This window comes from Denticeps clupeoides, chromosome 15, assembly GCF_900700375.1.
Source record: "Denticeps clupeoides chromosome 15, fDenClu1.1, whole genome shotgun sequence".
NCBI lineage: Eukaryota > Metazoa > Chordata > Actinopteri > Clupeiformes > Denticipitidae > Denticeps > Denticeps clupeoides.
In genome coordinates this window covers 16,273,638-16,414,520 of record NC_041721.1, presented here as the reverse complement: position 1 = coordinate 16,414,520, position 140,883 = coordinate 16,273,638, and the positions used below count along the sequence as shown (strand labels likewise).

The following is a 140,883-nucleotide window of genomic DNA, read 5'->3' as shown; positions in this document are numbered from 1 at the left end:
TCGGAGCAGTCGCGACGGCAGCCGACCTCACCGGCGCCATCTTGGATACAATAAGCACAGTGGCCCAAATCATCCATAAGTGGAAGAAGTTCAAAACCACCAGAACTCTACATAGAGCTGGCCTGCCACAGCAGGCTCCAGAGTGGACAGAGTAGAAACTTCTAGAAGGACAACCACGTCTGCAGAAAACCACCAATCAGGCCTGTATGGTAGAGTGGTCAGAATCATCATTACTCATTTTGAATTAGAGTGTATGCCTTTGCAGGGAGATTTCTGGGTTGCAGTGACACACAACTAAATTACTTTTGAAAAGGCAGAAGAGTCCTTGTTAACTGTTAACTCACAGATCATCAGCAGTCAATTCAGGGACTTTTATTCTGCACTATATTTTTCAGATAATCTACAATTTTACAATTGACAAAATGAAAAGTGCTTTAATATTGATACAGAATGAGAAAATTTCAATACAGTCAAGAAAAAATGCCTACCATAATTTATTTGGATCAAACAGATTTTTTTTAATCCTTAATTTTATTACGTTCTTATTAACTCGTGCAATGTAGGTCAGTAGTAGTAGTTTTATTAGGTTTTTCATTATCATTTTGATCATGTACATAGTGAACAAGAAACAACATTCCGCAGGGACCATGATGAAATGAAAGAGCAGAACTGTCAGGATTGACTCCACCTGGACACATCACCTGTGTCCAATCCGGACAGCGGTTAAAAGCGACTGAGCTGGGTCCTCCGGTAGCCGGTGAGGAGGGCGGTCCAGGCAGGGGCCTACGTCCACCTCCAGAGGCATGGAGCACCATAGAGCCCCCTGGATAGCATGAGGACCCAGCTGGGATAGGCAGGAAGAGGGCCTGCTTGTCCCAACAGACGCAGAAGGGGATAGCTGGATGGTCTGGCAAAGCCCCCACCTTGGCAACAGGGACGTGCAGCGAGAGGGGCTGCATGTGCTCAGAAGGCATTAGCCAGGGGTGCCTTGAACAGTCGCCGGAGGCTCTGGGACTGCCTCCCTGCGGTGCAGGGAGAGAAGCTGGCCGCTCTGCCAGCAGGGATGTGCAGCGAGAGGGGCTGCATGATCCCAGAAGGCACCTGACAGGGGTGCCGTATGTGGTTGCCGGAGGCTCCGGGACCATGTCTCGTGGGGGCGTGGGGCAGGGAACGACGCATGATGCGTCAAAGGGGACGTGCGGAGCCAGCCTGAGGGACCGGGGCTGCCATGCCGGACCACGTCGGGGAGCCAGCCCAAGGGGCCGGGTCCTCCAAGGGGAGGACACAGCAGGGCAGGAGCCCTGTGTTTGACGCCGTCCGCCCTGCCTCCTCCACTGATGGTACAGCTAGGGCTCCTATTGAGTTCTGGCAACCGCCACACGACTGCGGGCTAGTTTATGTTGATCCCCTTTACATCCCTTTTCGGCCAACACGCCTTGTTTTGTTTTTAGTTATTAATAAAGTCATTGTTTCAAAATGTCCTGACTCTGTGCTTCCTTCCCCCGTCAGCTCGCCGTCATGACAAGAACCGAACTTGTCTTTTTTTCAAGATTGTCAACATTCGTAGATGTTGCAGCTTCGTCTGAACTCACACTCACAGATTAAGTCTGTGGAAATTCACCTCCTTGCACCACACCGCAAATGGGTTATCGTTTCCACATACAGGTTCTCACTGTCCTGTCTCATTTCGTTTTCATGACAAAAGGAGTGAGCCAAACATTAACCCATCGGAGTTCGCGGCTTTGTGTGATCAGGTTTCAAGGCAGGCTACTATCATTGAGGGTTTGTCACAGGTGGTTGCAAAGGCTTCTGTGGTAGCGTTTGAATGAGGTGGCTGTCAGTTGCCAGGCACACAAAGCCACGGCTGTGGCACAAGGCCAACCTCTACCATCAGTGGCCCAATACAACCGGGACACGTGCAACCCAACTGATAGGTGTGGCGCGATCAGTTGGACCACACACCACACCCTCGAAGACCACTTTCTCCCGGCTCACGCTGTCCACCGTCCTGGAGTGGGATTCTCAAAGTGGGATCCAAGCCACCGCCTTTATCAACTCCAGGACGGCAAGGAATTTTACACCGTCATCCAACACAACATCTCCCTTGAACTGCTTCCTTCACTGGTCACCTTCGTGGACGTCCACTCGCCATGCGGGTTCATCTGGACGCACACCCTGAGACCAACACCTTCGTAGTCAGCATCATCACCTCACATTTCCTCCTGCGTTTTCCTGCCTGGCTGTCCACGAGCCCCATCTATCCTGGTCATCGGGCTTGGTGCTGGAATGGGGTGCCAATTCCACTATCATACCTGACCAACATCTTCAGTCTGTCCAAGGCTGCTCAACTATCACCTCACTGACCAGGTGAAATGGCCATTGATCTGCTTCCTGGAACAACACCACCCAGAGGACATCTATATTTTTTGTTCAAAGCAGAGCATGTGGCCATGGAGCAGTTAGTGGATGAGGCACTTCAAAATGGTACCATCCAGAGTTCTTCTTTGTGTCTCAGAAAGAATGGTTGATTAAGGCCCTGCATCGACTACCGTGGACTCAATAAAATCACAATCAAGAACTGGACACCTCTTCCCCTCACCAATACCACCCTCAATGCCCTCTCGGGTGCCACCTACTTCACCAAGCTGGATCTGCGCTCCACTTATAACTTGATTTGCATCCAAAAGGGAAATGAGTGGAACACACACCCACTGGTCACTATGAGAGCCATGTCATCCTCTCCCCAGAAGTTCATAAACAACACCCTACATGACATGCTGGGACAGTAGGTGTATCTGGATGACGTACTCATTTATTGACTGTCCCTTGATGCTCACGTCACCTCTTGCATGTGAGAGCAGTCCTGAAGAGATTGCTTGCCCACCGGCTGTACTGCAAGCTGGAAAAGTGCAATGATACAGAACTGACAAGACAAGGGAGCATCACCAGACAATGCCCCAACCCTATTTGGACGCAGGCGACGCCACCCCAATGACACCCAAAGAGCCGTGGTTCGTCGGGAGGACGCCTGCACCATAGTTCCACGTCTGCTGGTATTCCAAGGTTCCATGTATGAACGTCCCCCGATGCCGCCATCTTGTCCAGATTCCTCCGGTAATCGCCAGTTCCCGCCAAGATCCATGTCATGTTTTTTATCGATTCGATAACAGTTGGTGACGGTCGTAGAGTCCGTGAAGCAGGCCCTCCAAAGGCTGGACCAGTACCAGGCCACAGTCATGATGGCCGATCCACCCTGACCACCTATGGCAGAGACCTTCCAGCCCTCCATAGTCATAGAGCAGCCGATGAAGATCCACCCAAACATGGTTAACAGGAACCCCAAAATCTGTATTGCACAGATCTTCATCTTGATGTGGCAAATATTTAGTTTTTTGGATTCTCTGCAAGATTTCCCCCTACTCTGTTCCATGTCATCACATGTTTCTTGGTTTAAGAATGAGGATGTGTGCTGCTAAGATGCGGAAGGACCTAACCAACATTTCTTGCTCTCCAGCCTGTTTACCAAAGTGAATCGATATCAGTTGATTTTCCCACCCGCTGAGAAGGCTGATGGAAGAACTTACTTCAATGTTCAGATCGCATTTCCACGACACACAGCTCAACCTCTGTGTCAAGAACACAATGACCTTGGTTTCAGCAGGTGACCTTTAACCTACTTTCGGCTTTTTTGTGGTAATAGACGGATTTTCCAGGACTACAAAGAGAACCTCCTGTTCTCCTAACATCGCCCCAGGCTTTGGAAGCTTATTAATAATTTCACAAAGGAGAAGTGTATGTGTGTGTTTAGTTTCGCTTTAATATGGCCAGACATGTCTTTGTCATTAACTCCATGGATGTTCAGAGCCTTGCTGTTGAAAGAGTGTTCCTGCCCTTCTGGACCCTCTTGTTGGGTGTGTGGCAGAACTACAGAGGAAAGACGAGTCAGTCTGTGTAATGACTTTCATTAATTCAGTCAAGGGGGGTGGATGTAGGGTGGCTATAAGTAATGCTCGGCTATTTTTCAGCTAATAACATGGTGATGGAGGCAATCTTTCACGCACAACCAAGATATGAGGCTGAGCAGTAGTTTTTTACACTCATTACTTCCAGTTCATCTCTGAGAGAAATCAGAGATCTTTGTGTTACTGTTAAATAATCTAGAATGAGGTGTGAAGATTCATGGAGTGTCTCCGGATTCAACCGAGACCTTAAAACCAATGAAATCATTAGTGACCACACACATTCTTTAAAATGAGCATGAGCTGAAGAATCTATTTTTACAATAAGAGATTAATTTTGTTATAAAAGAGCACAATGGGGGGGACAGCAAAATGTTTAGTGCCAGGTTTTGTGTGATATTGTGATGTAAGATGTTGCTGTGAAAAAAGTGTGGCCATACAATTATGTACAATTATGATTGAGGACAGTAGTGTAGCTTATTAGTGCAATAAGCGGTAAGGAAGCAGACCCGTAATCTGAAGGTTGCCGTTTCGAATCCCAAGCCGGCAAGTTTCCACCGAGGCACCATTGAGACGTCCCCAAAACACTCTTCTCCATACGCCTTTCGTCGCTGCCCACTGGGCTGTTTTCACAATGACAATCACTTCACTTTCACTTTTCACTTTCACTAACTGTGTAAGGCAACAATATCTTGTGAAGTGCTTTATGTAATTTACTGTTGTAATGTAAGCAATGTTAATGGGATGCCTGTCCGTGGCAAATTAAAGGCTAACCCTGCCTAACCTTGTCTCCAGTTTCAACAGCAAGGAATTAGGAATGAATATCAGAACTTCTGAGATCTGAGAATTTACTGTATCAATAATGCCATCTAGTGGACAATTTCTGAGTGGCCAATGAAGTACGTGTTCACTGAAAGCCTTTATGTAAGCTTAGACAGTGTCCAGTTCTCCCAAACCATGTGACTGTTTATGGAAGTGATCTTTGCCCGCTGGTAAAAGGCTATCTAGCTCCACGTGAGGTTTAGGTTTCCAGTGATCATGAGGTGGAGATAGATGGCGGCTCTCAGTAACTTCCGACACGATTTCAGACCATGGCCACAGTGTGTGCCATGCCGAAATGTGGGGATGGGGTTTGGTGTTCTTAAGAGTCATTTTGCACATCTTTCATGAATAGCCATAATGGAGAACAAACACCTCCATGGATGCAAAACAATTTGTTGTCTGAGTGGAATGTTAATTTCAGTTCAGTGTATAGATATTGATCATTACGCCTCCTCATCTGTTGTGTCACAGAGAGGCCTGTGTTTACTTTCAAGGTGACCTGCAAGTAATATTTGTGGCTTTTGCTGCCAAGCTGCCCAGATTTTTTTAAAAAAGCTTTATTGGGTATCCTTCATATTTCTTTCAGTAGAATGGCTCAGTGTCACACACTCTATTTCAGAATAAGCAAGCAAGTCGGGATTCCATATGTACATGTAAGCAAATATGTTTCTGATCGATTACCATATCCTGGATCAGATTCACTGCTTACACCCAAACAATATAGCACACTTCCATTTAAAAGAATTGCTTCATGAACAGGGAGGATTTTTCAAATATCTTCTATCTTATCAAATATAAAATTGTAAATGGGAGATGGTTGGTTGCCATAGATTCAGTTTGTAGGTGTTTCAGAGACTGCAACATGTGTTTTTTCAGACATAAGCATTTTTCCCAAATTGCCTGGAGGAACCAGCCTGGTACAGAGGGCCATTGGAGGGCTTGCTGTGCTTCTGACGAGATGATATGAAGGAGGCAGCTCCATTGTAAGAGAACTCTGCTCGACTGGAAAATGGAAAGAACTTTGGTCAGTGCACCAGCAACTAAAGAACCACCAATGAAGAAGGTCAACCAGCGGTGTTCCTTCCTATATAAGGTTTAGGTTGTCCAAGATTTGCAGATTGACTCTGAAAGGTTCTGTTCTTGCTTAGTGCATTTTTCTAATTATGTCCAACATTTGAAATTAATTGTAATGTGGATTTAATTAAAAATGCTGTAAAATCCAGAAGTACCTCCCTATAATCAATACCTTAAAGAGAAGCCTCCTGTCAGCGAGAAGCAGAAAATGAAACCTCCTAAGATGCAGAGAGCTGAGCCTGCCCAGCCGATGAACAAGGCCGCTCCCAGCTCAAACCTATTACGGCAGGAAGAATCAGACAGAGAAAACCATGACCTCCCTGTGACACATTGTCCCTGTGGCTATAATTTTACAGTTAACTGATGTACCTAAATGAAGGACTGTCTCTTATTTTCAAAATCAGTGTGCAAAACTCCTTCCTTAGTGTGAAGAGGTCAATATAAATAATCAAGATGGTCATTTTCAAGTCATTGACATGAAAAACTTTGCGGGTTTGAGTTCCATTAGAATAAGAATAAGGAGGCATGAGGATTAGGGGTCATGCAAACTAAATAAATAAGAAACATACTAATAACATTATTTTATGAGCCGTGATGTGCCCATTTGGTAAAGTGGTTATGAGAGAGATCTAAACATTCCCTAGAAATGACGAAAAACTGACAGCATACTTCTGTAAGGCTGCTATAAACCCCAAACAAGAATTGGAACAGAAATAACAGAAACATCTGGGTTCCCAACCTGGTATTCTTGAACCCCTGACAATATTCTTCATGAACTCATTTTCTCAGTGTGGGACGCCATAAGCTTTTCAGCCCTCAAAATACGTGAAACTATAAAACAACCTTAAAGTAACAGGATTGGAAGTACTTACTTCTGTGCGACAAAGAGTGGGTCAAAAAACTCAGAGGTTATCCTGTGAGCATAGAGAGAGCAGGCCGTCAAACAGCAGATGCCTGCGTGGAGGAGAAAGAGAATTCAGACAAAACAACATTTTCAACAGCAACATCTTCACCTGACCCGCGCACCATAACAGTCCTTCAAAAAGTAAAAACAAACCAAAACGGGTCTTTGTGAATAAATATGTACCAAGGACATAGAGGAAAGAGTTGCAACCTTGAACAAACATTGTTTATGGCATTTTCATTGAAAGATTCTGCTGAAACAAGTACCATTCAGAATAAAGTGCAGTCCTGAAAGGCAGGTTATCCTGGCCTTAGTGGTCTCAGACCCACCGATCTTGGTGCATTTCATGCCCACCAGGGCCAAGACAGCCCCAAAGAATCCCAAACACACCGCAGATATCATCAGTCCCCTGCACACCTGAATGTAGCCTGCGAGATGAGACAGAGAGAGAAAGACAGCACATGGTTCAGATGAAGGTCATCCTCTAACCTCATCACAGACTAAACAGACCAGATACTTCTACTTAACCGCTGATGTCCTTCGTTCATAATATATATGCTCAGCTCGTAGCATGGTGGTGTTTAGATACAGTACTGCAGAAAAGGATTGTCCAATAGCAGATTATAAAAAAGACGTTTTTAAACATACAACACATAGTGGCACCTTGGCAGACCGGGATTCGAACCTGTAACCTTCTGATTACGGGGCCGTTCCTTAACCACTAGGCCACCACTGCCCCACTTCGCCAGTTTGGCTCCAAAATGTCTACACATCCATGCTTAGAAAGAAGCCAGAAATGCTTTGCATTGACCTGCCAGTCCAATATAGTTTTCCAGACTTGCAGACTTTTGCTCCTAGGATGTCATACATGCCCTGAAAAAAACACGGGTTCAACTTAACAAAATAACTGAAGCTATCTGTCACACCTAATATTTTTGCTTTGCCGTAACCCATAGACTAGTAGACAGGACTGCTATTTTGCCTGTCGCCTCATAATTATTACTAAAAAAAATGTTTTGCAATTACTTTAAAAAGTTTTACCAAGCCAGCATACTTATTGCACTTAAACAATGCTATAAAACCGCTTTGGACAGACACAGAGGACCTTTTTAATTAAAATAACAAGGTATGTAATGATGATAAGGTTCAAATGCAGGCGAACTGGAGGAATTTAGTGTCAGGAGAAGTCTAATGTAATACCACAAAACACGAAGGCAATGCACATTTGTCCTGACACGCTCTCACCCTCTCACGGCTGAAAGATAATTGGCAGTTCAACAGTTCACTGCTACCTTGTTAAGAGTGTCTTGGAAAATTGGGCCAGTTAGCAAATGCTTTACGCTGCATATGTTCACCTATGTGTGTCTGCTGCAGCGAAGGCTGCATGTTCTAGCGTGGGAGGGTTTTTTTGGCATTTTGCGCTCAGATGGAGCCGTGGTCTGTGGTGTGACAGCTGCTGTTATTCAGCCAGGGGAGCTTAGGGCTATACGGTTCCACACACTCTGTTCTCTTAATCCTATTAGCTTTTATAACAAGACAGGAGCCCAGAGGAAGACACCGGTAAAGTTTTGGAAAGTACCATTAACGCAGATGTTCTCAGGTAAACACGAACACATGATCACATGAAACATGTTACATGCACGTGTCAACATAATATAATAGCCAAACACTCATATATAGAACACACAAACTATTTCACACACACACACACATCCAGGTTGAACAGACCATCCAGGGCCAGCATAGAAGGGAAGTCCTTGCAGTTAGAGACACCGGTGGAGTCCGTCACACACGTCTTCCACAAGTTGGACCAGAAGGTTGCCGTGGTGATGACCGTCCCGTCCACAGAGGACACCTTCCAATAATCTGTAGGAAGTGTCGACGAAGTGAGGACCCATCCTGAAATGGTGAAGATAAAGGCAACTATCTCTGTAGCCATGTTCCCCATTTTTCAGTATAGCTCAATTGTAAACAAAGGGGGGATGATGTGACAAAGACATGGATGGGGGACAGTCTGCGGGCTGGAAATGCCGAGTGCCTGTTTGCGACCCCACCGGCTTGGTTTATATTCACCTGGGAGGAGGGCTCTGTCCCCAAAGCCTGCCCAATAGCCCTTTTGTGTCCACATTTTCCCGACGCTGAGACACACACACACATCACTCCACAGGAATCATTTGAACTGAATGGCTAGAGGGAAAAGGTCACTGAATTAGATCTGCAGGATGCTGACCTTATTGGAAGGATCTGACATGTATGAAAGAGGAGAGGAAATAAGCACAACTCTGCAAAGAACAGTCCGATGGGAAGCAGAAAGTTTCATGATCTGGGGAGTTAGGGGAGATGAAAGACCCCATAGAAACTCTTGTGAGGGGAACACACCATGCCACTGAAACGCTGCACTCCCTCTTGGCTGACGGCTGAGAAATATGTTAAATGGATTTATTTTTCAAGTAAACTTGAATGCTGAATACTGAATAAAACAGCAGATCAGTTTTATGACTCTGAATAAGTCCAACCTGTAAGGCAAACCAGCAGAAGCTGATTTGGTGAGGATTCTGCTGTGCTTCACTTTAGACACGTGAGGGCAGCAATAACAAAGTGCTGGAGACATGGTGAGGTCGGAGATGCGATCAGCAACACAGAAGCATAAACCACAAAACACTAGATTTGCGGAGGGATCGTGAACAGTGCTGTGGCACTCAGACCATGCTGAAGACGGGAAAAATCGATTTATGAAAGCCATCTGAGGACAATGTCTTCTTTTCATTCTCCCACAATTCAGAGTTGACTGTAATTGCATGGCTCATTTTATTCAGCGGTTTTAGGGAATATGCCTTTACAACGTCTTGTTAAACCTACCAGAGCATTTAATCACAATCTCATGTCCCCATGGCCACGTTTCCATAAAAATCTTCTGCTCATTTAATTATTCACAGCAACAGACATTTTAAGTAAGGGCGGCCAAACATTTGAATGCCATTATAGAGAGAAATTAGTACCAATAAGGTACTGTAAATATTAAGCACCCCATATATGCTTAGTTTTCAGGGGTCATGGTGAAAACCGCTGCCCTCACATTTTAACTTGCCAGCATGACTAATTCGTTAAATCTCAGAAGGGTCGCTGATGGCGTACACAAACCTGACCGCTTCCCCCAGCTTTCATAAACACACACAATCTCAAGTGTTTCAAAGTTATGTGAGTTGGCGAGGCGGAGGCGTAAGGGAGTGCTCCTAATAAATACTACTTCCGTGAATGAGGTCAACACGGGCGCCTGATTACAAATGGCGATTAGCACATAGCGTGCTGCAACCTGGAGCCAGAGGGAAACTGCAGCGCCGCTAATTGCTGCCCTGCAGGTGTAGCTGTTTTTTGGGTGAGGGTGGGGCTGTTGCCAAGCAGCGACAAGCTTTGATGATCCACATACATTGACTGCTGTCATGACGACACAGCATCCCTCTGGATGTTTTGTATGGGAGCCAAGCAGGACGGGAAAACATTTGGCTGTTCACTCAGCTTAAGCTTTAGGCCTTAATTTCCTTTAATTTACTTAAAAGGTTCTCTCCATTAAAAAGGTACATACAAGAAGCAAATTTAATGTTTGCTGGATCTGGGCTTTTATTATATTATATCAAATCTATTATTTACAAGATGGTAAATAGAAGTGAATATATATATATGTCTAAGTCGTAATGCAAAAATACATGGCTTCTTTTCAATTAAAACTTCAAAAATCACTGTGTATAACTTTTAGGCCATTTTGTTGTAATTAGATTAAATGTATTGTGTGTGTGAAATGAACTATGTGCTCTGTGTGTTGCTGTCCTGTCACATTTATCACTTTTTTCTTGATTATTTAGTGAGCTGGAACTGTACGGGCCCCAAATTAGCTATATATGCAATATATGAGTATATGTGTCAATGACTGACCTGAATCACACATGCAGTAAACTATAACATAGTCTTTGAAGAGAGATGTCACGTGGCGGGAAGCCTAATTTTACTTCACAGACCAAATAAGTTTCAGCTCACACAGAATAGACAGAACATAGGTTTATGTGTTCTTTTTATACTTTTGGGATATTTTGAATATCAAAGTCATCCAAGGTGGAACAGAAGAGTTCCACCTCGACAAGTGGAATCACTTCATTTGTGAGCAATTATTCACAAGAAAAGCATGCAGTGATACTAAATGTAACTCAGTAGCCCAGTTACGTCCAGCAACTATCACATATTAATCCTATTCTTCTACACAATCACCAGCATTTCAAATTCACTTTCTTCAGATAAAGGTTTAGGTCATTGTTTGTAACATGTTTACAACATGAAATAAATCATTCTGTCAGTTTTCACACATTCTTTAGCGTTTACTCTTTCTTGAGTGTTAAAATTCTGTCATAATTCTGTGGAACACATAACTCCTTCAGCTGAAGCATTAAACTAATCACAAGATTCAATTAGCTGAAGCAGGTCTGATTTTCCCATCTAGATGTTATAATCCCTGCCTGGCATTCCAGCCTCAGGTCCTGCAAGCTCTGTAATGAAGGGAGTTAACAGCACTGCACCTTTAACTATGACGCAGTAACCCGGCTTTTATTGGCCGTGCAATGTAATTATAAAAACAACACACAGGCGAAGGGCTGAGGAATGTGCATGTCTCTCTTCCTGGGGTTCGGAGGATGAGAGACCCCTCTGTACACCGCAGCCCTTCGTACAGCCTCAGAGTCGCGCCGTTCATCTGTCACCAAGACCTTTATCAGCGCCGAAGCCACCTGGACTTCCTCTCAATGCACACCTTTCATCTGTCTATTCTTTCACTGGCTTATCTGTTCTATTTTAGATACCAATCATTTTCATGGGCCACATTTTCAGGTTTGAAACTGTTTACTGTTTTTGGCATCAAGCAGACTGGTGTCAGATTATTGCTTCCAGGTCAGACGGCTCACTAGCAGGCCGACTGGGGTGAAAAAAATGAACCACAGATGGTCGCCATGGCGCTGCTGTTTATTATAGTCCTTAAAAGAGATCCAGATGACAACCCCAGGCTTAAGGGAACACATACTACTGTGCCAGATCAGATCACAAACACCGGATAACAAAGAGTTTGTTGAGACTGTGGGTCTAATACATATCACAGATTATTTACATACTGCATGCAGTGTACTGTCCTCAGATGACTCTCAGATGCACACAGATACACACATCATTTCTATTAAGATTGACAGATAGGTACAGGTACTTTATTAATCCCATGGGGAAACAAATACAAACATTGTACAGAGGACAATTGGACATGGACAACAGACACAGCAGTGTGGTGTCTAGATGTTCGTAGTATAACGCACAATATTGAAGGTACTGCGTAAATAAATGTAAATTCCATTATTTCATAAGAAAGATACCTTAAGCATTTTCAATTAATCCTGCCATCTTCAACCTGAAAGACAGAAGAATTTTTATAACCTTAGCTAACATAACGATCGCCTATTGTGGTGCGCAAAAGGTGTGAAACAGATAAGAGAATCAGAAATTAAATCGAAATTAAACTGGAACGAGTTGGTACCGCAGTCGCCTCTTTTCACTTCCCACTGTGCACTCGGTACGTTTGGTGATATGACTTCTCGTCAATTTCCTGCTTTTAAGAGCAGCGTGATCGGCCAATCGGCGTCAGCGGGGTCTCCCCTAGAGCCAATCACAGCCGAGGTGGGCGGATCCTTAACCCTTGCCGTGCCCTCGTCCGCGTCCGGCCGCTCAGCACCATGTGCATGGTGAGAAGTTACACAACTGGTAACCAGATATCCGATCTGGACTAAAAGTGAAGGCGACGCGCCGCACGGCCGGCACCGGTGGAGGCTTTTCTTCACGAAGCGGGGGAGAACCATGGAACCGCTCAGCAAAGATGCGAAGAGCAACCCGTGCGCTAAGGCCAACCTTTTCTCTCAGATATTCTTCTGGTGAGTGAGCGGTGTCTCCTTCACTACCTGCCCGGTGACCCGGGCTCCGGCGCATGGGTACGTTACGGATAAAATTAGGACGTCTGTGTGATTTATCTTCATTTCCTCTGCGGCGACGACAACTATTTTAAAAACCCCCGTGGCTTCAGAAACTCGTCTTTAGTTCAGCTAGCGGGTTGAGAAGAATTTGTGAAAGCTAATGACATTTACCAATTTAACTTCGGCGTGAAAAAGGAACAGAGGCATCATGTGGAAAGTTAAAGAAGAAGAAGTGGCGTGGATAGAAACCAAAAAAATGCTTCTGAATTAATTTAGCTTAACTAAATTAGTTTGTGTCGTAAATAAATCCGACGTTGTCATTAACATGTCTTAGTTGCCTTGGAAACCTCATAACCCCCCCTCCCCCAGCACCCCCACCCCCTTAGGATTTTTCCATCAGTATATATATATAAATATCATATAAATATAACATAACACTCCTGTGGTACCCGAGTTATATGTCAGGTGATCTTTATTTTACCAGCCATGTGTTTTCCAGTTTTTATTAATCCGTTCTTGGTAATAGTGCTACAAATGTGTGAAAATCTTGAATCTGGAATTGATTGTCAATAGAAATGTATGTAGATCTCCAAAACTTAAGTATATGCCATTTTCAAAATGATTTATTTACCTATATGTTTGCATCCTAACAGTATGTAATGAAGCTGACTTCAGGCCAGGTGACTCGGGACGTTTCCTCTTTTCCTTCCTGCTGAGTCACTCTGTCCTGTTAACGTTACATGTTATTAATTGGCTTTCCAGTTACTGGAATTTTAGATGATGATCATAGTAAATGTCTTTGCTATGTTTGCTTTTGTTTTGTCCAGTGTTCATTCTTTTTTCTTAACCTCTTTGATGAAAGCCTTTGTCTGGGGTGGGATGGGAAGTGGTCTGAATTAGTCACATTGTTTAAAGGCTTTCCTCAAGGGTTTGCGTTTATTTATTCAGTTGTGGTCATGACCTGAAATATATCATGTGGTTTGATGTTAGTTTTGGGTTTTTAGAAATAAATGAATCCTTGTGTCATACTGGATACTAGATTTGTTTTATTCTAGACCCTATACTAGTACTGTACTATACTCCTATACCATACTCTTCTACTAGTTGTTTCAGATCAGTTAAAATACAGCAAGTTTGATAGAATTTCTACTTCTACTGTGCAATAAAATGATATTAATATAATATAAATTATGCTTATGGATTATGGTGTAATAGCCACCAAATGTCACATTTCCATTTGATATTTATGTTTCCCCTGAACCACAGTTAAATCTTTAGTGTAATGAGCTAAAAGTCTGCATGAAGTGGTCTTCCCCAGTCGTCCTTCACCCCATTTTGTGTCTTGAACACCTGATGCTCCAAACTGACAGTTTTGCTTTCACGTGTCACCAGCTGGCTCAATCCACTCTTTCGGATTGGATACAAGCGGAGGCTGGAGGAAGGGGACATGTACAGGGTTCTCCCTGAGGATGGATCAGAGAGGCTGGGAGAGGAGCTGCAGAGGTAAGGGCCTGGGAGAATGGTGGGAGGATGGCGGTAAATGATCTTTGGAAGCGGAGCAGTTGGCTTCTTGTTGTATGGTCTTGTGTCTTTTTGTGTGTTTTTTTTTAACTAGCTGGCTTGGTACCAGCACCATCCTGACATAAAAAAACAACAATTGTAGGTCCTGTGTGGACCAATGTCAGGATTTGTGCTTACTTTGTTTCATTCAGGTCCGGTCTAGGTTACCGAAGGCATCTTCCCTGTTGCATTCCACACTGGTCAGGTTACCTGAGTGTTTGCAAGAGTTTGGCAACCATTTCTGGTGAATGACAGAGTTGTCTAATGCACATCATGTATGGTGAGCCGGTTGAAGGCGGGGTGGGGGGAGCTTTAGGAAAAAGGTGCCTGTAGGACAATGATAAGCAACTCTGTTAGGTGAAAGTCACATCCTCTGTCAAGGCCTGTGGTGGTTTTTGTCATAATTGTTTTATCATTGAAGCTGCAGAGCATTAGCCTTCTACAGAGCTGCTCCAGACAAAAATGAGGTATTAGCAGATGGCACAAGATCAAGAACAGCTACCACAATAACATCTGTCTACACTGTATATGTTATTAATTTAATAATTAATGTTAATTTATTCATAATTATTATTGTTATTATCTTGTTATTGTGCTATATAAGTGTAAACTGGAGGCAGTAGTAGTATTATTTAAAAAAATAAGGTATTAGCAAATGGCACAAGATCATGAACAGTGATTGGTAGAGACAAGCTCAGAAGAGATACTTCTAACTTCATCCTTTTGTGTTTATGGGAGTCTTAATCTAGCCAAGTGTCAAGTTGCAAAAGTGACTGATTTGCAGAGGAGAGTGCAAAATCATTTTAAAACCCTAAACATTTTATGGCCCAAGATAGATGGTTAACTTTCTAATTGGCCTCTGCTGGTTCTCATCATCTGCCCGCATGACTCATCTTGGGGGTCTAGTGCTGGGTCAGCTGGAGGAGCATCATGCAAACCCACATCAGTTCACTATTTCCCTGCCTTTCATCATCCAGATGCTCTTATCATTTTTGACTCATATAAACTAAAAGGATATGTGGTGATTTCAAGTGTCTATGTGTTCACATATATCTAGTAAAAAAAACACATTGAAACATATGAGACAAATTTGAAGTACTATGATAATACAACTTAAGTGAATGCACATGCCTGTTGATTGATTCAGGTATACCTAGATATTTTTATATATTTTTTTTGAAACCGTGTGGACCATTTGTGGTATTAAAAAAGTCTTTTAATAATCAAAACTTACAAAGAATTGTTCTATACATTTTTGAAGCCATTTTGTAATGCCATTTGGTTGGTTTTGCGTTCAAACAGCTCATCCTGCGTTAGTAATGATTTTCTGTCTCTCTTTCTCCTTCTCTCTGTTTTTTTTAGTTACTGGGATTGTGAGATTCAGAAAGCTGACAAAGAGCTCCGAAAGCCAAAACTCACTAAAGCCATCATTAAGTGTTACTGGAAGTCTTATGCCGTCCTAGGAGTATTTACCCTTGTTGAGGTACTAAAAGAAAATCATCTTTACAGTTACGGTTGCAGTCAGACACTTTTTTCAAATTGCAGATGTATTGCTTATACTATACATAGGTTATACCACTTTAAAAGACTTGCTAAGAGACCGCCAAATGTTTAAAAATTCACCATGAGCATCCTCTGTTTTGGAAGGTCAGCATTGTGTTGGTTGTACATTGTTAATGTTGCTCGTGGAATGCTGTATGAATGAGAAGGGGCGGGTACCTGTGCAGGTGGCCTGCCAGCTTCAGCAGCTCCAGTAGAGGCTTTTCGGTCAATTCAGCAACACTCATTCATCATCACTGTCTCTCAACAGGAAGTCATTAAGGTCGTCCAACCGGTCTTCCTTGGGAAGCTAATTCAGTACTTTGAGAGGTACGACCCTGCCAACAAGCAAGAGCTGTACGAGGCGTACGGCTATGCCGCAGGTGTCTCGCTGTCTGCCATCATACTGGCCATCATGCACCACTTGTACTTTTTCCATGTCCAACGAGCAGGGATGAAGCTCCGCGTGGCCATGTGTCACATGATCTACAAGAAGGTGAGTTTAGCATCTGCCCATTATACCACAATAACATTGGTCTACACTTTTATATTATATTAATTTAATAATTGTAAAAATGTAAATGTATTTATAATTATTGTTATTATCTTGTTATTGAGATATGTAAAATGTTAGTGTAAACTGAATGTAGTAGTAATAGAAACTGATACTGAGGACTGTACTCGATACTCAATACTATTTTCAAAAGTACAGGGGAGAAAAACACAGGAACTTAAAAAAATGAGTAAATAAAAATTACTTTAAGATAGAAATTAAGTATCGGGACCAGTGCTAATTGATATCGAACACAATACAAAATTTTAGTATCGATTAGTATCAGAGAATCAATTATTTTGACAACATTAGTAGAATGTACTTCACTAAATTATTGAACACTAAAATGTATCCTTCTGCATGGGACCTCTGGGGAAAATAGGGCTCCTTGTAAACCTGATAATTAGTGTGAAGAACTAAAACAGTGAAAGCCAAGTTGAGGCAGTCATTTACATATCACATAGGGAAATGAGACAACAATCCTCTTGGACTGTGGCGCAACACAAGGACTACATCACAACAGCTACACATGCAATGACAGGGCAACACAATCGACCCAATTGACTACAAGTGTAATCCTTTACATCAGTGCAAGGCAGGACAGCATACGGTAAGGTGGACAAAACTAAGGCAAACAACTGAAGTGTTGTGTGCAAAAAGAAAAAGGATTTGCTAGTGCAAATATGTGAACAAGATTAGCATTATTTTAAGTGCTAATGCACAAACATATATGAAGTGTTAATGTCTTGAGAGAACAAAGTAGCAGCAGCATAGTAACTACAAAAGTATTATGAGAATAGTGTTATGATATAAAATTATAGACTGTGACTGTTAAGGTGGCAGTTTTAAAAATAACACCTCTTGAATGTGTCGTTAATACCTTCAAATGAGAGCGTAGAGAAAACATCTGAAGAAGGGCGAGGTCTCGTGTGACTGTCCATCTGTGGTTATGGGTATGGTACGGAGGTGATGAGCTTTGTTTCTCTAGGCCCTGTCTCTTAGCAGCACAGCAATGGGCCAGACAACCACTGGGCAAATCGTCAACCTGCTGTCAAACGACGTCAACAAGTTTGAAGAGGTAAGGATACCCTAGCCAGATGTACTTTGTTCTATTCTGTGTGTTTTTGGGGAGGAAACTTCTTATCTTGTCTGTGGACGTTGAGTGGCCTCTGATAGATTAGCGCTGTGGAGGTCACCACGCCACTCTGAACTGCTAAACAGAGATTTAAAAACTTGCAGCTATTTACAGACTTTTATGGATGCAATTGCTAAAGGGTGTGAAACTCTGCTGCGTTAATGGATTTGTCCATATACTAAAAGGATTTTTACCTACACCCTTGATGTTCCCTGTGATCAGGTGTTTATCTTCTTGCACTTCCTGTGGGTGGGGCCTCTGCAAGCTGCGGCTGTCATTGGCCTCCTGTGGCAAGAGATTGGACCATCATGCATTGCAGGGATGGCAACCCTTCTTTTCCTAATGCCTCTGCAGACACTGTTTGGTCGACTCTTCTCTTCTTTCAGGTAAAATAATGAGACACGCTGTCTTTCTCATTACAATGGAGCTGCTGAACTTCCCTGGTTGCCGGGCTACAAATAGGAAAAATGTGTGAATGTTGCCTTCTTTAAGTTACAAAACCAAAAAGGTTCTTTAGGCCTTTTATATCCTCTGTATTCAAAGACCTGGTATTTGCAGACATGATCTGTTAGTCATTCTACAAGCAAGTTAATTAGCTTTTAATGGTTAATTTGGTCCAGTGAGCAGCATATCGGAGGTAATATGTCACTGAAACAAAGACAGCAGGAACAGAATGCCCTGTGGTTATAGTATAAAAAATATTATCTGGGTATTAATATGAATGATTGCATCCCAATGATCCTTTATTACCCTGATTGCATTACATTTGCTTCTTGTGCAGGGTGTCTTTTAAAAAGGCCGTACCGTATCACCTCCCTGCAGTAGCTGGTCATTAAATAATATTTAATTACATTTATATAATACTTCAGTAATGTGTTTTAAATAGTCATTGTGTAGTATCTGTGTCTAATTTGAACTTTCTTGATCTACTTGAAGTGCAATAACACGTTGTTTGGGTCTTTTTGAACATCTTAACTGATTTAATGAAGATTTTTTTACTGTTATGTTCATTGATAATTGTACTAATTTAATAATTCCACCTGTCTTTTTATGCATCTGATGTTTTCAGAACCAAAACTTCAGTGCTGACCGACAGCAGGATTCGTATCATGAATGAAGTGGTGTCCGGTATCCGTATCATTAAGATGTACGCATGGGAAAAGCCATTCTCAGCTCTGGTCAGTGAAGTCAGAAGGTAAGCAGAGGCAAGACTGAAGGTAGCCCATTGCAGGTGCCGGTAGCCCATTGCTCTGTTTCATTTTTAAAATATATACAGCCTGGCATTCATTGTGGTCATTGTTTGGTTACTGCATACTGTTCTTTGCGTAGGACTGTGGCTTAATGAGACCGAATGATCCTATTTACTCAAGGCTTTGAATCATTATTTGAAAGTGGTTTTGCTGCAACATAGTTCTTTGGGTGGAGAATCAGTTAGTGTTGGCCTGGCTCCCAGCGTAAGACCTTTCACGTGGACAGCCCTGGAATTCAGCCAAGGTGCTGGTATCATAACTCAGGGAAATTATGCTCTGGCACTGTGTGCCACAGCAGAGAGCAGTCCTGGAAGTGGTCACTCACCACGCACACGCTGTGCTCACACCACCCCAGCCGACCTCCCAAATCAAAGCTACACGACGGGTCCGTCACCGGTACGGTTCCAATTACACTGGGGTCACGTTCCGGCCCTGTTCACCATGACAAGGCAGTTAATGCTCTACCAAGTGTTCAGAGCTGACGCCGCCCTCTTACTAATACTGCATTACATATTGCCAGATCCGGCAGTTAGTAAAACATGTTGCTCATGTACATGGATTTTTGTCTGCACTCTTTCACAATGGCTTGCAACACCTTGCGCAACAGATTATGTAAAATCACACGTGTTTAGAGTTCAGTTCCATTGTCTTCAGATCATGCGAATAAATTACGTTTATCACCATTTATGAACATTGCATCTTTATGGTGCATTTAAGGTTCTCTGAGGACATTCAAAAAATCTGGCCCAAGCGGTGTCCAGGTCTGGGAATGTTACAGGTCAGGCATACCTGCTGTTCTTGGCACGGGGTTTTGCTCGTTGTGTGTGAGTTCAGCTATTTTACACTCACACATTACATTTACATTTAAGGCATTTATCAGACGCCCTTATCCAAAGAGACTTACAATCAGTAGTTACAGGGACAGTCCCCCTGGAGGGTCTTGCTCAAGTGTGTCTTGCTCAAGGACACAATGGTAGTGGAGTTTGAACCTGGGACTTCTTGTTCATAGGCGAGTGTGTTACCCACTACACTGTGGGGAGCTACTGTCCTGCAAAGTTTCAAGTCTTTGGTGTTTCTGTGAGCGGTAATACCTATGGGGACATTGACCAGTGATTGGTTATCATCCTAAGCAGGTCGTGTATGAAAATTCAATGTTACGGGAAATGCGTTGTGGAAGAATTATCCAACATTTTCTCTGTTCCATTGGACCTGGACCATATGTGTCTACTTTTTGGTTCCCAAGACCCACTGATTACGAACTTAATACATAAAAAAACTTTTCAACCTATTGACATTTGCTGCGAGGAAAAATGTTTAATTTTTCTGGATCAAGGATAAGGCTCCAACCAAGCTTCCTGAGACAATGTATCTGTCTGGTTGGGTCATGACTGAGCTTTGTGTTTGTTTGTTTTCATAGATAGATAGATAGATAGATAGATAGATAGATAGATAGATAGTTAGTTAGTTAGTTAGTTAGTTAGTTAGTTAGTTAGTTAGTTAGTTAATGTGTTTGCTCAAGGGGACCTCAGTGGCACCTTGGCGGTTTAGGATTTGAACCCACAAGCTTCTAAAGGTCTCCTATTAGTTAAATTGTTAGGTCCAATGGATGTGTGAACTTATTCAACCTGCATTCTGTTTTTTGCTCTGCTTTTCAGGAAAGAAATCTCCAAAATCATGTCCAGCTCATACCTGCGTGGCCTCAACATGGCGTCTTTTTTTGCTGCTAGCAAGATCATTGTGTTCATCACATTCACCGTGTACGTGTTGCTTGGCAACACCATGAATGCTAGTCGAGTGTTCGTTGCGGTGTCCCTGTACAACGCGGTGCGTCTCACTGTCACACTCTTCTTCCCTGCTGCCATTGAGAAGGTCTCAGAATCCAAAGTCAGCATTCGCAGGATCAAGGTGATTCTCATTACTAACTTATTTCTTACCATTCATACATACCACACATGCAACATTGATACACAGTAGGGCTGCACGATAAAATATGCAAAATGCGATATTGTTGTTGAATATTGCGATAACGATATTTCTTGCGATATAACATTTCCCTAGAGAAATGCTTTTTAAATTATTATTATTATTTCTGATGTGTATACAGTGACACAAAGCAACACACACAGAAAGTGGCACCCTGCTAAAGTCGCCATTTTTCTACCTGCTGTTTCCTGAAGTGACTGCTACGGATGCTCATTGATCTTAAAGTCTTTATGCACTTTATAATGATAGAACAGTAGTTCCTAAAATAATAACACCCAAATCACCATTTGTTTTTGCACATAAATTAATCCCAAAGTAATCACATTTTCCGGTGGAAAATCACAAAAAAAGGTGAATAAAATCACAAATTTCGGCAGTTATCCTGTTAGAAATTATATTTCAAACATTACAACCAAAAACCTCAGTACATAATAATTTACTGCAATAAACCCATATGGCAGATTGTTTACATGTTTCTCGCTATGACTACTTTGACGCTGTTTATTTCATAATTAGATTTAGCGATTTTAGCCAGATTTTCACAGGTGGGGTCACGTATACAAAACTATGTCTATAGTACATGCAACTATACAAACAACTGTCTATCATAAAGTCCGAAAGTGCATACTACTTGAGTAGGTACTACATTTGAATTTGTACGTACTGCGCTACCGTTAAAACAGTATGCTCTATATAGTATGAATGAGGGTAGTATGAATGGAATTCGGACATACTACATCCGCTGTGTTGATGTTATTTTTTTACCTTTACAGAGGGCATTTTCTCACAAGTATAATTTAACCACAATGAACAACGTTCTCCTTAAGGTACTTACACTTGGAAAGAGCCGTTTCCAGCCATGTTTCGAATATGACTCGCCTCACCCGCTGCCTTATGGGATAGTGAAGTGTCCATCGAATGCCTACTACAGAATTCGGCTGGAAGTAGTAATACTATGAATTCAGACATACTACTTGCCTTGCATACTGTTTTTCACTTACAATATAGTATTGTAACGTTGGCAGCCAATAGGGCTGGCCTAATTTGCATAAGGGCCGCATGTGGGGTTAGTGAGGCAAGACTTTACCCATCGTTAGGGTGAGTGGTGGGGGAACTGTGGGCTACCGTCTCTTCTCTCCCCATCATGGAGCCCGTTTGCTACAGTATATAGTATGCAATTTCAGACACAGCATGAATTTCATTTATCGCAACTAAATATCGCGTATACTAATATCGCGATAACGATAATTTTTCGATATATTGTTCAGCCCTAATACACAGTGTCATAATTGCCTGTTACTTGCTCTGTAGAATTGCTCATATACCACCTGTCTTATCTCCCAAAGATACAAAGTGAATTCTCTGGGCAGAAAAAGCACAAGAAACGGGATGTAACAATTCCTGTTAAGACGACATAATAGGAAAAGTTCCAGATCCGACCATTTGAGCCGCCGCTCTCAGAATGACAAAAGCACGCTTTACACCCATCACCATTTCTAGCCACTGAAGGACCGTTGACAGACTAGGGGAACTCGTATTAATGTTAAATAATCTCACAGAGTGAAATTTTCGTGATCGAACACCTTTAGTAAATTACCGCTTTTGCCCAAATATAAAATATTTCTATCAGTGTTACACAAAGGTGACCACCTACAGAACACCTCTTCTTTGTTGTTTTTAGACTTCGGTTTGGACTGCACCTGTCAGCCCCATTCATCTTAAATATTATTGTGTAAGGGGTTAAAGTGAGAATGATTAGTTGTCACATGTGACAGCACAGTACCCAGTGCACACAGTGAAATTCACAGTGGGCAGCCATGACAGGCGCGCGGGGAGCAGTGTGTGGGGACGGTGCTTTGCTCAGTGGCACCTTGGTGGTTCACGATTTAAACCGGCAACCTTCCAATTACAATTACAAGGCGCTTCCTTCTCCGCTTGGCCACCCACTGCCTCTTAAAGTGTGTCCATGCACATTCAGTAAGAACTGAGATTCTGTCTGATTGCAGGTGTGTTTTTTTGGGCTAAATTTTAGCTCTGCCCTTAGGTCAGGTGGAGTTCCATCTTTGGGCCAGAGACGAAAACATTAACATTTTATGGCATTTATCAGACATCCTGTTTTTGTTTGTTTTTTTTTTGTAGAATTTTCTGCTGCTGCATGAAGTGGTAAAGCACAGTCCCAGTGTTCAACCAGAGAAGAACGAGGAAAAAACGTTGGAGGTTCAAGACCTAATGTGCTACTGGGATCAGGTTTCTGCCCTCTTCCTTTTCACCCATCGTTTTTGTGCACAAACAAACATACGTGTCCAAGCTTGAATTGAGAGCCACTGGTTCTGGTTAGGAAGGCATTATTCATTTAATTCTGAATGCGTTTAACTGGTTTCATTTGCTCATGTATAATTTTGTCTGTGTGTCTACAGACTCTTGATGCCCCCACTCTTCAGAACTTAACATTCACAGTGAAACCAGGCCAACTCCTCGCTGTCATTGGCCCAGTGGGTGCTGGAAAGGTGAGGTTTATGCAGGGATTCCCAATCCTCACAGAAATTAGGTTGTTAGGCATCATCTGATCCTAATTAAACACCTGCTTGTTGAGGAGGACAAAGATATTTTGTTTATGGACCCCAATATCTAGTTTGTGCTAACACAAGAAACTTTTGTCTCCTACCCCCCAAAAGTCGTCTTTGCTCAGCTCCATCCTGGGAGAGCTCCCCAAGGATAAGGGAGTGATGAAGATCAGCGGTGAATTGGCGTATGCAGCCCAACAGCCATGGGTGTTTCCCGGCACCATCCGCAGCAACATCCTCTTTGGCAAGGATATACAACCTCAGAGATATGAAAGAGTCGTGAAGGCTTGTGCACTAAAACGGGTATGATTTGGGGGTTTGAAATCCTGGTGTTTTATGTTCATGGCCCTCATTAGTCATATTGGTCTGACATAATGTCCATCCATGTAATGATTAATGCTGTATTATATTAAATATCTGTGCTCAGGATCTGGAGTTGCTGCCTGATGGTGACTTGACTGTGATCGGGGACCGTGGCGCCACCCTCAGTGGTGGACAGAAAGCACGTGTCAGCCTGGCCAGGTATGCAATGGCTGCTGCAAGCTCACAATTTTTGCTCTGTGTCCATTCACTAAAGTCTGCTACATTTTTTTGGATCAAGTTATCTCTAGGGAAAGGAATCCAACAATTCTCTGATTTCCTATTTATGTTGCAAGTCGCAGTGATTTTGACAGTTTAAATGCATTTCAGCAAATTTTGGCTGAATGGTCTTAAATTGTCCTCTATTATAAATTTTACATTTATATCGCTCTTGTTGGTCCCCTAAGACTGCATCTGAAGTCTCTTTCTGAAATTCAGCCTTGGTGCAGAATTACAGCCATTTTAGCCAGTCCCACAATAAGATTCGGTGTCTGTAGCGCGAAATGATAGAAGTGTGCGGGCATTTGTGGAAATGACATCATCAGACATTTCAGACCAGGCCATCTGACCTGCCGCTCTCTGGAACGTGATTGGACTGTGTGGTTCCTGTTACTCAGGGCGGTGTATCAAGATACTGATATCTACCTGCTGGATGACCCTTTGAGTGCAGTAGATGCTGAGGTGGGAAGACACCTGTTTGAACAGTGAGTGAATTTTTATTTTTATTTTTTTTGGGAAGGGGGGGGGGGGTTCTTTTCGTCTGGCTTGTCCTCTTTTTTATGCACATGTGATGATGTGACTCAAATGAATTATTTTCTAAAGTGGTGCCAGAACATACACAAATATGCTGTAAATGAGTGTTTAACGCCACAATTATCTTAAATGAGTCTAATCTTGACACATTCCTCCGGACATAACATCACAATCACCAGTCTGGCTTGATAGACAATATGGCACCATAATCATTCTGAAATTTAAATGTACATCACTTCCTTGACAAAAATAAAAATAATCATCAGATTACAACATGGGTGTGTAATTCAAGATATTGTTGGAAATCATGTGAACAAGCAGGGTCCGTGTCATTTACGATCATTCATGATCAATGTACAAACAAGTCACAAGTCTTCCACAAACTGCGGTGTTCCTTGCGATGATCAACCTGTTCCTGCATGGGCAGTGTGGGCACGCCTGGCACAGGAGAGTCAGACAGGAAGAGGCCTGTCTTCGAGGTTTGCGAGTGTACACGCATTCACCCACTCATCAACCTTGACACACTTCCTCAGGTCATAATACAGGCCTTTCTGGAAGGAATTCATGCTGTTGCCTTGAGGACTGGTTAAACAAATTTTTACCCTAGTGATTTCTTAGTAATTGTAAGAGTGCAATTGGGGAACAACCTAACATTCAAATCTGTTTGCTTTTTTTGTCTTCTGTTTAGGTGTGTTTGCGGCCTGTTGAGGAATAAACCCCGTATTCTCGTCACACACCAGCTGCAGTATCTCAAAGCAGCAGATCAGATACTGGTACTGAAAGAGGTGTGTTTGCGCAAAATGTCTTCCCACTCAAGCTTAAGGCTTAGAAAGCTGAATGTAGCCAGAAACAGTTTTGACATTGTTCAGTGTTTGAATACTGGTCTGTTGGGTACACACTTGGGTACTCACTTTACTTGGTAAAAAAATAATAGGGCAGGTCAGATGTTTTTAGAGACATTTCTAAAGTCTCTTAAAAAAAAAGTAGTCTAGTGGGTAACACACTCGCCTATGAACCAGAAGACCCAGGTTCAAATCCCACTTAATACCATTGTGTCCCTGAGCAAGACATTTATCCTTGTTAATGTCTCCAGGGGGGGACTGTCCCTGTAACTACCGATTGTAAGTTGCACTGGATAAAGGCGCCTGATAAATGCTGTAAATATAAATGTAAACAGGCACCAGTTTTCTGTTGCATGTGGTCTTTTAACACTGTTATTTGGGCTTGTTGCTTAGGGTCATATGGTGGCACGTGGCACATACACTGAGCTGCTGCAGTCAGGCCTGGACTTCACCTCACTACTGAAGCGTGATGAGGATGAGGAGCCGACAAGTCCCGGGACTGATGCTCCTCCGGGGCCTAGGTCCCGTGCATCACGGAGCCGAACAATGTCTCAGAACTCTGTGCGCTCTCATACATCTTCACTGCAGTCTTTTCAGGATGGTGCTGACCAGCTGCCGGTGAGACTGTACCCAGGGGTTTTGCACCTTTTTTTTTCTCAAATATATTGTATTTACACTTCCACCCACAAGAGGGCAGCACTGACCCAAAAAAAAATATCGGTGGGAAAAGATTTTTGTGGATTTTGGTTTGCATCACATTTCATTTTGGCAGGCAGAACCAGTTCACATGGTAGCAGAGGAGACTCGATCTGAAGGTACCATCGGAATTCGCCTCTACCTAAAGTACTTCAGGGCTGGAGCCAACGTCCTGGTTCTAATAACTGTGATGCTCCTCAATCTCCTGGCCCAGGTACAGAGAATTTCATTTTACTGTTGGTATATTCTTGGTTAACTTCTAATAGTCATGTTAATTTTTTATTTTTGTTGTTTCTGCAGATTGCTTTCATTCTTCAGGATTGGTGGCTTGCATACTGGTGAGGATTTTCTTTTTAAATTTTGGTTTTATTCCAGACCCTCAATTACTGTTTTAATGTTACAAACACTTCTTTGTTTGGTTGTGACTCATATTGTATGATTACAGGACAGCAGAACAGGAAAAGCTGGACAACTTAAGCAGCAATGTCACAAATGGTGTCATGCAACACCAACCCAATGCAACACAAGAGCTCAACCTTGATTTCTACCTGGGCATTTACGGAGGTGAGAAAGAGGCTGGAAAGTAAATACATAGATAAAGAATAACAGTCGCCTCACTAATGATTGTTGTTCAGGTCTGACAGTGGCTACTCTGGTCTTTGGCTTCATGCGTAGCCTGGTCATGTTCAACATGCTGGTGCGAGCAGCCCAGAACCTGCACAACAGAATGTTCAAATGTATCCTGCGCACACCAGTTCGATTCTTTGATGTCAATCCCATTGGTGAGTGTACAATCAAACATATGACACACACACTAGTATATGCTATTTGTTTAAAAGTGAGTTGTTATGTAAGATCATTATCCATTTGGTCAAAAAGTGCATATAAAAACAATATGAATTAAGCTTTTTTATTATGTAAATTCTACAATATAAGGTGAAACGGACCTATTCTGCCAGTGCCATATGTATGCATTAACAGTAAATTATGAATGATGGAGTACTTTTTTCTTTTCTTTTTTTCCTTGCTTGAAATAAGATTTTATCGCCATTTTTATTTTAAAGCATGAGAATTTGGGTGGCTTTTTTACTTTTCATTAGCCATATGCACTGAAGATTTTGAATTAAGAAGTTATGCAAAATGTCTATTCCTTCAACAGTCAGGGATTTAAGTCGCAATAACTGTTGTGCCCCGCAGGTGTCAGTACAGTCATTCCAGACAGGCTATGACATGAATTGTGCCCCACATGTGAATGTTAATGAGTGTTGTGTTATATTGTTCCGGTTATTTAATTTGATCTCTGTGAGTAAGGAAACCTAGTACTTTTTCTTTTGTCTCTTTGACTCATCTGTTTCAATCAGTATCTAAAGTAGCTCATGTATGTAATGGTGCCAAAGGCAGTGTTTGGCCTCAGAGTGACAGTTTCCAGTTTTTAATGCACTCAAATCCTGAACTGAGACACCTACTCAACAAGCGGTTAAAAAAAATGGGAAGCATGCTAAGATATGGTGTCAAATGTGTTGTTTGTTGATACGAGTGTCTACACTTCCCCCAAGAGCAAACAGAGGAGATTTGGTAGTCAAGGCTGTGTGGGAAAGACACAATGACTTCATTGCCACATCAGGGTTTGTGGGGCTGTTTAGGTAGTACACCTTTGGTGAAGCAGTAAAAAAATAATAAACTTGCTAATACTCATGAATTCATGTTGTGACCGACAAGAACACGCCTTTGCGCATTTACAATTTACATTTAATGGATTCTTTACCAGACTGACATTGGTTATCTAATTATAAAACCTGTCGATTGTTTTATTTATTGCCTAATTTCAAGACTGTATTTTTATAATGTGTATAAAAGTTTCTTAACATGTTAATATGTGATTGCTCCAGTTAATAGCACTGAGCTGATAGACTCCCAATATAATAGATACTGGTGAACTGGCCTGTTTTCTGCACTTCCAATCAAATCATATCACTCAACAAGTAACTTGGCAAATAAGTGCTCATTATATTTCTGAGCAAACTTCAGAAACTGTATGCCTGGAGTTTCCTGTATCATGTAGTTCTGATAGAACTGTTTATCCTTTTACTCCAGAAATACCAAGAACTTTAGTCTCTGTAGTTCGTTTAAGGCGTGTATGGCGGTCTTATCATGACATTTCTGTTGATAGTATGAGCAAAGAGCAGTCTTTACACATTTTTGATAGCCTAATAGTTAGTTTTATGAGTGTTTTTTAAAAAGACATCGATAAGCCCATCACCCGTCAGGTCGTTATCAGTAGCTTAACCACTGCTCATAACTCGCCCAGTAGCCAAACATTAGGTAAAAGCACAAAGAGCCTTTTATGAAATCCTTTTTATGGGCTTTTTATTGGGGATCCTGGGGTACATTTATTGGCACTGGAGAACACCTTCTGCCAACCTGATATTTAAAAGCAATTTAAAACAGAGCTGTCATTAGCCAAGTGCTGCCGAGCTGCAATATAAAAGGTCACTAAAAACGTTTGATTTTGGCTTGGAAAGCAGTTAAAGGTTATAAGTTGAGCGAATAAAAGTATGAAGGGTAAGAGAGGAATCATTGTTAAATTAGTTTATGTACAGTGTTAGAACATTTTTAGAACATTTTATGGTATGAAAGGAAGAAAAGATAAAGGCAAAGAGTTGGTTCACTGTTAAATTAGTTAATTTCATAGAATGGGTGAAATTTTGTGAAATTGGTTTGAAAATTAAGAATATTCTAGCTTTTATATGCATATTATTATTTTGATAATGCTAACATCAACGATGCTAATGGGGTGGGTCTACAATGCAATGTGAAATTTGGTGATGCTTGGGCCATGTCAGCATTCTAATGCTAGCATGCTAAAAACAAAAACGCTAACAGGGTGGGGCCACAATGTGTTGGAATATTTGGTGACATTTGGACCATGTTCAAAATTTTGCATGATAGCATTTAGTCATGTTAGTCATTTAAAAAATGGCAAACATCCCCAAATTTCACATTATGCTTCGTGGCCACGCCTCGTTAACATTTTAGCATGCTTGCTAGCATGCTTGAATTGGTTACTGCACTGAATTGGTTACATTCATTGAATAGGTGATATATGTGGGTGTTGGAAGGCTGAAAGTGCGACCGCAGTTGCTCTGTAAAATGCATGGGGTGAATGGTAGGATGGAGGGATGAAAAAAGAGTTGAATAATGACAGATTATTGAAATACAAAGTAAAAAAAAAGAACTGATCAGAGAGATTGCTTTAGATTGCATTAGATTTTGTATGAGTATGTAATACAGGACAACAGAAAATATCAAAACAGAATTTCGAATATTAGAATAACGTGTAACGAGTATTATAGCATTCATTTTATAAACATATATGTGTGTGTGTGTGTATGTGTGGGTACAGGCCAACCTTCTCATTCAATGTGTTTTCTTTATTTTCATGACCATTTACATTGGTAGATTCTCACTGAAGGCATCAAAAAAATGAATGAACACATGTAGAGTTATGAACTAAAAAAAAAAAAAAAAAAAAGTGGAGACCTGGCCTCCACAGTCACTGGACCTGAACCCAATCCAGATGGTTTGGGGTGAGCTGGACCGCAGAGTGAAGGCAAAGGGGCCAACAAGTGCTAAACACCTCTGGGAACTCCTTCAAGACTGTTGGAAAAGCATTTCAGGTGACGACCTCTTGAAGCTCATCGAGAGAATGCCAAGAGTGTGCAAAGCAGTAATCGTAGCAAAGGGCGGCTATTTTGAAGAAACTAGAATATAAAACATGTTTTCAGTTATTTCACCTTTTTTGTTAAGTACATAACTCCACATGTGTTCATTCATAGTTTTGATGCCTTCAGTGAGAATCTACCAATGTAAATGGTCATGAAAACACATTGATTGAGAAGGTGTGTCCACACACACACACACATACACACACAGTCTGGCAGACTATACAGGAGTCTGGCTCCTCGGATTACAAGATTAAGTACACTTTTACGATCAGGCGATTCATTTCTTCAGCAGCAACACCTGAACATTTGCACTATTCACACACAAACTGTACCTGCACTTAAATACCAGCTGGAACATCGATCTGCACTTTATAAAATACCTATTGTGCAATGACTGTCATTGTACTTGCTGCTCAATCTACTGACTTTGCCCCATAATGCTGTAATATTGAAACTTTTATGCTGTTCAGATATTGAGGTCCAGTTGAGGGGTGAATTAACTGTAAATGTAGTACAGAGTAAATGACCAGGTGGACAAAAAAGTAAAGAAAAGACAGATAAATACAGCGCATATCATAAACATCCATGATTGGGGGAGGTGATTTGCTTGAACTTGTGCTCCAGGAAGGGTCCTGAACCGCTTCTCCAAAGATGTTGGCCAACTGGACTCAATGCTGCCCTGGACCTTTGTGGATTTCACCCAGGTGAGTAGGTGTCTGTTACATAAGTGGATTGTATTTCTTAACACACTTCACACAGGTTCCTAACAAACTGTGAATTACTTCATTCATCCTTGCTTGCAGTGTTCCACGATTCTTGGTTTAAAAATATATGAAGTCATATAGAAAATGTTAAATGGCTTGTTTCCTTGTTACAGACTTTGAGTTGCTCTTCTGAGTGCAGCTCTCCCGGCCACTGTGGCCTGGGATTCCCAGTAAACACTTACCAATTTTCCCTCCTCCTCCCCTCATTTGTCAGCCATTCATCTAAAAGAATAGCTTTTGTTATTCTTCATTATAGCGTGTGGACAAAGATAGAAGTGGCCGTTTTGTGGTCTCCACTGAAGGTTACCCAAGAAGCTCTAGAGGCAGCCTGACCTCTGGGAGTTCCCAACTGATCCCTTGTCCACAGAGCAGCACAGGCGAAAATAGACCTTGTTTCCAAGGGTACATTATCTATGCCACTACATTTGCTCAGCAGATCAATAGCAGACAGAACACAGGGTCAGTGTGTCTCAAAATATCATGTCCATGATTGAAAACAGAAAGGAAACATAGTCCATATTCAGATGTCTGTTTCATTAACACTGGATTGCCTTTAGCTGTGGACACACTAGATCCAGAAAGACTAATGAAGACTACAGTTTGAAAACTTTAGCATTTGCAATTTTGGCTTTCAGGTTTGTTTGCCGTTGTTTTTATTCTGATGCTTTAAAGGTCCCCTATTAAGAAAATTTCACTTTGTGAGATTATTGAACATTAATACGAGTTCTCCTAGCCTGTCTATGGTCCTGCAGTGGCTAGAAATGGTGATACACATTCTGAAACCGGCAGCGGAGATGGCTGAATCTGGAATTTCTCCCCTTGTGTTGTCATAAGGGGAAAGGTTACCTCCCCTTTCTCATGCTTTTTTCGGCCCATAGAATTTACCGCCCCTCCCCTAAAACATTATCTTCACCAACCATCATGGCTTGCAAACTTGTGAAGCCTTCCAATTGCTCAGTGATTGGATGTAAAAAATTAGCACAAATGTGAGACTGAAGAACCAATGGGTTAATGAATTTTTTTCTGGAAACACACTGACACGACTTGCGGCAAACAGTGTGGTTGGTGAATGGTGTTGATGACATAATTTCCGCAAATGCCCAGATCTCTCCTCCTCATTTGCATTTAAAGCTACAGACACTGAAATGGTGCGTCGTGAAATATCATTGTGGTTCTGGATCAAAGTGGCTGTAATTTTGCCCCAAGGCTGAATTTCAAAAAGAGACTTCAGATACAGTAACGGGGGACCAATAAGACTGAAATTTGTCAGGGGACCTTTAATGAGACTGTTGCGATCTGATAATTCAGATGTACCTTGGTTGGTTGGAGAGAGTGAGGGCTTATGGGAACTGCGTTTTAAGAGAGCCCAGCAACCACAGGCATAACTTGCTGACTCATCCCGTTACGGAGGAGCGCCCATGGTGCCATAGCAGAGCTTTGTGGTCTGGCACAGACACCTTAATGATGTCTGTGGGTGAAAGCTGAGAACACTGAGGGTCAGATGAATGGACTACGGCCATTTACACAGCAGCCACGATGACATGGAGATTTCAGCCAAAGTGGAGGCTGCTTTAATGCTCTTGGCTAAATGTTTAACCAGTTTCTACTTTCGAACAGTGACTCAGGCGCTGTTGGTGGCCTGCTCTTATAGGCCAGGGTGGAGGTAATGTGGTAGAGCAGCACCTTTGTTTTTTTTGCGCTCATACATCATCTCTCAATGTACCTTCACTTGTTTTCCAGGTTTTCCTGCAGATCCTCGGGGTTGTGGCCGTAGCAGCCTCAGTCATTCCCTGGATCCTGATTCCTGTGTTGCTCCTGCTCATCGGTTTCCTGTTCCTGCGTCGATACTTCCTGCAGACATCCAGAGACGTCAAGAGGCTTGAGGCTACAAGTGGGTGTCTGAGACCTGAAGATTTTGGCTTCAGGGAAGCACTAAACACTTATAATGGAGTTAAAAAGCACTCTACTTATGTTGTGTTTGTTTCCAATCGTGTGTTCATGCAGCTCGGAGCCCAGTGTTCTCTCACCTTTCATCATCACTGCAGGGTCTGTGGACCATCAGATCCTGTAAGGCAGAGGAACGCTTCCAGAAAACGTTTGATGAGCATCAGGACCTTCACTCAGGTGCTCTTAACATGTCTAATATGGTTCTTGATAGGCAACTCGAATGAGATCGCAATCCACAAATGAACTAATTAGTGAACACATTACAGAGGCTTGCTTCCTGTTCCTGACAACATCACGTTGGTTTGCTGTAAGACTGGATGGCATCTGCGCGATCTTTGTCACCATTACTGCCTTTGGCTGCCTCCTCTTGAAAGACAGTAAGTCACAAACATCCAAACCAGGTTACAAACATGCCGACAATGTTCACTTATTTTTATGAAATATACAACATTTACTTTATTTGTTAGTTTTACATTTGACTGGCAAATCATGGAACCTTACAAGTAGTCTGTATTTCATTTATTTTATCTTACTTAGCCTTGGAGGCTGGCGCTGTGGGTCTAGCCCTATCTTATGCCATCACCCTAATGGGCATGTTCCAGTGGGGAGTGCGGCAAAGCACAGAAGTGGAGAATATGGTACAAGACCTTTTATTATTTTTCCTTTTTAAGATGTGACCATTTACTAAATTATACAACAGTCTGTGCCCGTTCATTTGTACTGTGGTACTTAATAATGCTTGGTGCTGTGTGTACTGCAGATGACCTCTGTGGAGAGGGTGGTGGAGTACACAGAGCTGGAGAATGAGGCAGCGTGGGAAACACAGAAGCGCCCGCCTCCTGACTGGCCAAGCCAGGGCCTCATCACATTTGACAGAGTGAACTTCTCTTATAGCCCAGATGGTCCTGTTGTCCTGAAGAACATGAAGGCCACATTCAGACCCAGAGAGAAGGTGGGCATTTCTCTACCCCTCTGTCTAAAATCAGCATTTATTAGAGCAACACAAGGCTTCATGTATATAACACTGAGTATTAGAGAAGATCCAGAGAGTCAGTTCTAAGGTCTTTCTGTTTGTTCAGGTTTTTTGCAGGCATTTCTGAGTTTTGCATTTTACATGATGAATTTACATGGGAATTTTTTTTTAAAAATTGAATCGCAAATGTTAACAGACACACCAAAAGAAATCTAAATAAAGACAGAATGACAGCGTGATACTAAAACAAAGAAAATTGTCAGAGCGGTCGGTGAGATAAGCAGCCACGGCCGTGACCGAGGGGCACTGGGTCACTGTCACTCAAAAGCCAACAGTTCTGCCTTTAAAAAAATTATTTATTATCTTTTTTTTGCTTTATAGCTTGCTTCTTCATTATAACATTATTTCACCTCTGCTGTGTGCTTCGATCTATATGACTTAGATGACTTGTCTTGCTACCTCACCCACGTCCAGCTGGGTCCAAGTTTAGAATTTGGGGGAAGGAACAGGTTAGATTTAGATTTTTTTTTTATTAGGTGTTTATTATTTTGAGGTCTGTTTTTTAGAAGCTTTTTACAACTGTCAAACATCTACATATTTGAGAAGCACAATTTGGTATTTTTATAATATGGTGGCTCAGTCCTTCTCCTCCCCCTGATCAGGTGGGCATTGTTGGTCGGACTGGTGCAGGGAAGAGCTCGCTGATCTCCGCTCTCTTCCGCCTGGCGGAGCCAGAAGGACGGATCTATGTAGACAGCATACTGACCTCAGAGCTCGGCCTGCACGACCTGCGGCAGAAGATGTCAATCATCCCACAGGACCCAGTCCTGTTCACCGGGAGCATGAGGAAGAACCTGGACCCTTTCAGCCAGCACTCAGATGAGGATCTGTGGAGCGCTCTTGAAGAGGTATGCACTCACACATACATGTACAGAGATGTTTGCAATTGCTCAGAATACTGATCGTAATGCCTAATCCTGCAGGTGCAGCTAAAAGCCGCGGTGGAGGAGCTACCAGGAAAGATGGAGACTGTTCTGGCCGAGTCGGGCAGCAACTTCAGTGTGGGACAAAGGCAGCTGGTTTGTCTGGCCAGAGCCATCCTGAGGAGGAACCGCATCCTCATCATCGACGAAGCCACCGCTAACGTCGACCCCAAGTGAGTATTTAGCTTGACTGTAAAATTGGTTGAGATTTTCAGGAAAGTAATATCAGGAATTCCTCGCACCAGAAAGTAATGTCATCTTTGTCTTTCCCTGCAGGACAGATGAGCTGATCCAGAAAACTATCCGGGACAAGTTCAGAGACTGTACAGTGCTAACCATTGCCCACCGTCTCAACACCATCATAGACAGCGATCGCATCCTGGTGAGACCATAAGCTGCTCTTCACCCAATGACTCACTCACATGAACAATTGTGGCATCTGTGTTATTTTTTCCATTAACATTCGGGGGAATAAAGAACTACTGTGTGGTTGTCGGGGTGAGGCCTTCTCTCACCACCATGGCTAATTAATACTCACTGTACGCACTTCACATACGTTGCTATTATAAGGACTGGTGAGATAAACGCAATGCACAAATGCTTTCCTAGCGCACACACACGCTTTTTAATAGGAATACAGTTCGTCTGTAAAAAGATAAGAAGCACTGTTTGTCAATGGTTCCCAAAGTGTTTTGCCAGGGCCTCTTTTTTGTACATTAGATAATATTTTGCTCCACATTTTGCTCCACATTCATATATTTTAAAAAAAGAATGGTAAATATAGTGACAATTTATTTTTATTTTTAATGTGGGACCGTTTACACCAACTCTCAAATTGTGCCTGTTGCGTCCTACTGTCTGACCTTTTTATATAGACTGAAAGCAACTCAACATTCACTTCAGAATGATCCACCAACAGAAGACAAAGTATATGTTCTGGGGTCATCGTTGATAATATTGAAGTTTAATTAAGGTTAAAATGTTCCATGAAGACTTGCTTTCAGTATGTTCTTAGTGTATTTTTTTATGATTTTGAATCTTTGCTGAAAAAAACAGGTTTTGGATGCTGGTCGAATACATGAGTACGACGAGCCCTACGTTCTCCTGCAGAACCAAGACAGCATGTTCTACCAGATGGTTAAACAAACTGGCAAAGCAGAGGCAGCGTTCCTACTCCAGACAGCCAAACAAGTATGAGTACACAGCCACAGAGCACACACAAGCATATGCTCCTGAAAAAAGGCTACCATGCCTACATTTCTTATTTATCCCCTCCATTAATCAACATACACACACACACACACACACTTCATTGAAATGCACATTTCAATGCCATTAAGTGAAGTGGACAGAATTCATTCGCATCAAAATTTCCTTTTTGAAGTAGTGTTTTAGGCACAGGGGCTTTGTGCTGCAGCATCAGATCGCCTTACCCTACTGCAGTTCTTCCAAGTGTGTGCACGTGTGGAGGAGTGTATGCGTGTATATACATCAGTGTATTGTGTAATTGTTTCACATTTAATGCACCATGTATGTGTGGAAAGGGACAATGTTGTTGTTTTTGCGTAAGTTAAGTGTGTGTTTGCATGTGCGACGTACGTGAGTGAAAGAACACTACGAGCGTCCTCCCCAGATCGTGTTCCTTGACTTCGTGAGCTCATACTTCGGGCGCAGCTGCTCAGAAGGTGTTTTCCGTGGGCCCTGAAACACACACACCTGATACCAGCTCTACGCTGCCTTTGTGCCGCTGAATGTGGGTCTCGCTCGGACGTATATATGATAGCGTGGCCAACTGCTCATTGGCTTTCTTCCCTCAGCGTAGGTGACAGAGAATGGCCAGGTGTTTCTCTTGTTCTTGGTCATTGAGGCACTGAGGAACTGTGTGTGTGTGTGTGTGTGTGTGTGTGTGTGTGCACGCACACACCATGCCATATTGAGGAATGTCATAATAGTGTAATGTGAGGATGCTTTCAGTTTTGTGAACTGAACAAAATGTCTTTGTGGGGTGCAAGTTTTAGGGTTCACTTTATACTCCAGTCAGCCAAAATATTAGCAGTGAAAGTGAAACATCACTCTTTTTACCAATCTTTTTACTGTGGCTTCCGGCTGTAGGTGGGATAGAAAGTGACCGTTTGTCTGTGTAAGGACAAGGATTTCAGAGACTTTGTCAAGCATCAGATTGCCTGAAACGTAATGTTATGGGTGAAGGCAACGTATATGTATTAAAGCAACACCCTTGGCAGTTTTTTATCCATTTTTACTGTTCCTATGCCCAGTGATTGCTAGGACCCTGTTCCACGGATCATTTGAATTTAATCCCTTGAGAAATGAGTGCTAAACTCACTTTTTTCCCCCCACACAGGCCTACATGAACCGGAGTCAGGCCAACCTGGCCAATGGTGTGGGCCACAGCGCGGACGGCAGCCTTGTCATCTTTGAGACGGCACTGTGATCCTCCGGGCTGAGAGTAGAGAGGTCCGCCTCGCATCTCGAGGGACCTCTTCAGCACCCAGCAGCCTCATGAAGCTGGAGGGCGAACACACACTCTGCCCAGTGAGCAGACACAGGGCCAACTATGCATTACGTAACTGTACCGCACATGGGCGTGGCCTGTAGCCAAGCTGCTATACATGCACACGTGTAGTATGCGTACGGTTCTTTCTCCTGCCCCCCAAAGCTAATAACGAGGTGTCTGAGCTAGATAACTCTGAACAGCCTGTGCCTTCTCATTTGTGACATGGTGCCAGAGTTCTGTTTTAGGAATGTAATTCAGCAGAAACTAGGATCTAGACTTCTGCTCAGAGGCTACAACACCGTGACCCTGGTCACGTCTGAACTTAGATTTATAATGACTTTCGTTGTAAATCTTTATTTTAATTCATTTTTTTATGGTGTATTGTCTTGTGTTTTGTTATTGTATTATTTATTACAATCTTAATCTATTGAAGTGTTGTTTAATCTGAAACTGAATTTGCCACACAAATCTACACCATTTTGAAACGTCAGCCGTGTACAGCTGGTTTTGCCTTAATGATTTGTTCGACTTGGGGTTCCGTTTTATTTTCAGAGATCCTTTCAGCTATTTGCCTGAAACACTGCAGACTTTAAGGGGAATTTATTACACTTCACATTATCCGTAACATTGTAATACACACCAAATCAAGTAAACTAAGTGCACTTTTTTTATACAACTAGCCAATGATCTCTCTCTACTACAAGATGCTGTATTATATATATAATGAGTTATTATATATAAATGAGTTTGTGTTTGAACTTTTCTTTTATTTGGCAATTAAGGTATGACTTAATGTTGTTTTGTTTAACAATGTAATTCCAGTTGTGAACTGTAGGTTTTTTTTCTCGCACAATTCTTGCAATACTGCTACAGATAAAGCTGAAATGGTGGTCTCTGCTTAGATTTGAGTTATTACGTCTGTTCTCGACCAGGTTTTTCCAAGTCCGTATCCTCGAGGGCCTGTAACAGGAACGGTTAAGGAATGGGAGATTTCGAAAGGGACAGGTTCAAGCTTTTTGCCAAATTCACCGCACCCATAGTACCTTTGTGATTCTGACTGTCTCTGGACTGCCAGGATGGGTTGCCAAAGGGTGTTTTATTAGTTTTTGTAACGTTTGGCCAAGCAGCTGGTGCTGCCAAATGCCCTTCATTTCAGACAGCTTTGGCTTGTTAATGAGCCATATTCTTTTTTTTCCTCTCTGTTGAAGAAAAATATGTTGAAATATGAAAACATATAATATCCATATTACACTAAGGCATATTTTTTTGTCTTTCATGATGAGTTCTCTGTGTGGTTTAATATTAAGATCCAATGTAAATCTTCAGATTTCTATATGTTACACCAAATTAAAACATTAGTTGCATCCATTTTGTGTTCAACTTTTATTTTTCCTTCTCCCTGCTCTTGTTTGATAATGTTGTGATGTCTTCATGTTAATACATCAAATTTTGTTCTATTTTAAACATAATTAAATGTGGAGAGCTGCATCAGGAAGGGCAGCCGGTGCAAAACTTTTGCCATGTTGATCAGTTGATTCTCTCTGCCGTTCCCTAACAGTAGCAGCCGAAGGAGGAAGAAAAAGATCAATGAGCATAATTGTGACAGTATCCATAAAATCTCCAAAATGGTGGCTTGCCAGACAGCAAATCCAATGGAACAACTGGAGCACTTAATAAAATGCTCTGGGAATTGTGTTTTGATTTCAGTCATGGTGAGGTCTGAAATTAAGCACGACTTGATCTCAAAGTGCTGCTGCTTCAGACTTTTTTTTTTTTTTTCCTCTCTCTTCTTGACCGTAACAAAAGGCACAACATAACTCTACGTGCAAACTAATATCTTCCTACCCAGAGAGAAGAGCTTATTCTGTTACTGCTGTTCCTTTAATCCTAAAATTCTAGAAAGTTGTAGACGTCAAGCAAAAAAACGTCCTTGTTAGACTATCCATACAGTTTGGCATGTCTGCTGGCTGTGGAGATTGATTATTGAAAAAGTAGTTTTTATATTTTAAAAAAGAAAAAAGCTCGAATGCAATGGACCATTAGGCTAAAAGATTTCATTTCAACTTCATGAGTAGAATTATACGCACTTATGCAGGGTGGCCAGGTTGAGATCAGACTGACTCCTGCATACAGGAAAAAATAATTTTAAAACAATCACATGTAAAAAAATAATAATAATAATAATAAGTATATTCAATGACACTGCGAGCAAAGAAGACCTCTGCCTTCTGAGTAGGAGTCAGCGGACAACAGGTGATGATATATCTTACGCTTTGTCCTCATAGAGGTGACTTACTACTTATGATTAGTGTAAAGGTATACAACTAAAAGGAATATACATGTCTGAATAGTAATGATTTGTTAATTATATTCGTTTGCTGTCTGCTTAGGCAGTAGTTCAGGCACAATGTGATTAAATTCATGAAGTAATTGTTGCACTCAGGACAGTCTGGCTAGATAACAAAATGCTTTTTCAGTCATTTCAGCCTGCCAATGATCAGCGCTGTTCACTTGAGGGGTTTGGGATATACTGCACTCCACTGTTTCTTTTTGCCTTCAGCCCAGGCCCATCAATGGCACTAAATGTTTCACTTCTCCGGTCAGTAGAAGCCCACACGTTCAGGCCAGAGAGATGTTCATTAACCTGTGCAGTTGTGCACTGAAGATGGATAGCAGTGCATTAGGTCTTTATTCTGTGTTTTTTAACCACTAAACCGTATGTTGTGTAACGTCATTATTGTTCACATTTTAGTTTGAGTTTCAGGATTTCCCCCTTTCAGGTTTCGTATCCTGTTCTTTGGAGGGGGAGACCCCTTCTTTTTTTAAACACAATGAATTCTTCTCCACTCTCTAGCAGATAGATAACGAGCTTTTAAGCCGCTGGGTATGGAGGCCTTTTGTTTAGCGTCTGCCGACAAAGTTGGACAGTGTTTGGAGACAGTATTATGTCCCTGCATAAAAGGCCCGAAGCCCGAAGGGGATGGGGGATTGACATCAGACAACGGTGTAGAGTGGGGCAAACAGGCATCAAATCTCGGCCTCTTGTCCTCGCTGTTTGTGCCATTGTCCTTAAGCGTATACATCATCCAGGGAGTGTAAGCGATACGCCGGGCCATTCTCTGCGGAGGTGGGCCTACAAAGCTTGAGATGTTTGCACGGGAAGATCTCATTGTGTCCAGTTCAAAGGTGTGCGTATTAAGGATTGCCGATCTTCTCCCTCCTACACGCGGGAGCCAGTAGGGTTCTGCGCTGGGGAGGGAGAAGAAGCCTTTAATGAAAGTGTAATGTAAAAAGATGAGGGGGAATTATGTAACGGATAGCCTGACACTTCTCAGAGCTGCGGCTATTCGGTGCTGCTCTCTCCACCCTGGAGCCCTGTTCTCATACCACGGCAGATTAACTCCCACACACGCACACCGAGATGATGTGCCCCGGAGGTATTTATCTTAGCTAACCGCTCTGAGTGAAGATCACGTCACTGCTTTATTGTGACATGGAGCAGGGAGCAATCGATCTTATTTCTCCCACTTTGCAGTGTGAGGCATGGAGTCAGAAGACGAGGTTTGTAAGCAGTCGTGGTAAACCGAAATATCTGTTGGTTTCGCCTTATCGGACAGGACATTTCCTTTTCATTTAAATTCATTTTTGGTGGTAGTTTGTGAAGTCATTCAGTGGAATAAAAGCTAGGGTGGGTCTTAGAAATGGCCACCAATTTAATGTCTGGGTGAAAAAGGTCCCTGTCATATGGTGACTTCTGTCCCAAACATTTACATAGGTTTATTGTTTCTAGAACTAGTTTCATTTTATAATAGGATAACTATCATTCAATTCCACCATGTCCTCAGTACAAAGCATGAAATGTGGCTCTTTAGGGCCTAGAACAGTAGACGAATTGGCACGTGGCACGTCACCTGTCCATGATAATCTCATTTAGGCTTATTCTACTTTACATTTGGCCGTAATTATTACTGTTCGAGTCCCTGAGCTTGACAAACATGTATCACCGAACCTCAAAAATGTCAGCAGAATGCTGACCGATACAGTTAAGTGTGATAAAGTGAAATGAAAAAGATTTTCTTTTTAGGGTTTTCTGCCCTCGAGGGACGAGTAGATATCGGTTGCAGTGGTGTGACAGAGCTCTTGTTAATTTGGTCATGGCTTCTGAGAAGCCGATGCGCCCTGGCAGACAGTTGACGTTTGTTGTCACAGGATGAAACAGACTCCAAGCTTCGAGAATCACGGATTATAAAAAAAAAAAAAAACACCTTCAATTTCACCACACAAACCTCTCAGATGCTGTTACGCATTTCCGGTCCTGCTGCCAACTCCAGATAATCCTCACTGGAGAGAGATCACCGGTGGTTTTCCGCTTTTTGAAACACTCACCACTTTCTCTCTACTCCTTCTTTCTCTGACCAACTTCAAATGGCTCCCAGTGAGGGTTATGGGCCGCATGAAACCGAAGACAAATTGAGCGGACAAAACCACTGGCCATTGTCTTCCTGGGGTCCCCATTGTCCCCATTCTTCCGTATCACAAGTTGTGAAGGTTTAGCCACCCAGCGTGACCAGCTTTCCTCGCCTCCTCCGTTTTCCCTTCCCTTCTCGCCTGCCTTTCACATTCATCAGATTCATTACGGCTGACAAAGGACGGCCAGCTTGTGATATCACTTTCATTCAGGCCGCCCCTCTTGTGAGGCCGGTGGGGAGATTATTCTCTCTGACGGGCCGGTAAGCTTAACAAGGCTTAACCTACAATAATTCAACAACAAAAAAAGTCGAATAAACTGCACAAAAGCACTCGAGAACAGTAAGATGGTTGTAAGATTATTTGCTTCAGAACTTTTGAAGTGGCTCCTGTTCTTTGTGAGCTCATTCCATTACATTTTCTTCCCACTGCGCAGTAAATGATCAAAAGCAGCTGGGTTAACGCATTTTGTCGTACAGCACAACGCCACAACAGAGCAACAAAGGCGCAGAGACAAGAACCCCGACATCTACATTCTGCTGCTCTTCTGTGCGCCGCTTATCCATTCGCCATGGAACCGAACGTTCCAGCCACGGCTCTTTATTCCAATTCATTCTGCCAAAAAGCAGATTCTGTGCATTTTGGAGATATTGTATAGCCAGTAGCTACGATAGAGATGGTGGGCGTTTACGTGAAATCAGGCCTCTGCTTAACCCTTCCACAGTTTGCCTAACAAATTTCATTTTTATGGGTAGTTTGGAGTAGTTTTTGAAGTTTTTTAATGTAAGCGCTGCTGCAAGAATGTTCTTCCACAATTAGAATATATATTTATATATATATATGTGTGTGTGTGTGTGTGTGTGTGTGTGTGTGTGTGTGTATATGTATATATATATAACTTTAAGATGTATGTGAAAGTCCGTTTAGATGTATGATTAATTTAAACTAATTAAAAATAATAATAATATTGCTTTTCTTTCACCTTCCCTTCCTCTCTCCACTCAAATTGCTGGAATTTTACTTTATTTTATTTTACGATTTTATTTTATGGTCCCTGTATTTTTTTATCCTTCATTCAAATCATTATATGATTTATGTAATTTTATAGATAATTTTATAGTTTTGAATGTGCTCTAGTACCACTGCATTATACTGCAATTATTAATAGATGACAGCTATTATTTAAATCTGAAAGAAACATTTAAAGTTCTACCTCATCCACTTGAGTCTAGGTCACGTTTTATTTTTTGTCTGATCATTAGTTGAATGTAATTTTTTCTATAAAATGCGGATGTCCAAAGGAAATGAAAAGACCTTGGCTCTTGTCCCCACATCCACAAAAGGTTACCCTCCGCTAATTGCTCCATTTTCCCATCGCTCTTCACCTTGGCAGCTTTCAGTCCTGCCTCCAAAACCCCCTCCCATACCTCTCAAGTGTTCTTTTAAAATAAAAAAAAGGGATGCGCCGTCCCTTACAGCAAACCCCAATGACTTGAAAGCTGGGCATGGAGGAGCATCAAGGCTACATCACAATGCGGGGCCGTGCACGGGCGGCCGTGAGAAGGGGTGGTGGGGTCCGCGACATTCGTAACGGGACGTGAAAGCTCTGCCTCTTCCCCTTTTTGTGGTCATTGTCCCCTCTTTCCTTTTTTTGGTGAAAAGACCCGGCTTTTCTCCGGGCAATAAATGAGTTACTCTATTGAGAGATAATGAAGTGCACTCATGCAGCCCCAGGGATTGTCTGTATGGGTTAAAACAGACTTAAGAAAAAGACAATGAACAGCGGGACAATCCCTGACCCAGGAGTGCTACTCATTTGTTGCTTTTTATTGCCTTTTGATAGGAGAGTCAATCACATTCATCAATCGCTTTCCCTTCACAGTGAGGACAGGGCCACCAACACTGCTGCTGATCTGGTCTAATAAATAGATTAATATTCATTTAAACCAATACCAATAACAGAACAAGGTAGCAGAAATAGGCCTCCTGAACTGAACTGTATTTCAGCCTTTTTCCCAACATTCAGGTCAGTCGATTTGCTGAAGCGAAGCACGTCTGAACTTCATTTACATGTTTTTCCACTTCACATAAAAAATACATCAATTTTCACCAGCCTCTGGCTATCGGAATAAAGTTTATCTCCAAGACCAGGGTGCCATGGTGAGGGGCACACACCCCCTACCCTTTCTAAAACCTCACATCACCCAGAGCCCAGAGCAGGGCGTCCTGGTCCTCTCGCTGGGCGGGGTGGCACATGCACGCCCACCTCTGTGGGCCGTGTGGTTTCAGGTTGGCTCACTGTTGCCCCTTGTGCTTGTTTCCCTTCATCTCTCTCATTGCTGGACTGGGACAGAAAGACTGGTTGGGGGGGTTACAAAGCATTCCTTATGCTTGGCAGTGCAGACTGGAGGAGTCGAGCGGGAGAGGAAGAGCCGTGAATCTCCCCGCTTTCACCTTCACAGCTGTGCTCCGTGCAGGTGGTCCTGCAGCTGAAGTGATGCAAAACCCTGTGCAGGTGCTTTGGCTCTGATGTCGCCCTTGTATTTCCAGAATTTCTTTCACCGATGCAGTGAGTGGGAGCAATTCGGAATGAACCGCAAGGATAAGATAAGAGCGGGGCAGAGCTGGAAGGTGGCTTGTGTCCAGCGCTGTGTTACATTAATAGGTAAAAGGTTTGCCTTTCACTTGACAAAAAGAGAATTTCTGCAGAATGAACATGCTCACACCGCTACAGTATTCTGTTTAGAAATTCACTAGGATTCCGTATTCAAATATGGAATTCTGCATTAGAATCCGTGGCTTTCATAGTGTAGATGGACATGTCCTCACACTAACTCCTGATTGGACACTTGTGCTGGTCTCTAAAATGATCAAATGGAAGAAAATGACAAAAGCAGCACACACAGATTAAACCAGTGTCACACAAATCTGGGTTCGCAGCAAGTGGCCCTCGGATGCACAAACAAAGCCATAAACTAATAATCGGCTAATAAAAGCCCCGATAAGGCGTCTGAGTCAGCCTTTTCTCAGATCAAATTTCAATGCACGCCTGATGATAAATATTTATTTTCATTTCATTTTTAATTCTTCACATTTGTATGAACATTCTTGTGGTCATTTTAGAGTGACTGACAAGACAAATATTTTGGTATCCAGCAGATAAAAATAGATGTAGTCCATTCCGAGGCGATCTGCTCGATCGGATCGGATCTAATATTTCCAATGTTATAAAGTTTATTATTTACTCATATGAATTAAGAGAAAACACAAATGGTCTCTCGGAAAACAATTAAACATTTAATATGATATTACACAGCGAAGACAGAAAACAAATCCGCGCTGACTGTGGCAGGACCCTGACGTATGTAACTATGTAAAAAGAAATACAGAATTAAATTAAATTGTAAAATAATAAAACTAATACCAAAAGTATTAAATATTCTTAGGATTTACGAAACATTGTAAACAACTGAAAACCTAAATAAATCACAAAAAAATCTCCGTTTACATTTGCATTCACTTTTTTTCGTGCGTTGACGTTTGTGGGTGTGGCCTCGTGTGTGGGCGGGGCGTATCTGGCGCTCGGATGCGTCTCATTGGCCGCTGGGCTGGGTTGGTCAGCCCCGCTCGGGTGATCGCCACCCAGTCGCTCGGGAGCTCCGGAGAGGACGGTCCACCTCCAACCACCTGCCGGCTTGTTCTCCACCGAGCCGGCGCGCCTCCGCTTCTCTTCGGAAAACTGCGCTCGAATAATGTTGGAGACTTAAACGAAAAGGACTGAACTGCAGGTTTCCTTTTTGCAGCTGAAAGGGGAGAGAAGCTTTTCACTCGCCGACACCGCAGCGTAAAGTCTGGCGAACCGCGCCATGTCGAAGCCCATGGAGCACGTCAAGCGCCCGATGAACGCCTTCATGGTGTGGTCCAGAGCCCAGCGGAGGAAAATGGCCCTGGACAATCCGAAAATGCACAACTCCGAGATCAGCAAGAGGCTCGGGGGCGAATGGAAGCTGCTGTCCGAGGCGGAGAAGCGGCCGTTCATTGACGAGGCGAAGCGCCTGAGGGCGGTGCACATGAAGGAGCACCCGGATTACAAATACCGGCCCCGGAGGAAGCCCAAAACTTTGGTGAAAAAGGACAAGTTCAGCTTCCCCGTCCCCTACGCGCTGGGAGACCACGAGCCCCTGAAGTCCGCCGGGGCGCCCGTGGGTGCGCTCGTAGACCCGTTCAGCGGAGCCGCCGACAAATCCGCGGCGAGCAAGGCGCTCTTCGCTCACCCCATGGCCGCACACCCCTACTCGCTGTTCGACCTGAGTGCCAAGGCGTCCGAATTGTCGCCGCCGCCCTTCCCCTACGCGTCCCCGCTCGGCTACCGCGGCGCCGCCTCCGTCTTCCCCGGGGCGCACGGCCACCCTTCGCCGGGCAGCCCCCCGGGGTACATGATCCCGTGTAGCTGTCCCAGCTGGACCCCGGCCGGCGTACAGCCGCCACTGGCCTACATCTTCTTACCTGGGATGGGTAAAACGGCGCTGGAACCGTACCCGTCTTACGCGGCTGCGTTGTGAGGCCGGGAACAGTTCAAACCGGAGCGAATGGGACTTTTTAAAAAAAATAAAAAGTGAGGTAAATCTCGACATTTACGTTCGCTGCTTTTCCTGTCAGAGCGAAGAGGCGCGCGCGCGCCGACCGGTCGCCATGGCGACGCGGGCGCCCGAGGCCGCTTCTGATTGGCCGGGGCGTCGCAGGGCGGGACGTGGGCGTCCACCAAAACCAACGTGGAGATGTCCTTTATAATTAGTAAATTATCAGCCCCACGGACGGAATGTGCGTTTGGAATGTGTAATGAAAATGTACCTATTGCAAATATGTATATATGTATATATAAAAAAATTAAAGTGGATTTAGTCTCACGTTGTGGAAACTGTTTTTTTTTCTTTATTTAAAACGAACAAGCAAACTGTTGAAATTATGAACAACTATAAACAACGATTATTACGTTTTGTTAATGTGAAAAAAACTAAAAACCTTATCATTTCTAAATATTGCATATTATTAGGCCGTTAGTACGCATTACTTTTGATTAAAAAACGTCAAATGTCAAAATCGAGGTTTTTATTGTTTTTATATTGATATAAGTCAACCCTCTTCATCCCAAGAAATTAAATAGATTTTAATCAATTTCTCCTGCAAATACACCTGCAGTATATAACGTATTAGCAGAAAAGCTAATTAATGAAGGGCCATATCGGATAGAAAAAAAGTCGACGAAGTCAAATGTCAAATGTTTTTTATTAAAAAAAATTTCAAATAAATTCCATTTGTGAAGTAAATCCTGACACTCTGATTATCGTGACGGTTTGGACAGGCAGCGTGTAATTTTTTTTTTTAGTTTTTTTTTTTACATTTCAGGTTTTCTGGTCCCGTACTTACGTAAGATCACGCGAGATGTCAGGTGAAGGTGTCACGTGCGTCGTCACAATTACGCCGTAAAATGCGCCACTCATTTCATGTGAAGAGTTACACCAAACGTAAAAATAGTTATGCGCTATTAACAGAGGAACACAACATAATATAAAACTGAATATTACTGTTTTGTCCAGCATTCAAGCATATAACAGAAAAACCCTTTTCAGCATGCACAAATCTTTATTTCTGAAAATATGCAATTAATCATTCCTCAACTATTAAGTTTAAGAGGCAAAAAAAAAAAAGATCTTAAAAGTCTTTCTGTGGAAATTGTTGATCAGTGACCATGAGCAGGGACTGAAGACAGAAGAGCGCTTTTGCCCTGTGTTCACCAAAATACCATTCTCCCTTTGTTTATTGGACCCTGCCGTGTCAGGCCTATTGGGCAGCCTCTTAATTGCTGGATAGGAGGTGAATGGAAGTGAAAAGACTGATCTTCATTCAGCATTTTGCGCTCAGACGGTTGGAGAGGGTTTGTCAAGGAACAAAACGGGGATTGTGATGGCATTGTGGGAAGGTTGTTTGTTGAAGTGGACCTCAGCAAAATGTGACTGCTCTCGGAGATGGTCTTGAAAGGAACAGGGGGTGTTTGGAAAACTGTTAGGACAGGGCACTTTTGTGTCCATTGTGGTCGCCTTCTTTTCAAATGGTTTTTGTTTTTCTCCCCCAATATACCCAGCTGGCTGGACTGAAAAGGCCAGAAATGTGTTCACAGCTTTTTCCCCTGCGAAAGCTCTTTCCGTATTAAATGGTGACAGACCACCGTCAGTGTGTCTAGAAAGGCCGTGAAATGGCGTCTCAAGAAACACTCATACCCGAACAATGGGAATCTGAACGATGGGGTATAAAGCGTAGACTTCACCGGCAAAGCGGCCACAATAAAGTCCATGGCAGGACATCAAATCATTTACCACCCAAGATGAATGAGGCTTTTACAGAAGGCACACTTCTGCCTGTGACTGTTCATTTTACACATTAGTAATGAAAAAAAGAAGCATTTTAAATTTATATAACATTTTGTAAATTACCGTCCATTGACGATGTACAGCACTATTTGCCATCAAAAGACACTTTACTGCATTGTTTACTGCATTGTTAACAGATTTTTACTTCCTCCTAAATCTGTTTCTGTTATTAATTTGTGGTAATTTGTTATTTGGCCATTTCATGTCATTCTGTCATTCATGTCATGTCATTCTGTCATTCTGTCATTCATGTCATCCAGACAGCAAGTCCGATTCCATCATAATTGACATCTAAATGCAGACAGAAAATATGCCTTTATGAATCCATCTTTGCATGTTAAGTCCACAGATGTAAAATGAGAGGAAACATGCACGTTCAGGCCAAGAGCATCACGATGGTTTTAGCAAGTGGAATTTCTTTAATTCATCTCTAGGTAAGATTTGTTCACAGTGAGTACATTCATCAGCTCAGAAACAAAGTTCTTATTCCTTTACATATTGTAGTAATATGGTATCAGGTCCACTTAGCTTTGCCCAGATTAATTGCATTGAACTTTTTACTTATAATTTTTTTTTTACTTGTTTTCCTTTTTACTTTATCTTTCAGAGATGGCACATTTCACTTCTTCACTTCTGCTTGAGTGATGAATAACTGTGCCATTTCCACAGCTGTTTTCCTTCAGCTTCTTGCTATGTTGCTGGAACAGTAACTCACTGTCGCCTCTTGAGGTACTAAGTGGTATTACAAGATGGAAGCAACCGCTAGTTGGAAGCTAACCTGCCACACAACACTTTACGTCAAAACTATAATTTCTTTGCACTTAAATCAATTCTTTGCAATAAATCAAATGTATTAATCATTTTCTGAATGTTTCAAACTAAAAATGTGTATGCATTGAAAATGTAGGAAAACAGGGCTTTAAACAGTAAGAACTTCCACGTCCCACTGAAGCCAGAACATGGCCCCTGAGGGCTCTCTTGTACATTCGTCTGGACAAGATACCGAGAGTGTGCGCACTGCACCTCGGGTACGGGTCCCTCCGTCTGTCAACCAGGGCCGTGCATGTAAATGAGTTGCATGCTTCTGGCTCTGCCCACGGGGCCGCGATACAATCCGGCATCACCGTCTCAGACGGATTATGCAAAGTGTCGTCGAACGGCATTATCGCCGCGGCGCTCTCAACTTCATGTAAGCACATTTGGCCAAAAACAGGCACATCCTCAACTCCGTGTTCCTCTCAGCGTCTCCGTTTGTTTACCCTCAGAGACACACGAAAACAAGACAAGCCAAGAAAATGTGTCTCTCGGTGTCCCCGCCACTGCACAAATCCCGCGTGACTCGGAATTAAAGGGAACATTCTGAGCGTACTAATGGCGTGTGGCTTTTTATGTGTGCACTCCCACCACAGTGCCCCCCGGGGAAAGATTGCCTGCTTCATCACTTAATCCCGTTTGGTTTTCCCGGCAAAATATATTCATCTGAAAATTAGAAGGAGGTAGCTCGCGCCTGGAGGAGGCCTCTCCTGGCGTGTGAGCGGCCTGGTGGCGAGGGGGGATTACTCGCTGGCTCTCGTCATGTTACAGATCTGTCCTGCAGGAGATTGTACCCTCCGCTGCCTCGCTCTCGCCCTCAGCAATGCTCGAAATTAGCCGGGATTATACGTATTGTACTTCTCAACCCATTTTTTGCTGATTAAATGTAAAAATTGCCCGCGTCTGGTATCAGTGTTGCAGCAGGATTAGTGACTTGTATGGAAATCATTCTTTCAGATGTGGTGGGATTGCACAACATTGGTTATTGGCACCTAATTTAGTTTGGTTTTGTTTGGAGATAAAGTGTGTGGAAGATGAATTGGGGCAGTGGTGGCCTAGCGGCCCCGTAATCAGAAGGTTGCCAGTTCAAATCCCGATCCGCCAAGGTGGCACTGAGTGAAGCACCGTCCCCACGCACTGCTTCCTGGGCGCCTGTCATGGCTGCCCACTGCTCACCAAGGGTGATGGGTTAAATGCAGAGACAAATTTCACTGTGTGTGCTGTGCTGCTGTGTATCACAAGTGACAATCACTTCACTTCACTTGGAATTTAAATGCACGCGAGTGAACTTACTATATATTTACAACATGTTTTTCCAGATACTTTCTCTGTCATAAATCTCACCTACAGGGTTAATACAATGCAAATGTATATAAATATGAAAACAAAATACAAATAGCTTGGAATTAATTCCGTAATTAATTAATTCCGACATTAACTAATTCCACGGCTCGTCTTAAGCCGCGACGCTGTAGAGACCGTGCGAGCTCCGTTTAGTTCCAGATCTGACAGCTCAGGGTGCAATTGTTCACATGCACCGCTGCCTGCAACAAGTAACGGGTTTGAAGCTACTGGAGCGCGCAGCAGGCCTGATACGGGCTCTGGGCATTTGGTCAATTCCGGTTCCTGCTCCTCTGCCAACCGCATGCAGAGTGCAGGATGGGTTTATATTCACCATGATACTGCTGTAAATGACAGGGTACTCGTCCTTGCGGTGTCACCTGAGGCCAAATGAAGTCCTGTTTTCAGTAAAATGTGAAATGACATTTTAATCAACAGTCATTTACAGAAGGGTGGTGTCAGTTTTAGTGAACTGAGAGGAAATATAGTAAATACAGAGGAAATTTATCAAAATTCAAGAAAACAGCAAAACAATTGAGGGGAATATATTACACCGACAGAGAAACTACACCATTTTGCTCTTTCCTTCACCTTTTCCTTGCTTTTCCAAGGTTTCCACCCCACAGCGTCATGGTCTATCCAGTGTCTGTCATATCATTTAATTGCAATTGCCTCTTCGATATACACTGCATACTTATCTGGCGAAACATATGTCAGGAAGAATGTGTTAAATTTGGCCCACTGCCGTGCATGAGGGTGCAACAGCACCCGGTCTGGTGCGCTCCCCCCCATGGTCGGCCCTATTTTGTTACCGCCGAGCCCGTCTTATCTGCCATGCCGCTCACAGTGGAGGGTTCAGTGAAGAGGTGTGATATGCTGCTGAAATGTGGGAGAGAGGGCGTGAAGTGTCCAATTGAGATTTGGGGGGTGGGGGTGGGGGTGGGGGTGGAAGGATGGGGGAGGTGTCGCCCGTGGGTTGCAGAAGTTGACTGAGGCGGTGGTGTTGAGACTCCTGTGACCCCACAATCAGCTTTTTCTCCTTCCTCTGCCACCGTCTTTTAAATCTCTGCTCAAAGAGGAGCTGCTGAAGGTGAAAGACAAAGATAAATAGAGAGACGGACAGACAGAAATAAAAATAAAAATGTGTGAGGGAGAGAGAAAGACTTCATGAGCGCATGGCATGTTCTGATTCCCAAAGTCCCCCAAATCTGTACGAACAACCTCACAGTGTCCACAGAGCCATTCAGCAAGTGTCTAGAAATCTAAAGAGGATTACATTACTAGTACTGTAGGAACAGTAACAAATAACTCTTTGGATTTTAAAGATGTTAGATGTCTGTCAGATTTGTACAATTCATAAATTCAAAATGAAAATCCCACTGCATTCAGTCAGGATTTGCACTTTATAGACTAGTGTGGCTGGTCTTATTTTTTCATAGATACGAAATCAGACCTCGCCTTCCAATTTTTAAGCAAATGGCGCCCCCTGGCGACAGAAATGATTGATGCCGTTTTACTGGCCAAACAATTTGGTAGATTATTCATCGCCCATAAACTCTTCCACAGGTTACAACTTAAATATCTTTTATTGGGATTTATTGCAATAGACAAACACAAAGTACTGTATAATTGTTAGAGGAAGGAAAATGATACATGCTGTGCAAAAATGTGTACAAATTTAAATCTGAGAAGCATGGTGTGCATTTTGTATTCAGCCCTATTTACCACTAAATTAAAAACCAGTCCTTCAGAAATCACCTAATTACTTAATAGAGTCCACTTGGGTGTATTTTAATATCATTATAAATATAGCTATTTAGTGAAGGTCTTGTTAGAGAACATTTATGAACAAATAACATTAACACAATGTCACATGTCCTGGCATGAATATTAATATAACAATATTGTTATTACTTAGGCATTTCGGAAAACACTATATAATATAATATTTACCCGGTTCAGGTTATCACTACTTCACAGTGCTACATGTGTTGTTAAAAACTCTTATCATCAGCTAACATTTTTTTGTTAATCTGAATTAATTTCCAAAAATGTAGGTAATGTACAGTGTGACTCCCTTTGGCAAAAGTTCAATACTTCATTTGAGTCACTTTATCAGTCTGTATTTGTAGCATTTCTTGACCCAATTTACTGTATATTTTCCCATTTCAGAGGTACAAAAATGTGAACATATAATCTGTCCCATATGCATTCATTTATTAATCCACTGGCGAAACAGCTAAATCATTTGAACAGTCATCCAGTAATGCATGCTCTAGAAAACGTGGCCCAGCATTGAACTCATCCTGAACTACACAAGTCCCTGCTCCATAATAACTTGATTGTCATATCAGGCACTTGTGATATTGTACTAAATCTGCAGATCACTGCTTGTACCTCACATAAATATATATAATAAATCAGCATTCATGTTCAAGTGTTAACAGAAAGTGGGTAAAAAAAAGAGAAACCACATGTCACAACACTGTATTATTATGGTATGTGTAGCAGTGGGGAGGAGGGAAATTACCTTCCTCACCCAAAATACCCAAACACTTCCAAGACCTTTATACTGAGAAACACGTGGAATACATAAGAAAACTTTACACGTGTAGGTGACGTCTCTCATTCCTGAGGATTGAACCCTCTTGTGTTAAGATGGACAATTTTATAATTCGCCCTTAATTGTATCTTAAAGGTAAAATGATCTGCTTATGCTCAGCTACTAAAGCTTAATGATTTGTCAAATCGATAATCAAATCCACAACAAATATTTTAGTACTTTGGTATAGACCCAAAGCTTTGTGCATGTGATTTAAATGACTTCATTATCTTCGGCGAGATCGGTTGCGGATTTAACCCCCCAGGACCAGAGACTGTTTACTGTGTCTTTGTTCTTGTAGCTTCATTAAGAGAAGAAAAGCATTGAAAGCAACACACTCAAGGGTTTCAGTCCTCAGGGCCCAGTCTTTCAACCAACAAGGAGTCCTTCTGTCTCATCATCAGGCCAACTGTGCACAACTTTGCCTAAAAAGCTCACATTAAATATGCAAATGGAGGTAACAGTTAAAAAGCATAAACATCTACCTTTGGCTTATGTGTTTGGGAAAAGAATGTTTGCCATGGGCCCAGAATACACGTTTCAGTTAAACATCACAAAAGACATTTTGGATAAATAAAAATGCAAAAAATATATAGCAACCTTATTTATACATGTTTTCAAGTTCTGTACATGTGGAATCCCCTCCCTAGACTTGGTGTGCTAAATCCATGTGCCGTTTGAGTTGGACTCTTAAATGTGTCTCTGTTCCCTGGAATTGGGACGATGTCCTGCCACTGGTAGCCCAGATTCCACCACAGGTCTGCCATCCTGGAGTCTCTGTCCAGACCTTAAATTCTTTTCCATCAGAAACGAGCCCTCGACCCCCTGGACATGGTGAGTGGCAATGTGACAGAGGACAGAGATGACACCTCCCAGTACAAACTCCGGGAAAGGAAGAGCCGATATAGAATCACTACAGAGATGGACTGGCACAGGATTACGCCAATGGTGATCACCTGGAAACAGTAAGAGTAAATGTATTTTTTGTGGAACACCCTGTGCAGTTGTGCCTGATCTGAATGTTACATTAGCAGTTGTGTTTTACCGCTCTGGGCTTTGTACCTTTTCTATCTGGTGCTCGTTGAAAATCCCTGAGATGAGCACGAGCACCGGGTGACAGAGGAACCACAGAAAGCATCCCTGCAAGCCAAAGAGACACATCAGGCACACAATTCAGACTAATGAAAAAAGCTACAGCACCCAACTCCACTCGGGTTCAAGACGGTACCTTGGCGAAGCTGAGGTAAAAATCCCTCTTGAGCGCGCTCCTCTCGGCTGAGACGATCTGGTAGAGCACAGAGGCCAGCAGCAGGGCCAGGACCACACGTAGCGCCATCAACAGGACGCCCGCCATGCTGCCCTGGGCGTGGTAGCTGTGGTGCTCTGTGTCTTCAAACTGCTCCCAGATCAGCAGTGCCCCCTGCAGGTAAACTGAGGTGTTTACACAGCTGCAGAAATGAGGCTCAACTCAAGCAGCACAATTTACATCCTATCATCAGCTCAAACATGAAAATGTTGAGATTAGAACAGTGTACCTGTGTGAAGACCCCTCCCATGGCGAGGGCGGTGGATGTGGGTGAGGAGTCCCACTGTAAAGGTTTCACCTGTGACTTCCTACTTCGACTCAGGGTCCATCCCATACACAGACTCAGCAGCATGTACAGCATCTGCATTTGGGCCACCATGTCACAGACTGCATGGACACAATAAAATACATCATGGTGAGTCTGTTTTGTTTAGAATTTTGGATGATATTTTCAACTAATCCACATATTCAGATTATAAATCCTAATATTTCATGCTTCATATTACACAATGACGTATCTGTATAGACCACATGTCTTAGTTTTAATGATAGTGGGTGATTATGGCAGATGCTGTTACTTTCTTTTGCTTTACGTTATGTAATAAACTAGATGCTGTTTCACTGTGTACTGGATGCCAACCACCCATACTAGTTAAACTGCAATCGGGTGAACATGGGAGGGAAATGCTTTAACTCACACTCGGCTAAACTCCCCATCAGTGGGGCACCAACTCCATCTCTGGCGTACCTGGTGAAAGAGCATGAACAGGGCAACACCATTAAATATTTCAGGTTCAACCAATTAAAGTGTAGATCCATATTTTCCTACTGTTAATTGAGACCTGTGACTAATATAGCATTTGATAATTGACTGAATGTTTCATATAAAATCACAGATAATTTGGCTTATTATGAATACAGGGAATGGAGGGAAACCAAGGAGAGCAGATGATAGGTTGGTGGGTGGCTCAGCCATCCGGAATGTAAGCCATGTAAGAGATACAAACTCCTCCATTTTTACACTTTTAGAAAAGCATCATTACTCTTTTTCTCTTCGGGAAATAATTAACACACAAACAAGCAAGAATGGGCTGGGCTGTGCGGTACCTCCTTGCAGTTCCACCTCTCAAAGATACCAATTCTCGCAAGCTGGTCTTGTTGAGGTCCATTTACAAACATGAACCATGTTCAAAGTCTTGTTTAAAGTGACAAAAAGGAAGGAGGAAATGTGTCCTCTGAATTTAACCAATCACATTTTTGTGGACAGTGGGCAGCGACAAAAGGCGCCCGGGGAGCAGTGTGTGGGGACAGTACCTTGATCAAGGGGACCTCAGTGGCACCGTGGCAGCTTGGGGTTTGAACTCGCAACCCTTCAGTTACGGGTCCACTTCCTTACCCGCTATAGGCCACCACTTCCTCGCAAATATGGCCCATATGTGCCTATTCAATCAAATTTAGTGGGTAACACACTTGCCTATGAACCAGAAGACCCGGGTTCAAATCCCACTTACTACCATTGTGTCCCTGAGCAAGACACTTAACCCTGAGTGTCTCCAGGGGGGACTGTCCCTGTAACTACTGATTGTAAGTCTCTCTGGATAAGGGCATCTGATAAATTCTGTAAATGTAATGTAAATGTTTTAGTTGCCCATAGGTACGTTTTTTGGCAGTGTATGTAATAACCACACTCTGCTTGGCTAGAAACGGATATTGAGGCTCACCTTGCCATGTGAATATAGTTGAAAAGCACCGACATGCCCTGGAGCACAAGGGCGGTAGAGAGAACTTTCAGCACTGTGTGCATAGGTCCACCTTTATTCAGTGCCTGCCACAACGGCTGCACATAGATACAGGATGCCACAAAGTACGCCAGGATCAGCAGGAAGTAAAAGGTGTGAAGGCCTGACAAGAGAGAGGATGCATAGACCAATTCCACGTTTGTGAATGCATGACTATCGGCCCTTGTGTGGCGAGGCTGGCTTGTTACTCACCAGCTTCCTCCGCGCTGAAGTGGTCCAGAGGGTTGCCGGCAGAGTCTGGGTTCAGTAGGGTGATCTGGAAGCCAACGTCCCCCAGTGCACCGTCCACGTCCTCCTCCTGACAGGTGTATCGATCAGTGTACATGATGTGCCAGGCCTGAGGGTAGGACTGTGGGGGTATGGTCAGATTGTGCTCCACGGTGCTCAGTGAAACTGATGAGGAGATTTTGGTGCCAAATGTTAGTATCTCTATGGTGGTCAATAGAGGATAAGGGTAATTTAGAAATATAATCCATTTTGACTAAAGAAAACTCGAGTTGATCCCGATATCGTAAATGGCTAATGTAAATGAGCATGGTTTCTGAAAATGGCTGTTAATGATGGAATATCTGCATACATGTACATTGTCAGCAACAATTAGTCTTGAGTTCCAATGGAATGTTGTATTTTTTTAAACCAAGTCTGTGACTCTGAAAGCTTCATTATTTAATAGAAAGCCCTTTTCAATTATTTTATTACAGCTGCACTGAGTAAAAAAGCAATACATCTGGACACATTCACACTAGTACAGTATATAGTGCATCTATGTGGGTTGAAAAATCTTCAAACTTAGTCAATAATTATTTCGATTCCGTTTCATGGAAGCAATCCTTTAATCGGTAGTGTATGTTTCAAAATGAGCTCAGCTCATATATGACTGGATCTTTGCTGCATTTTGCCACCCTCACCGGACAGCTGGGCCGCCGAAACTCTGTCCAGGCAGCTGAGGTTGTCGAAGCCCTCCATCTCCTGAAACAGCAGCAGCCTGGCCTCCTTCTGCACGGCCACGGGGACGTTTTCCAGCCGGTACACCATCAGGCCGTTTGCTCCTGGACAACAGAGACACACCCTCGCTCTGACAAGTCTGGCACGGTCCCTTCTTTCAACTCGAACAAGGCGCATATTTATCGGCACAGATTAATTCTTATTTCTAATCCAGATTATTCCCACACCAATCCTGTCAATGAACAAACAGAAATCTTTTCGGCAACCGCTTACTGTAATATTTGTGGCATTGGCGCCATTGGGCTGCACGCACGATTAATAAATGTAATTTCTGTGTCACCTACCGTGATAGAAGAATTTCGTGATGTATTGACCAGTGTGCTCTCTCGCCGCATCGCTCTTAAAAACTCCGGACACAGTTTTCCCGGTCGCCAGACATAAACACTGCAGCAGCGACGTCAGCGCGATCACTAAATGAAACATGGTCTTAATCGTCGCTGTCTAAAAATTAGAAATTATTCCTATTAAATACGGCAATGAATGGCATTGTGCGCTGTGGACACTTCCCCCCCCACACTGCGCCTACGATGTGAGTGATTGTTCCACTGGCCAATCACACGAAAGGATTTTCCTCGACGAGCAGGCAAGTGACGAATAGGAGCGAGCTAGAGGCGGGGCAACAGAACCTGGCAACGCAGGCAACTGACATGATACGTGTCAGCGCTGCCGTAAAGCGGAAGTAAACTGTCGAAAAACGATACAAGCTGTGTCTCTTAAGCAGCCTGTTTATCTCTGTCGCCGATGAATAATCGACCTGTTTTAGTAGATGTCCGTCAAACTGAAGCGATATTTATATGTCCTTCTTTTTACACCGCTATTTAATTCGGAAATTTGAACGGAAGACTAACCAATTCAGCAGCGCGTACACGGAACCGCAGTCTGATCGCCGTCGTCAAGTTTAAAAGTTTCGATGTTTGTTGAGACATCGCTGGTTCGCTGACAGGCATTTATTCGTTTCATGCCCGCTTAGACGTCTCCTGTCACACTGCCGCCATGTGGCGACGCGGGCATGAGAGTGGCGCTTGTTTCACGGCTTAGTCGTGGACGGGGAGTCCGGGTTCTGTGCAGTCAGGATAACATACTCACACAAAAAATCCAATCCGACGAACATGGACTCCAAAACCGTTTTAGTCACCGGAGGTGCGGGCTTTATGTGAGTACACGTTAAAACACGTCGAACAAGTTACCGTGCACACGCCTGCTTTCTAAATCTACGGAAATGGTGTTCTTCCAGTGGATCCCATTTCATCGTCTCCCTGGCCAAGAGGTATCCTGGCTGGAAAGTCATCAATTTGGACAATGTAAGGATTTTTCTTCAGTGTCAGAAGTGTGTTGGTGCGGAGTGACCGCCAGTTTCGCCTCTTCACAGCTGGAGTACTGCTCCTGTTTGCGGCACCTGAAGGGCTTCGACGGGACGAATAACTACCAATTTATCAAGGTGAGTAATTCATTCAGTAACATGCACAAAACTACACCGGGTGTGTTGTTTGAAATGTTCTACTTTACTTTTACTGTGCAATTTAATCCAACAGGGAAACGTATGCGATCCATTATTGATTAATCGCCTCTTCGCTAAAGGAAATATTGATATTGTCTTCCATTTTGCTGCCCAGACGCATGTCGGTAGGTATTAATAAAATGTTTTGTAGCCACTATGTTTTTTGTTTTAAGTACTTGAAAAACTACTTGATAATGTCCTCCCCTGCCATTCTGCAGAGAACTCGTACCTCTTCCCCTCCAGATTCATGGAAGTGAATGCGGAGGGTACGCGTGTGCTGCTGGCAGCCGCATTGCATGCTGGGATAGAGAGGTTCATTTATGTCAGCACTGATGAGGTGTATGGAGCCAGCATTGATGAGGCAATTTAAATATCTTGGAGTAATTAGTTCCTTTTTTTTTTTTTTAAATAACTATTATTGTATGGAATGGTATAAATTTAATTTGGCTATTTCAGGCCTTCGATGAATCTTGCCCAAGAAGACCAACCAATCCTTATTCTATATCCAAGGCCAATGCTGAATGTATTGCCCTTTCTTTCTGGGAGAATCACAAGGTAATTTCAACATAACCTGTGATTAACATTTCTCTTAGAAAAAAACAGTACAGTACAGTACAGGCTAAAGGTTTGGACACCTTCTCATTCAATTTATTTTCTTTATTTTCATGAAAGCAACTGAAAGCAACTATGAATGAACACATGTGGGGTTATGTACTTAAAAAAAAAGGTGAAATAACTGTTTTTATATGCTAGTTTCTTTGCTCTGGTTACTGCTTTGCACACTCTTGGCATTCTCTCGATGAGCTTCAAGAGGTCGTCACCTGAAATGGTTCTCCAACAGTCTTGAAGGAGTTCCCAGAGGTGTTTAGCACTAGTTGGACCCTTTGCCTTCACTCTGCGGTCCAGTACATAACTCCACATGTGTTCATTCATAGTTTTGATGCCTTCCGTGAGAATCTACCAATGTAAATGGTCATGAAAATAAAGAAAACACATTGAATGAGAAGGTGTGTCCAAATTTTTGGCCTGTACACAGACTCTCTCTCTCTCTCTCTCTCTCTCTCATATATATATATATATATCACCATAATGTTAATGAATAACGTTTCAATGAAACATAACTGAAGTGACAATCACTTCATTTCCACATGCTTTAAACCTATGGTTTTAGATATAGAGTATTTAGTGAAACTTTACAGTATCACATTTTGCCTGGTTTTATAGTTGCCCGTCATCATAACAAGGAGCAATAACATCTATGGACCATGGCAGCACTATGAAAAGGTAAACTCCTATGGCCTGCTATTTGTATGATTTTTACCATTTCTAGGAAGGGTTTACATTAAAATTTACAGGGGTTACAGTAACATGTATATATCAACAGGTAATACCCAGGTTCATATCTCTCCTTGATGAGAACAAACAATGGTGAGTCTGGGCCATGGTGTGCTGCACAAACTGAGGCGTTTTCAATGGGAAATGATGACTATTGTGAATGATCATTTGTCATGCAGCACCATTCAAGGCTCAGGTCTCCAATCCCGCCACTTCCTGTTCATAGAGGACGTGGTGCAGGCCTTTTTCACGGTGATGGACTGCGGCTCTGTTGGAGAGATTTACAACATTGGCACCGACTTTGAGATTCCAATCACTCAGCTGGCAAAAGAACTTGTCTCTATGGTTGGTCCATGCGTTTCTTTCAAATATATTTACTGAAAATGACCCACTTACTGAATCTCCGTTTAACTGATAATTCAGTTATAATTGTAATTTTAATGTATGCATGGTACATAGATACCATCAATTCAATTGGACTTGAATTTATAATTTGAAATCATTTTGTTTGCATGAATTAACACTTCTATTGTCCTAATCCACAGATGAAAAATGGCACCGATGCAGAGCTGGATGATTGGCTATTGTTTGTGAATGACCGGTAAGAGATATATTAGGTGTAAGACAATCTTAGGTAGTTTCACAATAAAAATAATAATTTATCACTTGTGATTTATTTGTATGTTATTCCTGTAGTCCCAACAATGACCTGAGGTACCCGATTAATTCAGACAAACTCCACAGACTTGGGTGGAAGCCAAGGGTGTCCTGGAAAGAAGGGATCTGGAAGACAAGTGAGAATGATTTAAATGTTTGTGTGCATTGTGTGGGGACAGTGCTTTAAAAGAAAGAAAGTGAAGTGATTATCACTGTGAGACACAGCACACAACAAAATGTGTCCTCTGATTTTAACCCATCACCCTTGGTGAGAAGTGGGCAGCCATGAAAGGCGCCTGGGGAGTAGTGTGTGGGGACGGTGCTTTGCTCAAGGGGTCCTCAGTGGAACCTTGGTATATTTGGATTTGATCCGGCAACCTTCCTAATTATGAGGTTGCTTCCTTAACCACTAGCCCAACATGATGTAGGATTGTATTCAAATATATGAAGAGGTTTGGTGTTCCGCTGTCGAGTAATTCCTGTCTTCTCTGTTGTGTTCATCAAAAGATTTGTATGACTGAAAGCCACATGCTGACTAGCCATTTTTCCCATTTTTTTTAAGCCAAGGGGTATAAAATTCTACCCTTAACTTTACATGTACCCAGGGCTCTTTTGGGGTGGTAGCAGCCTAGTGGGAAAGACACTCAGGTTCTCTTAAAAAAAAAAAAAAAAAAAAAGTTTAAACCCCACTTACTACCATTGTGTCCCTGAGCAAGACACTTAACCGTCAGTGTCTCCAGGGGGACTGTCCCTGTAACTACTGATTGTAAGTCGCTCTGGATAAGAGTGTCTGGTAAATGTAAATGTTTTGTCCCTAATGGTGTTCAGGAATAAAATAAAATAGAATAATGGCAGAGAAATTCCAACATTAGAAAGCCCTGATAGCTGATGTGTTTATATGCTTCTTTTTTTGCAGTTAGGTGGTATGAAGAAAATCCTCATGTTTGGCCCACATCAACATTGAGAGATTCACTACAGGTTTCATTAACCACAAACTCCAATGACAACTTGGAAACTGAAGACTCTCTAGTAGAGCATTAGTAGTGTATAGTTAATTTGAATAAAAATCTGAAATTGTTTATTTATACTCCTTTTGAAAATGAACTGTTGAAACCATGAACTGTTTTGTCAGAATGGATGATGAAGAGGTCTAATTTTACTCAGTATTTATGAATGATGTAATGTGTTAAAAAATTCTAAATATTTTTCTTATAATTTATAGGTGCTTTTTGGGACCAATGTTTTTTTATGTAATTTTATGGCCATATTTGTACTTTTGCTAATAAAGTATTATCTTAACCAAGACATTTCAAGTAATTGTTGATTATTTGGGGACTATGTACATACCTGTTCTCTAGACTATTCAGGAGTGGGTTTGGACCATATTTAGGTCAATGGTTCCAGGCAAGTTAAAAGAGAATTTGGTTTTGGAAAAGGTTGGAAAAGGTTTTCAGTTAAAGTGAAAATTACACACTGAGTCTCTGGGAATGTTTTGCTGCATGTTTTATTCACTTTGGTTTAACAATTGTGTTCAGACTTCAAGACCCTCTGTCAACAAAACTGTAATTAACTTTCATTTTACTGTAAATATTCCAATGATTCTTAATCTATTTACATAAAATTTTCTTATAACGCTATATAAATATATGATTTCCAAATGCATCTTATTATGCATTTTCCAGACGGTGAATATTGTGTGTTTAATAGCTTTACATAAGTAGCCCAGACTGAACTATAAATAACACTATAGCTGCAATACTTTTTAATTTCCTAAAATGAAATTCTAATAAAGTTTTAAACATTTCAGATACACGCAAATGGGCGTAAATGGACGTATAAAGTATACTTTAATTCTGTAGCCTGGTAAACATTAGGTGGAATAAAAGTACATGTACAAACGTCACCTTTCGTTTAGCCTGCATGAGAAAGAGCGTTGACGTCAGCCGTCGAAGCTCTGGTTCGTCCGTGGGGGCGGAGACGCGCAAGAGGCGGCTGCTGATTGGCCGCCCTGCTAATAAACGGGTTTTAATGGGGCGAGATTAAGAAACTGCTGCCCATAATGGTCAGAAGAAGCGCTCCCGGACGCCATCCCGGATCAAACCCGTCCCACCATCCGGGGAATAAGCTCACGGCGCCGCCGCCATTTTGGCTCTGCGCCGAGGAGCTTCCTAACCTTGGTAGGGCGGAGCCTGGCTCTTCTGGAAGCAGGGGTAGCATCGAAGCCGCTTGTGGGAGGAGGGGGCCAGCGAGGCTGGAAGCTGAAGCAACGGAGAAGCGGAGAGGGAAGCCAGCAGACAGCGGGGGCAAAAACCGCCTCGTTACCGCCATCTGCACCGCGGAACCCGCCCGAGCCTGCGTGCGGCTGCAGGGGACCGGCGATGCGCTGTTTTCGGGGAGGATTATTTTCCGCCGGGCCCTGCGCCGCTTATTTTCGTCCGCGGGAATAATCGAGCCCGCCTCACTGGGGTGTGCGCGGCGCGGCGCGGCGCGGCGCACGGTTCCGACCCGCCTAGCCGCGGCTTTAGCCAGCTAGCCCGCTGCTACCACCCTGCTAGTGTGCGAGGCGGCGCGGGCTTCCCGGGCGGATGCGGCGAATTAGCTCCACATTGTCTCCGGGAGCCGTGAAATATTGAAATACCAAGCCCGCTAGCGACGCGGCGACCGCCGGAGGATTTTCTGGAGAAGGTGGGGCGGGGGACTGTCAGAGCCAGCCAGCCAGCCAGCCAGCCGGCCGGGGTTTCGGCTTTTCGCCGGGAATTACCGTCGCGGGAGGCACTGACCGGAGGACCGAAGAGGCTGAAATCTCGGCGCTGCAGCGCCAGCCGCACAGTTTGGGCGTGTTTCGTGGGGGCAGAATCCCTCTTCCCGCTGGACCATGGCCGACGACGACGTGCTTTTCGAAGATGTGTACGAGCTGTGCGAAGTGATCGGGAAGTAAGTGGCCGAAATTCAGTCCCCGCCCCGCCGGGTGCAGGCATCGTTATGATTATTGTGATTATTGTTATTTTTAATAGCACGGTTGCATTGGGCAGCTACATGGATGCTGACTCTCCTCCTCCTCCTCCTCCTCTTCCTCCTCCACTCCCTCCTCCACCGTCTCGGTAACCCGAGCCCTGGCTTCTCTCTCTCTCTCTCTCTCTCTCTCTCTCTTTTTTTTGTCTTGTCCCCCTCCTCTACACAAAATGACAGTCACTAGCGACAGTGGCAGCTCGTCCTCGGCATGTGAGAGCCGGGAATCTCGCCTTCTGTGTGTTGCTCGCATTTTAATTTTTTTTTACGTCGGTGCTCCACGCTTTGAAACAGGGCTGCTCCAGTTTCCCTCGTTTTCAGGGCTTCCTGATGATTTCTCCGACATTGTTCGGTCGGGGAGGGACCGGGTGCGTCCTCGTCTTGGCAGTAAAGCAGTCTGACTTCATGATTGATTGATTGATTGATTTTGGCAGGTCTCACGGTGGTCAGTATCTTGGTTGACCGGTACTGCACAATTCTTCAGATGACTCTTCCCCTCACTTTACGCCTTCTCCCTCGTGTCGTCACGTCCACCCTGCAACGAATGGAGGAGTCTGGCTGTAGATGAAGATGTCACGAGACGTCACCGTTTAGCGATGGCCCCCGCTGGGTGATGCTCTTAGTGCGACCTGCTGTTTGTCATGTCTCCCCCGTTATAGTCCAAGACTCCCCCGTTATAGTCTTGAGGCCAATACAGACCCCCACACACATGCCCTATCCCGCGAGGCACCATTCTTTGTGTGTGTGTGTGTGTGTGTGTGTGGGTGTTCCCGTCCCTTTCTCTCCATGCCCTGTCTTTTTATTTTATGTATTTTTTTTTTTATCGCTCTCTTGCCGGGTCTCACGTTCCAGCGTCGCTGTCTGCTCTCATGTGAAATTGTCACGTTTCCCGCCTGCCGCTCTGTTCAACGTTAGTGGGATGTTTCACAGATTTTGGATGGTTTGTCGTAAATTTACAAAACCGTTATAACTTTGGCTCCTCGGTCGAAACGAAGCTTCCGACTTCTGTCTTCCGGGAACAGAAATTCAGGACAATCACACATCAACGCTGGATATTTCAGCGTGAAAATGCATGTATATATTCATACGTATACACACTACGAACCTGATTCGCATTCAGGTTTTGTGTGTTGGGTTCTTGAGACATTGGGGAAACGTTGTGACCGTTCCAGAGTGCAGTTCTACCGCATCGTTCCGGTTTGTCTAAACCTCGTCCTGCCGGTATGGTGTAGGAACGTAGTGCACCGCGCCACTTCTCATTGCTCGTAATACGCCTCGATCACCGTTATGGACCCACCACCAGGACCGCGTCCGATCGCTTCTGAGCACCTGCCGAAGGCCCCCGACGCGGCGGGAAAATATGGCCGGTTTCGTATCCTCCCTGGATATAAACACACGCGCCGCGCCTCGGCGAACAAAGTGGCTACTCACTATCGCACGCCGGTGTGGGATTCCGGCTCGGGCGCCGCTTCTGTCACGTTTCACCTTCGCGGCTCCTGCACTGGGTTAGTGGGCTTTGCCCTGTTTGTCCCAGATAAAGCCCCGCCTCCCGTCCCCACGACTTATTTGGACTTAGTGTCATGCTGTCCACTTAACACTGCGTCCAAGCGTAGGTTTTTTTTCTTTTTTTTTTTTTTTTTTTGTCTTTGCTTGTGATTTGCCGGGTCGTCCACCGTCGAGCGCGCTGCTGCTGACCCTCCTTCTGCAGATTGTCCGGTCAATACAGGGCAGGGATGCTGAATGGGATCAATTACGGTGAAACCATTGACCAGCGTGTAGCGACACAAACCCGCCGGTGGCCTGAAACCGAATCCTGTACGTGCGCCGCGCTCTCCTTTTATTTTTTTTTATTTTTGGAGAGGAAGGGAGTGATCAGTTTTTACAAAATGTGGTTTGTACAGTTTTGCAGCACCGGACGAGCCATTCAGTTTCGTATCTTGTTACAGTCCGAGTAAATCTGCCTCGTAAAAGTCCCCGTCTGATCTCCTACAGTCCAGGCCGCGGTAACGAGGGTTTGCCGATGGCCCTGGGCTAGTGGGGGCTTAGTTACGCCTCGGATGCTGTGCAAACCTTTGAGCATCTCTTTATCCTAAAATAACGAAAATTGGGGGGAACAAAAGCTCATTCCTGCGTCAGATGCCTGAAGGCTCATGGCTGTGCACACGGGCCGCTGCTCTGAGCAATAACGCTGCTCCTGTCCCTGTTTCAACTTCATCTCGCTAGGTTCTTTTTTATATATATATTTATCCTGAGAGACTGGAGATATGTCATCCCCATAACTAGTCAGAAATATGAACAGGTGTGAGGTGTGTGTGTGTGTGTGTGTAGTAGTTTACTATAAAGTTATGACAAAAGCAGTTTGAAAACTTGCCAAAACTAGTCTCACTTGTTAAATCCAACTCCCACAGTAAAATTCTCTGAACAATCAGACAAAACTATAGCTCCAGACATTTCAGTGTATAATGGGTGTCGAAACTGTGCAACACTTCAATAAAATAATGTTTATGCAATGCAAATATATGCAACCAATATAAAATGCTCAAGATGGTGTGATACACGGGACAACAACGTCACCGGTCTAAAAGTTACACGAGTGAAGTTTAACATATGATAGCCAGTACTAAGAGTTCAAATGTGGTGCCTTGTATGATTTTTTTTTTTTTATTAAGCCTGATACTATTCAATATAACATATATGAACTGAACCTTCAATGTCTGGGTTGTGATCACTATTTGCTTTGAATTTCATTGAAACTGTTACAGTGAATAATTTTTTCTGTGAAAATGTTACATTGTAAGAGGTAACAGTGTTTCAAATGTCTGCAAAACTTTGATGGTCCACATTATATGATGATGGTCCATATTATCTCACTACCCATCTTAAATACTAGGACAAGTAAAAGTGCAAATATTCTAGACATTTTCTCTGCATTAAGGTTTCATTTTCCAGAGAATCACCAACACAGCGAAGTTTATAGTGCATGAAAATGATTGGTTTGTATGTGGGACAGAGGTGTATGAATAAACTGCAAAAGTTTCTCACTGGGTATCTATTCGGAATCTCAGCCTGAACCTGCTCCCTATCAGAATACGGTAGTGAATTTGTTTCTGTGTAAGCATATTGATCAGTATTCACATTTAATGAGTTGGATCGAGCTATTAAAACTTGTTAGATAGTCAGCACATGTAACAGTACAGTAGAGGTAAAAATGGAAATAATGAGAATGAAATGCTAATGAATGTCATTTTAACTAAACGCAGTATTAGGAGTGTGGTAGGGCAGGACAAATGTGATTTTATACCTTCCCCGCGTTTTAGGTTTTTTTTTAATTATTAGTTACCTACCTCTGTATATGATGGCCGGTGTTGATATTGTGGCATACCTCCACAAATGAATCAATGTGTTCGAAATCCTACTCTCTCGCTCAGCACTGTATGGCAGAAACTGTATAATTCTGTATAATTCATTCTGTATAAGTCTGTAGAAGCCTCTATATAACTTTACAGTGCTGCAGACGTCTAACAAACAGGAATGCTTAAAATCATAAAATACCTGGTTTAATAATGTTGTTTTTTTTTGTCATAAATCCATAAATGTTTCTAGATGAAATTCATATAATGCATTGCATCTGTTGTCCTTATAGTATTTTACACCTTATGGAGTTCTTCAAAGACAAGCAGCACCGACCCTACCGGCAAATAAAGGCACTCAGTATTGTGTTCCCCTCGACTTCACCCCAGACATACTGGATGTGTTTGGAATACCAAGTCCATTTTATCTTGTGGAACAGTGGCGGGCACAAAAGAACAGACAACAGTTTATTTTTTTGGCTCTGGCCACACCAGAGCTTCCCGTATTCTTACAATGAAAATGGGCGACCTTGGGGGTGTTTGCGCTAAATTACAACTGTGGGATCCTCTTTACTGAAAATTTGGTCTGATTTTATGACGGACGCCATTGAAACTCTTGCCCAGGTTTCAAGTAGTCTTGAGAGAATACCGGGATGTGACTTGAGATCAATGTTTCCCAACCCTGGTCCTTCACAGCACAGGATTCCGGGATTCCAGGGCCACTTCCTTAACTGCAAGGCCACCACTGCCCCAGGAAGTTTTTGTTCCAAACACATGCATATCTTCACAACTTTTACAGCATTTATCAGATGCCCTTATCCAGAGCGACTTACAATCAGTAGTTACAGGGACAGTCCCCCCCGGAGACACTTAGGGTTCAGTGTCTTGCTCAGGTAGTATGTGGGGTTTGAACCTGGGTCTTCTGGTTCATAGGTGAGTGTGTTACCCACCAGGCTACTACCACCCTTCTATTATTAGGCCGCTAAGTAAGACCTGAGCCTAATTAAGGTAGGACTGGAGTGAAGGTTGTTTGACAGACGTTCCTCCGGGGCCAGGGTTGGGAAATGCTGGGTTAGATTACCTGATTATAATATCCCAGAGACCCTCCTTTTCCCTCTTTGGTCCATGGGATCCCGGGATCTTCCTGCGGTTCATTTCATAGAGAGTGGAAGTAATCTGTGTGTTGGGATGCTCACCAGGTTGAGGCAAGGGCAGGGCGTTATGGCCTCTAAAGTAATATTGTGATCCACTGTAAATATCTCAATGTCTTGGGTTAAGTTTCATTATGAATCCGGGATTTATACTAACTTTAGTATATGTTTTTTTTTCATGCAGTCATGAGCTGTTTCCATTTTGCCCTTGCACGACTAGCACGTGAAAAAGTGTGTAGGATGTCCATGTTGTGATGAATGATTAAGCAGCTCAAAAACCCTGACAACTGTAAAACCCAGAGGAAGCGATTTCCAGGTCTACGTGCAAACGTCCTGGCAAAGCTCGACAGCGAAGTACGTCCTGCCAGTTAAACAATAACATTCCGATTTATACTCTGTGTGCACAATATAGTCATTGGATACATCGCACGTGGAACAAGATAAATTGAGTATATTCAATATATCGCCCACCCCTACACTGAAGTTGCTGCTATTTTGGGAATACAGCTTCTTGCCCTATTTCCCTTTACCATCACAACTTTATGCCGTATTATCGTGAACGATATGAAATGCTGCAGGTTACCCACAAAGTACAGATGCTCACTGTACAGTCCATTGCGAGGAAGACGAATCCCCTTTTTTCCCAACTTTGGCATCTTCAGGAACATCAAGGCAGCAAGCTGGCATGTAAGAGGAAATGCTGGTTCATTCTTTCAGCTTCGTCCAAGTCTTCATGGGCATGACATGGACAGTAGTTCTAGTCATTACTCTCGAACCAGCTTTTCCCTTGCAAGGATCGAGCCTTTAATGTACTTTGATGCAACCAGAGAATCATAACTGAGATATGAAGCACCCTCCAGCTGCACTCTGGGCTGGAGCACGGAGCCCCTTCAAAATGAAATATCAGAAATATGCAGTTTTCAGCTTAATCTTCCCCTGTACATTAATGCGCAGAAACAATTGCCTTATGTATGGAAAGAAGGTAATTCTCATGCAGATCTATAAATTGGACTTTGATGAGAATCTGAGCCAAATAAGGGGCTGATGCATTTATGTTTAATATTATTATTTATGGTAAATATGTGTGTTTAAAAGAAGGCCTGCCACATCTAGACATTGGTGTCCCTGTGTAGGTATGCATGTGAGTTTTTTTTTTTTTTTTTTTTTTTTTAAATCAGAGGGACCCCATTGCAGGATTGTGGTCCTCATTAATGCCCCAGAGGAAGAAAAAGAGAGAGGGGAGGAGAGGAAGAGAAAGAACGAGTTTGTTGTCTCTCCTCTCCCACTGACAGGGCTGATTGTTCGGGCAGATCCGCTTGTGCATGGAGCAGTTTAGCCGGTTGTTAATTGGACTGCAGGGTCAGGTTCAATTTCTCTGATGGCCCTTGCCGGATGTTGAGCCTCTCACACAGAATGCAGGAAAACTGGGGGGACGGCAAAATTCCCGGAACGATAGCCTTCTGTGGGAGGGAAAAAGAACTGACCCGGTGGAATATTTCTCCTCACGTTCTGGTGCAGGTCCTTGGTTACTCTCTGTGTCAATATTTGGCCCCTCGATTTGGGTGCCGTGCCGGGGGGAGTCGTAGCAGCCTGGCTGCTGTAAACACATTAATGGCCATTACAGTGCCCTGGCTTTATGGAGGCTAATGGGCCCTCGCAGCAGTCATAACCCAGAGGTAAGCTTATCAAAGATTTAGCAGGTGAAAGCTGATACGAAAAAAAAAAAAAAAAATCTTGCCTCTTTTATCCTGCGTCCATTCATATTTCATAAGAATGCCGCATACGGCGTTTTTTTTTTTTTTTTTTTTTTTTTTGCTTCCCTTTTTCCCCCATTTAGCGGTGTGTTCTCAGTTACTGGGTTTCTATTGTGGGGCTTCTGGGCTATGAAAAGGGCTGTTAGCCACGGTGTTTATGGTATTTATTTATTCAGCTAGCTGTGGGGCTTTTGTCTGTTTTCATGAACTCCATCGTTTATGTCAGGGTTCCAGGGAATTTGGAGACTGTTTCAGCCATCTGTGGACGTTTTACTGCCGCCCTTTTTTTTTAAAAAAAGCATTCATATCAGCAACTTCATGTGATGGTCTTTAAGAATTCTGGGTGTCTTGAGAGGTCATCTGTGGGCACGAATGGGCATTATAATTGTTTTTGGCGACCTGTACTAATTTTAGTTTTAGTCTAATCTTTGTGTCAAGCTGTCATTTTAGTTTTTATTAGTCTTAGTCACATCTAGGGCTGCAACTAACGATTATTTTAATAATCGATTAATCTGTGGATTATTTTTTTTTATTAATCATAGAATCGGATAATAAAAAAAAAAAGCATTCATTTCCAACCCTTTATTCAGAAACAACCAAAATCTTTAGAAAGTGCACAAACATGTTGCTCCTTGAGCTGTTATAATAGAATAAAATAAAAATTGACTACCACAAAAAACATACATGTATGCTTTACATCTGCCAAATATAGACTTTTTTTTAAAATAAAGTGCCACCTGAGCTGCCAGAACGATAAATAATTTATAAAAAACTAGACACATGAAATAGCATAAGAAATGATGTCTTGTTTTCTGATAAAACATCTCAAAATTAAGATATTGTTTAAAACAAGCAAAATGATCTGCCAATGGGGTAAGAAAACTAATCTTAATGAGATATAATCTCAAACAGAAGTTTTAAGCATCACTTAATTTTCTCATGCCATTTTTCTTGTCTAGTAATCTTGATTTAAGATTTTTTTTTGCAGTGTACATTATAACAGATTGAAAAATGAATGGTCCAAAAAAGGCTAGTGAATAAAAACATGTCTTTAGTCTTTTAATGCAAAGTAACTATAGCACCCCTGCTTTACTACTGTTATTAACGTGCTAACGCTAACTTGTCATGCCTGTCCAGCTGAATGACGGGTAAACATTTACATTTACAGCATTTATCAGACGCCCTTATCCAGAGCGACAATCAGTAGTTACAGGGACAGTCTCCCCCTGGAGCAACTTAGGGTTTAGTGTCTTGCTCAGGGACACAATAGGCGAGTCGTCCACGCGGAGACACAGAGAACAGTCCGAACGCTGTTTCACCCCCCCCCTCCACACCTGTAGGTGGCGCTGTAAGTCCCCGTCTAGTTCTCCTCTGCGGCGAGTTAAACACCAGCACCAGGGACATTACGTTCCTCACTTCAAAACGGAACAAAAGTAGGATTCTGTAGCGACTTATCCTGCTGCTGAACCCCCTTCTTCCTCCTCAAACACTCCAACATGTTTGCGTTTCAGATGCTGGATCATTGCCGTGGTGCTCCCGTGCCGTGCCATGTCTCTTTTGCATATTTTCTCGCAGATTTCTCTACCTCCGCTTGTTTTTTTTGTTTTTTTTTGCTCCACGCTGTCAATGAGGCGCCAAACTCTGCTAGGGTCTGTGCGCGAGAGAGACCGAGTGTGTTCACTCTGCTCCGCGCTCAAATAAATTTTTTTATTTTATTTATTTTTTTTAATAATCAAACGTCTCCGCGTCGCGCGACATAACGAATCGATTAGGAAATTCGTTGCCAACTCTTTTAGTAATCGATTTTTATTGATTCAATCGATTCGTTGTTGCAGCCCTAGTCACATCCATTGTTATTGTTACCTTATATACTCAAGAATACTCTACATCTGTTCCAGACATGGAAGACGTGCTGATTTGTTCCATGTTTTCCTCACATTTGGGAGGAAAAAAAAACACCCCGTCTCGATTAATCAACGAAAATGAAGATGTATATATTTGTTTAGTTTTTATCTTGTAAACCTCATTTTGTATCTGAATCTCTGCCGATCTCTGCTGATTTCACTAAAGAAAACGCTTAACAGCACCACCCAATGGACTAAATTTGTGCAAAAACACATTGATATTGTATCGGATACAGGGACATCAAATATCACCACGTAAAATATTGTGATGCATTGCTGTATCAATATTTTCCAACACCTCTAATTTATTTGCTTTCCAGTATGTCAGTCATGGTAAGATGCTATGCATTTGATAATATTTAAAAGTGTTTCACAACATAGAATTGTAATAGAGACTGTTAAATGTGGGATGAAAGTCATATTGCATAGTGGCCCAAATGGCACCTCTGTAACAATTCACACCCCTAATATCATAATATTAGAGTTAATAGTAATGTTGATTAGACCAAGCAGTTATGGTTAAAGCGGACATTTTACTTAAGTAGTATTTAGTGAGTCAGTTCTCCCTGAAGAACCACGTCTCGTTTATGGGATGATCTCCTTCACAGCAGAGGGACATTCCACGTCTGATCCTCGTAAAGCGAACTGATAATTTATTTCCACTTACGATCACTGCCGAAGGAACAGAGACATGTCTGCAGATATGCACATTAACCCCAACGTATCATCTAGCGCGACACCCACAAGCGCTCGTGTTCTGCTCCAACAGCTACATCTCGGTGTTTCAGCAAGTGCTGGAGGTGAGGGGTCAACCGGCTCCGTTCATTATTACATTTCCCACCTTTCCAGTTTTCGCAACTGTCTGTGCCGTCAAACTGAAGCTTTCATCACCAGTGAGCTCACTGGGTCACGTTAACTAGAGAAGCAGCTGATATGATCTCAGATAAGGTGGAGTGTGGCTGAAGCTAGAGGTGAACCAAGGCGTTCCATGTTTTTTTTTTTTTTCTTCCATTTGTGATTTAAATGATGAAATATCTCCTCACCCTTCTCTTGTGTAATTATATCCAATTATTTTAAATGGGAACACTTGTCAACAACCAGATGTGTCCAACATGTGCCACTGAACCTTCCTGCTCTAAAGAGAGAACAATTGTAATTGCCCATAAATATTCCGAGCTTGTCCTTTTGCAGCCGCTGCTGAAGTTAGCCAACATTTTTCCTTGGATCTCTTCAGATCCCCGTTTACGTGCTTTTGACCCAAGTTGCTGCACGCTGTAGTAGATGTCCCGCATGCACCTGGTAGTAACTGGGCTTCCAAAATGTGTATTGGGTTTTACCGCCATGTGAAATACATTCTTGGCTCATCCTGTAACAAATGCAGTGATTTGATAAAAAAATGTAATAGTATTCCCAATTAACATGTTTCACTTTCATTCCATCGTTCACTTTTTCTTTCCTTCACTTTCTTTTTTTCATTTGTTTCATTTTTGCTTTCTCTTTTACTTTATTGTTTTGCACATGGGGCAGTGGTGGTGCAGTGGTTAAGGAAGCGGCCCCGTGATCAGAAGGTTGCCGGTTCGAATCCTGATCCGCCAAGGTTCCACTGAGGTGCCACTGAGCAAAGCACCGTCCCCACACACTGCTCCCCGGACGCCTGTCATGGCTGCCCACTGCTCACACAGGATGATGGGTTAAATGCAGAGGACAAATTTCACTGTGTGCACCGTGTGCTGTGCTGCAGTGTATCACAATTGACAATCAATCACTTCACTTTACTTTTGTTTACACTTTCACAATTTCTCTATATTTGCTATGTCTTTTTTCTGTTCCTTTCAATCCTTTTTTTGTGTTGCACAGCTCCCTTATGGGACATGACCTCATAGCTCTGCCGCTGGCTCTCAGGTCTCCAGTGTCATGATGTTAGAGAGGCACAGCGTAAACCCAAGCAGTAAATGTATTGCCCGTCTACCCTGAAAAGCTTGCATCACCTGTACTGTCCCCGAACTGTCCCACTGGGACCCCCGTCCCCTGGTCAGGGGTTGCTGAAGGACCCTGGCTAATGGCTCTTTTATTTGACACAGACAGTGAGACCACATCACAGACCCCGGTTCCGCCTGGCAGCGTCAGCAGGGCGCGGCGGGGAGGGGAGGGGCTTGTTTTATTAGCGGTGGTCTCTTTTCAGCCCGACACCTCTGGTAAAGGGCGTGTTAATGGGTTTACGGAGGGAGAGCGAGCACTAGAGGGAGGGGGGGAGGCTGGTGGCTCTGTTGGGAGTCATGTATTAAAGGCGCGGCAGGGTGACATCATATACGGTGTGGCGTCTTCCTGTGTATTCTGATCATTGCAGTCACAGAACTGCTGTGGAGACAAAAATATGATTCATAGATCACAGATCTTGCTATTTTCCACCTTGGTGTTTACGTCTCTGACTGGCTGGATATGGAATATGATTACTGCATTCAGAGAGAATGCAAATGCCAGTCACCTTTCTGCTCCTTTCATGGTTGAAAGACAAATAATAGCGTATGAGTGAGGATAATAACGAAACGTCCAGGATCTTGGAAACAAGGTTTCTCTGTACGTCCAGAAGGCCAATATAGATGACCGCAGTTATTCTCGAACTCTGAAAATATTTCGCTCCCCACTGTAACCAACATTAAAAAAGCTTGCCGTCTCCCTAGTTGAACATCTCTGAATATCACAGTTGGAGAAGTGATCTATTGAAGCAAAAATATAAGTAAATTACTTTGAATCTCTGTTTCAATCTCTACTGTACGAGCCACTAAAATGTAATCGTCAGGATACACCGGTCACGATATGATATCACAATATATTCTGATACTGTGCATATACTGTGATTATTCTTCAGTTCACTAAAATGTAAAAACAGAGTTGAAATACAAGATGCTGCATCACTTTGCCAGAAATGCGAAGCATTGTACAGCGCCATCTACAGGACTGGAGGTTGTAGTTGCACGCTACTTCTTAGCTCTGCTGACCTCACTAAAACGCTCGACAGTGAACTACATTTGTATACAAAAATATGGATATTTGATGTCCCTGTATCGAGACAATATCACCATGTAAAATATTGCGATATATTTCTGTAACACCCCTGAATGTTATAATCCATTTGTTTCTTCACAGAACAGTACAGTTGGGGAGCAGTGTGTGGGGACGGTACTTTGCTCAGTGCAACCTCAGTGGCACCATGGCGGCTCGGGATGCAAACCCACAACCTTCTGATTACCGGTCCGCTTCAGAGACCCCTGGTGGCAGTTCGTGCGGGGGTCAAACATTATTGTTATTTGGGATATTGTTATAAGTGGATAATTATGGAATAGGTGTAGCTTATAAACTTTTGTGGGGGGAAAAGCCACAAAGGCCACAAAGCCACAAAATTTTATTTTATGTAATGACCACGTATATTATACAAAATTATCCAGCTGTAATAGCATGCCCCACCCCTCCCTCCATAGTTATACACCGATGGGATGTCCAGTGTGACATAACTGGACGTTCACTGAAAGCTTGTGTAACATAAAGGAGGACAGGCTTTCCCCCCCGCTCCTCCCAGAGAGTTCTCGCTCAGTCCGCGGCGTAACCCCCGCACTGACGGCATTACGTCCCGCTGTCGACACCGGTGTTCCTGACAGTGGCGAGGATTACACACTGAGGCTGACATCTGCAGCCGTGCATGTGGGCGTGTGATTGTGTGTGCGCGTGCCTGCTTCTCGCGGTTTCTGAGTGTGTTCAGGGCGTGTAAAAGGGCCTAAATGTGTAGTGTTTGGCAACCTCATAAAACTGGGGACATTTTACTCATAAAAAGCTTAATAAACATTGAATTAGAATTTCTTGGTAAATATTTATAATACATATGGTGCATAGCTGGAGGTAGAGAAGTGTGTGTGTGTGTGTGTGTGTGTGTGTGTGTGTGTGTGAGAGAAGCATCAATCACTGGTCTGTAACCTCAGCTTGATCAGCACACTCATTCAGATTACCCTGTTAATGATTTACACGCAGTCTCTGTTCTCCGACGTGCCCCCGTTTGCCACGTTCATCTCTGACTCGCTGTTCCATTCAGCTCCTTCATGCAGCAGCTTTCACGCCGGTGGCTCGGCACACAGGAAGCAGTTGCCTTTAAAAAGCCCCAGGGCCTGACTGCGGTGGGAGCCACACAGGACGATGTCTGGAGCAGGGCGGGAGCTTTCTGTTGCACAGGATATAGATGGTTCAGTCATCCCGAACCATTTCAGAATGGTTCATTTCAGCTATTGTGTTTAAAGCGTATTTTAAATTAGTTGGTTACTTTTCTATTTAATGCAAATTTGATACACTTAGAGACTGGCAACATGTCACAATAATATAATTTGCTACTATAATAAGGACATTGTGTTGTCTTAACGTAACCGCATGCGAAAACCACCGTCAAGCACAATTTCAGCTTGTACACCGCACTGCATCAGAAACTCTTCGTACTCTTGTACAAAGAATCGATTGATTTTAATTTATTTACAAGTATTCAAGAACATCAACTAAGTAGGGCATGGCCATATTATTAAAAATAATATTGTAATATTTCTAAAGGTCTCCTATTGTGAATTTTTCTTTTCTTTTTTTTTTTTCAGGTCCTAGAGTCCCCTAATACTGTATCTGAAGTCTCTTTTTCCAAAACTCAGCCTTGGTGCAGAATTACAGCCACATTGATCCAGTCCCACAATGAGATTTCCCAGGACACACCGTGTCTGTAGCTTTAAATGCTAATGAGGAGGAAAGAGGCGGGATGAGGATTCGCTGAAATGACGTCAACAGAATTCACAGACCACAATGTTTAGCACAGACAGGAAGTAGTGTCTGCATTGTTTTTTTTGTTTTTTTTTTAATAAATTAATATCCCACTGGTTCTTCAGAGTCTCATGTGATGGAACTAAGAAAATACATTTGTGCTCATTTTTACATCCATTCAGCGACTAACTGCAAAGTTTCGCATGTTTTCAAATCATGACGGTCAGTGGAGACACTTTTTATGACACAATAAGGGGACAAATTCCAGATCCGACCGCCTGAACTGCAGCTCTCTGAACGGTGCAGCAGAATGACATCATGATACAATATATATCTCTCTTTTTCTCTCGAATCTTTCTTAAAATCACTGTATAAATGCTAAATCTTCTGGTTCCCTGATTGTGTGCATCTGTGATTTTTAGTAGTGATTTTTAGCTGTGTCCCGTCCTAGGTCCGTCAGTTTTTCTTAAGAATCAAGTCATCTGACTCCATCTCCAATTAATGTCTGTGAAATCGTGTAGTCTTTCCCTTTTCTCTGCGGATTCACTTTTCTCCACTGTTATTCCAGTACAAACTCCACTAGAGTTTTCTGGATGGCCAGGAGAGGAGCTGTCTGTTTTCACGCGACAGATAAGTGAACCTTGAAAGCAAAGTACAATTTATCTGTTTAACAGTAACATTCGGATTCACTCTCTCTAGTCACAATGTAGTAATTTACTATCTTGCACATGAAACAGGCCGCGACACATGAAGTATATTTGATCCACCCCTAAAGCGAAGGTTGTAAATATGCTAAACAGAGAATACATTTAGAAAATAATAATAGGATTATATTTGTCAACTATGTCAATATTTGTGTACTTAAAACATGTTTTTTTCCAGTTTGTTGTGCGTACTTTGTATACTGAGCAACAGTGTGTAGTTTAAAGTTGATTTGTGGATTTTTTATTTTTTTTTTTCTTGTTTTCACAGCAATATTCAAAAAGTTGCTCTATTTTTTATCAAACTAGCAGAGCGCTGAAGAATTTGCTATACCTACAGTAATAGCTATTGTAGCTATAGCGAATAATACTGAAAGGCCAGGTTAGCAAAGATCGGTTATAACTTACCTCTTGGAGACAGAATTTCTTTTCTTGTCTCTTTCATGTTATGAATTAGCCATAACATTTCTTTCTTTATACTTTTCCTATTGAAATGTGCTTCGTTCGAAATAAAACACAATGTGTCGGATGGATCTTGTGCTAATTGGGAGCACTAGAAGACAAATGGCGTATTATTTCACGATCCAGTCACTTTAAAGCTTGGTGCGTGGATTTATGCAGTGAAATCCCAAGGAGCAGTAATCACACAGCTCCTGAGCTCACACAGTAACCTGACCGTGAGCGGAGAATTTCCTCTCCCCACTGTTCTACCAGGGTTCCACCAAGACTGACTGGCCAATCAGGACCTGTAGCTGTTTGCTTCCCGGTTTGAATGATGCGCCAGGAGTGGATTTGGATCAAAAGATCTATTCCATCACGTGCTCACTTGATGGCTGATTCCACCCCCCCTTCCCACAGTCCAACATTTCCTTTCTCTCCTCCACCTCCTCAGCCTCCCTCCTGCACTGTTCTTCTGCTTCATTACCTGTTCAAAGGGAAATGTGGACAGGAATGGAAACGCCAATCTCTAAAGCCAGAGCTCCGATTCATGCCTGTGGCACTGCTTTAGTTAGGCAGAAACAGAATGTGTGTGTGTGTGTGTGTGTGTGTGTGTGTGTGTGATATCATTTGTGATCCTCGTTCCTCATCTTTGTGAACCTATTTTCTCTCTTGAGAAGTCGGCCACTGTTAATCAAGCACTATGAGACCCAGATCATCATGCGTGAGGCTGCAGCACCTCGGTCACATACCACTCGCCTGTGAAGTTCTGGGCGTGGCCCGACTGCACCCTCTCCTTGTAATAATCTCTGCTGCCGGTTTATATTCGGTCCCTGCGAACTGCACGCACGGGCTTTATTTTAGCGTTTATGGCAGTTTAACAAGGCTTCCTCAAACGTGCCCTCGCGCTCTCAGGCCCGCAGCATGCTGTGGCGGTAGCACCCGTTGCTACGATAACATTACCCGGTTTGAAAATAGCTCTCTGTGGCTGGGTGTCCTGGGGATATTACGGGCCACGTGTTTGGATCGGCTCAGTAGTTTGCTGAAACTGAGATGGCTTCGTCTGACAAGCTGCCATGAGGATCTTAGCCTAACTGCAAATATTCTGGAAACTAATTGTAATAATTCTTAACCAGGTTCCAGACTAAAGTGGTTGAAACTGTGTATGTTTAAATTTTTCTCATTTAACAATCCTTAGCTAACTTTAGAATCACAATTGAGTAAATACCACCGGTCGTGGTTGGGTTGCCTTTTGTGTGTGTCAGTGGAGTGTCATAATGACCGTATTTGGGGTGGCAAATATTTTTATAGGTTTTGCTCATCATACGTTTTTTTTTTTTTTATATGACTAGAGTGTTTTGTTTATTTATTTATTTTATTTCTCTTGCTTGAGTCTAGTGTGGTGGAACCGATGCAGTATTCCCAGAAGCAAGGGGGGAAAAAACGCTGCCCATCTGTCAGGATAAACAGACTCATTCCAGCTCTCCCCTTATTTAACTGTGATCTGTAACCTCATCATACGGCTGCTGTGCGTTGTTGAGTGTAAATGTGTGATTTATGACAGATTAGCGCTAATGCTCCGTGTCTGTTTTCCCAGGGGGCCGTTCAGCGTCGTGCGCAGATGCATCAACAGGGACACTGGGCAGCAGTTTGCGGTGAAGATCGTGGATGTGGCCAGCTTCACCTCCAGTCCCGGGCTCAGCACAGAGGGTGAGAGCAGACACACGCCTGTAAACTCCATCTTTGATTCAATTTGTGTATATACACACACAGTGTAGGTGTGTGCACAGGTAGAGTGACATAATCACAGTTGGACCATGCGTATCACGTCACTGAATATCATAATAATACATACATTTTTTTTTTTTTTTTTTTTTGTATTGCAGGGGTTATTCATTTCAACGTGTAAAATCAAAACCTTGAATATTTCTTCCAAATTTTGTCTAGTTGCTTCTTGTGATTAATTGTGTCATATATATGAGTGTTTTGTGGGGTGTCTTTTTATTTTCTTTTTATTACCAGTAGTCTGTATATCGGCCGAGCCTAATTTTAGGGGTAGTGTCTTGGTCGTGAGATGGGCACTGGCATACACCGATGTGTGTTGTGCCATACTGTGCCATGCAGGGCTGCTCACACTGAGCTGGTGCCACTCTGGGCTTGGCAACAGCCTCCTACCATCTGCACTCTGTGTCCGGTAGAGAGAGAGAGATAGGGGGGCAGTAGTGTGTTTCAGAATTTGAAAAATGGCTTCGACAATATTGTTGATTATACAGTCAGTGCAATAAAACGTTATTGAATTGAAACCAAATTGAGGGAGAGTGAAAGCAGAATGGGCAAAAAGTGGGGAGAAAATGATGACTGGTAGAAGAAGAATGTAGAAGAAGCCTTGTTGCATCGGAGGTAAAAGTGAGAAATAAAGAGTGGATCACATAAAGCATTAGTGTTTATGAAAGAGCGATGGAAGAGTGTAGAAATCAAGGAAAAGGCGTGGGAGTGTGATGGAAAGTTAGAAATAAAACACAAGTGAGGGGAACATTTATGAAGGAGCAATGAGTCTGTGGGGATATTATAGGACAAAAAAATCCCTTTTGGGGCAACATTTGTAAACAAATTCATGCTCTTTTGAATATTTGCATATTTATTAAAATGAAGCACTTCACACAACTCACTTTTTTTATTTCCCCCCCAAGCAATATACACTGTGTTACAAATATGAGGTACGGTAGTGGAGTATGGTGTCTGTTAATAGCATGGTGGAGTATGGTGGCTAATTGTGCACAGGGAACATTTTTATATTTTATATATATATATATATATATGTGTGTGTGTGTGTGTGTGTGTGTGTGTGTGTGTACCAATGAATCCAGTTCCATTGCTGGTTCTTGCACCAAATTCTGAACAGTTCAGAAGCACAATAACAAAAAAAAAAAAGGAACAAAAGTGGCCAGAAAGTGATGGTAAAGAGAAGTGCAGTGCACACCCTGGCCTCATCAGAGGATGTGGTCGTTCGTTGTGCTTTTGAATCGTTGATTGCAATGGTTCCACTCAAAACTGGTGGAAACCCATTAGTCATCAGTGGAAAAGACTGAAGCTTTTAAATCCGACCAGCTACAAATGGCTATGCGCCCCCACCTCACCTCCGCTGATAGCCCGAGCCACGCCCACTGTAATGCAGACTAGGCCGTGTCATGACTACAGTAGTTGCTTCCAGTATGCCCCGGGCATTATTAGGTAATTATTAATGATCACCCGGTCCTGAAAATGAAGTGTTCAGTCCGGAACCCTCGGAGCTAAAGGTCCTTTTTGCTGTGACTATTATGAACTTGGAGCCCCATCACTATGATTAATCAGTTTAATGATCAATCAATTTGTAATTGGTTGACTATAAAGACCCATAGTTAAGATTTAAAGATTTTTTGGCCATACACTAAATCTAGTCAGATGTGCATTTTTTTGGTATATCTACACACATATATGGTTGTTTTTTCTCCTGTGGATTGAACTGGAATTGGCCACTGGCCGTTGGAATGTGTGCTGGGAGGCCTCAAGGCCGTTTTCCCACCGCCTGTAATCTTCCGTTACCCAGACGCGGTGCTTTCGGCTGTGTGGTGAAGAGGCGCTGAGGAAGCGTGTTAACATTTCACTGCTGTTAGCCGCTGTGCATTCTTCCACAGGCACTCGGCGGATGAATATAAATCTCGCCAAAGTGGAGACGGCCGAATGGCCATTGATGGCGGCCCCGGTTGCCTCGCTTTGTTGGGAAAATATGGCTGCTGTCAGAAAGGAACTTGTCACTCTGTGTGCATGTGTGTGTGGTTGCATACAAATTCTACAGTGTTATCTGGCACATTGTTGCGGAGAATAACATACATGGCACATAAAACGTCACATATATAGGAATATATAGGAATGGACCATGGCTCAGTGTGGAGGCCCACCTGGCCCACTAAAGCAAAATGGTTTTAAATCGTCAGTGATGTTAGGGGCACCGAAGCGTTTGTCTGCGGTCGTTAGAGCCCATGTGACCTGGACACTTGTTGATGGGGTGGATTCTGGTGACAGCAGACAATCACTTCACTTTCACTGTCAAGGTTTGGGTCTCATAGACAGGAAAGGGTGTGGTCAACCACTGACCCCACATTTTATCTTTTTGTTGTGTGTGTGTATAGTTATTGGCATCAATTTATTATGTGTGATCATTGTGACTGCATGCGATTATTTATTTATTTATTTATTTATTTATTTTTTTGCTCAAATGTACATGCGCATGTGTGTGCGAGCGAGCGAGCGAGTGAGTGGGTGGGTGGGTGGAGGGCGGGTCCCGTCTCTCCGAAGTAGTCTGTAGGGAGGCAGCAGCTCCACACCGACGATCCGGTAAACCTCCTCTCGCCTGAGACTCAAGCCCACCGGATCCCCTGTATCATCGAGCGCCGGCCATGCTGTAGCAGCGCTGATCTAGGACCAAAACAGTCCATTAACATTTACACTGAGCACATCATATGGCACTGCAGCTGCTAATGTTTCTCTTGCTTTTATTAGGCATATGTGATCCATAAATATAATTGAAATTATTATCAGTAATAATTTTTTCTGCCAGGTTAGGTTAAATGGTGTAGTGTGTAAAAACTCTTGTCTTGCTATGTGAATGTCTGTCTCAGACCTGCTCCTTATGATTTATAGGATTCTTCATGCCCCCGTACCAGCCAACTCCCACAGAGCCACGACATGTCAGCCATTTTATGCCAAAATATTACCACTGGCTTATTTTGTTTTTTCATCATTTGTATTTAATAATTTTCAGCAGCATCATACCCCCTCCTTCGCCGGGTGGGGCGTTTCTGCTCAGCAGATGTTTCTGTGTAAAACGCCGTTTAGTGTGATCAAGCAGGCAGCGCACAGCCAGATCTTCAACACCAACACCCCACCCTCCCCCTTCAGGAGTGCCGGGGCCGGCAGCGGTTTCCATGGCGATGACTGACTAGTGCAGAGCGGCTCTGAGACTGCCAGCCCATAATAAGCTCCTCGCAGTGTTTGGTCTTTGCTGCCGGTCTCCGAGCTGCTGACCGGGGCAGTTTTAGTGCTGATCGCTCGAGCTGGAGCCACATTCCCTCCCGGCGGAGGCAGACAGTCCTGAGGTGAAACAAAAACCTCAGGCAGGAAGTCTGGGATGCTGTGTGTGTGTGTGTGTGTGCGCGTGTGTGTGCGCGTGTGTGTGTGTGCGCGCGCGTGTGTGTGGTTTTTGGCCTCTCCCCTCCTCTGCACACGGCCCAGGTTGCGAATCTGCCTTCATGTATACTAGAGGAATCAAGAAGGGAAGAAGGACCCAAGCCATCACTTGTCATCTGGTCTGTGCCAACTGGGTCGTCTTTTGATGAGGGGCGGGGATGGTGGAACATTTAAATGTTTTAATCATGATGTTTGCCTCAATGTGAAGAACTGCTGTTCCACCCGTGGATTTACTGTCGAAAAAAGGGGCTGATTCAGCTCATGAAGTAATTAAGTAATGCCATATAGACCAGGCTTCTTCAGACTCTGCTCAGGCTGAATGCAGCAGTGCGCCATCTAGTGTTGGTCAGGCAGCACCCCGTGACGTCAGGGTTCGAGAGCAGGGCAGAGTTAGGCTGAACTAAACAGGATGTGATCCTGAGAATTTCAATGGTATCAGTACTTTAAGTTGTTGGTGCTGATGCGAAACAAACCAGACAAATTATTTTATTTGCAGGAGGAGTGCATGTTCATATGAGAAGCGGTGATAATGAGGGTGATTTTAATGTTGTTTTTTTTTTTTTTTTTTTCCTCTTTTGCCTACAGATCTGAAGAGGGAGGCCAGTATCTGTCACATGCTCAAACACCCTCACATTGTGGAGCTGCTGGAGACCTATAGCTCAGATGGGATGCTCTATATGGTCTTTGAGTTGTAAGTCTCTATATGTGTGTGTGTGTGTGTGTGTGTGTGTGTGTGTGTGTGTTTTTGTTGGGTTTTTTTTTTATGTGCAGGTGATTGGATGAATTTAATCAGATGGAAATCCAATGTTTCAACAAATACAGAATTTTCTTACACGTAATTCATCTTCATAGGCAATTATGGTACCAACATCACACTGCAAGTTTTGAAAGAAATTTTCTGTGTGGGATGCAGGAACAAACTGCATTTTTTTTTTTTTTTTTTAAATCTGAGTGTTATTCCCTGCAATAACTATGTTACTTCAAACTCTGATGTGGAAATAAAGCTGACCTGATAAATTTACACATGCTTCCCATTCCCACTTTGCTCATATGGTCTTGAGACGGAGCACCGTGTTAGACTGTAATTCTCTTGCCATCCTATTACGGAGTCACTATTACCCGCTGTATCCGAATGGGATCGCTTGTTTTACGGCCTCCTGAAAATTGAACACGAGTGCAGATAGAGTAAATCACACGCTGCAGGGAGTGTGTGTCGGGAGTATGTGCTTGTATGTGCGAAACGGACATGCGGTGAATGCGGGGTCCAGTACGACCCAGTACGTCTACTTCCCAATGTTGCGGATTTTTAAAAATCTTTTTAGACACATTATAGTAACTGGATGACTACTGACAAAAAGAAATGTGTAGCATAATGCGGTCATGCCATAAAACTGAATAATTCAATGATTTTATAAATCACCTTCTTGATAAAGGTCTTGGAATGAGAGCTTGCAGATTTTGACTAAAACTAATTTTGTGTTGAATTTTTTTTTTCTCTTTTTCTTCTGAAATTAAAATTGGATTCGGCTTACATGGGGTTTAATATGGACTCATTAGAGGGTCTTTAGTATGTTCGGACTGCTTTATCTGCGGTCCTTCCTTATCTGATGTAAAATACCTTTTGTTATGGTTTGTGTTTTATTTATGACAAATTATAAGTTATTAGGATAATGTTATGACTATCTTCTCTCCTTCTGTTAGTATGGATGGAGCCGATCTGTGTTTTGAGATAGTAAAGAGAGCAGATGCGGGTTTCGTCTACAGCGAGGCAGTAGCCAGGTAAGATGCGACCAGCGCCAGGATCCTGTTTATATTTATGACCGATTTCCCTGCCTGTAACTCACCGCCCTCTCCCCCCGCCTCTCCCCATTTCCAGTCACTACATGCGTCAGATTCTAGAAGCCCTGCGCTATTGCCATGACAACAACGTCATTCACCGGGATGTGAAGGTGAGGCCATGTCCTGGTTTTATTTGAATTTTTCTCTTCGCGTGTTCCAGTAGTCTGCGGTTTCATCGAGCGCTGTACATTTCTGAGTGAAAAATCCCGCCCACAGATGCCCACAACTGTGCAGTGGTTGTCAAAGTTCTGCATAATATCAGCAGTTCTGCCCGACACGTTCAACAATGTTCTAAAGAAATCATCGTTTGACAGATAATAAATTGTTTGATATGGATTTCTCCTAGCTGAAGGTTTGTCACTATAAAAAAAGACTTTACAGATGGTATTATGTTTCCTTTTTTGTTTTTTTTCTTGATTTCAGTTTAGTTATTAGCACTCTTGGCAGGAAAGTTGAAAATCAGATTGTTTGTCTTATTTTATTGATGAGGCTTTGCACGCACTCATGAGATTAAGTGCTCATCTCAGCCAATTTAATTCCTCTAAACTGCAGCTATCGACTGTGTCGTACAACAAACGAGTTTAAATAATTCACATTTTAATCAGGTAAGTGATGAAAGTTGCTGATCTGGCTCTTAAATCGCTTTAACACGCTCACTAAAGAGTCTTCGTTCGCTGCTCTGACTTGCCCTGCCTCAGTTCTGAGATCATCTCGCAAGCGTACGGCTGCCCCACCACGTGACCTTGAACTGGACACACACTTTTATTTTGCATGGGTGTCTGTCTTCTGTTAAAAAAAAAAATCTTTACAGTAGGCCGCCAGATGCTGCTGTCGGCTGTGGGCTTGTGCAGAGTCAACAGTTGACGCAGCTACGACGCGTCGTCCGGCTCTGATGCTCCCCACGCCGCGGTCATCTGCAGCAGTTAATCCCAGGCCGGGATTAGGGTGGTAGCAGGGGGAAGGCCGCTGTGTAATGCGACAGGCATCTGTGATCAAAGTGGGATTACTCCCGGAGTCAGGGGAGCACAGAAGGCAGGCAAGGAGGCGGGACCCCGATCCTCCGTGGCCGTGGCGCTGCATGGCGGCCCTGCTCTCAGATCCATTACTTTGGTCTGATGGAAGCAGGCCTACGTCCATCAAGGACTAAAGCGGCTTTGCTGTGTCTGTGTGCTGTTTATCGCTCCGATTGGGTGTAATTACATGTTTACAGGTTAATGGGTCAAGATATTAATTTATTCGTTAACTTTATTCTTTAATACACTCACACCAAAAGATTGCTTATATACTCATAACTAATTTGGATATTTTTTTTTTTTAGATATATGTGCTAGAGTTTCCTTCTTTTTCTCTTAATGTCTCTAAATACAATGCTGTGGTAATCAGCAGAGGAACAGAACCCTTAACTCGTCGGGCCCTCCGGAACCCCCAAACTACAGGCAACCGAAAATGCCTTAAAGTAAAAAAGTTTGTGCCGTCTCGTCATGTTTTATGTTGTTCAAATGATTGTCATGTTCAACCAGAGGGGTCTCCACTGCCTTCTGCAGTCATTGTTTCATGCAGTTGAACGTGACCTGCCTTTGCGTTTCGACCAGTAGAGGGCGCCATGCTTTTCCAGCTTCGTCTCAGTCCGGACGTTGACAGCAGATTCGATTCTTCCCCAATTAGTCATTCGTCTGCTGGGATCAGTTCCACACATCAACATTTCATCAAGCTGCGGTTGTGCTCCAGGTCTGGCAATCAGTCTGCAAATATCAGAAAGATGAGCAAGCCAAAGGATAAACCTAGAAATGTATATGGCAAAAAGGTTTTTTATTTATTTTTTATTACACAGATTAGTACATGTTCAGAGAGGGAAGTAATTATGTCTGTTCTGGGTTGTTTTCCCGTCTATGTGGTTTCTTGACCTTCTGGTCTCTTACAGGAACTGCACTGTTTGGCAACACTTTGAATCATCACCTGCACATCTTACTAACAGATTAAAGCGCCTTCGCTGGAAAACGTAGTGAATCTAAAAGGTCGCGGCGAGGTCATGAATTCTTCCGGGCTGAAACGCTGAAAGGGACGGAAAACTTTTACACTTCCTCCTGCTGCTCTGTCTGCGCCGTCACATGGCTTTTTAAATCTGTGCTTTTGGAGATGTCTGCTCTGTGCTTACTTCTGAGTGAGCCTGGAAACTCCTGTTCAACATTTGAATGTTCTACTGAAGCGTTGTGTGCTCCGGGAAGACCCCTTCAGAGACGAAGGAAGATCCCGAGCAGGCAAGAGTAAAACGCGGTGACTCATGACTGCAAAGTACATCCATAAAAGTTCGCAAGAAAGCATCAGCGTCCCTGGAGAATTCAGGCAGGTTTGAAATGTTCATCTGCTGCTGAAGGGTCCATTCAACGTCCCCCAGATCGTTGAAAGGGGCGCCCGTCCATAATGGCTCACATTAAACACATTGTTAGTTTCAGTAATACATTCAGTTGTGTGGGCGCATATCTTGTGAAAAGGTCGTTGGTAATTCATTTATCATGAATAAAGTTCTAATAATTGGAGGTTTGTGGTTTTCACAAGAAATCATAAAGCACTAATATGTCTCTACACCTGCATGCGGCGAAATGAATATTGCATGCATGCATGCATGCATGCATAAATAAAAGTTCCGAAATGGAATGTTTCACGCAAACGAGTGGCCGGAAGGCTACGGCACTCCCGCGAGTTTGCAGCGCAGGACGGTGGCGTGGCCGATGCTGCCCCTGGGCGTGTTGCCCGGGGTGGTGGCCTGAGTGGTGGAGCTGTTGGAGGTGCCGACGCTGTCGCCGTGATGGCCGGCGACCCTCAGCCGCCGCAGCAGGCCGCGCGCCGCCTGCACCGTGGCCTTTCGCACCGAGCCGGACAGCATGAAGTACATGACCGGGTCGAGGCAGCTGTTGAGCGAGGACAGGAGCAGCATGATCTCGTTGGTGCGGTCCACCACCCGCTGCCACTCGCAGGACGTGTCGGTCAGCTGCGAGTGTACGTACACGCCGCGGAAGGAGTGGTACGGCACGAAGCAAACGGTGAACAGGAAGAGCACCACGAAAGACTTGCGGGCGGTTCGGCTGTAGCGGCCTGCGTTGGGCATGTTGGGCTTCCTCAGCGACGTTTGGAGCAGGTGCCAGGCGATCTGACAATACGAAGCCACCAGGAGCAGGAACACCAGCCAGAAAACTGCCACCATGAAGGCGTTGAAGTACGCTTTGCCTGCCGCCCCAGTCCGCTTCTTGTACTGGAAGCACTTCTCGGACTCCTCGTTGCCCTCCGCCAGCGCGATCATGGGCACCACTGCCACGCCCGCCCCGACCCAGAGCGCGCCACAGGCCAACTTGCTCCACCCGTTGCCCCTCAGCCAGCGTCCACAGCCCCTCAGACTCCCCTTGCCGCTCTGGATCTTTATGTATCGGTCAAGGCTGATGAAACCCAGCAGAGTGATGCTCACGTACATGTTCATGTAGAAGAGGTTGCCCACCGCCTTGCACATCCTCGTGCCCAGAGGCCATTTGCCTAGGGAGTGGTAGAGGACCCGGAAGGGCAGGCAGATAATCAGCACCAGGTCCGCCAAGGCTACGTTGATGAGGAAGACCCTCACGGAGTTCTTACGGGAGTGCAGGACGAAGAAGACCCACAAGGCCAGCAGGTTCCCGATTAAACCAAACAGAAAAATGAGGGAGTAGAGGACTGCAAATGGAATGTGCAGAAGCTCCTCGTCCATGGAGCAGTTCTGTTGATTCTTAATGCCGGAACTGGTTGGCATGAGGGATTGATTTGAAACAAATAATGATTCCATAGTCATCCTCTGCGTGTGGGTTCTGCTGCTTAAATCTTCAGTCCTGAGAAGAAGAATAGAGCACTTAACTCTTACTTTAAGTATTTCCTGAGACAAAAAAAGGTGAAGTGAAACAATATATAATCCAAATCTTTCCCATTACTATTTAATTTAATCTATCTAGTTTTCTAATTCATTTTCATTGTTTTATTTAATAAAATATTTATTCAACGGGTAAATTCATAGAATTTTTTTCTTCTGTTTTATTCATCATAGTCACAAAGGTCAATTGCATTTAGTATGTAAACTACAGACGGCCTTTCTGGATATCAGTTCTGAATAGCTTATTAACATTTTTAATAATATATTTTAATATTTTTTTCCTCTTTAATCCCTGCACATTTAGTCTCATTAAGTATTCTAATTTTAAAATGTTAGTTTTAGAAGTTTCAGAAGATAAACCTATGCATATATACACATTCACACTGGTTAATGTCACTGTTGATTAATTGCATACACAGACTCAGTAACACATGCGCAGGTATAGCCATACGGTTAAATGAAAGCCATAAATCACCTACCGCTCATTTGCAGGCTCTTCTCAACGCGTTGCGCAGCTGACGTGGAGGTTTGTGAGGATTCCAGACAACCGTTGTTTCCCTCCATCGAATACATCCAGTTTCCCCCTTTAATGTTTTCTTTGTTTTGCTGGCTTTGCGTTTTGAAGTCTGTGGAGTCTTGAGGTGTTCTCTCCCCTCACTAAACCCCTGGTCTTGGTACAAAATCCGGTGGCAGTTCAGCGCTTTAGCCCTGCCGTCTTTACTTCCATCCATGCGGTGCACACTGCTGTTCGCAGAAGAATCTCCTTGCAGCAAAACGCAGAGGAGGCTGAAAAAGTGCGGAAGGAAAAGCTCAAACCACAGCAGGGGTGCTTGCACTCGCTCGACCACTTCAGCTGAGAAAGACAAAAAAAAAAAAAAAAAAATCGTGTGTGTGTGGAGAGGGGGTGGAGGTGGTGAGGTGGCTTGCCAGGTTTCCAGCGCACAGTTTGGCAGACGATCAAGCCAAAAGTTTTCTTTTCCTGCATGTTACATCAGGGGAAGTCCCTCACACCTGGATGTTCTTCCTACATGTGTCACACAGATGGTGTTCACAGATACTGCAGAGCATCACCGTCACCAAGTGAGCTTGGTCTTCTAGGTCTGTATTAAATTCAAATGGGGACAATCAACCACCACAGTGAAATTTATAGATTTCGAATTTTCAGGAAGGCATTCCGTTCCAATGAATTTCAATTTTGTGTTTATCTAGGATGTTGCGCAATCAAGTGCGCTGCAGTACGGCGGCTTTCCCCCCACACAAGTCATCAGCTTAAATTTTCCAGTCACAATGCACAGTCCTTTTAAAGCAAACCTGATTTTTTTTTTGTTATATTATGTTGATTTTATTTTTGAGAGATGATCATTGGCTTCTTGACAGACTCTTTCAAAATGTAATTAATGCAATTCTAACAGTTTGTTGCTTCCTCCTTTGCAGCCTCACTGCGTCCTCCTGGCATCTAAAGAGAACTCTGCTCCAGTGAAGCTGGGTGGCTTTGGGGTGGCCATTCAGCTCGGCGAGTCAGGATTGGTGGCGGGAGGTCTGTGCACAGTCAATTCGTCTAAAAAGGGAGTCATGGGGCAGGGCAGAGACTCGTTCATCTGTTATTATTGAATAACTTTTGATGGTTTATTCAGTCTATGATCTGAGGCAATTGTGGCATTAATTCTGAAACGCAAAATCTGTACAAATGTTTGTTTGCCTTATGACTTTCTTTAAATTGTTCAGTTGCTCATCTAACTGTTGCATTTTATGAACAATAATTTTCGTCCTTTCAGGCAGGTTTCAGTTAAATGCATAATTCAGGTCCCCGGTGGCCCTGTAAAGGAAACCACAAACATATATTAGGGACACATATATACATAATCATTCTTGTCTCTTCTTTGTCAAATCTGTAAGTGGACTGAAAAAGATTTCATTATTGGACACACACACACACACACACACACATATATATATATATAAATGTGTTCTCTAGGTGTAGATACTTTTAAATGTTATGCGATAAATGTGGACCTAAAGCTGACTGCTGTGACCGCTGTGCAGGGCGTGTGGGGACGCCTCATTTCATGGCTCCAGAGGTGGTGAAAAGGGAGCCGTACGGGAAACCTGTGGACGTGTGGGGCTGCGGGGTCATCCTTTTCATTCTGCTGAGTGGCTGCCTGCCCTTCTATGGCACGAAGGAGCGCCTGTTTGAGGGCATCATCAAGGGAAAGTACAAGGTAGTGGAGTGGATGTTGGTTTTTGGTTGGAGTCTTGTGGTATTTGTAATAGACCACATTTGGAGCTTTTTCCGGGTCTTAGTCCTTTGAGATCTGCATATAATGTTTTTTTTTTAACCTGTGACCAAGTCTCCTATTTCACAATTCTCACAAGTATTTAGTTCAGTTTCAGTTTTACTCTGAGATCTTTCAGTGACTCACTGTTCTCAAAGAATCTCCACTAATCCCATGGATGTGTGTGGTGTGTGTGTGTGTGTGTGTGTGTGTGTGTACGTACATGCGTACATGCTACTCAGATGAACCCACGGCAGTGGGGCCACATCTCTGAGAGTGCCAAAGACTTGGTGCGTCGCATGTTGATGCTTGATCCTGCAGAGAGGATCACAGTCTACGAGGCCCTCAACCACCCCTGGCTGAAGGTGACACATCTGTGCACATTCTGACTTTTGAATACACATACACCAAAAAAAATTTAAATAAAATAATACATTTGGAAAAAATATTTTATATACAAAAATATATTTTTGAGAGTGACACAAATATTGGTTTTCACTGCTTCAGGGTTTTTAGATCTTTTTGTCTGTTGTCTCTGTGGTTTTTCAAGACATCTGCAACTTTCCCTGACATGCTGGGCCAAATCCTGACTGATGGCGACTCATTCCTTTAAAATCAGTCCTTTGAGTTTGTCAGAATTTGTAGATTTTTGTTTTTCCACCCGCCTTGAGGATTGACCACAAATTCTCAACTGGATTAAGGTCCAGGAGTTTCCTGGCCATGGACACAAAATTTCAATGTTTTTTTTCCCTGACGGTGCTGCCTTTGCAATTCATCTGATCTCTCTTCATAACATTCTGTAGTATATGCAAATTGCTATGATAAAAATGGAAGCAGTAAACCTGGTGAAAACCAGTATTTGTGTCATTCTCAAAACTTTTGGACACGATTGTACATCCATAGAGGTGGTAGTAGCCTATTGGGTAGCAGAGAACCACAAAGTACCAAGTTCAAATCAGACTTACTACCGTTGTCCCTAAACAACACACTTAACCCTGAGTATCTTCAGGGAGACTGTCCCTGTAACTACTGATTGGAAGATAAATGCAGTAAATGTAAATGCACATCTATTAAATAGTAAATGTAAATGCACATATATATTAAATGCACAGAATTGTTATCTTATTCTTTTAAATGTTTTGCTGCACATCTTTCAGCTGTGAGTACATTACAACTGACATTACTGAGAAATTTAACACCTACCCTGTTTAAGAAAAAAAGAAAAAGGCATAGCGCTGGTGAACCATCTTAACCAACATTGTTAGCTATTCATGTTTTTTTTCCACATCAGGACTGAACCAAAAAAAAAAAAAAAAAAACCCTGCACAAAAACATTTAGGTCTTAAAAAAAACCATAAGAGCACATTAGGACCTAACCGTAAAATCGGATTGTTTGAAATGTGTATGTGTGATTTTTTTTGTTGTTTTTTTTTCTCTGTAGGAGAGGGACCGCTATGCCTACAAGATCCACCTGCCTGAGACGGTGGAGCAGCTGAGGAAATTTAATGCGAGGAGGAAGCTTAAGGTGTGTCCCTAAACCTGCAGCCTAAGTGGCATGTAAAGCGAGTAGTTCAAAATGTCCTGTGGGAATACAAAGACATTCTGCAGTACCAGTAGATTTACAAAATAATTCCACTTACTAGAAAAAACAGAAAGTGGTGAATTTCAGACGCGTGTAACACGTTTGACAGGGGGGTTAGAATTTTTATGAACGTAAGAATTTATACTCAATGGTCACAGTATAGTCATTTACTACACCACAGGTGGAACAATGTTGTGACGATTGAGAATATAGAATAATAATTATAGTTTATTCAGTCTTTGATCTGAGGCAATTGTGGCATTAATTCTGAAACACAAAATCTGTACAAATGTTTGATTGCCTAATTATCACTTTCTTTACGTTGTTGTTCTCATCTAACTGTTGCATTTTATGAACAATAATTTTCGACCTTTCAGGCAGGTTTCAGTTAAACTCATAATTCAGGTCCCCGGCGGCCCTGTAAAGGAAACCACAAACAAGATGTTTATAGGAGAACATATATAACAATCATTCTTGCCTCTTCTTTGTCAAATCTGTAAATGCAGCAATTACAAGAAATGTCATTTTTTAAAATATACTTCTGTAATTACTTAACTGAAAATGGAGAAAGTGGACTGAAAAAGATTTCATTATTGGCGACAGATTAAATATATTTATATAAACAATGTGTTCTCTAGGTGTTGATACTTTTAAATGTTCGGTTGTGGAAATGTTTAGATTGAAGTCCATGTGATTTTGGTGACATTGATTGGAGATGGAGGCGGACAACTTAGATCCGAAGGAAAACTTTGTTTAAATTCATTATGTTGGTGTCATTTGATGTAATAATGGGACAAATTTAGCATTTATACTATGATTTCGAGGAAATATCAATTTTGTGTAAATGCTGTAAATGTATTGTGATAAAAACGTTGCAACGTTAACGTTATATTTTTGCTAGCGAGGGACAGTTGCCTTTTGGTAAACTTTCAGTAAAGAAGTGACACGTTAAAATTCATTTCAGAGCCTGTTGAGCTCACAAAACAGCTGTGGTGTGGGGAAATGGTGAGGAAAGAGTTCTGTGAGCTGCAGCTTGGGGGTTTGTGTTGTTTGGCTTGACAGGCACATGCTTTATGGCGGTGTGGGTGGCTGATTTGGCCGTGTCTTCTTGTGTTCTTTTCCAGGGGGCAGTGCTAGCTGCTGTCTCCAGCCACAAGTTCAACTTCTTCTACGGTGACCCTCCAGAGGAACTCCCGGACTTTTCAGAAGACCCCACTTCCTCAGGTGCAGCCACACAGCTCAGCCGTCCACACCAGTACAATTAAAACGTAGCAGAGTAGCCGCATACAGTCCCTCTCGGCTGTAACACGAACCGCTCCGTATGTTCATTTCACTGGTATTTTTCATTTGGATTTTGAGTTGTTACAGTACTCACTTACAGTTAAAAAAAAAATAAAAATTATGGACCAGATTGGCACCATTTTCCACTTTTCCGACTCCAAGCAGCATTGGAGGCGCCGCTGTCGTGCTTTTGTTGGCGCGGCGGCATTTCCTCTCGGCTCCTCCAACCCGCCAGCAGATGATAAAATCTTGTACGCAGTTGAGCAAGACAAACCAACCCTTCCTCCTCTCTCATCTTCCCTCTGTCTCATCTGCCAGACTCTCGCTTCCTGTCAAGTCGGGCCAAGTAGTAGTCATTCCTGTTTCTTGAACTTACTACTTGTTTCTTAATTGAGGGGGTTCTGGCACTGATCTTATGGTTTGAGGTAATATTTTACATTTGGTCATGATTCAGTACAGGAAGTGTGTCCTCTATAGTGACCCCAGGTTTAAAAAAAAAAAAAGTATTACTTGCAATCCGTAATAACGGATTGAAACATTGAAACATGTCAAGATGCTCAAACTAAAAGACATAAGGGCAGTCATGGGTAGTGCTTTGGAAACTGATTTTTTTCACCAAACTGAAATGAATGTACTGTTTGTATTTAAAGGCTATTTTAATTCGTGCAAGTGTGGTTTGCGCTGCGGTATTATAATGTGTCACCCTCTCTGCAGCAAGCTTCTGTGTTTCTGCAGCTGCTGTTGATGTCTGCAGTCGCATCACCTTTCAGTTATAGACTGCGGCTTTTCACTGAGGGCTTGCGTCTTCATTCTTCCTCTTTTCTTCTCTTTTCCTCTCCTTCCCCCCTCCCCAAAACTGACGGTCAATCATGTGTTCTAACGCTGCCCTCCTTATAGGACTGCTAGCTGCCGAACGTAGGTATCCCCACCACTCTCCACCGACTATGACTCCGCATTAACCCCTTCACGCATCTGTGGTCCTCTTGTGTGGCGTGTGAACTCACCAGAAATTAAGCATCGACTGTCAAGTGTGTCTTGTGATGACCATCAGTAACCAAAGCGAGTGTGCATTAACCGATGGTTTTCTTGCTTTGTGTGTGAGTGTTTCACTGGAAAGTGTTCAGCTAAAGTGCCCTGTAAACATGTTCTACTGTTTATATTTCACCTCATGAAATGTTTAAGGGATTACCCCGACCTCTGGATGAAATCATTGTTCCTTTTAGGGGAACGCTGCTTCTCACCGTGCAGCCATTTAGTCTTAGCGGTGATATTGCTCACTCTGTTCCTCTTGTGTGCTTTCACAGTGTCAGTTTTCATGTTGGTGCAGCTGAACACTTCTCCTTTCCTCTGTTTTGAGAATGAAGTTCCACGTTTGACATCATTCCTGCATTCCATTCACTTCCATGCAGTCAGAATTATACAACTGCATGAAAAGCAAATCCTGAGACTCTTGTTTGTGTTTGTGTGCATTTGGATTTTTGGAAGTTTGTGACCATTTCTCTTCTCTGTTTGTTAACATCTCCAGTGTGTGTGTGTGTTTGTGTGTGTGTGTGTGTGTGTGTGTGTGTGCGTGCACGCACACCATCATGATATATATTTGTGTGTGTGTGTAGGAGCTGTGTCTCAGGTGCTTGACAGCTTGGAGGAGATCCACGCTCTGACAGACTGCAGTGAGAAAGATCTGGATTTCCTCCACAGCGTCTTCCAAGACCAACATCTCCACACCCTGCTGGATGTGAGCAATGTGCACAAACCTCCCCACATGCACAAATTGATTTTACAGCGCTGCCATTAAAGCATTCGGATTATTTTCCATCCATTGTTTTAGTTCAAATCAGATAGGGGCATTTAATGTCAGTGCATTTAGTGCATCTGCCAGCGAGTTTGGAACACACCCAGTACATACAAGATTTTTTCACATTGAGGGGAAAAAGAGAGAGGGTCTGTGTGTTTTAGCACCCTTTTATGTGTTTTAAGGAAGATTAAATATATGGGAAAATATGTAAAACAAAGTGTTTATAAATGCTATTTTTTAAGTTGTTTTTGTCTGCACTATGGTGAACTTATTGTGCACGTGCATCATACACAGTAGGTTTAAGGATTTTTTTTTTTTAGTTTTAGAACCTCTTGTGGAGAACAAATATATCTAAAGCTGACAAAAAAAAATGAAGTGAAATATTACCTTCCACTTACCTTCTTTCTGAACAATAAACATGAGCTCTGGGGTTCAAAAGAAATGCTGTAAAAGGAGGAACCATAAGCCGTCTGAGGAAGCTTGGCTGATGTTACGTAAAACCCGAGTAAATTAAAACCAAGCAGAACTTTTATGCTCCTGTAATTGTGTTTATTGCCATTATTGGCCTTTTTTTATGACCCAGAAGTTAGATTATAATTAGGATATAAATTGGTATATACAGAATGCCTGTCTATGAGAAGTGATGAACTTCTTGGTTTCCCTCTCATTAGTGCTCAGAAGTTTCCACTCGTGCTGCTTGAGAAGTTTACATTGTGTCAGGAGTCTCTGACACCCTCTGTTTTGACGCGCCAACTTGAAAGGGACTGCAGCAAACCGTCTTAAAGGCATGGTGTGACTTTTGTCCCCAAAGCAGACAGAAGAAAAGCGTGCTAAAGGCAATTCCGTTGGGTTGCAAGCAGTTATTAGTGCATTTGAGGAGCAGCCGCAGTGTGAAAAGACATGCTAACAAAAACAAACCTGATGGATGTACAGGAAACTACATTAAATACTATACCGTAATTATACCCAAACAAACGGATTCGTGATGCTGTTTCTTCTGTTAAAAATATGTAGGTGTCCAGAATGTTGACAGGTAGTTTATGTGCAAGTGTAGATTAGTAATCATGAAGAGTTGTGATGTGATTCTTCTCCTTTCTGTGTTCTTCTAGCTATATGATAAGATCAACACCAGGTCTTCGCCACAGATCAGGAATCCTCCTAGTGATGCTGTGCAGAGAGCCAAAGAGGTGAGCAGGGCTCCTACGGTCATTAAAATGTTTGAAAAGGAGAATTTTACAGGCCTTGAAGAGTTTTGGAATACAAAATAAACATATAAAGTTACGAAGAAGTCATTGAAATCGGATTGACACATGAATGTATAACTTGAACATAGTTCCCATTAGGCTGCACGAGAAATGTTTTTCTACATTTACAACTACAACATGTAAAACCAGCGCAGGTCTATAGTATCTTTGCTGGCTTTTACGTCACGTGCTTCTGCTCCTCCGCAGCCGTATGCCGTTTAAAAGTCATGTAAATTACAGCTGCGCAAACTGTTTTTTAAAAAAGTTGCCACAAGTTTAGTTAAACAATATTCTGGCTAATTTGACTTTTTGAGATTTTGCTTTTCACATTTGCGCAGACATTTTATAGAACATATGGGCATGAAAATTTGCCTTTGAGTAATTGAAAAGTCATGAGTAAGAACCTTGCTGCTGCTGTTGGGGTGCACTGTAGACCTTTACTGTACCTCTGCCTGCAGGTGCTGGAGACCATTTCTTGTTACCCAGAGAACATGGAAGCTAAAGAGCTGAGGAGGATTCTCACCCAGCCACACTTTATGGTGAGTGACGACGCATCATTGCGAAACTTTGACATTGGGGTCACCTGGACAATAAAGAACAGAGCTGGCAGGGAAAAGGGCGAGAGAGAAAAGGGTCTAAGAGAGCTTAGCACCCGGACACCTGTGGACACCTGCTGACAGCAGTGATGTCATCAGGCGGGGACGCCGAGAGTGGCTTAGACGGGGCAGGCATGCCAAATCAGGTGAGAAGATCTGGGACGGAGAGCCTTCACTTAGCCAGTGGCCTGTAAAGGAGAGCAGACAAACGAGAGCATGGCGGTGAGACAGAAGAATTCCAGAAGGCCTGTATGGCGAGAGGACGAAGCTCTGACTCTTCTGGAGCAGCCGTGGTTGAAGGTGCTGGCTTAGTTTTAGGCACGAATCCTCATGTCATTGTCATGCCAGGCCTATGCTAATGTTCTTCCTTTACTTCATAAAGTTATGATATATGGATGCAAGATGATGACAAAAATAATTGATTATTTTAATTAGTAAAATTCTAAATTCCTTTTAAACCCAATAGTTCTTGACAATATGGTCCCTTAATATTTCTTAGTATTTGTAATTTTATGTCTATTGTTAATGTATTGATGCAAGAAATGTTAAGAGTAATTGTTGATTTATTGTGATTATTGTGAGGTATTAATTTGTGTTAATTGACCTTATTTGCATTAAAATGTTGTCTCTTTGCTGGGGCCAGCACTTTGCTGAGCTTCGTAACATTAAATCTTAATGCCCATGTAAGCAGACAAGACGCTGTGACTCAGTTTCATCAGCAACTCGTCCTTTTCCTCCACGCCCGGCATCTCACGGCTCTTCCATCCTTTTAAATTCCCCTTAGTCTGACCCAGAAGGTCTCAGAGGGTAGCGGCAGGCCTGGTGTGATCTGAAGAGTGCAGAATGGGGTACAGGGGAAGGGTGATGGTCCTGGTTTCTGATGAGTAGAAAATGAAACTATGAGTACTGGCTGTAACTGTTATTGCTGATGCTGGTGATGGGAATCTGTTTGTTGCTGTCTGGTCCTATATCCCAATGTTGATTGATGAATCAAGGAGGAAACATCTCAAAGTAGACTTTTAAAAATGAAACAATTATTTCATCAATAATCAAATTGCTTTTATTTATTTATTTATTTAAAAAAAAATATTTAATTTAAATACCTGCCTGCATAATTAAGTTATGCAATTTAGTAGTTATGATAAACAAATTAATTATAATATGACATGACTTATGAGAAATGTTACTCATCACTTTTAATGTCAGTTTTTGGTAACTTGGTGTCATTATTTCAGCGTCTTGTTTCTCTTTCTGTTCAGTCGGTATTTCTGTAGCCCGTTGTGAGTGTTGTAATCAGTGCTGGTAGAAACAGGATTAGTGTAATCCAGCCACACACACCCTCACACACGCGCTGTAATGTCAGCATGTCAGCTAATGATCTCTGCTGTATTTACAGACTTTTAAGCCACAGGACACAGCACAGCCTAGAAACACACTGACCCTTTACTCAGATATTCTGTGTGTGTGTGTGTGTGTGTGTGTGTGTTCTGTTTTTAAAAGAGGAATTATGTCAATTATCTTGACATTTTTGTCTTTTTTTTTTTTGTTTGTTTTTTTTTTATGTGTTTTTAGGCCCTCCTGCAAACCCATGATGTTGTGGCCCATGAAGTGTACAGTGACGAGGCTCTGAGGGTCACGCCCCCTCCAACCTCACCATACCTGAACGGAGACTCTCCCGAGAGCACGAACGGCGACATGGACCTGGAGAATGTCACGCGCGTGCGCTTGGTTCAGTTCCAGAAGAACACGGACGAGCCCATGGTACCACCCCTCTCTCCTCTTACGTCTACCTCATCCCCCTTCACCGGCTCTGAAAGTGTCGTAACTCACTCCAGCATTCGTGATCATGTGTCTTTGAATGGCTGCCTTGGAAGGATGGGGGTGATTTAATAACCCGGACTGTGGTCCTGACCCTGTCTCTCCATCCCTCCTTCCCTCCCTCCTTCAGGGTATCACTCTGAAGATGAATGACCTGAATCACTGCATTGTGGCCAGAATAATGCACGGCGGCATGATTCACAGACAAGGTAGAGTGCGGCCCACTGGGGGCATCAGAAGAAATGGTTGGTTGATGGTAAAGTCACTGTTCTTTTCATGTCTGAGGACACGAGACGGGTGTTTCCCCGACCCCCCCGAAATGTTTCCCTGATGTAAAAAGCTTGATGACGCCTGAGTCACCGTCTCAGCTCGGGACATTTACACGTTTCTGCAGCACCGAGTTATGAAGCATGAGACCATACACTGTGACTGTGAAGTTTGTTTTCCAGTTCGGGCATCAAGATGAGATACCGATTACTTAGTTCCAGAAGGAAAAACCCACTAAAAATGACAGCTCTGGACTGGTTTATGCTGTAGTGCTAATAATTTGTCTGGGCTCCCTCTGCAGGGACGCTACACGTAGGGGATGAGATCCGTGAGATCAACGGAATCAGCGTGGCCAATCAGACTGTGGAGCAGCTGCAGAAGATGCTGGTGAGAACAACACAGTGGTTTTAAATGAGCATCTGACATCTTATTTCCACCAGGGCCCAAAAGACGGGAGAGAGCAGACGCTTGTACATGTCAAGTGCTAGGGCTCGGCGATTTTGCGATCTCAATTGACGATCTTTTTGAAATTCAGCTCTATCTCTGTATAGCGGCTCCCTGATCTCTGTGACAGCACCTGTAATTTGAATAAAACATCCCGGAAACTAGAGTTATGGTAACTTTGAAGACTGCAATCGGTTCATTGGAACATAATAGCAATATGTAGAAAATATAAAATGCATTTCACCTCAGACTAGAGGTTTTTGCATGTTAGTGATTAAAAAATTGAGACGTTCGATATGACAAAGTATATCATTATCATTTTTCGCAATATTGCCCTTTTGTAAATGTTGGTGAGAGTCAGAAAGCTTTGTGGGCAGGCTGTGACAATAAATAAATGTATATTTGTAAAGATGGTTTTGTCATTGATGTGCCGGCCTTTGTGGTTTTTTCTCGGCAGAGGGAGATGAGAGGCAGCATCACGTTTAAGATTGTCCCCAGCTACCGCTCACAGTCCCTCTCCTGCGAGGTAAGCCACAAATTCTAGCTGTCTATGGTGGGGTTTTTTGTTGTTGTTTTTTTCATGACTTTTCGTGACTGACTTGTAAACGGTTCACAGTCCACACTGTCCCTGCAGAAGGAGTCTCCCACCCTCAGCCGACAGTCCCCTGCCAACGGCCACGCGAGCGTCACCAGCTCTATACTGGTATGAGTCTCTCCCCTGTCGCACCCGCAACGGATTCCGATTCCTTAGATTATTAGAATACAATATAATATTACACCAATTTATTATTGAGACTGGATTATGACTTGAATTAATCCACATCACATATTTTGTTACTTTACTTCGTTCTTATTGGTATTTTGTGTCCCTTAATCTGCTTCAGAAAGTAGAAAAAAAATCAGGAAGTAGTTCTATTAATCTCAAGTCACTCTCCTCATTTCCTGTTCTATTTCCATGGTCCACAGCGACTTTAGTGCCACCTCATGGTGAAAGCTGTGAACAACTAAAACGAATAACGCGTTGGAAAATTGTGTGTGGTGTACATAACTGTTTAAAAAGGAGCAATCCTGTTTTTGTCTTCTGCAGGACCTGCCATCTACCATCCAGCCGAAAGGCCGGCAGGTGAGTACTGCTTAACGCTATAATCTGTGGCTAACACTACCGACTCCTCCTCATCCTAACCTGTATGTGTGTGTGTGAAAGAATGAGAGTTTCTGGCTTTCTCTATGTGTGAGAGATCCCGTCACGCTCAATAGACAAACTTCACCCTGGACCATGGGGGAGTTCTCCCTTGGGCCCCCTGTCATAGCTGCCTGTTCCGTCCCACCGCTGTGCCATTCGGTCGTAGTCCCAGTAGCGCTGTCACCTCGTCGCCCCGCCCCCATGTCCTCGCCACTGATGTTTCGTTCATTTTTACTGCATGATGTGTGTGATTGCTTTCAAACCCGTAGATCACCAGACCTTCAATCAAGGATAAAATGTCCAATAAGGTAAGCTTGCTCAGAGTCCCCGTAGCTGTAGTTTACCCCCGAACCATTGTTGTGAGTGATTCCACGCAAGAGCATTATTATTTTTTTTTTTTTTCCCCCTCCCTTTCTTGCCCATCGTTGTTCCCCGGTTCTATCCACATCGCTCAGTTGGTCAGTCGCTTAGCCATATTCTTTTAGCTGTTACTACGTCCTCTTGCCCCCCCCTCGGTACTCTTGATTGGCTCTGTTGGTTGAGACTGCTTGTTCCATTGGCCCTGCAGCCACAGGCTGGCTGCTGATTGGAGGTTTGACGGTGGACGGTCGCGCTGCTTGTGTGGATGTTCTGATTTGCTGCTTCTGCCCCTTTCTCTGGACAGAGCGACCAGGGCGGTCCCTCATGCCTGGTTTGCTAAACCCATTCCTCTTGACGTTATCTTGTTCTCTCTCACTTTTTTCTTGCTCTTTCCCCCCCCCCCCCCCCCCCCCCCCCCCCCCCCCCCCCCCGTCTACTTGCATTAAAATAAAAGTTATTTTCATCACGCTGATTAAACACATCTTTGTGTGTGTCCCCAGATTTATGTACGCGCCCAGTTCGAGTACGACCCTTCCAAGGACGACCTCATCCCCTGCAAAGAGGCCGGTATCCGCTTCCGGGTCGGTGACATCATTCAGATCATCAGCAAGGATGACCACAACTGGTGGCAGGGGAAGCTGGAGAACACGAAGAACGGCACCGCCGGCCTGATCCCGTCACCAGAGCTGCAGGAGTGGTGGGGGGAGAGGGCCTTCTTTCTCTTTTGATTTTGCTTTTCAGTATTGTGGTAAAAGAGTTACATGGTAAAGCATAAGAGTGCATACACTGATTTACTGTATAACGTAACATTATTAATATTTGTTTGTTTAACCCCATCACCCTTTGCAATTTTGTTTTGCTGTATCAAATTTTGCGGGGAGCTTTCTTTTATAGTAGTTGTTTGAGGCTGAAATTAGCATTGGTGTTCTGCTTGGCCCATAGGCGTGTTGCCTGTATCGCCATGGAGAAAACCAAACAGGAACAACAGGCCAGCTGCACATGGTTTGGAAAGAAAAAGAAACAGTATAAAGACAAGTACCTGGCCAAGCACAACGCAGGTACGACCGCCACAACATGAAGCTGGAAGTCTCTTTCTTTAAAAATGGCCTTGATCGGGAGTGTTCTTATTTCACGTCACGTTTGTCTCGTTTTTCTCTATTATGCCAAATATCATGCCAAGTGGCACAAATGTGCTTGTTCTCTCTCTCACACACACACACACACACACACACACACACACGCCTGATGCTGGCAGTGTGCTCCAGCAGCCTGTGATGCTGCAGGTCAACACTAATCCTCTCTGCGCCTAGCGTCCCACTTTCTGCATTATCTTATTATGAAAAACGGACGCTTGCGTGCTCTGACCCCAGATCAGCCTCATGGGTCTCTCGAGTTTTATTCAGTTTTATTCACTGTGTATTGTAATTGATCTGACTCTTCACTAATTACACTTTCAATTCCACTAGAGCAAGATTAATCTATATGTCCTGGGTGTTGTAGGCACAGTAAGAGTTCGAATTAATTTCTGGTAGATGACCCGTGGCCAGTTCAACACAACTTCCTTTTACTGTATGAATCTAGGGAAGAAAAAACACAATAGCTCTTATTTAATGAGATAGGGGCTACATGCACCTCTGAAAACAAGGCTTGTGTTCTATCTGTTAATCTGTACAATTACCACAGATGATCACTGCATCATTTCAGTAGTGATCCCTTTTAAACTGCTTATCTTCATTCTGGAACTTGAATTGAGTCTGAATTTTGTATTTCATAAATAGCAGGGAGCTGAAATAGTTCAGGGACGTATTTCAGGAACTCCCTAACTTGCCAATCCTGCCCTATCTGTTTGGAAACCATGGCAACTATGGTTAGCATTTGATTTTAGGATATTGCAGATGAACAGTCTCTTGTTCAATCATCTTTTTCAAACCTAAGATAAGAAAAGTCTGTTATTTCCCAATTTCCCATAATCTTAAATAAATAATCCTAACTTCAGGCTAAATGTTTTATAGTGTCATCCATTTGCAGCAAACCCTCTATTCCTCTCTGTGCATGTCTTTCTCTGTAACTAACAATTAAACTGTGCAGTATGTGTGTGTTCAACAGTGGTTCCCCCACAATTGCTGTGGTGTCTTTTTTTTTTTCTTTTTGGTTAATTTTTTTACTGATTTCTGTACCTTCCCACTCCCCCCACCCTTTGCTCCCTTGTCCAATTTTTCATGCTGTCCCCTTCCCAATGGGCTCTCGTTGCATGTAAGTAACCAACTAAATGACTGACAGGCTCCTGCTGTTTATTTCTTTGGTTTCTCTGCTCACTTTTTAACATTATTAACCGGTGTCCACAGCTGTGTCCATGTTGTGTTTTTATTGCAAAATGTTTCCCTGTGTGCTGTATTGATGTGTTTTTGTATTGTATTCTCAACATGGCATATTGTATTATTGTTAATGTGAAACTACACTTTGAATGCATTCTCATTCACACACCGCACTATAGTGGCCACAGAAGTTCATTTATCAGAAGAGATGTTATTGGTGACTCCATAAACGTGGTCTGCTTCGCATGTATTACACCATTTCCACCATTACAGAAGACACACACTCACATCCACCATCTCTGCCCTGTTACAGTGTTTGATCAACTAGATCTGGTCACGTACGAGGAGGTGGTGAAGCTGCCGGCCTTCAAGAGGAAAACACTTGTCTTGTTGGGTAGGCCCAAGTCATTTTGCAGATATTATTTGATAAGATCTTTGGATGACCTAGGATCATCCACATCACCTCAATTACATATGAAACACTAAACCACCTACAGATGATTTTTTTTCTCCTTTCCAAACTGAACATCAGTACTGCACTCTCCACTTTAATCTTTAATCTCTTACTACCTCACACTATGCTGCTATGTTATGGTTGTCATATAATTAACATATCACTACTACTGCCATTATTGTCATAGCATATCATATACCACATACACTCATTGCTGCTACTTATCTGCCTGGTCTGTCTAGTTTTTCTCCTGTTTTATGGGTCAGTGCACAATGTCCAACATGTCCCTTGTGAGGTTTTTGTGTTGTGTATTATTTTTTAAGATGTCTCCTTGCACACTGTGAATCTCCAAAGCTTCGCAATCTCATCTCTCTGTGTATTTGTATATAGTCAGATGACAGTGGACTTTGACGACTTACAAAACCTTATTCGATCTGCACAGGCGCTCATGGCGTAGGTCGACGGCATATCAAGAACACCCTCATCACCAAACATCCAGACCGATTTGCCTACCCTATTCCACGTAAGCTAACAAGGCTTGGAGGGAAGCTAGACATGGTGGTGTTGGTGTGGAATTTAACTCTGATCCCAACTGTGTTAATTGATAACCCAGACACAACCAGACCTCCAAAGAAAGACGAGGAGAACGGCAAGAACTACTACTTTGTAACCCATGACCAAATGATGCAAGACATCTCCAACAACGATTACCTGGAGTACGGCAGTCATGAGGACGCCATGTACGGCACACGCCTGGAGACCATCCGAAAGATCCATGAGCAGGGTATGATCGCCATCCTCGATGTGGAGCCGCAGGTATGTCTGGTGTCTTGTGTGTTTTTGGTTTTTTTTTCCCCACTGACATCACTTTCTGTAACTGTCAAGTGTCTAGAGGTGTGACCCTTCACTGCCTCACGATTCGATTTGATTACGAATATCAACTCCTCGATTATCATTACATTTATTTCACATGGTGTTTTCAAATACATGAGTCAAGGTCAATTGGCAAAATGAGCAGAAAAACCATCGCCATTCAGGCTGAGCTCACCTTACACCACAAATACCAGAAACGGCCTGGTTCTGACGTCTGTGGCGTCAGGTAAGCACGGCCTGAGCGCCAACCTTTTTACCTGCTCATTGGTGCAAATCTAAAACCGCTTTCAGACCGAACGTGTCATGCGCTACACTCGTCCCGAGCTTTACGGTTCTTCTTCTTAAAAAAAAATAAAAAAAGCCAATTGAGCTCAACTTTTCTGCGGGACTCGTCGCAAAAAATATGCATGGTTTTCTAAACTCCCGGTAAGACAAACGCAAAAAAGTACAACGTATTTCAACTTTGACCACGGTGTGAGCACAAGGCCACCGAGGATCAGGCAGTCACAGTCACTACCGGCACGACTTTTAAACAAGAATTTTTATAGCGCTGCCAGGAAACCGCCAAGCAATGTCATTATGGTATAATCATTTCAAAATTAATTTCAACACCCCTAATGCCTTCATAAGGGATAGAGTACCTAGCCTTGTGATGTTTTGGTTTAGAATCCTGTTTGACCTGCTGATGAACTATTTTCCTCAAAGGCTCTGAAGGTCCTGCGGACTGCTGAGTTCGCTCCTTACGTCGTCTTCATCGCTGCACCAACCATCACCCCTGGATTGAACGATGTAAGTCATCTCTGTCAAGCATTACTTGCTAAACCATTTCCTGTCCTGTCCTGTCACCTGCAACCCACTTGTCACCGAGTCCAGCCTGCTGCTGCTTTTCTTATTTGGCCTTTGTCTTTTTGCATGTCTCTCGGTTTTGAGTTGATTTTTGTTGTTGTTGTTGCACATTCCCTCTCATTGCACTCAGCTGCCCAGGTGGTGCAGGAAACTGCCTGTAAGTACTGGATATTGTGATGTGTACACCATATAGTTAGTGGGTTTTTTTTTTTTTTTTTTCCCTTCCCGTCCTGAAAGGTGAAATCCATATAGGGTGAAACTCCAATGTAAATAACTAAATCTGTTTCTAATGTTTGTAGTGCCTCAGATCTAATCCACTTTTGTTTTCCAAATCTATTTTACATACCTGTAGAAAAAAATGATTATTATTATATTTTACCAAGACGCTCTTATTCTTGTCTTCATACATAAAGTCGTCTCTGTTTTTAGTTTTCTGAGCGGTGCTACACACAGCAGAAACATAGTTCAGATATATTGGGGTTGTAAAAACGTCTTTTGAAGCGCAATTGTATCATTTCTGCTTTAGTCTCATTTTACAAACTCTTCTTTATTCTGCCCCCGACCAGGATGAGTCCCTACAGAGGCTCCAGAAGGAGTCAGAGACACTGCAGAAAACCTATGCCCACTACTTCGACCAGACCATCATAAACAATGAGATTGACGACACCATCCGGCTCCTGGAGGAGGCCATCAACCTGGTCAGTACCACGGGCCAGTGGGTGCCCGTCTCCTGGGTGTACTAAGCTGGACTCTGGACATCGGGATGGGCCACGTCGCCCACCTGCCTCCTCCATCCTCCCATCTCCGGTTCTCTTCTGACATCCGGCCATCGCACCTCTCCGGCGATTGGATCCCTGTCCCGCCACGCCCATATCAGAACTGTGACTTCATCGCTCAGAGGAAAGACAGCCTGAGGGCATAGAATCTGTACATATCTATACATATAAATATGAATATTAAAAAGTAATAAATATGGTCCTGTACTTATAGCTAGGGGTTGGGTGGCTCAGACATTTTGTACTTTTTGTTTGTTGCTTCTGTTTCTTAGTTTGTTCGTTTTTTTTTTTTTTTTTTTGTTTTTTTTTTAAATATACAAATAAAGAGACGACGTCTCAGAGCAATGATGAGCACAGACAGACCAGGGGTGCGAGGTGGGCATCACTGGGCGCCCCACCCAGGCATTTGGCCTGAATTGACCCTCATGCCTCAGGTTAGGATTAACGCGTACTCCTCCTCGTACTCAGGCATTATTATGCCACCGTGTTCACGCACATGTCAAAGAACGGAGGTAAAGAAGCACACTGAAATCGGCAATGCCACAATCTTCCCGAACCTGCCCTTTCCCCAATATTTATTGGAAAGCTCTGCTCCCATTGAACTAAATGGACTTGAAATCCTCTGTTTTCTTTTTTTCTTTTCCACCTTTTACTTGTACAACTGTTTTGCACAACAGGACAGTAGACAGTAGAGAGCACAGTCTCTCTATCTAGAAGAAACTCCTCCTAAATAAAGAAAAAGCGGGGAGGCGGTCCTGACCAGCGTCACCAATATCCGACCTCCGTGACCAGCTGATAAGCTCAGCCCTGAAATAGGGAGGACCTTTCACAAAAATGAAAGGGAAAAAAATGACAAAAAGGGGGGGAGCTTACTCAAGGCTGGGGAGGAAGACGTAAGAGACCTATGCACATCGTCCCCGAAACTCTGGGTAACGTCTGAATGGACCGTTTTTAAATCCAGCCCTGTGTAGTGAGATGTGTTTGTAAATTGTCTTGATTTGACTCGTCCTCGGGTTGGCTAGCACTGGGATAGCGGAGGGGAGCTCCTTGGATCTGTCATTTCAGAAATGTGTCGTCTTAAACCCCCTTAAAAAAAAGGAAAAGTATTACGACTATTATTGTTTTATGTTTACTGAAAGAAGATAAAAAATGGGGATTTTTAATTGTGTGTAAATGTTTCAATGGTGCATAAATTTTTTTGCGAGTGAAATGAGGACTCTGTGTGTGCAGAATCATGAATAAGCTCAGTAAAATGACCAACTCTTCATTTCACATTGCCCTGTGTAATTTCCTCTGGAAATGACAAAACGACGGTATTAGAATTCTCTCCTTTCTTTTTTATTATTATTGTTATATAAGTAAACTGCCTTTGGACTCGGACTCATGCACTTCATCTGCTCCTTCTACAGTGTGGGTCTGACTTAGAATCATAGTATGGCCATACTAGCCAAAGAACGCCTGATCTCGGAAGATAAGAAGGGTTGAGCCTGGTTAGTACTTGGATGGGAGACTGCCCCGGAATACCAGGCGCTGTAAGCTTTAACTATAGGGGCAGCGGTGGCCTAGCGGTCCCCACACACGGCTGCCCACTGCTCACTCAGGGTGATGGGTTAAATGCAGAGGACAAATTTTACTGTGTGCACCGTGTGCTGTGCATCACAATGACAATCACTTCACTTTTTTATTAGAAAGTGGACATTCAGAGGCGCCACCACCCTGTTCCGCCAGAGGGCGTGTTTAATTACACCGGATGACGTCATCGATAAACAGAGCTACGCGGTGCCGGAATCAGGACTATATCGAACCTCTGGGCCTGAGCTGAATTGAGAAAAACATGTATTCCAAACGAGTGCTTGCTACGGTATATTACTATACTATTGTATATCATTTAACCCCTTTTTTAATGAGTTGTGTGTCCGTTCTACAATAGTATTTATATAGTGTGGCGTCCGAAAATCTACATTGTAAAATTCAGCATTTATATACCCATAGGTTCCCATAGGTTGTTGATTTTCTTCCTATTATATACAATACATATATATATATACTTATATACACGTGTGAGTGTGTGTGTGTGTATATATATATATATATACACACACACACACACACACACACACACATGTATATGTATGTGGACTGTTTTGCGTTCCCTGCACGTAATGAAGAAGAGGAGGAGGATGAGCTCATCTTCCAGCCTTCAGGGGGCGTTTTACAGGTAGACTCGGGGGGTAAAAGGTGAGTTCTACCCCTTCCCCCGTCACGTCGGCCGCTGTAACATGTCGTTAGTCTGCTGGAAGAAGGGGGCTGGAACCCCGTGACCGCGGGAGGCGGCGCAGACTGGTTCCTGACGGACGACCGGCGCCCCCTCCTTCCACCCCGGAGTCGAAAACAAAGCGGAGCGCGGTCCCGAATCTGCCGACGCGAGCGTTCCGTCCCCGCCGTCGGCTTCGGCGACCCGGCCGCTGGTTCCGTCCCTGGTGCGTGTGCGGATAAAAGAGCGCCGCCATATTGAGCCGAGCTGCCGCCGCCGACGGGGCACTGGCGGCTGCTGCCGGGTCTTAAACCGACGCGAGCGGAGCGAGTGACGCAGGCGACAAAAAGGAGAGAAGTGACCGCGCAAGCCGGCGGCTTTACTTCGGATTACGCGCACGTTTCGCTCCGCAGTCGACCCGCGGACACCGGACGGGTGGACGTGCGTGAAGCGGACGCTCGTTTCTGGTGAGTCGCTCGGCGGGAGCTGCCGGCTCGCTGGCCGCGGCGGGCGGTTCCAACCGCGGCGGACACGCTGTCAAGATTCCCGGAGCGGGTTTCTGCGCTTCGAGCTCCCGTTCCCGCATGGCGTCCTGCCGAAAACGTTAACCGTGAACTTCCCCGACCGGCCGGGATCTTGCGCGGCGCTCTGATGAAGATGTGCGGGACGCGTCCCCGCTTCCGCTCGAGTCCGACACAAAAATGGCCGAGCGGGACCGTCCGTGGGCGGCGTGTGTCCGCGGCACTCCGCGGGGCTCGGGGCGGCGGTGGTGGCGCCATTTCCGAGGCGGAGTGACGGGCCGGCGGCTGCAGGCCCCGGCTGGAGCGCTGTCACGGCCGGCGCGGTAGGCCCCGGTCCGCTTCACCCCGAGTCGCTCCGCCGTTCGCCAGACTCCGTTCGCGTTGGGAAAGTTCCGGGAGAGATTTACTTTTCCCATGAAACTGCAGCGCGTTGATTTTTCGTGTTTTTGCTGCTTCACTTGACGTGGCTATTAGGTTAGCGGTGGCTAATTTCTCCAAAAACTTCTCAAACTTAACGTGTTTTCCCCTCACTTTACTACAAACCCTAGTCCCTGCTGTACTGCAATTTGGGTTCATTTTGAGGTTAATTTATCCTCCTCCTCCTCCTTTTTTTTTTTTTTTTTTTTGCTGTACTGTCTTCTCTTTCCGTGTTGGAAGGGGATTTGTTTCCTGCTTGTACCACAGTTTGGTTCGACATGTGAGATGTCGCCGTGTCCTAAATGATCATATTTCTGCAGTATGGAGTATTGTGCTGCTGGAGTATTGTTCTCGTTACTTTTGCAGGGGTCGCGGTCCGTGGCTAAACGGGGTCCTTTGGCGAGGCTCTGGTCCCCTTTTCACGGCGTCTTCGCTGCAGCATCCTCCTGCTTGTGTCTGGGAGGAAGTGGAGCGGCCTGTTTACTTTCCGTCCAGGGTTCTGTTTGAGTGTTATAGTCTCCGGTCCTCTACTACTTTTTAAAATGCTTCATAACATCTGCTGCCACTTCCCTGGTTCCTGGGTTCTTATGTAATATGGCCATGTATGTATTACAGGAAGGAAAAGCGGCGCAGGCACAGCGTGGCCTGCCAAGTGTAGCGGTTGTCAAAGGGTCACTCGTTTAGTCAACGTAGCGATAACGTTGCCCTAATATACAAAATCCAAATTATTTGGCGAAACGAAACTCCAATGAAAATCATTTGTCTGTGATTAATCGTATTTGGCGTATATTCCAGCCGAACTGGCAGGAATGTCAAGACTTCACAAGAAGCTGCAGTGTGCAAGATCGCGCCATTCAGATGCAAAATGCAAGCGAAGGATGCTGCGTCCTGCTGAAACCTGTTGCATGCCAAGTGAGGCCGTCTCAAGGTTCCTTTTGTTCCTCCTCCGTTCGCTTTCGCTCCTCCTGTCGATGCAATTTTCTAAGATCACATCTGATGAAATCATTCAGATTATATCCACAGGCAACCCAACCACCTGTCCACTAGATCCAATACCTTCTGCAATGTTTCAAACTATCTCCCCTGACCTCATCCCTTTCATTTCTTATATCATAAACAGCTAAATCTCATCTGGCCACGTACCATCCGCCTTCAAAACAGCCAGGGTTCTTCCAATCCTAAAGAAACCCACTGCTGATCCTACAGACATTAACAATTACAGACCAGTTTCCCTCCTCTCATTTCTATCCAAAATCCTTGAGCGCTGTGTCTACAACCAGCTATCACTCCATTTATCACAGAACAACCTCCTGGATCCTAACCAGTCTGGCTTGAGAACAGCTCATTCCACTGAGACTGCCCTTTTGGCGGTTACCGAGCAGCTACATGCAGCCAGATTGGCAAAACTGTCATCAGTTCTTATTCTCCTTGACCTATCTGCTGCATTTGACACCGTTAACCACAAGACTCTCTTGTCAATCCTGAAGAGGCTTGGAATTCGGGGCTCAGCATGGCAGTGGTTTGCTTCCTACCTTGATGAGCGATCTTACCAAGTGACTTGGAAAGGATCTACCTCTACCACACGTAGACTCTCCCTCAAGGCTCGGTGCTAGGTCCTCTCCTTTTCTCCCTCTACACGAGATCACTTGGTGAGGTCATTTCCTCACATGGATTATCCTACCACTGCTATGCTGACGACACACAACTCCTCTTCTCCTTTCCTCCCTCTGATCTTCATGCTGCTTCCAAAATCTCTGCATGTCTAACAGACATCTCGTCTTGGATGGCAGCCCATCACCTCCAACTCAATCCCACCAAAACTGAACTAATATTCATTCCAGCAGATTCTTCACCACATCAGGATCTTGCTATTTACCTAGACAACTCGCAGCTCTCTCCTTCTGCAACAGCCCGCAACCTTGGCGTAACAATAGACAACCAACTCTCCTTCTCAACTCACATCAGCAATCTTTCCCGCTCATGTAGATTCCTTCTCTACAATATCAGACGAATCCGCCCTTATCTGTCAACCCAGGCCACCCAGATCCTGGTTCAGTCCTTAGTAATCTCAAGACTGGACTACTGCAACTCCCTTCTAGCTGGTCTACCACTATGTACCATCCAACCTCTACAACTCATACAAAATGCAGCAGCACGACTGATCTTCAACCTTCCCAAGTTCTCCCACACCACCCCTCTGCTACGTTCCCTCCACTGGCTCCCAGTAGCTGCACGCATCAGGTTCAAAATACTGATGCTGGCCTACAAAGCCAAACATGGAGTAGCACCATCCTACCTCACAGCCCTTATTACACCTCGCACTGCACCTCGTATACTCCGAGCCTCCAGTACTGCTCGCCTGGTCCCCCATCTCTGAAGGTAAAAGGAAGACATTCATCTAGACTCTTCTCCGTCTTGGCCCCTCGGTGGTGGAATGAACTTCCCCTCGAGGTCAGAACAGCTCAGTCACTGAGCACCTTCAAACGACAGCTCAAGACCTTCCTCTTTAAAGAATATTTAGATTAAATTGCAATTTTCTTGTTGTCGAACTTTTGTGTACAGAATCTACAACAGAGTGAATTAAATAGATGTATTCATAGTTGGGGTCCTAGTGACCCGGAATTGATCTCTTCATCGATGGTAACTTGAAAGCACGTTGTAAGTCGCTCTGGATAAGGGCGTCTGCCAAATGCCGTAAATGTAATGCTGCTGGTTGTGGTCTTGGCGTGGGCCACCTGCACATCAGGAGGATGGTGTAGTTCCGCTGGTGGTGTGGTGGTGGCGGAGTCAAAGAAGGCGACACAAACCCACATTAGTAAAAAGGTATTATCGTCACACTGTTATCACTACTCGTTTTTAAAATTGTATGGTTGTATGTGAATATTGTGTAATCTAGGATCTGCATGTTCTTCACAAATTTGGATACGGAGGACTCCCCACCCGTATGGCGCTTGATATAGGTTGCTCGTTTTCCTGTGCTCTTGGAGGACAAGTTTTCACACACACACACACACTACCAGTCAAAAGTTTGGACTCTTATGGAGTCTTAAAATGGAGACGTTTTGAGGAATCCAACACGAGGAACATGTTTAGTATTTGTTGTACGAGGAGAAAGTGAAGTATGTTTGATGAATCGCCTCTTTTTACCTTCACAAAGTGTTCGGCACGAACCTTCAGGTTTTCAAACTTAACCGTGTGAAATGCTGCAATCGCAGCTAAAGCCCCCTGATTTGGAGCGACACAAATAATCAACTTCATAAGTTTTGTTTCAGAGTCCTGTGTCTTCAGTCTTGTCCTATAATAATGTGCGAAGAATGCAAAACCTGTAAGTGGGTGTGTCCCAACCAAAAATGACATGTGATTCTGAGCCTTGCTTTTGAAAGTTACTCGAAGTTCGGTTTGCTGTCTGTGGCAGGCGTGCTTGCTCAGTTACTAAAGTCATTTGCCGTTTATAGTCCTGACATAATAAACTGGCTGGCTTTGCTTGGTTCAGTTTTACCTGCCACTTCACGTAGGGTTAATAAGGTTTAATCCCCGAGTTGTTAGTTCATCACATCCATGAGTTGCTCACCACGCTAGTCCGATGATTCATTCTTAACGGTGATCGTGTTTTTGTGCGTGCCAGCACTGACCTGTAAGCTGCAGTTGTGAAGTTTTCATCGTGTTGCTCCGTCATTTAGATGAATAACCAGGGTGGTAGTAGCCTAGTGGGTAACACACCGGGTTCAAATCCCACTTACTACCATTGTGTCCCTGAGCAAGACACTTAACCCTAAATTGCTCCAGGGGGGACTGTCCCTGTCACTACTGATTGTAAGTCGCTCTGGATAAGGGCGTCTGATAAATGCTGATGGCAGCTGAGCAGTGTCATGGTAACCAGGTACTCTGTGTTATTCAGTTCAGCGGTCAAGGGTTTGAATAATGTGGCTAGGTTTTACTTGACATTTCTCTGTGCTCATATTGCAGTATGTATGGGAACCAGTGACGCCGAGCACTGGGACGGTTTGCCTGGCTGTAAGTAGTGGCACCAGGGGAAGTACGCGTGATCCGGTTCTGGTTACAGCCGCGAGATCTCTGGGTGGGTGTGTCTGGGTATGTTTCGCGAAATGCATGGTCCCGCAGCCCGTTTGGCTCTTGCTCCTGGGGAGTTGCCTTGTGGCTCAGTGCAGCTCGTCTCTTGGGGGGGGGGGGTAGCAAATAAGAGCAATTCCATTCAGGTTTTCATTCCTTAAAGTCCTAATATTAAAAGAAATAGCAATTAAATATCAACATTTAGATTTTTAATACATTTTTACTATTATAATTGTTTTAATTCTGTTTGGACCGACAGGACCGCAAACTATGCTTGTGTGTTAGACATTTTATCAGCAGGGTCCTCTGGTCCTGCAGTGGCTAGAAATGGCGATAGGTGTAAAGAGTACTTTGGTATTTCTGATTCACTGTTCATAGAGCTGCAGCTCGGACGGTCTGATCTGGAATTTTTCCCCTTATGTCGTCATGAGGGGAGATGTTACCTCCCGTTTCTCATGATTTCCCCACCCCTCCCCTAAAAGAGGAACTCCACCGACCGAGTGAAGCATTGCAGTTGCTCGGTGTTTTTTTTTTTTTTTTTTTTCTGTAATGCGAGACTCTGAAGAACCAGTGGGTTTATTTAATTTTTTCTGGAAAAATGGTGACACGACATCCTGTCTGTGGCAAACATTGTGGTTGGTGAGTGGTGATGAGGACGTCATTTCCACGAAAGCCTGCTCACTTGTATAGGCCGCTCTCCTCCTCATTAGCATTTAAAGCAAGAAAAGCACACAATTATCATATCAATCTTTATTTTTCCATTGTGAAATTGGGGGCATCATCGAGGCATCAAGGCCGGAGCAGGATCCAGCTCAGGACTAGGGCATCATGGGCCGGTTTCGTGCCGCTTCAGGCTGCCATTGCTCGTTGCTGGTGATCTGTAACTTGAGTCGGGAGGCCGCGCCTTTTTTATGACACATTAGATGCTCTCGGTCTGAAAGCTTTATTTTTTTTAAACTTCAAATGCTAGCATTTGAACAATAGTCCTACCAAATTTGCAGGTTTTTTTTTTTTTTTTTTTTGGCATGATTTAACATTTTATGTCTTAATAGTTTGACCCTTGTGTGCTAAACTGGGAGACCTGGTGGTTTCTAGGGGACCCCCTGACTGTCTAGTTCTATTAGACTGGAAATAAGCTCTTTTTCTGTTGACTTGCTCTGCTTGCCGCGGCTTCGCACCTGCTTCCACTTGTGTGTGGGGACTTCTGTGGTGTGTGTTCTGGACCCGGCACACACACCTGCGTCCTACCTCACAGGCTCCACTCAGTTCTGCTGAACGCCTGTCGTCATTGTTTCTCTAACACTGAAATTCTGCTTCCGTATTTTCGTTCTGTGACCATGTTGTCGACTCGGCTCGAGCCAGTTGCGTTTCCTGTCTCTCCGAAGACCTTTTCCATCGGGTTTCTTTGCAAAGTAGGACAGACAAGTCATTGCTGCTTTTTGGCTCACATTTCTGAGTGACTGACTCTTAAATTGACATTTTCCAGACTTTTTTTTTTTTTTTTATGGGTTAAAAGGAAACTAACCCGTAAGCAAAAGGTTGCCAGTTCGAATCCCAAGCCACTGAGCAAATCACCATCCTTCACTTTCACTTCACTTTTTCTTGGTCATTCTCCACCCACGCATTGTCCTTGAAGGTCTGTTCTAAACATCTAAGATTCCTTTGGGAGAATTTTAAGCCCCTCCTACATGAGAGCACTTTTGTCTCGGTTTCTTAACTCTTGTCAACGCTGGAGCGTTATCTGAAATTTTGTCGCCCTTGGGATGCCGAGAAGGTGTGGAGCACTGATTTAACCTCCTCCCCACCTTTAGGGGGTGCTGTAACTCCCCACCCTCCTTGCTTGGCGTCTAGTTCTCCTCGGTGGAGAGGAGAACTCGATGTTCTTCCAGACTCATTTGAAATGTGCACCGTAGAGAGGTTTTCTCGTAGTTACTGCAGCAAAACCGCGAATGTGTTATCCGCCGTTGTTGTATGTAGGATGCGGTTGAGGTTATAGGTGAGGTTGGATACGGGGAATAGAGAAATTCTCAATGGAACACGTCTCCGCGTGAAGGAATTTTCCTGTGTGGACAAGGTTTACTCATAGAAATGAGTCCGTCCTCACTCCTGACCCCAGTGTCCCATCTCTCCCGCAGGTTATGCGATGGTCCCTGCAGCTGGCCGGGAGCCTCAGGTGGTGCTTTCCCGCTCAGTCGCGTGCTGGTTCTGTGCACCCCCTCGCGTGGCAGTGACTTCTCCCCTGGCCGCAGCCACATAGAAGTGGACAAGGTTGTCCGAGACCCATCCTGTCTTGAACATGACGGCCACCACCCGCGGCTCCCCCGTGGGGGGCAGTGAAAGCCAGGGCCAGAGTCAGGCCCCGGACGGACAAGGCCAGACCTCACTGCCCCAGACCCAGGTGAGGCTCGCTCTCTTCCTCTCTCCCTCAGACCTGCTTTTGACCGTGTGTTACCTTGTTCTCGCCACTGGGAGAAGGAAAATCTAAATGCCGCATCAAAGAAATTGTCCCGTCTTTTGCAAGCAACACAACACAATATATAATATAGCATTAAAGGTACAAACTATACAACAGTACAAAATATATGGATCTTATCTGCAGAAAATACAAATATACAGATTATAGTTTGTGCGATAGCTTTGACTGTCCATGTATAAATTCTTGCTTGTGAGTTTTATAATTTTTTTTTCTTAACCATTTATAACCCCTGCCCCACACCGCCGCCCACTCTCTCACTTTAATCTCGCTGTCTTGATCTCTATTAATTTTAGCATCCATTTATCAGTGACTTTATCTATGATTCTTGAGGTGTTAATTAGACGAGCAAAGGAAATGGGTGGATTTCTTTTCTAATAATGTTCTATTAGAAATTTAGTTTAAAGGTGCCATGACATCAAATTTATTTTGCTTGTATATCTTAGTTGTCCCCTCATACTGTCTCTGTGATCCGCTACCACAATGAGATGTCCACATGATGCACTGTTTCTGTGTCTGTAGCTTTAAATGCTAATGAGGAGGAGGGAGACCTATAGAAGTTAAGGGGGAATTTGCGGAAATTACACTCAACACCATTCACCAACCACAACGTTTGGCGCAGACAGGAAAAAAAAATTAACCCACTGGTTCTTCAGTCTTTCATTACTGAACTAAAAAAAAAAAAAACACTTGTGCTCAAATTTACATCTAATCACCTTTCCCCTTATGACGACATAAGGGGACAAATTCCAGATCCGACCTTCTGAGCTGCAGCTCTCTGAATGACAAAGCAGAATGACCAAAACACTCTTTACACCTATCGCCATTTCCGGACCATAGATGGGCTAATTTCACAAAGTGAAATTTTCATGTCATGGGACCTTTTAACATCTAAATGTCAAAAGTTTTATAGAACTTATAATCACTTACAGTTATTAGTCATATGTAACAATGAAGTGAAATCTTGTACGCTCTGAGACTGAAAGAACTATAATAAAGCTTTTTTTTTTTTTTTTCTATACTGCATATTTTTATACTGCGTGTAACTCATGCATATAACTTCATGTAATTTGCGATAAATAGGAATCTGTCATGTGACAAAACAATGTGGCAACTATAAAGCTGTATCGCAGCAGGTGGAGTAAAACATCCAAGTAATATAAACCAGTAAATTCCACCAGTTGTTCACAGTTCACAACGTTCTGTTATATGTACCAGTCGGTAGGGTGCTCTGGTAATGAAACATTAACTTGGTTTGCCTGAGTTCAACATACAGAACAGAAGTTGTTGTAGTGGCAGGACTCTCTGATCGTTTTGGTTACTGTGGTCACTGTACATCTGGTAGCGGTGACCAATTGTCGTGTTTTCAGGACCTATTAACTGGTAGTTCGGAAATTTATAAGCGTATTCCAGAGTCAATTTATATATATATCTCTTAACACTGATGTGCAGTGCCAACCTGAGCCTGAGGGGGTAAACTTACAGACTTTATGCTTTTCTCTCACCTTCTCACTGAACTCTGTGTGTGTGTTTGTGCGGGATTACTAGACACCTTCCCCTAATTCATCTAACGAGACATCCCCAGTGAGCCCTGCAGAACACCAGGCGCAGGGGGATGCTGCACCACAGATGGAGGAGGAGGAGGAGCCAGCCTTTCCCCACGCCGACCTGGCAAAGCTGGATGACATGATCAACCGGTAGGTACCGTGTGCCATTTGTCTTCCTTTGTGTGCCTGTACTAAATGGTGCAAAGTTCAGAAATTTAACAAAGTCTTTCTTGAAGAAACTGTGTCTTGAATGCATCTGTGTGGTCGTCGTGGGAAATGTAGTGCCATACGTTTTTCCACACTACGCCACTCATAACGGTGTCATCTGCTGGGCACTGACCCTTTAAACTTCCCAATTCCTGCATTCCACTGGCGAGCGCTCCATGTCAAATGAAAGTCCTGCCAGCATGGCTGGCTGTCTGTGTAAACAGATTCCCCTCAAGGTTAGGGGTGACTAACGCCATTGAGACACTGTCCATGATAAAGGTTTTTTATTTATTCTTTCCTTTTATTATTTTTATTAATGCTCTGATTTGTAGCATCATGCTTAGTCTTAACTCCCTTAGCATATATAATACAGCAACGTGTTGTCAAGGTTATGCCCCCAGTTCTATTAATTTAACTTGTACTTTGTCCCCAGTCCCCGCTGGGTGGTTCCAGTTTTGCCAAAGGGGGAGTTGGAAGTGCTACTTGAAGCTGCTATAGATCTTAGTAAAAAAGGTTTGTGTGGAGCCCTATAACTTTTCCAGATTTCCAAACTCCCAAATGTTTAATCCAGTGGCAGAATAGCATTGTGAATTGCCTTTTTAAATGATTATTATCATTATTGTGCTTTTCTTAGGGCTCGATATGAAATGTGAGGCGTGCCAGCGCTTTTTTCGGGATGGTCTGACTATCTCGTTCACAAAAATCTTGACTGATGAGGCTGTGAGTGGCTGGAAGTTTGAGATTCACGTGAGTGTCATCTCTGCAGACAAGTAGGATTGGTAACAGAATGTTGGCACAGCTATTATTGATGATGGAAATATCCGGTTTGCATTGATATTGCATTTATGGTTGAGGTGATCCAGACCAGGTATTCCATGGATCCTTAAATTCGATATTCCAAAATTGAAGCCCTGAAATATCATTTAAAAACTAATAGTAATCCTTAAATCCAGAGGTCTGCAGACCGAAGTAAATCAAATGAAACAAGCCTTCAATCTGTCAGTAATCCGCTGGTCACTACGTGCTGCTCACTTACGGGTTTACAAAGTGCAGCGCACGCATGGAATTGACATGAGGCCATCCTAGCCTGTTTGGTACCCTTACGAATTGGAAGACAATAGAATACCACATGCCAAAAAAAAAAACCTGAAAGACATTTTATTCGGGTGATTCCCATGTCTCCCCTATCAAACTCCACCAGTGGAAATGGATAATTTACATTTACAGCATTTATCAGACGCCCTTATCCAGAGCGACTTACAATCAGTAGTTACAGGGACAGTCCCCCCCCTGGAGCAACTTAGGGTTAAGTGTCTTGCTCAGGGACACAATGGTATTAAGTGGGATTTGAACCTGGGTCTTCTGTTTTACCCACTAGGCTACTACCAGGATTGCAAATAGTACAAACTGAAAATATTGCAGTTGCCCCCTAGTGGCTTGTAGCAGTACAGGTAATATGAGTCAGTTAACATTGACAAAGGCAAAAAATTTGGAAAGAAAAGTGTGTGTGTGTGTGTGTGTGTATATATATATATATTACTTTTATTAATACAGTGCAGAGTCTTGAATTAGATGAAAGTGGCCTCTTAATGGTTTTAAATTTGGCTTCCTTAAACTTGCAGAAATAATTTATGTAATTAGTTTACCTTTAATCCTATTAACAACACATTGGGGCTGTTTTAGTTTTTTTTTTTGGGGTTCTCTGTGAAATTCAATCATCAGCACGTCAGATAAGTGAACCCTTCCCCCTCTTCTTAACTCAGAGGTGCATCATCAATAACACACATCGACTGGTGGAGTTATGTGTGGCCAAGCTCTCTCAGGACTGGTTCCCTCTGCTGGAGCTGTTGGCTATGGCCACCAACCCCCACTGCAAGTTCCACATTTACAATGGCACACGCCCCTCCGAGACGGTGCCTGCGGGTGCCCAGCTGGCAGACGACGAGCTTTTTGCACGCCCGCCGGACCCTCGCTCCCCCAAGGTGTGCTGGGTTAAAAAAAAAAAAAAAAAAAATCACACTTTTTGATTTGGAACATGACCATGTCTCTCTTGTTAATGCAGGGTTGGCTGGTGGACCTAATAAATAAATTTGGTGCTCTCAACGGGTTCCAGATTCTGCATGATCGCTTTATGAGTGGACAGGCCCTGAACGTTCAGATCATTGCTGCTCTCATTAAGTAAGTGTTTATTTGACAGTAACCCTGTATTGTCAGTGTGATTTTTAGCCCATCTAACCTGTACACAATATATTCAGTCTTTCTATTGGACGCCCTGATGCTTTCTTCTGTATTTGTGTACGCTATATTTATTTTTACTTTTTCTATTGCAATCTTGCTGTATCCTGTGCAACTTCCTTTCAATTGCTTGAAAAGCTCTTGTGTGTGTCCTGTTTGCAGGCCTTTTGGGCAGTGTTACGAGTTCCTCACGCTGCACACAGTGAAGACATTCTTCCTGCCAGTCATCAAAATGGTCCCGCAGTTCCTGGAGAGCCTCACAGATGAGGAACTGAAGAAGGAGGCAAAGAATGAAGCCAAAAATGATGCCCTCTCCATGATTATCAAGTCTCTGAAAAATTTGGCTTCAAGGGTGCCAGGACAAGAGGAGACTGTGAAAAACTTAGAAATCTTCAGGTTAAAAATGATACTTAGGTGAGTATGGAGTTATGGCCTTGAATAGTTTTTTGTTAGCCACTGAATTAGGTAAATATTTCCAAATGTTGTTTTTCTGTCCGCAGATTATTACAAATTTCTTCTTTTAATGGAAAAATGAATGCACTAAATGAAGTGAACAAAGTGATCTCAAGTGTTTCCTACTATACTCATCGTCATGGTAACCCTGAAGAAGAGGAATGGCTCACTGCAGAACGCATGGCGGTGAGTTTGGAAGTTCATGCAAAGTTTATGTGAAAAACGCCTTTACAGAACTTTAGAGCACCCGAGGAAAAAACTTGTCTGATCCAAAAGGAATGGATCCAGCAAAACAACATCCTGTCCATTGTGCTGCGAGACAGCCTGCACCAGCCGCAGTACGTTGAGAAGCTGGAGAAGATTCTGCGCTTTGTCATTAAAGAGAAAGCGCTGACCCTGCAGGACTTGGACAACATCTGGGCTGCACAGGTAAAAAAAATTTTTTCCCCTCTTCTCCTCCCTCCTATTCCTTGCAATGAATTGCACTTTAGCAAGAGGCCGTCTTCAGGCTGTGTAAGCAAAGGAGCTTACCAGATTTTTAAACACTTAACAAAATATCATATTTGCACCATCTACTGGTTTGGTATTTTTGGCTAGACCACATATTCAAGGCAACATACATTTTTTGAGACCTGTTTTGAGGAAATGTTTATTTGGTTCCTGGTTTTAAAGTGTGTTTTGTGGTCTTCCCTGCAGGCTGGTAAGCATGAAGCCATTGTGAAGAATGTCCATGACCTCCTTGCTAAACTGGCGTGGGACTTCTCTCCAGAGCAGCTGGACCACCTGTTTGATTGCTTCAAGGTTAGTGTCAACAAGTGCACGCTAAACAACTGGGATTTTTGTAGGACTGATTTGATCGGTCCTTTGATCGGTGGTAAGTAGCCTAGCGGGTAACACACTCGCCTATCAACCAGAAGACCCAGGTTCAAATCCCACTTAATACCATTGTGTCCCTGAGCAAGACACTTAACCCTAAGTTGCTCCAGGGAGACTGTCCCCTGTAACTACTGATTGTAAGTCACTCTGGATAAGGGCGTCTGGTAAATGCTGTAAATGTAAATCCCTTTCTGCTATTGTAGATATGTTTTCACACTGCTCCTTTGCGTAAGAGATTTTGCCCCAAGACTATTTCTAGTACAGTGCAAAAAAAAATATGCTGTGCTAGTAGCAGCACCTTTATTTCTTATATGCAGGATATATAGAGTACAGGCCAAAAGTTTGGACACACCTTCTCATTCAATGTGGTTTTCTTTATTTGGTAGATTTTCACTGAAGGCATCAGAACTATGAATGAACACATGTCGAGTTAACACGCGTGTTAGTGTGTGTGTGTGTGTGTGTGTGTGTGTGTGTGTGTGTGTGTGTATATTTATGTGTGTATATTCTTTTGCTCCAAAAAAAAAAAACGACTATAGGCAAGTTGGACAAACGCAAGTAAGAAACAGCGTGAAAAGCTGCTGGAGCTTATTCGACGGCTGGCGGAAGATGATAAGGATGGCGTGATGGCCCATAAGGTGCTGAACCTACTGTGGAACCTGGCCCACAGCGATGACGTCCCTGTGGACATCATGGACCAGGCGCTCAGCGCACACATAAAGATCCTGGACTACAGCTGCTCCCAGGTACCGGCATGTGCCCAGCACTTCTCCCAAACGCAGGGCCAACCAATGCTCATCTAGGCAGCTTACTCGTACCTGCATCGGTCTCCCTTGAAGAGCATGAAAGCCAGGTGCTCTTGTGTTGTCAGGACCGGGACACGCAGAAGATCCAGTGGATAGACCGTTTCATAGAGGAGCTTCGCACCAATGATAAATGGGTCATTCCTGCGCTGAAGCAGATCAGGGAGATATGCAGCCTGTTTGGGGAAGCCCCTCAGAACCTCAGGTGAGTCAAGTCAAAGTGATTTTTGTTGTTTTTGTTTCCCCCATAGTGACTCAATGAAACTAGTCACACATCCAGCCATGAAAGTCCGCTTCCTTAGCCGCTAGGCCACAACTGCCCCTTAGACTGAAGACTGGTGACCTTATACACATTCATAATTTTTTTTGTCATTTCAGATAGCATAGCTATCAATTTTAATCAGCATGTGTAGGTGGTGTTTATATGTGGTATTTTGAGCATGTCCATCTAAAACGTATATAACAGTTGAGACAGTCATGTCTGTCTGGATTACGCTCCGCAGTCAGACGCAGCGGAGTTCTCATGTCTTCTACCGGCACGACCTGATCAACCAGCTGCAGCACAACCACGCGTTGGTCACACTGGTGGCAGAGAACCTGTCTTCCTACATGGAGAACATGAGACAGTTCTCCAAAGGTCAGTGCTGTCCAAGTCATTTTTGCTTTTTTGTTGCTTAGATATGGCACAAACAGTACCTGCCTGGGATATGCATATTATGGGAACTTTTGTGTTTTAGATATTGCCAGTTATTATCAATCTGTAATAAGTTGTTAGAGAAGGCTGAGTTCTGTTGTGTTTGTCCTTCCACAGAGCACCCAGGATTTGACCCACAGACAGTCAGACCAGGCAGCCGCTACAGCCACGTCCAAGAAGTCCAGGAGAGACTGAACTTTCTCAGGTACGAAAACTTGATTATTTGATTCCTTTATAAAAATCAGCTCTCGATTGCTTGAACCTACATTGCACATCACTGACTGCAGGTTCCTGCTGAAGGACGGCCAGTTGTGGCTCTGTGCTCCTCAGGCCAAGCAGATATGGAAGTGCTTAGCAGAGAATGCTGTCTTCCTGTGTGACCGAGAGGCCTGCTTTAAGTGGTATTCCAAGCTCATGGGTGACGAGCCTGACCTGGATCCTGACATCAACAAGGACTTCTTTGAGAACAACGTTCTACAGCTAGACCCCTTGCTGCTCACTGAGAATGGAATGAAGTGCTTTGAACGATTCTTTAAAGCTGTAAACTGCAGGGAGGGAAAGCTGGTAGCCAAACGGCGGGCTTACATGATGGATGACCTGGAGCTGATAGGGCTGGATTACCTCTGGAGGGTGAGGAGTCCTCAATCACAATAAATATTTTTCAGGTGTAAGGCAGAGATGATGCTGGCTCTTTAACTTCTGCTCTATTTTTCACAGGTTGTGATCCAAGGTAGTGATGATATCGCCTCAAGAGCAATTGACTTACTGAAGGAGATTTACACCAACCTTGGACCAAAATTACAAGCCAATCAGGTCTGTCCCCCTTTCTGCACCACCTTAATGTTGACAATATTTAGTGAGCTGATCTCAGAATTTTAACCAAAAAGTAATTCAAACCTTTCTGCATTTGCAGGTGGAGATTCATGAGGATTTTATTCAGTCCTGCTTCGATCGCCTGAAGGCGTCGTACGACACACTCTGCGTGCTGGATGGCGATAAAGACAGCATCAACTGCGCCAGGCAAGAGGCCATCCGCATGGTTAGGGTGATGACCGTACTCAAGGAGTACATCAACGAGTGCGACAGCGACTACCACGAGGAGAGGACCATCCTGCCCATGTCCAGGTACACGGGTTGAGTTAATCAAGTCACTTGTAGTGATTTATTTAAGGTGTAAAAGTCAGTGTTGATTCCATTTCAGTGTTAAATTGCTTTATGTATGAATAAATACGAATAGGTAAACAGGTACGTATAAATTAGAACCTAATTCAAGCTATGTTTAACAGTCTGTATGATTTTTAAAGACGTGCTGTCTCTAGAATGGTCTAGTACAGGGTGAAACTGATATCTTTAATTAGAATAACGTCATACCCTTAAACCTATTCCAGTTTTTTGAATAAATAAATGTTGAAAGTTTGGGGTTATTAAAAGATGAACTACATTTAAAGGAAATGTCCCCTTTCTTACTCCATACTTCTCTGCAGAGCATTATGCACACTTTTATTTATTTATTTATTCTTTTTCATAGAGCATTTCGGGGGAAGCACATTACACTGGTAGTGCGTTTTCCAAACCAGGGCAGGCAGGTGGATGACCTGGACATCTGGTCTCATACCAACGACACCATTGGCTCAGTGCGCCGCTGCATCCTCAATCGAATCAAAGCCAATAGCACACATACAAAAATCGAGCTTTTCATTGGCGGAGAGATTGTTGACCCTGCAGATGACCGGAAGCTTATTGGCCAACTCAACCTTAAAGACAAAACGGTCTGTCTCGAAGAATGCAGTGTGCCTTTTGCTCAACCTTTTACATTTTAAAATGTTTGTTTATATATTTTTTTATATAATCTTCATAAATTTTTAATGCATTGCCTCTCCTCTCCATTCCATAGTTGATAACAGCAAAACTGACCCAGGTGAGTTCCAACATGCCTTCCAGCCCAGACAGCTCCTCTGACTCCTCCACAGGCTCCCCTGGTAACCACGGCAACCACTACAGCGAAGGTCCCAACCCTGAAGTGGAGAGTTGTCTGCCTGGAGTGGTGAGCCAGCTTTTAACTTGCTGTATACAGAGTGTACACTTCATTTAGACCTTTTATTTTATTTATTTGTTTATTTATTTAGGGGGGGTCATATAATTTGTCATTATATCTGATTTCAGCAAATTGAATCAAACATAACAGAATGAGCTTAATTCAAAGTGCTTTTTTTCCTTAAGATGGGGCTTTTAAACACAGCATTACATTCCTTTCCCATCTGAAAATTGATTTATGTTTGAAGGTACATGTAGGTACATGATAAGGAACACATCCTCATTAACCAGTCTTTCTGGTATTGTCTTTGCAGATCATGTCGCTGCACCTGCGGTACATCTCGTTCTTGTGGCAGGTGGCTGATCTGGGCTGCACCCTCAACATGCCGTTGCTTCGAGATGGAGCCCGAGTTCTGATGAAGCTCATGCCTCCAGGTACACAAACACACACAAGCAGCGACCTGAGCCACAGTGGGTCCGATTTAAAATCCCATCCACGGCGTTCTTCATCCTTCATCTTTGTTTTTTTTTATCATTTATTTCTTTTTTCATCTGGTAAATCATGTACTTATGGTTAAGAATCTTTTGGACACTTTTTGTTGAGTATAATTAATCACCTTGTGGGAAGAATCACCCAATCAGTTTTTGATGGCACACAGATAACACTACAGTAGAAAACCTGAGGGCCATCTGTCTGGACCATGCCAAGCTGGGGGAGAACAGCCTGAGCCCCACTCTAGATTCCCGCTTCTTTGGCCCATCGCCCTCGCAAGTGCTCTACCTTACTGAGGTGTGTCCTCACTCAGCTCACTCAGTGGTTTAATCCTCATCACTTTTTATAAGTGTGGGTGTTATAACTTAGGTTTACTATAAAAAGTCTATTCACGTTTGTTTTACTAGACATAGTTTACTGTATTTGCATTTTTATTTGATTGTATGTTTTTAAATGTATATGTGTTTTAACCCCTTGCTTTTTCAGGTGGTCTATGCTCTCCTCATGCCTGCCAGTGGCACATTGGGAGAGGATGCTAGTGACTTCCAGTACAATTTCCTGAAAAGCGGAGGCCTTCCCCTTGTACTGAGCATGCTCACCAGAAACAACTTCTTGTCCAATGCGGACATGGAGACACGGCGTGGAGCCTACCTGAATGCACTGAAGATTGGCAAGCTTCTGCTGACCGCTGTTGGTTTTGGTCATGTGAAGGCTGTGGCAGAGGCCTGTCAGCCAGTGGTGGAGGGCACCAGTCCAGCATCCCCAGTTAGTGCAAACACACGCAAACACGGCCCACTATCTATTAAACAACTTTCAGCAATCATAATTGTTGACACATGGCTCAATCTTGAACTACCTGTTAGATCACAAGACTTATCACCTCATAGTACCGGTATTATGACCAGCCATAATTGTAGTGGTCTTTCCTTAAATTTAAATGATTCCATGAAACAATTAGTTTAATGTGTGCTGGTCTCAGATTCATTTTGTGTATTGCTTTCAAAATTCACGACCACTGAAAGCAGCTAAAATGGATGCTTACTGGTTATTTATGCGCTAGTCTTTGTTTGAATGGTAATGACCATTATGGTTGCTGGGGTAGTTTCTGGCCAAGTAAAAAATTTTCTGAGAGAAGCAGTTATGTACAGTGGTGATAACACCGGAGACATTTTAAAGGCAATTTACATAGTGTCTGTATTATAATGGTATAATTAAAGTAAAAATAGATAAACTGATGTATGTGATTTCACTGTTAACCATTTGGTCTGGTGCTCTCACAGATAAACCAGGCTACTCATGACCAGGCACTGGTGCTACAGAATGCTCTCCAGAACATTCCCAATCCCGCCTCAGAGTGCATGCTCCGCAATGTGGCCATACACCTTGCCCAGCAGATTTCTGATGAGGTCAGCAACCCTTTTGTCACTTGATTGAAGCATTTGGAAAACTGGTTAATAGTCTTTGTTCAACCGGGATTTCTCTGTCACACACAGAACTTCTTCCAAGCCTCCAAGTACATACCAGACATCTGCGTAATCCGTGCCGTGCAAAAGATTGTTTGGGCATCAGGCTGTGGCTCTGTCCAGTTGGTCTTCAGCTCTAATGAAGAGATTAGCAAGATCTATGAGAAGGTACTGAAGCTGTTAGCATCTCTCTTCCTTGTTACCTGCAAACCAGCCGTTAATGCAACAACATACGCCTTGAAAAGAATTGTTCATTCATCTTTATTCTGTTTGCAGACGAATGCTGGCAATGAGCCGGATGCTGAGGATGAACAAGTGTGCTGTGAAGCTCTGGAGGTTATGACACTGTGCTTCGCCCTCATCCCCACTGCACTTGACACGCTCAGCAAGGAAAAGGCCTGGCAGACCTTTATCATCGACCTCCTGCTGCACTGCCAGAGCAGGTCAGTGTCCAAGACAAACATGGACAAGCACCAACACACAGGCTTGAAATCATACATGATCTTTGGTCCATTTTGTTTTCTGAATCTAATATGGTGTTTGTGATGTTTCAAAGGTTGGTTCGACAGATGGCACAGGAACAGTTTTTCCTCATGGCCACCCGCTGCTGTATGGGGCATAGACCCCTCCTGTTTTTCATCACCCTCCTCTTCACTGTCCTGGGTGTAAGTGTTAATCAAAAGGTGTTTGGTGTGACCAGATGACTGTGTTTGTAGGAAAATGTAAATATATGTGTGTGTATGTACACATGTTCTTTGGAATTAAACAAAATGTATACTTTATTTTGGGGGGGGGGGAATCAGCTTGGTTTTCTGTCACTTTTTCTTTTGCCCCTTCTCAGAGCACTGCCAAAGAAAGAGCAAAGCATGCTGGGGATTATTTTATACTTTTGAGGCACCTGTTGAACTACGCCTATAACAGTAACATCAACTTGCCCAACGCTGAAGTCCTGCTTAACAACGAAATTGACTGGCTAAAGAGAATCAGGGTGAGCTGAACAATCTAGATCAGAAATGACATTTTATATTTGAAGTTTTTGTTTCAAATGTTTCTCTTTTTAGGATGAAGTAAAACGGACTGGTGAGACAGGAGTCGAGGAGACTATTTTGGAAGGTCATCTTGGGGTCACAAAGGAGCTCCTGGCTTTCCAGACTCCTGAGAAGAAGTTCTATATTGGCTGTGAGAAAGGCGGGGCCAACCTCATCAAGGTGCCCTTCAGAGCGTTTCTCAGTAACATAGAAGCATCATTAAAGAGCGACGCTCTGCTGACCCCTCTGTGCCCCTCTCCCCACACAGGAACTGATAGATGACTTCATCTTCCCAGCCTCGAACGTATATCTGCAGTACGTGAAAAGCGGCGACTTCCCGGCCGTTCAGGCGATCCCGGTGTGCAGCAGCCCCGCCTCAATCAACGCTGGCTTTGAACTGCTGGTGGCGCTTGCTGTGGGCTGTTTTCGCAACCTCAAACAGACTGTGGACACGCTCACCGACATGTATTACTTAGGTAAACTACTTGGGTAGTTGTCACTTAACTCTGCTGAACTCAGTCCTCCTAGAGAGTTTGTTTCCGTCTTCTGTGCTTTTTCACATGCATAATTAAGCTGGTAATAATCACCTGATCCTCATTAAGCAATGACTGTAATGAAAACGGTTCAGTTTCACAGACTGGATTAGAGCAATACAGGCTTTATTGAAAATCAGTGGTAATTAAATGATTACAAATGGGATTTGATATCATTTGATTTTATGAACTGGTTGAAAGCAGACATCTTCACCCAAGCTCTACAGCCCTCTGAAATTCTTGTGTGCGCTGTGCAGGGGGTGAGTCTCTGACCGAGTGGGAGTATCTGCCTCCTGTGGGACCAAGACCTACCAAAGGCTTTGTGGGGCTGAAGAACGCAGGAGCAACGTGCTATATGAACTCCGTCATCCAGCAGCTTTACATGATCCCACCAATCAGGAACGGCATTCTGGCTATCGAGGGCACCGGAAGTGATGTAGACGATGACATGTCAGGAGATGAAAAACCAGACAATGAGGTTCATGCCTCAAATCTTTAACACCTTTTCACAAAGCCTTACTACAGATAAATTACATTGTGCCCATAATTAATGATTTTATTGGAGACTTATCCTGCTGCTACAAATGACAGCCTATCCATAGGATGCAAATATGAATGTATTTTTTTTAATATATATATTTAGAGTAATGTGGATGCCAGGGATGAGGTCTTCAGCTATCATCATCAGTTTGAGGACAAGCCTTCTTTGAGTAAAGCAGAAGACCGGAAAGAGTACAATATTGGGGTGTTACGCCATCTACAGGTCATTTTTGGTCACTTGGCGTCGTCTAGACTGCAGTACTATGTGCCTAGAGGCTTCTGGAAACAGTTCAGGTAAGATATATTTTCTGTAAAGTAACCTTAACTTTTATTTTATCTGTTATTTCCACTGGATCCTATTGTAAAATCTGATTTAATACCAGATTAAGGTAAAAAAGACACAAAGGTACTGATCAAGAATGTCATTATAATATTTGTGTATACCTGTAGATAAACCGTTGTTTATCCTTAATTTTTTTTGTCTAACCATTTACCACTTCATACCCATCTGTGTAGGTTATGGGGTGAGCCAGTGAATTTGCGGGAGCAGCATGATGCCTTGGAGTTCTTCAACTCTCTGGTGGACAGTCTGGATGAGGCCCTGAAAGCTCTGGGTCATCCCACCATGCTCAGCAGGGTCTTGGGGGGCTCCTTTGCTGATCAGAAAATATGCCAGGGTTGTCCTCACAGGTACAGTAATAATCAGTGTGGCTGGGGCATTTAGTTTCCTTTCAGTCTTGTCTTGTCATGGTTTACTAAAAACTGTGTGTTGTGCCTGTCTGGCAGGTATGAATGTGAGGAGTCCTTCACAACGCTGAATGTAGACATCAGGAACCACCAAAACCTCTTGGACTCCTTGGAGCAGTATGTCAAAGGGGATTTGTTAGAGGGAGCTAATGCTTACCACTGTGAAAAGTGCAACAAGAAGGTACAGGACACTGCTTTGAGGGAACACCATTAAAGGTCCCATGACATGAATGTTTTTGCTTTTAAATCGGTCTTGTTGGTCCAGTAATACCGTATCTGAAGACTATTTCCGAAATTCAGCCTTGGTGCATAATTACAGCCAGTTTGAGGGGGCATTCGCAGAAATCACGTTGCCACAATTCACCAACTACAATGTTTGGCAGCATTTTTTCTGAAAAACATAAATGAATCCCCTGCTTGTTCAGTCCCCTAAAACATTATATCCACGGTCAGTGGATATAATGTTTTAGGGGAGGGCTGGGGAATTCTCTTGAGTGGAAAAGCATGAGAAATGGGAGAATCTTTTTCCCTTTATGACCACATAAGGGGGGCAAATTCCAGATCCGACCATCTGAGCTGCCGAACCGCAAAGCCTATTGCAATTTCAAGCCACTGCATGGGACCTATGAAATGTCCAAAAAGTGCATCGTTTTGTACCTTCGGCTCAGCTCTCGTTCTCCCCTGCAGGTGGATACAGTGAAGCGCCTCCTCATTAAAAAGCTTCCTCCTGTTCTGGCCATTCAGCTTAAGCGCTTCGATTATGACTGGGAACGAGAGTGCGCCATTAAGTTCAACGACTACTTTGAGTTCCCACGCGAGCTTGACATGGAGCCCTACACTGTCGCTGGGGTGGCCAAACTAGAGGGGGATGATGTCAGCCCAGAGAGCCAGGTCATCCAGCAAAACGAGGTGTCAGACCCCGAGCCTCCAGGTGGAAGCTCCCGATATCGGCTAGTGGGGGTCCTGGTCCACTCAGGGCAAGCCAGCGGCGGCCATTATTACTCTTACATCGTGCAGCGGCATGGAAATGGCGTGGATGGTCAACGTGATCATTGGTACAAGTTTGACGACGGTGACGTGACCGAGTGCAAGATGGACGATGATGAGGAGATTAAGAATCAGTGTTTTGGTGGCGAGTACATGGGTGAGGTGTTTGACCACATGATGAAGCGGATGTCTTACCGGCGGCAAAAGCGCTGGTGGAATGCCTACATACTGTTCTACGAGCGCATGGACGCGCCAGACGGGGACACTGACCTGCTGAAGTACATCTCAGAGCTGACCGTTTCACCGCAGCCCACACAGCTTAAAATGCCGTCGGCCATCGAGTGCAGTGTTCGCAAACAGAATGTGCAGTTCATGCACAGCCGCATGCAGTACAGTCTGGAGTACTTCCAGTTCATCAAGAAGCTGCTCACCTGCAACAGTGTCTACCTGAATCCTCCCCCAGGTACAGCACGCCCACATAAATACTTCATATTAGATCTGCTGCCTCATTCGAACCCATTTCTTCTTTTAAAGGTCTCTTATTATGAATTTTTTATTTTATTTATTTATTTATTTTTAAGTCATCCCCTCTGAAGTCTGTTTCTGAAATTCAGCCATGGTGCAGAATTACAGCCACTTTTATCCAGTGCAACAATTAGATTTCCGCCCTTTCTGTATCTGTAGTTTTAATTTTAAATTTAATTAACCCACTGGTTCTTCAGAGCCTTGCATGACTGAACAACAAAAATACATTTGTGCTGATTTTTACATCCAGTCACCAAGCAACTGCAATGCTTTGCACGTTTGGAAGTCATGACTGTCTGTGAGAGGGTTTTAGTGAAGGGGTGGGAAATTCTCTGGGCAGTAAAAGCATGAGAATCTGTAACCATTCCCCTTATGATCAGACCATCTGAGCTGCCGCTCTCTGAACACTGCATCATTTACACTGCAGCTGTAAAATGCTGTGCATTTTTGTTAAGCTTTTATTTGCCACTCCGCCTTGACAGAGTAACTAATCAGTTTGTTGAATTAGAGAACCGTTCCAAAATCTGACTCCTCCTGGGGTGAGTAAACCATTGTTTGCAGTATTTAGTGTTTAATCGTTTGCAAATGTTGACTTTAAGTTGATAAGTAAGTTGTGTAGAGTAAGCATAGGGGCCACTAAGTTAGACCAAATCTCCTCTCTTTCCTGAACATGTCCGGCCAGGTTGTAGACTTGTCTGGGTGATTTTAAACGTCAATTCATTGGCTTCTACCTGAGTATTTGTGCTACAATTTAAAAAAACGGCAAAAAATGCATTCTGGCAGCATTCTGTACCCCTCCCCCCCAACTCCTTCCACAAATGGGCAATATTCGCAAAATCTTCACTATCTATTTTAGTCTGCTGCATGTATACTTGTAAGTTTGGCTTTTTCCTTCAACTCAGATTTAGTTTTAAAGGTTAATTTTCTTTGCCTAAATAAAATTTCACAAGCAACACACTAGCCTTCATTTTACATCTCAAATTTGTTGCTCCCAGGAGTTTTCTCTTTTTCTGGGTCCAAATGGCTCTTTGAGTGTTAAAGGATGCAGACCCCTGATTTTGGAACGTTTTGGTCTTTGGAAGTTCAAAATGTACAATATATGCAGTTTTGCAGGTCAGAAAATGTTTTGCAGTAGATATGTAGTCTTTGGGAGTGTTTTGTAAAGCAGGCCCACCCCCTGCTGTTCCAGGTCAAGATCACCTCCTACCAGAAGCTGAAGAAATTGCAATGATCAGCATTCAACTTGCTGCAAGATTTCTGTTCAGCACCGGTTTCCACACAAAGAAGGTGGTTCGAGGTCCTGCCAGTGACTGGTCAGTGTGCTTTGTGTGTGCTTGTGTTGCTGCATGATTATGGCCAAAATGATTATTATCCCGAATATTTTTATCAATATTGTAATCACTATTATTAATTGCGATAATTCATTATTATAGGTGAAGTACATTTTTATTGCACTTTCTATTTGGCTATTAAAAACCAACTTGTCGTTGTTATTTTTTTTATTTATTTATTTTTAAATATGAAAGATTTACAGATACTCTGACAAATAACATTATTCATGTTAAAGACCAAACACAAAATTTTGTAACATACTAGATGATGATCAAATGAAATGCATATGCATTGATTCCTCGTTTGCTCGTTATTACAGCCGTACGCTGTGCAAAAGTCCGACTCTTTCGCTCGTATAGTCAGAGAAGCCTGATTGAACGAGCTTAGAACCCGGTCCAAATATGGCGGTGGTACTGAGGCATCTAGTGTATAAATATCTATGGTGTATATATCTGTTACGGTTGCCAACTTTTTCAATTTCAAAAGAGGGACATTTTCTTGCAGGTGAACGCAGCCGATCATGTCTCGCTGTCCTTATGAGGTTGCCACCCAGTCTATGCTTTTGTTCGCCCAGTGATTGCTGGTTCTATAAATGAATATATCGCCGACGGTCATCTTCGTTTAATTGTGGCAGCCAAAATCATGATCGTGAATTAAAATTTGATTAACTGCAGCCCCTGTGTGTGTGTGTGTGTGTGTTTCCTGCATTATCTTCCTCTTACCCCTTTTCACCTCTGTTAGGTATGATGCCCTGTGCATCCTCCTGCGTCACAGTAAGAATGTCCGCTGCTGGTTTGCACACAACGTCATGTTTGCATACCCCACCCGCTTCTCTGAGTACCTACTGGAGTGCCCCAGCGCCGAGGTCCGGGGGGCTTTCGCCAAGCTCGTCGTCTTTATTGCCCACTTCTCCTTGCAGGATGGTCCCTGTCCCACACCTGCAACCTCACCCAGCACCTCCGCTCAGGTACAGAAGCAAGATTGAGTGACTTTGGGCTGATTTTTCTGTTGGGTGTCTAACACAAGAGATTTTTCCTCAACAGACATGTGATAACCTTAGTCTCAGTGACCATCTGCTGCGGGCTGTGCTCAACCTCCTGAGGAGAGAGGTGTCTGAACATGGCCGCCATCTCCAGCAGTACTTCAACCTGTTTGTCATGTATGCCAATCTGGGTAAGTCAATACCAGTCTTGTCTCCTCTTAACTTTTTAATGCTCCTGTTTTTGAGGAAAGCTCACAAGTCTATCTTGTTCCATCTCTAGGTTTGGCAGAAAAGACTCAGTTGTTGAAGCTGGGGGTTCCGGCCACGTTCATGCTGGTGGCGCTTGACGAAGGCCCTGGTCCACCTATTAAGTACCAGTATGCCGAGCTGGGCAAGCTGTACACGGTGGTGTCCCAGCTTCTTCGCTGTTGCGATGTATCATCGCGCATGCAGTCTTCTATCAATGGTGAGATTCTGCAGCCTCTTTGGCCTTTTATCATAATTATGAACTATCACTTCATTGTGCTGTTAAAGTTACAAGTTTGCTCACACCTTTACCTCTCACGCTCAGGTAATCCTGCTCTTCCAAACCCATATGGCGACCCCAACCTCACGCAACCCATAATGCCACTGCAACAGCTGGTGGCGGAGATCCTGTTCGTCCGCACCAGCTATGTGAAGAAAATAATCGAGGACTGCAGCAACTCTGAGGAGACTGTAAAACTGCTGCGCTTCTGCTGCTGGGAGAACCCACAGTTCTCTTCCACGGTGCTCAGCGAGCTGCTCTGGCAGGTGAGCCGATGTCTCAAGACATGCCAGACAAGTCCTGTATATTTGGTTTATAACCTTTTAACCCATAGGTACATCTTTTATTATGAAATGTATATGCTTGTGTGTTCCCAGGTTGCTTACTCCTACACATATGAGTTGAGGCCTTACCTAGACCTGCTGCTTCAAATCCTGTTAATAGAAGACTCCTGGCAGACTCACAGGTCAGCCTCTTGTAGTAGTTAAACACTTGAGCACTCCAGATCAGCTCAGACTTGGCGCTTGCCTCTATGAAGCTGTTACGTTGCGGAGTTGACTTTAAAACCAGCAATTCAGACTTGTCCTGAATTTTCAGGACCATTATGGACCAAATTTATTGAGAATTGATTACTTTGCTATATAGTAGCAACCTCATTAGTGATAACACCTATAGACTGATTCATATTTTGAATGTTATGCTGTGATTATTGAGATTGCTTGTTATTTTACAAGCAGGATCCACAACGCACTCAAGGGCATCCCTGATGACAGAGATGGACTCTTTGACACCATTCAACGGTCCAAGAACCACTACCAGAAAAGGGCCTACCAGTGCATCAAGTGTATGGTGGCCCTCTTCAGCAACTGTTCAGTAGCCTACCAAATCCTTCAGGTCAGTTTTCAACGCTGGTGCCTTCAGTCGTTCGGTAGAATATGTGGGTTCTTACCTTTCCCACACAGTCAAAAGTTTGGACTCACCTACACTGTGGTGGTTATGGAGACTAACATTGAGCTGTTTTGAAGAGTGTAATGCAAGAAACATTTACTAAAGGGATTAGTTGTCACATGTGACACAGCACAGCACCCAGTGGCCACATTGAAATGTGGTCTCAGCATTGAACCCTGAGGGAGCAGTGGGCAGCCATGAAAGGTGCCCGGGGAGCAGTGTGAATCTGTTTGTTCAGAGTCGCCTCTTTTTACCTTTTATGGCTGCTTTGTCCACTAGTGTCATCAAAAGCCGCTTCATGAGAGAAAGTGTTAAGCATAAACCTTCAGCGGTTGGAAACAGTTCCTGTCGGCGGAGAGAAGCCAAGAGTGTGAAATGCTGCAATCACAGCAAAAGCTCCCTGCTTTGCAGAGACTCAAATGCTCAACTTTTGCCTTGGTTTTTTGTTTGCATAACCTCACGTGTTTTATTTCCTAGTCTTCTTTCTTCAGTTTTGTTTATGTAAAAATGATCATGAAAAAAATGCAAGACTCATAAACGAGTAGGTGTGTCGAAACGTTTGACTGGTAATGTTTGTTTCCAGAGCAATGGTGACCTGAAGAGGAAGTGGACGTGGGCGGTCGAATGGCTCGGGGACGAGTTGGAGCGCCGGCCGTACACGGGGAACCCGCAGTACAGCTACAACAACTGGTCCCCTCCCGTCCAGAGCAACGAGACGTCCAATGGCTACTTTCTGGAGCGTTCACACAGCGCACGCATGACTCTAGCCAAGGCCTGTGAGCTCTGCCCTGAGGAGGTGAAACAACCACGGCCTTCATCTCTGCTTTAAACTAATAGAATAGAATCAGTTCATTAGGACACAGCTTGGAGCAGAACATGATTTATTCAGAAATTCATCTGATTAAAATACAACAAATATTTTGTCTTCATGTTGCTCTTTCAGGAACCAGATGACCAGGAAGCCCCGGATGACCATGACTCCTCCCCCCCTGAAGACACTGCCCTATACCCCCACTCTCCAGGGACTCAGTATCCACAGGTAAATTCCGTAGTTGTCCCCGCCGTGAGGCATTCACGTATGTTCACAATAATGTGATATTTTGTCCCTCACCCTTTTCAGCAAAACAACCACCCTCACGGTCAGCCATACACTGGCCCAGCAGCACAGCACATGAACAACCCCCAGCGGCCCCCACAGCGGCCCCAGGAGAACTGGGAAGGGACGGAGGATGTGCCACCAGTCCAGACTAAGGAGTAAATCTGCTACGCCTCCGCCACGCAGCATCACCTTCCCAACTCCATACCCCAGTTCAGGCCACCTCCACCGCTTTACCCCTGCACTTCAGCGTCTCATTTCCCACTCCTCTTCTCCTCAAAACGGAACCTTGAGTGAATCCATACTTTCCGTTGGCCTTTTTGGAAAGTTCCTGCTCTGAGAGCGTTTAGAAAAGAGCAGCCGACCGCCCAGTGCTTCAGTTTGTATGTGTGCCTGGACTGACAAATGAAGGTGTTTTGCGTAGAACCAGGTTCCATAATTTCAGGGCTGGCAGTCTAGCCTAAAAATGTTGTTGCAGTATTTATCCGGTTGCGCTAGCATTTACAACATTTGACATTTACTGTAATTACTGCTCTGACTAGGCTACTTCACTAGTTAGTCATGGCATCACTTGATAACAGAACTGGGGTACAATTTTTGGAGTTATTTAAATATCACATTTTTAAGATGCAGTGCCCAGCCCTGCAGGAAAACCCCCTACCATTACAACAAAACTATCAAAATCTAAAGGTTTTTTTGTGGCCTTTATTGGGATGGACAGGACAGGACCTGCTGGGTCAGAATGGAACTGTAAGCACTGTCCTGGGTTTTCAGGGCCTCCAGGTTGGACCATCTGGCTGGCTTGTTTTCTGAATGGCTTCTGAAAAGTGAGCAATTTTTTTTTTCTTGAAATTTTTCTGCTTGAGGTGTCACTTTTGGGGTTTTCATAGATCTCGCTCTGGTCCTCAATGGATGAGAGGGTTTGATTGATTTTGTGGGGAGTTGCAAAGGCCACAGCAGCTGAGCTCTTTAATCCAACCTTAATTGGAAAAGCACCTACCTACTTGTGTATAATCTGTTTCCATTATCTCGCTTTTGGCACTTCATCATTGGCTAACCATACAATGGTAGCGGCTGTCACTGGTGTTTCATTTAGATCCTTAGGGTTTTTTTTTTTTTTTTTTTTGATTGATATATATATATATCAGACTGTGGAATCCTGAAGGTGGTGTATGTGTACACCAGCAATATGCTAAAGGGGCTGTGGTTTTTAAATGATTGTGTTGAAGCACTGCTGATGGACAAGAAGATGGATCGTCCAGAACAGATGCAAGTGGAAAGCAGGGTTATGTTGCGTTCAGCTGTGAAGGGGTGTTGCTACTAGGACTCATCTAAAACAACACTAAATACTGTATCACATTTTAACGTGAATGTGTGGAAGTTCCTTGTCTGAAATACCAAAAAAAAAAAAAAGCAGACATTTAAGATTAAAGGCCTGATATTATATTTAAATCCTTTGCTGTTTTTGTTTTATAGAGGTTATTTTGCTGAAACTTAAGAAAAGTAGTGTTTGATTTAAGAGGAACATTTGTCCTTGTGTTATTTTTAAGAAAGATTTATTCACTGTACAGAGCTTTTTTTTTTTTTTTTTTTTTTTTTTTTGTTTTTCTTTTGCCAAATTTTTGTTTTTGGTCATAGTGTGAAGCTGGGATTCTGGAGCTAGTCGCCATGGGAACTTTCCACTTGAAGTTTTATCTCTACAAAGGTATATAACTACAAAAACATTGCGAAACTAGCAAGAATAAAAGTTCAAATGCAACTTTCAGTTTGTAGCTTTCTGAATTTTCATTAATGGTACATTTTGTAAATACATGATGCACGCAAAGTATAGAAAAAGGAAAAAAATACAAAAACTGGTAGGACAAAATGTATTTTGGTAGTGAAACAAAATGTCTCCTGATTGATTTTTCATTTCTCGTTTCACCAAAAAGTTGCATGGATTGGGGGTGGGGGAAATTCCAGATTTCTGCCAAAACAAACCAGTGGCCTATAGACATGCTGTTTATATATATATATAAGTATATAAAAAATAATGTTTTACAAGGAAAATAATTGGTAACATGGAGTTTCATGATGGAAGTGGGTATGGTGTACTGCAATGAAGATCCAATAGATTTTTTTTTTTTTTTTTCAGCAGCTCTTTCCTGCCCTGATAAAGCACTACAGCTCATTCTTTTCACTTTTGTTGAAAAGGTTTTTTTTTTTTTTTCCTCTCTCCTCCAGTTTTAAAGATTTATTTGTAAATGTTAATTCAGGATCATTTTTGCCTTCTATATATTTTTTGGTTAATTCTTTTAAAGCATTTTTGTCAAAGTTGCATGGATGGTTCCATCCCTTGATCTGCCTTAGAGCACTGTACAAACCCAGCACACTGTAAAGTTATACTTAAAGGAAAGTTAAAGAAATAAATGGTATTTGAATTATTTGTCTGTGTATGATTTCTTTTTAGTAGTCTCTGGCAAATGGTATAATTTTTATTATTATTTATTTTATTTTGGTCATCTAGTCTATGGTCATCTAAAACCTGGAAAAGTCATGCAGTTTGAAAAGAGAATTTTCCAGACCTTGAATAGTTTTGGAATATGAAATAAAAGTATAAAGTAATGGAAAATTATTGAAATTGGATTGACATATGAACGTATAATGAAGTACATAGTTTCCTTAAGACCGCGTTAAGAAACGACACGTGGGACTGCATGTGTTGCTTCCATATTCCAGCACCTCCGCAGCCGCGAGTCTCCTTTTAAGTCATGTCAATTACAGCTGCTGATTTGCGACTGAACCTGATGAGGACCGCTTTACTCCGGCTTGGGCTTGTGCAAACTTGCAGGAAGAAACACTTCCTCCAAATTAAGCTTTTTGGGGTTGTCATATAGTTTAGTCTAACAATATTGTGATTAAATTAGCTTTTTTTTTTTTTTTTTTTCTCCCCACGTGCACATGTGGAAGAACCCTGCTTACAAGTGCATCTAAAAATATAGAATTAATTGTTTTAAAGGCAACATGAAAGCTTATTGACCATGTATTGAGTGTATAAGTGAAGAAATTTCATATATAGAATGTAGCACAGGATTCAGTTAAATCGAACTATACGATTTATCTACTTTTTTAAAAAAATGTTCAAGCACCCATCTGCCTTGCCGTTGAAAGGCTTTGCCTAATTGGTAATTGGCTCCTTTATCCTTCAGCATATGTTCCTGTACTGACTAGGAGCAGTAAAGGCGAGCTTCCTCTGAGCTTTAGAAGACCTGTAACTGAACAAATAAGACGGAAATTACATGTGCAGCTTTTTTTATCTGCAGATTGGGTGTGATGAAAGGTCAAACATGAGGTCACATTGCCAAAGAAACACTCATAACCAAGAATGCTACACTTTGGGCAGCTGGTGAATTAAGCAAGCACTTTCCTGATTTATTTCTAGACTTTTGATTGGATGACAATGTCTCATTTTTAAGGTTATGTGGTAGTTCTAATGCAGGTTTACTTCTCTCTCACTTATTATTCATAACCACTTGATAGATAGATACTTTATTCATCCCAGAGGAAAATTCTCCTAAGCAGGGTTGTGACTGCTGTAGCCAATCCAGGGATGTTGGGTGCAGAGTGGTGAAATGTACAGAACATTTTTGATAAAAAATTTAACTGTATTTCACACTTAAGGAGTTTACCTGCAATGCCACTAGTTTGTTGGCCTTCCTCTTCCTCTCCTGCACTATTCCTAAAATGAATCACATTAATAAAATCTTTTGTAATGTGCATTATAACACAGTGTGTTAGTGCTCACTCTGAAATTGTAGCATTTAGAATAGAAATGTACTTGATGAAATGTGAAATCTGATTTAGGGTCTAATGATAAAATCTAAAAAAAAATCCACCAGACACCACAACACTCAAAACTTTGATCAGATATTGTATTTACCCATGTCACTTCTGTATTAACTGTGCTTTACACTATCATCACAAGTAAAGAGTTTCTGCCAGATATCTGTGACAACATTTCTGAAGCCAATGGAATCTCAATTTAAATTAAATCCAGAATCACTTTTCATTATTAATTATCGTAGCTGATTCTCCTTTTTTTTACCACTGAAAACACAGCACAGAAATCAGAACATGGCTGTCTTTTCATATAGAAAGAAAACTGCAACTTCATCCACCCGGCATCCGTCAGGCTGGTTCTTCTTGAAAACAGGGGAATCAGAGTTGAATTTAGCACATTTTCACAGTCTGTCCTCTCTCCACTACTCACCGGAATTCCTGGTACAGGAATATTCAACAAAAAGATGGAAATATGTATTTTCTATGGGCCTGCAGTGCATCATATTTACTGTACCAGTAATTACAAGAACAAACTATGTGCTACTTTTTAAATAATTATAATAATACAAATATATACAAAAATAAAACTAATTTAACATAAAGGGTATCTACATTTCGAGGCAATGTCAAACCAAAGTCAACGTACTAACGACAGAAAAGATTTTCTCGAATGATCTCTTAATGCAATTTTGAAAAGGCGGCTAAAAAGGTACATCTCAAAGCATCAGTGTCGGTAAAGTACAAGAAAAAGTAAAAATCAGTAAAAAGTTCTCTCATTGAGAAAGTACTGAATCTTTACAATTTTCTCTTGTTCAGGTTGAGATGAATGTACTTTCTAAAAAAAAAGTATGTTAAACTTTACCATTAATGAAAGTGAAGTGTGATACACTGCAGCACAGCACACGGTGACACAACGAAATGTGTCCTCTGCTTTTAAACATCACCCTTGGTGAGCAGAACGGGGAGCAGTGTGTGGGGACG

At 43.2% G+C, this 140,883-nt stretch overlaps 8 protein-coding genes across 27 annotated transcripts; 5 read left to right on the top strand and 3 right to left on the bottom strand.

Annotated features, from left to right (window-relative positions):
• Positions 1-5,603: 5,603 nt before the first annotated feature.
• On the bottom strand, positions 5,604-8,720 carry cldn10a (claudin 10a). Its single transcript, XM_028954325.1, has 5 exons — positions 8,488-8,720; positions 7,026-7,187; positions 6,728-6,809; positions 6,028-6,132; positions 5,604-5,783 (listed from the first exon to the last, which is right to left on the bottom strand). Exons 1-5 carry the CDS (start codon positions 8,705-8,707, stop codon positions 5,654-5,656), a joined length of 699 nt encoding a protein of 232 aa, XP_028810158.1. The 5' UTR covers positions 8,708-8,720; the 3' UTR covers positions 5,604-5,653.
• A 3,802-nt stretch (positions 8,721-12,522) lies between these two features.
• abcc4 (ATP binding cassette subfamily C member 4 (PEL blood group)) lies at positions 12,523-38,262 on the top strand. Its single transcript, XM_028954324.1, has 30 exons — positions 12,523-12,713; positions 14,145-14,255; positions 15,675-15,795; positions 16,123-16,347; positions 17,393-17,482; positions 17,762-17,925; positions 18,609-18,734; positions 20,445-20,694; positions 22,912-23,019; positions 23,190-23,279; positions 23,448-23,639; positions 23,764-23,858; positions 24,314-24,400; positions 25,138-25,234; positions 25,685-25,909; positions 26,064-26,201; positions 26,288-26,325; positions 26,433-26,551; positions 26,623-26,769; positions 30,337-30,416; positions 32,217-32,367; positions 32,481-32,600; positions 32,690-32,800; positions 32,961-33,061; positions 33,184-33,375; positions 34,059-34,304; positions 34,380-34,552; positions 34,656-34,761; positions 35,436-35,570; positions 36,742-38,262. The coding sequence occupies exons 1-30, from the start codon at positions 12,640-12,642 to the stop codon at positions 36,829-36,831; spliced, it is 4,002 nt and encodes a 1,333-aa protein (XP_028810157.1). The 5' UTR covers positions 12,523-12,639; the 3' UTR covers positions 36,832-38,262.
• Positions 38,263-45,018: 6,756 nt separating this feature from the next.
• Positions 45,019-46,251, top strand: LOC114765007 (transcription factor Sox-21-B-like). Its single transcript, XM_028955030.1, has one exon. It carries the CDS (start codon positions 45,228-45,230, stop codon positions 45,921-45,923), a length of 696 nt encoding a protein of 231 aa, XP_028810863.1. The 5' UTR covers positions 45,019-45,227; the 3' UTR covers positions 45,924-46,251.
• Positions 46,252-51,510: 5,259 nt separating this feature from the next.
• gpr180 (G protein-coupled receptor 180) lies at positions 51,511-57,195 on the bottom strand. Its single transcript, XM_028955506.1, has 9 exons — positions 56,940-57,195; positions 56,559-56,699; positions 55,843-56,043; positions 55,573-55,753; positions 54,550-54,599; positions 54,081-54,238; positions 53,774-53,965; positions 53,608-53,685; positions 51,511-53,501 (listed from the first exon to the last, which is right to left on the bottom strand). The coding sequence occupies exons 1-9, from the start codon at positions 57,076-57,078 to the stop codon at positions 53,349-53,351; spliced, it is 1,293 nt and encodes a 430-aa protein (XP_028811339.1). The 5' UTR covers positions 57,079-57,195; the 3' UTR covers positions 51,511-53,348.
• Positions 57,196-57,324: 129 nt separating this feature from the next.
• On the top strand, positions 57,325-61,450 carry tgds (TDP-glucose 4,6-dehydratase). Of its 2 annotated transcripts, XM_028955508.1 has the most exons (13): positions 57,325-57,532; positions 57,626-57,808; positions 57,890-57,956; positions 58,025-58,093; positions 58,188-58,278; positions 58,372-58,514; positions 58,610-58,708; positions 59,378-59,437; positions 59,538-59,581; positions 59,668-59,833; positions 60,034-60,089; positions 60,185-60,282; positions 61,062-61,450. In XM_028955508.1, exons 2-13 carry the CDS (start codon positions 57,765-57,767, stop codon positions 61,184-61,186), a joined length of 1,062 nt encoding a protein of 353 aa, XP_028811341.1. In that variant the 5' UTR covers positions 57,325-57,532; positions 57,626-57,764; the 3' UTR covers positions 61,187-61,450. The 2 variants fall into 2 exon arrangements, with proteins under 2 accessions (XP_028811341.1, XP_028811340.1); XM_028955507.1 differs by having other exon boundaries at positions 57,325-57,808.
• An 856-nt stretch (positions 61,451-62,306) lies between these two features.
• LOC114764356 (peripheral plasma membrane protein CASK-like) lies at positions 62,307-107,570 on the top strand. Of its 15 annotated transcripts, none has more exons than XM_028953907.1 (29): positions 62,307-63,079; positions 78,835-78,947; positions 83,049-83,154; positions 84,165-84,242; positions 84,340-84,412; positions 89,626-89,728; positions 90,235-90,410; positions 90,707-90,829; positions 91,906-91,989; positions 93,171-93,270; positions 94,225-94,242; positions 94,941-95,062; positions 96,232-96,309; positions 96,825-96,905; positions 98,535-98,723; positions 98,911-98,989; positions 99,349-99,434; positions 99,949-100,017; positions 100,108-100,194; positions 100,579-100,614; positions 100,944-100,982; positions 101,535-101,731; positions 101,977-102,092; positions 103,678-103,743; positions 104,246-104,326; positions 104,417-104,619; positions 105,382-105,465; positions 105,653-105,679; positions 106,089-107,570. In XM_028953907.1, exons 1-29 carry the CDS (start codon positions 63,021-63,023, stop codon positions 106,263-106,265), a joined length of 2,850 nt encoding a protein of 949 aa, XP_028809740.1. In that variant the 5' UTR covers positions 62,307-63,020; the 3' UTR covers positions 106,266-107,570. The 15 variants fall into 15 exon arrangements, with proteins under 15 accessions (XP_028809740.1, XP_028809747.1, XP_028809739.1 ...); XM_028953906.1 differs by having other exon boundaries at positions 62,308-63,079; positions 103,663-103,743; XM_028953909.1 differs by having other exon boundaries at positions 63,021-63,079; positions 100,126-100,194; positions 103,663-103,743; positions 106,089-106,265.
• gpr34a (G protein-coupled receptor 34a) lies at positions 86,095-89,033 on the bottom strand. Its single transcript, XM_028953921.1, has 2 exons — positions 88,671-89,033; positions 86,095-88,153 (listed from the first exon to the last, which is right to left on the bottom strand). Exon 2 carries the CDS (start codon positions 88,114-88,116, stop codon positions 86,986-86,988), a length of 1,131 nt encoding a protein of 376 aa, XP_028809754.1. The 5' UTR covers positions 88,117-88,153; positions 88,671-89,033; the 3' UTR covers positions 86,095-86,985.
• A 912-nt stretch (positions 107,571-108,482) lies between the features above and the next one.
• On the top strand, positions 108,483-137,496 carry LOC114764644 (probable ubiquitin carboxyl-terminal hydrolase FAF-X). 5 transcript variants are annotated; one of them, XM_028954432.1, is made up of 45 exons: positions 108,483-108,536; positions 115,697-115,959; positions 117,583-117,731; positions 118,222-118,301; positions 118,423-118,535; positions 119,552-119,770; positions 119,851-119,966; positions 120,186-120,437; positions 120,524-120,662; positions 120,753-120,905; positions 121,173-121,277; positions 121,892-122,098; positions 122,224-122,360; positions 122,659-122,792; positions 122,967-123,054; positions 123,137-123,479; positions 123,567-123,662; positions 123,763-123,974; positions 124,378-124,618; positions 124,744-124,893; positions 125,198-125,318; positions 125,543-125,673; positions 125,863-126,141; positions 126,657-126,782; positions 126,870-127,007; positions 127,116-127,282; positions 127,396-127,504; positions 127,681-127,827; positions 127,901-128,047; positions 128,136-128,343; positions 128,658-128,878; positions 129,044-129,234; positions 129,457-129,630; positions 129,727-129,868; positions 130,375-131,137; positions 132,389-132,512; positions 133,273-133,498; positions 133,575-133,704; positions 133,794-133,979; positions 134,085-134,305; positions 134,417-134,505; positions 134,774-134,933; positions 135,571-135,783; positions 135,931-136,026; positions 136,108-137,496. In XM_028954432.1, the coding sequence occupies exons 2-45, from the start codon at positions 115,858-115,860 to the stop codon at positions 136,243-136,245; spliced, it is 7,683 nt and encodes a 2,560-aa protein (XP_028810265.1). In that variant the 5' UTR covers positions 108,483-108,536; positions 115,697-115,857; the 3' UTR covers positions 136,246-137,496. The 5 variants fall into 5 exon arrangements, with proteins under 5 accessions (XP_028810265.1, XP_028810264.1, XP_028810268.1 ...); XM_028954431.1 differs by lacking the exon at positions 108,483-108,536 and adding an exon at positions 108,588-109,019; XM_028954435.1 differs by lacking the exon at positions 108,483-108,536 and adding an exon at positions 108,589-109,019 and having other exon boundaries at positions 134,777-134,933.
• Positions 137,497-140,883: the final 3,387 nt, after the last annotated feature.

What these genes read in the sequence shown, in the direction of transcription:
- tgds (XM_028955508.1), top strand. Translation starts at nt 57,765, where the DNA reads ATGGACTCCAAAACCGTTTTAGTCACCGGAGGTGCGGGCTTTAT. An exon ending in TGCTGCCCAGACGCATGTCG is followed by an intron (nt 58,279 to 58,371) that starts GTAGGTATTAAT and finishes GCCATTCTGCAG; the next exon opens with AGAACTCGTACCTCTTCCCC. An exon ending in CAAAAGAACTTGTCTCTATG is followed by an intron (nt 59,834 to 60,033) that starts GTTGGTCCATGC and finishes CCTAATCCACAG; the next exon opens with ATGAAAAATGGCACCGATGC.
- LOC114765007 (XM_028955030.1), top strand. Translation starts at nt 45,228, where the DNA reads ATGTCGAAGCCCATGGAGCACGTCAAGCGCCCGATGAACGCCTTCATG.
- LOC114764644 (XM_028954432.1), top strand. Translation starts at nt 115,858, where the DNA reads ATGACGGCCACCACCCGCGGCTCCCCCGTGGGGGGCAGTGAAAGCCAG. An exon ending in ACCATCCTGCCCATGTCCAG is followed by an intron (nt 123,975 to 124,377) that starts GTACACGGGTTG and finishes TCTTTTTCATAG; the next exon opens with AGCATTTCGGGGGAAGCACA. An exon ending in CCCAGCAGATTTCTGATGAG is followed by an intron (nt 126,783 to 126,869) that starts GTCAGCAACCCT and finishes TGTCACACACAG; the next exon opens with AACTTCTTCCAAGCCTCCAA.
- cldn10a (XM_028954325.1), bottom strand. Translation starts at nt 8,707, where the DNA reads ATGGGGAACATGGCTACAGAGATAGTTGCCTTTATCTTCACCATTTCA. An exon ending in TTCTATGCTGGCCCTGGATG is followed by an intron (nt 7,188 to 8,487) that starts GTCTGTTCAACC and finishes CTCATCTCGCAG; the next exon opens with GCTACATTCAGGTGTGCAGG. An exon ending in ACTGCACTTTATTCTGAATG is followed by an intron (nt 6,810 to 7,025) that starts GTACTTGTTTCA and finishes TCCTCCACGCAG; the next exon opens with GCATCTGCTGTTTGACGGCC.
- gpr180 (XM_028955506.1), bottom strand. Translation starts at nt 57,078, where the DNA reads ATGTTTCATTTAGTGATCGCGCTGACGTCGCTGCTGCAGTGTTTATGT. An exon ending in TTCGGCGGCCCAGCTGTCCG is followed by an intron (nt 56,044 to 56,558) that starts GTGAGGGTGGCA and finishes TCTCCTCATCAG; the next exon opens with TTTCACTGAGCACCGTGGAG. An exon ending in ACGAGCACCAGATAGAAAAG is followed by an intron (nt 53,502 to 53,607) that starts GTACAAAGCCCA and finishes TACTGTTTCCAG; the next exon opens with GTGATCACCATTGGCGTAAT.
- gpr34a (XM_028953921.1), bottom strand. Translation starts at nt 88,116, where the DNA reads ATGACTATGGAATCATTATTTGTTTCAAATCAATCCCTCATGCCAACC.
- LOC114764356 (XM_028953906.1), top strand. Translation starts at nt 63,021, where the DNA reads ATGGCCGACGACGACGTGCTTTTCGAAGATGTGTACGAGCTGTGCGAA. An exon ending in CCTGGCCAAGCACAACGCAG is followed by an intron (nt 102,093 to 103,662) that starts GTACGACCGCCA and finishes GCCCTGTTACAG; the next exon opens with TGTTTGATCAACTAGATCTG. An exon ending in TCACCCCTGGATTGAACGAT is followed by an intron (nt 105,466 to 105,652) that starts GTAAGTCATCTC and finishes CATTGCACTCAG; the next exon opens with CTGCCCAGGTGGTGCAGGAA.
- abcc4 (XM_028954324.1), top strand. Translation starts at nt 12,640, where the DNA reads ATGGAACCGCTCAGCAAAGATGCGAAGAGCAACCCGTGCGCTAAGGCC. An exon ending in GAGTATTTACCCTTGTTGAG is followed by an intron (nt 15,796 to 16,122) that starts GTACTAAAAGAA and finishes GTCTCTCAACAG; the next exon opens with GAAGTCATTAAGGTCGTCCA. An exon ending in CTGGTCAGTGAAGTCAGAAG is followed by an intron (nt 18,735 to 20,444) that starts GTAAGCAGAGGC and finishes TCTGCTTTTCAG; the next exon opens with GAAAGAAATCTCCAAAATCA.